Here is a 144,179-nt window from a genome sequence, read left to right on the forward strand (position 1 = left end):
TACTTCAAAGGAAACTATTGAAACCACCAAGGATAACAATATTCTTTTGCGGTGTAAACAAAGGCAATTGAATAAGTGTAACTTGTTAGCAATTAACTTAACCTGAACACTACTTAGACTACCTTCAAAGCAATATGTGGCTTATAAGTACATTCAGCCATGCAGAACAAGAAATGTCAAAGGAAAAGGCTAATAGTTTCATAGGAAACCTTAAGAGCAACAATACATAATAAGCATCATGAGGCTTGACAGCTCTAATCTGTTGTAGGTAACCTTGAAACTTGCAAGGACAGCCTGGTATATTAGAATGTTTTATTTGAGCAGTCATAAAATAAACTGTTCAGACTTTATTGGTGCATTTGCTTAAAAGAAATTTATCAAATCAAGTTTCAAAAACGTTACTTAAAATAGTATCTTTGTGAAGTTTTAGAGAAAAGTCGTTTTTCTCTTTAGCCTCAGTTTGAACCTTTTGTTTGTTTCCTTCTCTGCTGCCTGATGCAGATCTTAATAGACAATACATAAGCCCCACAAATGAAATGTTTACTTGTGCTTTAAGGCATGACCCTTTGATATAAAAAAATGTTTTTGATGAAAGCCGTAAATAAAATATGGCTGAAAGACCTCCAACCCTTTGCTCAATTGTACTTTGGACTTTTTTGAAAAAAATAATCATCCTGCTTCCCCTGATACCTCATTAAGCTGCAAAGTGTTTCTCCTCATAGGAAGAATTAACCAAGGTTTCAAATTGCTTAGGTTAATTCCATGAATAATTTCAGACATGGCAGAGCCTAATTTTGGGGTGTATTTCCACTTTATGAAATCTATTGCCCAAGTTGTGCTCTGCTCAAGCAGTAAACTGCTAATGCCTACCTACTGAAGGAGAAATTAAGCTCCTAACACCTTTTATGTACACTGATAACTGGGCCTGGTGGTAAAAACACAAGTTCCATATCTCTTCAGGATTTAACGCAGTTCTCTAGTAGGTACTTAATACTTTGGCACAATACCAACTTATGTTTTAGAAAACTTTCCTGTCTATTTCACAGAAATTATGAAATTAAACAATGGAAAGTTGGTAGAAACAAACTGCCAAAGAGTAGGAAAGAACTTATTGTTTGCCAAATAGTAGGAAAGAACTTATTGTTTACCTCATTACAGCAGTAGGCATCTAATTGCAGACAGCACTGGGGATTCATCTCTCTGTTTTCTTGGGTCAGACTTTCCTATACCTCTGAAAACAGGGCTAAGGCTTAACCTATTGATTAGGACAACATATAGTTTTGTCAAATAGCAGACATAGGAGAGTATATGTCCATTGCCATGTTTGGAACAGATGAGCTAACCAAATATTTTTTAAGCTATGGCTTTTCTTGAAGCTGTTCCACTGGAATATATGCAGAGTAGCAAAACAAGGAAATTAGTCCAGATATTCAACCAGTTGTTATCTAAACTTTCAGACTAGGACCACTCATACTTTCCCCAGCAAGACCACTCCAACTTTACCCAATCTGTATTTCTTTCTTTAGAGAAAAGTTGCACAACTTAATTGTTAAGACATCTAGCTCCTAGTACCTTAGAGAATAATGATAAATAGATCATCTGCACTATGGGTTAAATGTCCTTCCTCAGTTTTTCCAAATTAGGCAAAGAAAGAAAAGCTAGAGGTGAAATACATTGGTTCTTGTTATGTATCTGGATTTCTAAACACAGGCTTGACTTCTACACCCCTCTTTAGAAACACCACTCATCATAGTGTGATGAGCAACCCTAAAAGGAAGGAAACACTTAAGATTCAAAAATGCTCATTAGTCAAAAGGAGCTATGAAGGTCAGAGGGTCCACAAACACTCAGAGTGTTTAATTAGTAAATTATACACATGGCATGGAAATTGGTCTGTTAGTCTCTGATCTACTATGTGGGCACATGGTGGTGGGTTTGGGACAAAAGGACACAGTGAAAGGGAAAACAAAATGTAAAGATGTTAATTAAGAAGGGAGAGATGTTAAAGAATGGCAAAGAGAAAAAAAAAGAGGAAAAAGAAGGAAAAAAAGAGACAGTAATAAATAAATCCCTAGCCCTTGTTACAGCATCAAAACAGCTGAGGGGATGCTGATCGTGGTCTCAGAGCTGATCGAGCTGAGGGGATGCCCGTTCTGGTTTCAGCATTAATCCAGGTGATAAATTGCAATCCAGTTAACTTGGTCCAGCTGATAAGATGTTCAGGGGCCACTGCCTGGACCATAAGGGGTACCTTTTTAGGGACATGTTTCTCCACCCCAAAGACAGGTTTCCTGCTTCATATGCTAATTAGTTCTCATGTGAGTCTGTTCTTTTAGGGCTTTCTGTAAAGGGGTCAGAGGGCTTTGGGGGTCTTTGGTGGTCCACTGCATAGTCTATAGTCTACTTCCACTAATAATTCCTGAGCTTGGGCTGGGCTGTTTTCCTTTCTCATGGAAAATGCTGCCCTATCTCCACCTGGTGCCCCCTTCTCCAAAACTTCCTCTTTCTCACAGCAAGTTAGTACCAACAATCCTTGACTATTACCGACAATTCTTGTCTGCTGTTACTGACAGCCCTTGGTTGGCTTCTCAGCCATATGGTTATCAGTGTTTGACACATATTCAGTAACCCCTTATCTTCTGGGAACTGAGGAATCAAAAGGATCTTTCTATGGACTGCTGTTCATAGGGCTATTAGAGAGTGAGCCCCATATTTATCTCAAAGCAGCAATTTACATAAAATTAAATGTGATCATCTAAACTGAATCAGATTAATTGCTTTCTAAAAATGAAGAGAACTCTGCTGGTTATGAAAGGAGATTATCTCCCAGTGACTAGAATCTAGTAAGTACTGGATGCATATAGCCAGAGCACATTAATTCTAATCTGTTGTTTCGGGTTTTTTTTAATACCTGTTCTCAACATCTACTTACTAGACTATTAAGTCTTGTCTTTGTCCTTATGTGAGTTGGACATTGAAAACTTGCATTGGAGACTAATTTACAATAAAAATAGTGAATTTCTAAGTCCTGATGGGTTTTGGAAACAGGTCAGCTGATATGAGCTTTGTCCTAGAGCAGAAATATGGAAGATTATAGGGGGGAAAAAACCACTATAATCATAAGGGAAACAGAACTCATGAATTTAGATATTTAAGTATTTGCAGGTTTAGACAGCAACTGAAACTGAATTTTTAGGATTTCAGCAAGTCCCTTTGTTAGAATTAGCCCCAGACAGATATACTACTTATATCCCCTTCTGAATTAAGTCATTGCTTTGAAGCAAAATTTTGAAAGAAAAATGCGTGGTTTAAAAGCCCACAGTAATGAGACGGTTTAGCTAAGTATCACTCAAATGTGCAGATGAGATTTGACTGCCTCCTGATTCACATCAAGGAATAGCAATATCCAATTCCAAATGTCTGTAACAAGCAAATTAATTGAAGAGGCTTTTGTGTTAGAAAGAGATAAAGTAGATTTGACATGTTGGCATGACTCAGTTAGTAAGCTGTACACTTGATTGCTTCTGGGTTCACGTCATTACTGCTTCTCTCTGCTGTCCTCATGCAGACAAAAGTTGCATTTGAGTGCATTAGAAGATCTAAGAATATAAGGAAGAAGAAAGAGATTTGTATGGAAAGGGAGCTAGAGACATGAAGTGTATTTTGGCTATGAGGGAATAGGGAAGCTACATGGATATCATATAAACCTGATATTCTGCAAAGCAAAAAAGAAAAAGAAGGAAAAAAAGGTTGTGCAGTGTATATTTTTTTCATAGTGTTGACTCTGCAACTGTAATTTTACAGTAGCAATAGTAGAATACATTTTTTATATTTATTAGAACTACCCTGAATTGCAACTTGTGAAGTCCTTACATCTAAATACTTACTCTGTGCAACATATGCTTACTAGAATCAATTATTTTTAATTATGACAGAATCATTTAGGTTGGAAAAGATTTCTGAGATCATCAAGTTCAACCTATGGCCTAACAAGACAATGCCAACTATACCAAGGCACATGGTCAACTGAGTACCACATTCAGTCTTTCCTTGAACACCTCCACAGATGATGACTCCAATACCTCCTTGGGCAGCCCATTGCAATATCTAATCATCCTTTTTGTGTAGAAGTTCTTCCTAATGTCCAACCTAAACCTCACTCAGGGCAGCTTAAGACTATGTCCTCCTGTTTTATTTCTTTCATTCATTTTTATCCAAAAATGTCCTTCTTAGAGGTAACAGGCAACCTGAAAGGTTCTCCCTAGTGACTACAAAATTTTGGAATGATTTATCACTCAGGATTAACAACTAAATAGCTGACATTGGGTGGAAAGGAATGGGAGGGCAACAAATGAAACCAACCAACCAACCCAAACCAAACATTGCCCATGTTCTCATTAAAAATAAAAAAAAAAAGCATCATTAGTTAATGGAAAAAAAAAACCAAAACAAACAAGTCACAGTGCATGTGTTTTACAATCCACGAAAGGCATTCCGTACAATTAGGGATATGTCCTCATGTCCCTGTTACAGACAATTGTGCAAATAAAATCTTGAATGTGAAAGTGGCAGAAAGAAACTAGGAATTACAAACAGGCAGTTGGAATAACTCAGAAGAAATTGTAGAGTGGAAAGTCTAGAATAAACACACAAACACACAAATAACATCAATCAATGAATATTTCAAACCACTAAATAAAGTCTTTGAAGGCAAAAATTTACTTAAAAAGAACTTGACATTTAAAAAGAATTTTTCCTTTCAAACTATTATGTTTAACATCCTATTCTTTCTGCCAAATGTCAACAATTTAAACCTAAGAAATTTCCAGCATATATTCTTGTTATATTTATGCTCAGAAAACCTGGTAAGAGAGTTCAGCATGCAAAAGGACCTGGAGACTCAAATTAATGGAATTCACTATATGGAATATTTTTTCTTCAGCTAAGAGGTTGACATTGTGCTATTTGTGACTCATACAATGAAAATGTATAATGGATCAGAGGCTTTAGCCGAAAGTGTAAATTTTCTTAGATATGTATTAACAAGAAGAGTATTTCTTTTAAGTGAGAAATTACACATATGTGGCAAGCTTATTTTTCCACAAGGTAGTTATGGATGGTAAAAAACAACCTTTACAGTTTGCTAGTTCAATTTTGTTGTTTATGGTGTTGTTTCTGGCGCCCAAAGGACAAAGAAGTAAAATTATTCCTTTTTTCTCTTTATTAATAGAGATCTGTCATCATTTTATATGTACCACATAAAGATTTGTAATTGCTTTGGAGAGATACTCTGCCAAAGCTCCTCAGTGGGATTTTTGTAGAAAGTAAAATATAGCCATCAGAGAGTAGAAATTTCCCTTCTGATTGGAGTTCAGTCTCTGAGTGTTTCATCACGCATATTGACTTGAAATTGATATTACCAAAAAAAAAAAAAAAAGCACATTTAAAGACTGGAATATTAAGTAGGAATGAAAAGAATTCAGAGGGAAGATGAATATTATTATAAACTCCAAATTAGAATAATTTGACTGTATCATTTTAGGAAAAAAATACATCTCTGAATCCTTTGGATTAACAAAAAAAATTAAGGAGAAATTAAGGAGAAGCATCTTGCAAGGATGTGAAATGATTGATTTGTGTCAATGTCCAGCATGGGGAAGCTGAGAAGCTATGTGATTTGGAACTGGTCTCTTCAGGTAATGAAGATGAGTTGTTGTCAGATAATGAGAAGTCAGATGGAGCTCAAAGTGATATATTAAGGAACAAACATTCAAAGAAGCAGATGGTTCTCACCTGAGAGTTCTTCGGGGGAACTTAAAATGAAATGGCTTAGTTACTAAAAACGATGTGAAATCAGTCACAATTATGACAGTAGAGAAAGAAAGTGTAGGTTCAAACAATGTAGCTATTTTATTACCAAGGTATTTGGGATGATTCAGGGAATTACAAACCAATGAGTTCTGATTCAATATGTATAAAGCTGACTGAAGCAATAAAAAAATACATAGGTATAAAGCAGAATGAGAATATGGACAAACAAAACACAAACCACATTTCTGGTTGTCTTGGAATGTCTAAATAGAACTATGTAATCCTGTATTAGGTTAAAAAAACATAGGAAAAATATTGTATTTAAATTTTCAAGAAGTTCTTAGCAAGTGCTTTCATTAAAGACTATAAATGGCTATGGTAAGAGGTAGTATTGATGGTTAATTAAAAAAAAAAAAAAGACAGGGATTGCAGAAGGCATGGTTCTTTGCAACATGGAGAGAGGTTAATCAGCTTAGTATCCTGCCAGGTTAATGCAATCTCTTACAGTAATTGCTGGTAATCGAGTAGCAAGCTATGGTTAATACCACAGCCAAGTTGTATGAGATGTCGTTTCCTGTAGTTGTTAATTTGATGAGGGGTTGTTTGGGGTTTTTTGTCTGCTTGTTGGTTTAAAGGAATGTCTTGGAGATTAGGAAATGCATTACCTTTTAATATACTTCCTACTTTATACCAGGGAAAACTTTTCAAATTTAAAAAAGTCAATTGAAATGGAAACATTTATATATAAGAAAGCAAAGACAGCTGAAGATCAGATAGAAATGCCACAACATACGTAAATAAGGAAGCAATTTTTCTTGGGGTATTAACTGAAGTAGAGTTCATATGCACAAGTCTTTGCAGATTTACACCCTTAATACAGGAAATTAGATTGCTAATTATGGTGAAATTATGAATATAGCTGAATGAACACAAACCTGGGCCTTCCCAATGTACCTGCTTCTCAGTAAGACATAAAATAGTTTACCTCTGACTCCCATGTGTCAGATAAGGGAAGTGAATATAAGTAAAATTACTGTCCAAACAGTAATTTACTGTCCAAAGAGTAAAAAATTACAGTCTTAATTTCTTTTGCTTGTATATTTTTTCTCATTGTTTTACAGTGTTAACTAAATGCAGAAATTTCTTTTTAAGTGTAATGTGGGGTTTCTATCTGAAGGTGGACTATTCCTGTGTATAACTTCTACAAATTTGCTTTTAGAAGAATTCTACTATGTCAGGGTTAGGGTTCTTGCATTGCATTTAGTGGATGGCAGTGACTGCAGTGTACTCTGAGATCCTGGTTCCCTCTCTTCTGCAAGAAATATATGTTGGAGCACAGCATGCACATGCCAATCTCCAACACATTTACTTGTTTCCTTTTCCGTGCAAATCAGGGAACAGAAAGTGTCTGCTGACCTCAAGCCTTGTTCTAACAGGGAACCTAAAAATGGCTGAGACTTGTGTCTGTACCCTGTAAGCCCCAAGCTCTTGCAGCTTTGATAAGGAAAGGCATCATGTCAGGCACACAGGTAGGCAGGGTTGAAGGTGAACATCTTATCCAAAAATGATCATGACATTTACCCTGCACTTAGCAGGCAAAATTCTCAGCTTCAATTGAAATCAATCAGGTTCATGTTCATTGTTCTCAAGGTTATATTTTAAATTCTGGGAATTGCACAAGTAAGCAATTATTAATAGTGTTTTATAATGATTATAATTATGATAAGTGTCTTATCAACAGATAAGTAATTTTTAAAAGTATGAGGGAAATGTCCATAAAATACATTTAGAAAAAAAAAATAGTAAATTTTGGTTTTATTCCAAAATGTCTTATGAGACCACTGGATTATAGAATTTTTCCTTGATCTCAAAATAGAAAGAACTGACAAATATCTGCCTCGTTTTTCCATTTCCTTACATGATAGTGTTGAAGCCTCAGGAAGTAAACAAATCAAAGAGAGAGAGAAACAGAAATGTTAGAGCTGAGAGAGCTAAGATGATGAAGGCACTTTATATCTTAGAAAAATAACCTTTCAAAATATTTAACAAGAAAACAATACTTTCAAATATGCACAAATAAATTCCTACAAAATTATTTGGGAATCTTGATATAATGATAAATCAATATTTTATTGTGTTGTTTAAGTGAAGAAAGATGCAGATTTCAAATAACAAGAAAAAACTGTATTGAAATAATAGTATATAATAATAATAAAAATATAGTTATTGAAATTAGGTCAATTTTTAACAACATTACAGCTATCTCAGATTTATATTCTGTATACTGAGTTTACTGTAACAGAAAAATAGGATAGGCAAATCTTCATTAGAAGAAAAAAACCCAACAAAACCAAAAGAAGCCAGGCAAAACTACACTCAACCCCCAAAAAGCTTGTAGAGGGAGGAGTTCCAGTATGAATGTTGACCCTCTGCTACTGAATAGCTGCTGAATTTTCCTGCTGCAAAATTCTTTGGTGAAACTTTCTAACATCTTCATGGTGGTGTATCTAAATGGAAAAAGACCAAACTGGAGCCACTAAAGCCATACTAAAACATTAGTAAGCTGTTGCATAGCATAGTGGCTTTATCTGAACGATATTATCTTGTCACTGCAACTTGTAGAAATTCAAATGTTTTCCAGAAACCTTTCCCTCAATCATTGTTTCCAACATTTATAATTTTTTCCAGTTATACAGCATAAGAGAACTTATCTCTTTTTCATTTACTTCATGGCCTCAGAAACAAAAGAATGTTTGGTGTAATAGCCTTATGGATTAGAATTTATTTGACAGCATAATGTCAATTTATACAATTACCCTGGCTGTAATTCTTATTATTTTTGCAATTATTCTTTGAAATGTGAGTCAGAGAAGAGAGAAGCTGTAGCAGACATCTGCATGCTCTAAAAATCTGCAGAATTTAGAATTTAAAGGATAGACCTCCCTAAGACTGTGAAACAAACTAGAAGGCTAACCTGCCTGAAAATACCTTGTTAGTGGTTGCAAATTGGCATCTCAATTCTGAGTTTTTCTAAGTGAACTACTATATCTGTTCATAATATTTAAATACATTGTGCAAAGCTTTTGAGAAGAAGAATGAGATACCTTCCAACTTTTTTTCCAAAATACATCACTTTAAATGTTTACAGTTGATTTCTTTCCCTCACATATTATAGTTGGCTGTGACAGTGATCACAAGGGTCTCAGGATGAAGGAAGAGATGAGAAAGTTGACTCCATGTTCAGAAGGCTTGGTTTATTATTTTATGATATATATTGCATTAAAAACTATACTAAATAGAAGAAGGATTTAATCAGAAGGCTCAGCTAAGAATAGAAAAGGAATGAATAACAAAGGTTCAGACTGACCGAAACAGTCTGAGCTAGCTGGACTGTGATTGGCCATTAATTAGAAACAACCAAATGAGACCAATCACAGATCCACCTGTTGCATTCCACAGCAGCAGATAATCATTGTTTACATTTTGTTTCTGAGGCCTCTCAGCTTCTCAGGAGAAAATCTTAAGGGAAGGATTTTTCATAAAACATGTTGGTGACAGTTGACTATAGTCTCATAGTCATGATTGTGATATCAGTTGACAATTAGGCAATTTTGAATTGAGTAGCCTATGAATATAACTGAAGAAAAAGCTTTTGGGAGGGCTTTTTTGGAAGGGCTGAATACATAAACAGCATTCCTTTTTTAATTGAAGTTGGACCCGACTGACTGATTAAATTTTTCTAAACTTCATCATTTGCAATGTTTTATTATTGGTAAAGATATGTAAATAATACTAACTTCCCAGTCAAGGAAGTTCATTAAAGAGAATACCTTACTATATAGTACTTTCTGTGAAAACATACAAATTTTCTGATGGGTAACCAAAAGCAGAAACATTTCCAGCATGCAGGAATAACCAGCATGAATGATCATGTCTGGAAAAAAAGACCCAACAAAATATCACACCTATAAATGGAAAGAAAATCATACCTGCTTTTCAATTCCCACCTATGAATAGAAAAGAACAGGGAAAAAAAATGCTGAAACAAAAATGTCTGAAAATGGAGAGCTCCAAAAAACTTAGGAGTTCAAAGTTACAGAAATTAAAACCATAGCAAAATGGATTGCATGATTTTTGCTGCCAAGATTCTAATTGCTAGGCTTACTAGATAGAGTTTTACAAATGTATTGCATTACAGAAAATGAAAACATTTAACCATATTGGAGTGCCTCAGTGTAACTTTGTGGAATGGTTCCTGTATGATTGATACCCTTTCAGCAGAACCATTAAAGTGTGCTTCAGGGACTACACAGAATACAGCAGATTCTTTAATCCAGTGGTTTGGGGAGTTTGCAAGGCTTAAAGCCCATTATCACCAGCTTCTCCAGGTTATAAATTCCTGAGCAGCAATAAATGACACAATTTTCCAGAAGCTATACTGCTGAATTAGTAGTCAACAAACACAAGCTATCCTCTCACCTTTCATTATATTAATATCACTGTCTTTACAAGGGGGCAAAGAGAATGGATTTGCACTTAAAAAGGATGGTTTAATCATTTGAGTATTTGGTGTAAACATAAAGCCTATGAGCAAATAGAACTTGCTTTCTGATTCCATTAACAGAGTATGCTGATATGTAACCACATTTTCTTTCAGTAAACAGAAGGGCCATTTTGTGAATTTTAACTACCACTTGCAAATAGTGTGTTTTGATAAGTATAAATTACCCACAATGAACAACAACAAAAAAATGGTGATATGCATAATCAGCATTTACAAGTGGAAAATCTCAGGTGAGGAGTGAGTCAGATAGTATAACTGCAGTGATTATCAGCCTCTAAATAGTAAGAGTGGAATTTGAAATATTTTAGACGGCATTTTGCTGCCTAGAACCTGGAATGCTGAATTCATATTTCTAAGATACCTTGGATTTTCATCTTGGATATGCACATATAAGTGTTGAATTCCTAGTTAGGCGTACTTAAACTTTTCATCTAAACATTTACTTTTACATTGCCATGCTCTTTCCCCATTTTTGATATTAGGCAACCTCACTTACTGCAGCATTCAAACTCTAACAGCTAACATAGTTATTGGGACTCTCAAGGATCTACAAGCTGTTCATGTCTTTGTTACATGAGTCCTCTGTAGAAACAGAGGCAAAATTTCCTCATTTTCAGGGAATTACACAGCAATCACGACTACACCACATTGTACAGTCAGGATAGGAGTGATGTCCTGCAAATACAACCACTATTCACCTGCCAGACAGCACAGCCACAAGTTTTACTTGCTAAAACACATGTATAGTGTCTGTAAGAGAGGAATTCCTGTGCTGAGGAAAAAGCAGGAAGAGATAAAAGGCCACTGGGAACAGATATCATAGTATTGCAGGAAGAAGTATGCATATACATTTTTATTCTTCAACTGCTTCAGGGATTCCACTTGCCTACATTGATCAAAGAGAATTGAAAAAATAATAAAAAGCCCACAAAACATGGGGAAAGGCAGCAGAAAGCACTGTATGCCAGATTAATTAAGTTAGACAGCAGTGACAAACAACTTTGCAATGTGTATATCAACACAATAGAAGATCAAAGGCAGTTTTGGCACATTTCTGGGTTAGCACATGACTTTGTCAGATGACAAAATGAATTCTTTTGTTCCCTCTATCTTTCCAACACGATTTACCACATACTTCCAGGTGTCACCTATAAGGATTGGACTTTTCCCTTCTCATTTGACAGGTTAAAAAGGAAAAGGACTGTGAGTTCTTTCAAGGGTGAGTGAAGCCAGCAGCCATCTTTCTGCCTTCAATGCTGCCCCTAAATCTCACTGAACTGCAGTGCTACCTTTGCTGCAGTCCAAGGGTTGTGATACATAAAGATATCCAAATGATCCTGCCCTGTAGCACTGACAGCATCCTCAAAATTGTACAGGGTCATCTCTGGTCAAGGAATGTAGGATGGTAAAATATGGCATCTTATACCCCTACAGTTATTCTAATTTCAAATATAATAGTAGCATTTGTTTCTGTCAAAGCTAAGGGAATTGGGAAATGATTCCCCCCCGACACTGCAGAGACATCAATCCCACCCAGAGGTGTTGTTCTGGAGAGACACTAAAAGAGAATTTCACCAAGAGATTCTGACCTATCAGTGAAATAATCAGCCACCTGCAAAAAGACTGAATGTGAAGCAAGTGTTAAGGTTCATATGCCCCATGAGGTATGGGGCATATGGGAAATAACCACTCCCTGAAAAAGAAGGCCAGTCTCAGCTCCCAGATCTCTGGGAAAGCTGTTGCAAATCCTTCATAGATAAAAACATCAGTGTAGCGAAATGTCATCAACTACTTTCATTTTTCACTTACTTACAGAAGAAAACCAGGATGATATATGTCACTGTTACAGGAGCTAATACTGCTCTTGCATAAGCTTCTCCAGTAAAATTATTCTGCTATGAACCGTGAAATCTTTCATTGCTTTTCCATGATTTCTTCTAACCCCCTCATGGGACAACAAGCCAATAAATATGTTCTTAAAAACCATGTTCCAAGCGCTACAGAACCAACCTTCCTTCCTTCCTTCCTTCCTTCCTTCCTTCCTTCCTTCCTTCCTTCCTTCCTTCCTTCCTTCCTTCCTTCCTTCCTTCCTTCCTTCCTTCCTTCCTTCCTTCCTTCCTTCCTTCCTTCCTTCCTTCCTTCCTTCCTTCCTTCCTTCCTTCCTTCCTTCCTTCCTTCCTTCCTTCCTTCCTTCCTTCCTTCCTTCCTTCCTTCCTTCCTTTTATTTTTTCTAGGGTTATTGAATGTTCTAGGTTTGTTTTGATTTTTATTCTACAGTGTGCAAATACCTGGGGCTACCAGTTCTCGGGACCAAGCTTCCAAGATTATGGAATGTTCATCTGGGCTCACATTAAGATTTCATCTTCAGCTGTTCTTGCAGTTTCATGCCATAACAGTCCTCAGGACACAAGCCTGCAGCAGAAGTTGCTACATGAACTCCTGGGTGGATAGAAATGACATTTGAAATCCTTCCATCTAGAACATGTTTGAGCTGACTGAAAGTCCCCCAGCACAAATCTCACAGTTGCTTTGAAACAATGGTTATCGCAGCGAAGACTGCCGCTGCAGAAGCTAGGAGCAGCTCAAACAGCTGCTGCATTTGAGGAGGCTGGGGAGAGCCTGGCAACAAGCACCAGGTGCTTTACCAGGCCACTCTAGCTCACTGGAAAAATGATCAGGCCAGTAGGAGCCAGAACACCCAATATACTGTAACACTTGAATTTTTTTTCTTTTATTTTTTGTCTCTACATTTTAATATATTAATTGTAAAGAACTATTTTTTTTACTTTGTCTTTGTCCTCTTGACCTACCTTTCTTGGTTTCTTTTCTCAAGAACTGTCCTGTCTGCTGGGATATGACATAGGGAACTTACTTTGTTGACAATGTGGAAACTGCCCTGAGAAAGCAAGCTAATGTTTTGGTAGTTTCAAACATTTGTAAGGGAAGAGGCATCAGGAGTGTCTGCTGAGCCTCTGTGTCCCATTAGATGCCAGTAGCTTTCCTATCAGTCGACACTTCCTGGTTATGAAGCAGGTACTATAATTAGTGGAAGAAATCTCATTGCTTCTTGAGAATGTGAAAAGTTGTTTTATTCAGAGGGTCCACAATGTAAAGTGGGGTTGATGGTCCTTTTAGGAAGGTCAGAAAGATTAGTCATGTCCTTATGTAGAAAGAGGAAAAAGAAACTTATGTTCATTGTTCATGTTGGCAGAGTTACAAATAGCCTTCCCATATCATCTTTCAGACTAGCATCTGCTACTAGGTTGAAATGAAATTGGAGTGAGGTTGCTTAGATGTGTTGGGAGATGAGCCTGGAAAAATAAATCAGGCAAGTTCTATAGGTATGGGCTAATGGGAGGTGACTGATGAGTCTTTGTTGCTGTCTGCATGCTTGATTATTACCTTTACATGTCTGAGACAAGTTTCTTTTGAGGTCTGACCAGAAATGGTATCTACATCATGAATGTAAATGTCTTGAAGGTATTAAAAAAGTAGTGGGAGAAGTTGTAGTATTGTATCATTAATAACATTCAGACATCTTCATCAACTGCAGATGGATAATCTTTGTCAGGCAAAGATATTAATGATGCATAAAAGAATCACTTTTCCATGTTTTCCTGTAATGCAATCATATTGAAGAGGAATTTGAAAAAATTACTTTTAAAGCACTGCCACTCCAAAACTCTTCATTTCAGCCAGTTCTGTTCTGTTTTATAATGTCTGCATTCTCAGGTGCATACCTTCTAGTAAAAAAGCTGGTGACCAGTTGCCGAATCAAGGGCTGTTAAAAGAAATATACAATAGGAAATGCTGGAATAAGCCTTTTTCTTGGAAGGAAAAGGAGAGATGCTTTCTTTGTGTTTGTTCATTTCCCTGTTCAATGGTGATTTTTTCTTTTCCCATTATTTAAAAATATTTCTCAAAACCTTGTGATTGGCTAGAATATCTGTTTTACAGTAAAATTTTTTATTTTTTTGTTTTAATTTTTTTTAATTTTACTCCTTTCCTCATGTTTTCCATATGCATATCTGCCTGCCTTCGGCCACCTGCCTTCCTTTCTTTTAACCATTCTGTAATGTAGACATGTGGGCTAATAACTTTTCTAAGTGTTGCCAGCTGACATAAAGAAAACTGGTTCTATCACTGTAACTCTTTCCAAAAGTTTAGAAGCTATTGGAAAAAATAAAAGAAAAAAAGCAAAATATAAAACTAGCAGTAAAGTAAATAACAAAATTAATAAATTATGTGGAGGAACTAAAATGGATATTACACATGTTCTATCATTCCAAGGCAGAAATAAAAATGTGAGGCTAGTAAGAAAAATAACTAAACAAACCATGGTATGTTGTAATTGCAGTAATCTCTCATGTCTGTGAAAATATTAACAACCAAAATTGTAGCAGAAATTATGTAATATATTGGGCAGAAGGGGAGTTCTACACTCATTTCTTTATCTGTTTAACCACTGCAAAGGACAAAGAAAAAAAAATCGAAATTCATTATACTTTTAGGTTTTCAAAAGGAATAGAAAACATAGACTATATGATGCACCCTCAGCACCTCATGCAGCACTGCAACAGCTGTCCAAAGAAAAATAATAGAAGTGAACTTTGTTAGTAGAAGTTTTGAATTGTTATTTGATGTGACATTGAACCTAGTATCAAATTAAAATAGAGGAAGTTAGACAGGATACATCCTGGGGGCAATTTCTTTTTCTTACTTCCCAATCATCTGAAATTCTTTCTCAACAATACTCTCAAATAATTCATTCCATACCCACCTGTGTATGTGAGAAAAGAAAAAAAAAAATAAGAGAAGCTGGAAAAGAGCATAAAAGGGCATCATTAAGGCCTTTAGTGGAACGAGCGTGGCTGGCTGTTTCAAGGTGAGTGACAATACTTCAGCTGGTGGCCATAAATGTGGTATACCTAGAGAATCAACCATCTGCAAAAGCTGGAAATAGGATGAGTTCATCCCCTGAATGTTTTTCTGTCTTTGTAGTTTTTAGCAAGCCTCTGCAGAAGCTAAATTTATGGTTGTAGCTGACCCCAGTGCCCAAGCTCCTCACACCAGAGATTTTTTTATTTTTTTTCCTTAATCTTGAATATCTTTCTGGCTCTTGCTCTGTCAGTTAGCAGACTGCAGTGTGCAATTCCTATGGTCTGTCTCTGCCTTCCTATTAGTGCTTGAGACCCAAGCCACCAAAGCAAAGCACAAGTGAGTTCTGGCTAGAATGGTGAAATAGACAAGCAAAGAAAAGCTTTCTGTCACATCTTACCTTCACACTCCATGTTAACCAATTCAGCCCAGTACTATAGGAAACTAGAAATTTAAAAAAAAAAAAAAACAACAAAACAAGCTAAAATTGTGTGTCTTGCTTTCATTGAAGTGCTCCTGAATGTTTCTCATTATTTGGAAGAGATGCACATTCTTCTGCTATTTGGCAACTGAGCTTGCTTCAGTCAGTGAGAAATGTGTAACCAATAGAGATGTGGGATCCTCTGCTGGATGGATATTTTTACTTGTAATGAGTGTTTGGTGATCAGAAAGGGAATCTGATCAGAAATTTCAGATTTTCAGAGTTCACAAATATTTAAAGAAAAGAAAGCTTGTGATAGCTGAGATGCATGTGTTATCTTCAATGACTGGGCCAACACAATAATAAGGCCTGTTGGGTTTCTTTTTTTCTTTAATAAAAAGTGTATTTTGTGTAATAATAAAGCTACTGTTATTATCCTTAAGGGCTGATTTTTTATTTTTTTAGTGTGAATAACTTCTCAAAAACAGGCTCATAAAATAAGCACCTTACTGTAAGGAAAGACTAATAAATAACATTTGAAGCATATTTCTCAGCATGTTCTCAGTGGTGAAAGCTGGAGAAAACACCACAGGTACCCCTGCATAAGCTGCAAAAAGAAAGAAAAGTTTTAATTCTGACCTCACAGAGGCAGAACCAAAACTGAGACTTTGCACAGCAACATTCCACTGCAGTGTGTTATAGATTAGGTGTATAACTGCATAAGCTCAAGAAGTGGAGTCACAAATAGGACCCTTGGTTTTGGGGTTGCTTTCTTCTTGCAACTCCCAGAGTGGCTCACTAAATTTTTTGTAACTGCAGCATGTTAAAAAAAAAAAAAATTTAGAAATTATTACTCGCTGCCAGCTTGGCCTCATTTTTTTCTCAAACTGTAGAGTGTAGAGATGGCTAGTGATTTTTCTAAGTAGTCCAGGCTGACATGACTTTTCAGAGAAGTTCGCTGAAGTTTTCCTTGACAAAGTGTCAGCAGCCAAGGGTTTTGGTTTTTTTTATGGGCTGGTGATGGAAAAATAAAGTGTAAGCAAGTGTGTCATAAACCCCACAAAAATTACCAAAGCTAGAAAGTAAAGAATGGCCTGTTTATCATCCTCCTTATCTACCAATATGTATGTTAGATAATGTCATATCCAGAAACACACAATGAGCAGAAAATACTATATTCTTTTTGGACAATATTAGGATCAGATCCTAAAATTCAGGCCTTGCCTAGTTCTGATTGCATTGAAAACACACCTTTTCACTCTTTCACTGTTCATTGTAATGCATGCTGCCTTAAGAAATTAAGCATCCCCTAAAGAGTCTGGTCAAGGAGTCAATAGGAATAACACTAAATGGAACACAGTGTTGATGGTTCTGTCATCTTATGTTAAAGAAATTGAATGTAATTCAGTTATAATATTAAATTGTTAAATTCTATGCAGCATATTGGTTTCCTAGGAAGTGATTAATGACTTAGAGTCTGAAGCAATCTGTTAAACATGCACATTCTTGGACATGAACCCATGGTGCTGGGAGAAGGCTACCAATAAAAACTGAGAGAACATTCATTTTTTCTTTTCCTGCCTATATTCTGATGGTTGCTTCTGGAAGTAACTAACAAGAAAATAAATTTGGTATAAATTGAGCTAACTCTTTTTTTTTCCCCACAGAATTTTTCCATACCAATTCTGGAACGGCAAGTTGCTAAATATAACAAAAATAAATTAAGTAAACATAACAAATTGGATTAAGTAAATCAGGTACACCCACATTCATGCTGTGGCATGAGATTCATTGATATCCTTGGGCATATCAAAAGATATTTCCATATATTAGTACCTTCCCACGCTTGATGGCAGAAAATTATTCATTACAATGAGTCCCTATTCTAAATAGAATTTTCAGGATACTAATTAAATATAAACTGTTAACTTAGCTATAAATGTCATTAAAATGCATGCAGCTATGAAGTAGATGTATCATCAATATAGGTATGCATTAATTGTTTAACTTCATCAATGTGGCGTGTAATAAACACAATAAATTGTTCTCATTTTAAGATAAAAAAGACAAAGCCAAAAAGACCCCCAAGTAATGCAATGAAGATGAAACTAGACAACTTAAATTTAAATTTGAGAAATCCAAATATTTCATTTTTCATCTTATGGTAAACCATCATTTTAAAAAATATTTAAAACACAAGTTAAAAAATAAAATTATTGTCTCTATTTTATCAAATTTGACTTGACTTGAACAATAAGGACAATTATACAAAAGAATGTCATTGAACCAAAAGGTAACTATGTAATAGCTGAATGAGATGATCAGCCATAAAGGAAAGCCAGAGTAGGAGGCAAGGGTGAAACATTCATTAGCCTTCATGTCCCTGTGTATAGGAGGCTGATGCAGCAAAAGGGTTATCAGATATCTCAATTTCAAGACAGAAACAATTGCAAAGGGTGCAGCACAACTGTTGGGAATTGAAGATCAGGCAGCCATCAACCATAAATGACTGAGTCCTACAACTAATCTCTTTTAAGTAATGGGGGAAGATGACAAGGAATGCAAGGCAAGCGTTACAATTCCATGTTTAAGTCTTCTGCCCCAGCCAAGGTGCAAAGGAAACCAAATGCCAGTTCAACGATGATGCAGACTCCTACAAGAGGAGCCCTCTTGTAGGGCTACTTTTCTTGACTTTGTCTACACTTTATTTTTTTACTGGAATGTTTTTCCACATTCACCCCACCTGATAAGCCCTCAGAAACAGCAAGTCATGCACTTTTTTTTTAATATCTTCTCCTAACTCTTTTGCTCACTAATGCTTCATTAAACCTTAGAAAAAATATTTCTTTTCTGTTAACATTTAGCAATTTCTTTGGATTTTTCTGGTGATTCAGTAATTTCTCTGGTGATTCAATACTACAGAAAGGATTTAATTAGAGTTGCTCAGGACATAAATGTCTTACTTTTGGTCACATAGTTGGACTTCTTAGCATGTGTTTCTGCTGAACTCTTCAGTGGAATCTTCTGTCATTCAATGCACACAACAGTTGCTGGAAAGCTTGCAGAGAGTTTCCACCCATAATTAATGCCAGCTGTGTTAGACATAATTACAATAATTATAGTTTTACTAATTTGCATAGAACAATTATATATGCTTGATTTGTGAAAGAGACATTCTGAAGTGTGGTGGTTAAATTGTTTTTTCTGACAGTGATTTCCTAATAAAAAATATGTAGGCATTGATTAAACATGGATTTGTTTTCATCTAAAGTCTATGTGACAACCCTTATTCCCTGGTTAAGAAACTACGTAATTACCATTCTGGTGCAATAGATTGAGAGAATTTTGTTGTTTTCCTGTTTTGCTGCACTGGCTAGGTCTTCTACCTTAAAGATGCAGATTCAGTCTTCCTTTCATCCAGAGGGCTGTTCTCAGTTTCAGATTGAATCTTTCATTTGTTGAATTAAATATATTTTCAGTGTTCTACAGAGAGATATGTTTACAGAGATCATCAAGTCTCTATATATCTAGGGAGAGACTGCTCCTCAACATAGGCATCAGGCTGCTTGATACTGTCAAAATTTGGTCCCTCAGGGGTTGAAAGAACAGAATTCCTCCATTTTTATTACAGCCAAATATAAACACAAACACTTTTTTGTATCTAGTTGCAGTAACTCTCTTTAAAATTTCTTTTCTTTATATGTTCACTGTTTAAAAAAAAAATGTCTTGCGAGGTAAGTTTATGTATCAGCACAGGATTAAGAAAGCTGGGGGCTCCATCCTTATTACTGTAAAATTGCAAGTAATAACAATTGAATAAACACAGTTGAATGTGATATTTGTTTCCAAAATAATAAAAAAAGAAAAATATTTTTTATGTCTTTCATGAGACTTTTACCAGCTTCATGTAACATGCCCAGTATATCACTCCTGAATTTTTTTGGTGTTCAATGAAATTGTATTAAGATATTCCTTAACTAGAACAGCTGCTGCTTCATGGACAGTTTTGCCATTCCTAGTCTACCTAAACTAGAAGTAAATGTCTTAACTGAAAGTAAACCCCATTAAACGAATGTGACATGAACAAATGAAACAGAATACATGTTGCAAGCAGCAAGTACTGATCAAGTTTCTACTATAAAATTAATTAAAAGGTCAGAAATGCAAACACCACTGGGAGGCACTCAGAATTTAGTGCATGGGTAGAGAGGGAGGCTGCCCTCCAAAGAAATGCCTCAGGGATGATGTAGCAACAGCCATTTTCCGATCATTTGTCTGAATTTGTTCAAAGAGTGCACCACATGCCATCTGCATGTTCACACACATGCATGTTTTCACCTTCAGTACTCTACCTTGGTTCTGTCCAGTGGTGCACAGGAGTGAGCAGCATCACTTTCCCTGCCCTGCTCCATCCTGTCTGCTCAACCTCCTGTAAGCTCTCCACAAAATATACAGAGATCCAGAAAACTGAACAGGGAAAGACACAGTTTTTTGCTGATCTTTGAAGGTCATCTGATATGTGTCTGTGGAATATAGAACACTCCACACTAACAGGAAAAGGAAGATTTCTGGAAAACACTGTATTTCAGCTGCATTAGATGCAATGGAGCATGAAGTGGGATTGAGTTCAGATGTCTTTACTGTTCCTCGAGATTTTCTCAGCTGAGAGTTATTCCACACAAAAGACCTTTGGACATCCAATACTCTGAACAGCATAATTTATTCTGAAATGTGTAGAGAAGCCCTCTCAAGATTTTCTCTGTCTCATCTGAAGAGTTTGAAATGCCTATTCCAAGGCTGACCTTCAAAATTAATCAGTGTGAAGGGAACTGGGTGAGGAAATCAAGGAGCAAAATATCATTTTCCAGAGGAACATGTAAAAATAAAATATAAATGTCAATTCTCCTGGACATCAGCAGAATAGTTTTCATTTGAGATTCCAAGAACATCTGAGAGAGCAACTATTATCTATAGCTTAATAATTTGGAGCACCTAGAAACCAAATATGAAAACAGCTGTGCCTTACTGACTGAATTTCAGTTTTGTCAGACATGGAAAATTGTGTCAGTAGTCCCAATAGCCAGAAGTTGGAGAAAAATAACTTTGACTAAGAAAACTTACTGATTTACTCTCTACAGTTATATTTGTTGATAGTATAGAACTTCAGAACAGATAATTAAAGTTTGCAATTCAATTCCGTCACAGGAGATTCTAGTCTAAAATCCTTTCGGCAATAACCGTGCCTATATTCCTGCTGATTTGTTAAAAGTGAATAAATAAATCTTATGAGATAAATCCTAGCAAGTTTTATGTGCCTGTTCAGTAGCTACTATTCCCAGTGAAATAAAGGAAATTCTAGGCAGAAGTTGAAAGTTCAGTAATTGTTAGAACTTTTCAATACATTTGGGGTTCTATAAGTTGCCTCCTAGTGATGCTAGTTTTAATTTGATTGCGAATGGATATCATAAATTTAACAGATTTTTCTGCTCTTTTAACTCCAAAGTAATACTTTTTGCAGTATGTAATGAAGAATAAAAACAGCTTTTCTCTTTATTTTTTAATGTCACTCATCTGTCTGGATTGATAAAAAGTGAAAATCTACCAGACTTAGCAGGAACAGTGCCATAAAATCAATGTGAGCTGATGAAATCTTTACGGGTTCTCAAAGACTTTGAAAAATGGAAGTTTTGTTTCTCTTGGCTTACCTTACTCAGATTATATGCACTGCACACTGCCTGGTTCAGACTTTGTAGTTCATGCAGAACTGTACAAAAGTGAGCGGGCATCACTCTTGATGTGACCACAAAGATTAGCTCTTACTCAAATTTGATCACAAAAGAAAATGTTGTTTAAATGCCATATTAGGAAATGAGCACCATGCAGGCATATGGTTTAAAATTTTACTTTTTCAGAACTGGTCTATGCATTTTCAGAAATCTTCAGTTCTTTGTGTCTTTCGGAATAGGACAATCAGCTTTTAAGTTTCATTCAAGCTGGACAAAATAGAATGAAGGAAAAAAACCCCCACTTTTTTACATGAATGTTTACAGCACTTTTTTGAACAGATTCTTAGATCATTAATAAAAGACAGATGAAAAGGTACCTGAAATTGATCTGCAAATGTGACTAATCATGGACAAAATTTTATCATTAACCAGATTTTTCCAGGTAAAGTGTGAAAATCAGTTTTGTAAATAAAGCATCTTAAAGACAGAGGGCTTAGGGGCCTGCTGACAGGAAACCTTACTTTTATTTTTCATTATCACTCAATGAAAAAAAAAAATATAACAAAGATAATAACATATATACATATATATTATAGGTACTGTATACAAAAATCTCCATATAACCTAATTAAAACATTTCTATATTAAAAAGTATCCTGCTTGTGTATATGAGTTATATCTCTTTTTATATTCTAGTCTGATCTGAAACCTCTGTTTTGTCCCAAAATTGACCTCAGAAGTTAAATATTTTGTTGGAATATATGAGGTGAATGCTGCAGAACACCTGGAGTAGCTTCAACAATTAAACAAATCTAGATCTGGACAAATTGGCTTATTTATTAAAAATACTTCTTCTTCATATTATTATTATTATTATTATTATTATTATTATTATTATTATTATTATTATTGGAGTTTTTATCTTTTATTTTCTTGTTTTTGCCCTAAGAATTTTTGTATCAGGTCAACCCACATAAATCAAAAGAACTGAATATGAATAGAGAAGAAAAAAGTAACCTTTGCCCTAAGGAAATGACACTTTTTATTGGAAAAATGAAGAAAGAATGACAGAAAAGTCAGAGAACACAGAACAAGAGAGGATGGAGCAAGGGCATTAGAGGGGGTTTTACAAGTTTTAAAGCAAGTCTGTGACAGAAGTTTTATTTAGGTACAATAAGATCTATTTTTATCTTTTAACTCCTGAAACTTATTTCTATAGCATGTCCAATAAAATGGGTACAAATTTTCACACAAAAAAAATTCTTTTTGCTTGAGCTTTGATTGTAAATTTTTCACAGTGTTGGTATATCATAGTAAGCTGCATCAGAGATTCAAGTGAGAGCTAAATATTATTGTATGTATTTAGCACATTGCTTGGAAGACTGGAAGTCTGAACAGTGATAAGTTATTACAATGAGCAGTGAATGTATTACTATCATTTGTGACTGATACAAGTTTATTCCAGCTGAATTTAGGATTCGTACAAAGCAAGAAAGTATTTTTTCTTCTTTCCTTTCTTTTTTTCTCTCATCTTTCTTTCTTCTTTTTCCTTCCTTCCTTCCTTCCTTCCTTCCTTCCTTCCTTCCTTCCTTCCTTCCTTCCTTCCTTCCTTCCTTCCTTCCTTCCTTCCTTCCTTCCTTCCTTCCTTCCTTCCTTCCTTCCTTCCTTCCTTCCTTCCTTCCTTCCTTCCTTCAACCAAGGAAAACAGAACTTTCATAACCCCCAAAAAATAAACTGATATTTCAATATTCTGGAAACTGAGAAGAGCTTCTTTGAATTAATAAATATGCACAAAAATCCTTGCAATCCTGGCATGTTGAAAAGTGGCTTTAAAGCCTAAAACATATATTGGATTATAGTGATGGACTACTTTTAGTATCATCTGCAAATGAGACTTATACAGTTCTTGTGCAGTATTTAATAAATTAATGCTTGCAATATTACGTGTTATATTTGCCTTTCTAAAGCATAGAATATAGCATGGGATTCTTAAAAGACAAAGAATTGACAGATAACTCTTTTTTGTTGCTTCATTTGTGTGGGCTTTCCACAAACTTATTTTAACACACCCAAGTTCAGTGCTTTGGTTTCCAGTAGTCGTCAGCAGTAACCTAAATTAAGTATCATTCAAACTTCCCAAACTAAATAGTTCCTTAGTTCTAGAAGAAATCATAAACTGAGTTGTGGAAGAAATAATAAATGGCATCTCCTTGATTCTTACCTTATCTGATTTGTTTTATTGATATATGCCTTTTAAATCATGTCTTGAAGCACAGAACAGAATTTTGGCTTTGATAGTTTAGGTTTTCTTATTCATCAGAATTTGCTTTTATTTGTAGTATGTTGTCAGAAAAATCACTGAGTACACCAAAAACTCTTAGTTTTATTTCTTTGGATTTTTCCAATAGTCATGCTAAAAGAATTTAGTTTTGTTTTATTTTATTTTTATTATCATTATCATGATAATGTAATCATTATTATCATTATAATGTAATATGTAATTATTATTATTACTATAATGATAATGTGATAATTATCATTATTATTGTGGTTTTTTTGTCAAATAGTGCTTCTGGTACCCTGATTACAGTTGATGATTTTCAGTGATCTCCAGTCAACTTTTAGGCTTTGGAGGAAAATCATACATGGAGTATGATCTAGATTTGCTGAACTGTAGAACACAAGTATTTTTGGGAAAAAAATTAAACAGGTCAAAAGCAAAGCATCTGCTTTTGTAATATATATATTCATTAAATTTGCCTATATGAACTGTTGTATAATTTTGAAATGTCCCCATTGCCTACTAGTTAGATTTCTAAGAAAATATGCTTAAGATAAAGATTTTGATGTATGAATCCTTGTTTTTATTTACCATGTAATTTTAATTATTTTTTGCTAGTCATCCTTTTAGCTTTTTGGCCAAATGGGACTTATTTCTTTCTTTGTCCCCCAAAAATGAAGCTGTGAAGCCAAGCTCTGGTACAAGATCTACAGATCCCAGTAAGGCTTTCAATGCCAATCTCCTGTAGACTATGGAGATTTGTATGGTTCAAACCATATCATGTACATACCAACCTGACACAAGAATTCAGGTTATACAAGGAGCATCAAGCTGAGTTGTGCAACTGAAGCGAGCTTCACACTCAAGGTCATATCTTAAGAAATGCATTTTATTAAGAAATCAATTTTGTTTGGGTTCAGTATATACTTGTTTTGCTAACTGGAGCAAGACAGACCATAACCATTTTCTTTTCATTTCCTTCACTTAGGTCTGCTCCAGGAATAATCACACCTATTTATTCCCCTTTCTTTATAATTTACTTAAAATGAAATCTCTCTGGTTAAAAGTTCAACTCCTCAGCTTTGTTAAAGCAGTATTGACAATAGAGGAATTTAGGTGATAGTGTACCACAACAATAAGTCATTAACCTTATTACTGATGCATTATAAAATTAAAATTTATATAAGGCTCTGGGACTATATACTGCTTGAAGCAACAATTTTTTGAAAGATCTCCACATTTTTAATATTATAAGTAATGGAATTTCCATAAATCTGTCCTTTAAAGTTGCTATATGGCTACCCTCCCATATACCGATGGAGAAATAGGTAAGGATATATTAGCAGAACAACCCATCTTTATTGTACCACACGAAAAATTTCTAATTCATTTAAAAATAAATAAGAACAAAGGAAAGAAAATGAAACCTTTCCGAGTTCTTCTCACCATTATTTATAAAACAACACCTTGTAAAAATTAGTGACAATCTGTTAATTCCTGTGTAAAGATGAATTCCTGAAATTGCCAAGATCATGAGTGTATTGGTTTATCTGATATGTACGTGCCAGTCACTTACCTAATTTCAAAAGCTCTTATGGTTTATGAAGTCCCTTAGGAATCTAGTTTTAAAGTAGAGCAAGGAGAGCTGAAAAATATATTCACTGCCACAATAGGTGAGGAGGCCATACAAATACACTAGCTAGGCTCATGGAATCATAAGTATATTGCATAATTTAGGAGGGTTATGCTCTGATACTGAGCCTGTGGTTGCTGTGGAAACTCATATCCCACCAGCATACTGTGCATAGAAAGCTCCCATGGGAGCGGTTTAGCTGTTTGCCCTCCATAGCCTGTTTTAACCTTTGACTTGGTGTCTAAAGGATCCTCACTAGATTTACAGCTTTGTCCTCTGTGGTAAGTGACCTGCAGGATAATGTAAGGACTCTTAATAGTATCGATTCAGCAGTGTGAATATAATTCCAACCTCCTTGCTACTATAGCTTCAAACCACATGGAGCAACACTTGATAGACACTTGGGAAAGACAAAAAAAAAGAAAAAAGAATCCTCAGTACTCGGGCTTGCAGACTTGAAAGATAACTTTACCTGATGCAAAATTATAACTCTGTCTTCAGTTCTTCAGACCTAGGATCTAGATTTTAAAGGACTAAAATCTTCAGAAGATCTGTGTCAAGGAGCACCTGGCATCTTCAGATGGGCCATATTAATAAGAAACAAAATGAATACGGAATTGTAGTCATTGCTTCATTCCAGATACAATGTTGACATCGCTAATCTTATAAAGAATACCATAATAATGTTGTACATAAATAGTCCCCAGATCTGAAAATATTGTTCATAAATAAATTTAACATGGTCATATCATAAAATCCTGAGGATATTTAGATGCACCATTTTCTTTGTTGCATACTGTGACTGTATTTCATAATCTTTTGAATATTGCAGCAGTGCAAATCAGTCTCTCGTTTGAAACTGCTTATGTGACAGTCCATCAGTTGTCTTTTGCACTTACAAACAAACTCATACTGGTTAATACAGGGTACATAGATTTTCATGTTTAAGCAATCAGTTTGAAAGTGTGGGATTGAAAAAATATTTCTAATGTCATGCACAGTGATTAAAAAGTCTTTGGGATCAATCCCTCCTGGCTTTGTTGAAAGAGTGACAAAAGTGACACAGTCTAAATACAGTAAGATTTATTATGGTTTAAGTCTGTATTCTTTTTTATTTAATTAGCTTATCCTGCAGAGAAAAGATAAAATCTCTTTTTCTGTCATAAGACCCTGAATATTCTAAGAGTGAGGCAAATATGAAGAAAGAGAACTCTTTAAAAATAATTCTCTACAAAAATCTGACTTAGATTTCAAACCTAAAATAACCATATGAAGCTGTAGAATTTTTGCACCTTATCCTATTGCCATGTCCCGTTACTGGCTCGCTTCAACTGAAATTGAATTGAATAATAAACTTCTGATACAAAAATACGTTTTCAAACACATTTAGTAGCTCAGTTTGGTAGTTTCCCATTGCTCTTCCCTTAAAGAAAATTTTAAATGAGGTAAACAAGAGAAATTAAAAAAAACCCAACAAATCCTTTTCTGTATTCATGGAAGAGTAGAGAAACACATTAACCTAGCCTCAAATTCTTTATGTAATAGTTCTAATATTATGCCTAGTACATGACATATCTATTTCTCTTTGCTAATGCCATGAATCCCCTATTTCAGCCTCAGATTTCATTGGCCATGATCTATTGAGGCAATTTTACATCCACTCCAGAAAAGGAAAGTTTTTTTAAAAATAGGAGAATAAGCAGCTTTGGCTTAGCTACAGGAGGACAGAAAAAAAAAAAAGCATCAAGGTCATGGATTTCAGAAAATAGTAGTCCTTCCTAAGGTCTAACCTTAGCACACAAAATTATCTATCTTTTAATATACAGATGTAGTTTTAGTTTTAATATTCTGTTATCCTTGTTTGGCTTTTTTTTAATATGTCATATATTCCTTCTGCATTTTAAAAAATTGAAATTATTTTAAAACAGAAGCCTTACAGGCACAGTGTCATTAGCACTTAAAACCAAGTGCTACTAACACTAAGCAAGTAGGTAGGTAGGTAGATAGATAAGAGACAGGAAGACAGACAGATAGACAGAATAATAAAGCAGCTAATAGTGAAAGAATGAATACAGCAAATGCCAAAGTTTCAACTTTTCCCCTTTAAAAATCAGGAACCTAAGTCAGAGCTGTGACTAAACAGGGACACGTTAACAGAAATTAGGGTTCTGATTACTCAAAATTTTAGGCTGCAGAGCTACCATTACTCTCTTGGTTCAGCAGCCCTCTGACATCCTTGCAGTGGTGAGTCCAGAAGAGTTTCTCAGCCCCTCTAGTTGGATCCACATCTGGGTTAAATCCTGACCCATTCATGAGGGTATGATAAACTCATACCATCACCTGACTTTTTCTGGGCTTCAGCAGAGGGAAACCTCATTTGCAAGCACATCAGACTGCACTTTTGATGTTTCATTTTGAACACAGTAACTCTGGTGCCAATTCTGTACATGAAAATGTGTTCCAAAATAAAGGAAATGTAAAGTGCAAAAAAGAGATGAGTTCTAAATATGACTGTAAATTAATTTTGTGCTCAAACAATGCATTTAGATTTAGCTTAAGAATATAAAAATTATTTAGAACCCTACTTTCCAAAATCTGTCTTCCAGGGTGTATTTGGTGCCTGTCCAATGAAGCATCAGAAAGGAGTACTAAAAAGCTACAAGCAAACCAATGCTGCAGAATTGTGAATTATCTTTGCTTCTGAATGCTATTTCACTGCTAGTCAATATGAATATACCAACATGCTCAGAAATTCCTTATGCAGTTCAAACATATGACTAAATTATATGGGGGAAACAGGTCCTTGAGCTAACATTCAGTTCTGAACGAATGTTTTGAAAAAAGGATGTATGTTTAAAATGCAATAATTGAGAACTAGCACACTGGTTTTACTAAGCATTGTATATTTCTCGGTGTCTGTACTCAGGATTCCAGCTGTTAATTTAAATTGAAAAACAAAATTTGTCTACTCTCCCATATAAATTTTGTTTAAATTGAAACATTCCAGCAAAGAAAATAAGTAGATCTTTAAACTGACAAAATTTTCTTTGTAAGTATGCATCCTCAAAGGTTGAGACTCTGCTTTAAATTTTGTATAGCTATTTTATAACAAAACAGGACATCAAAAATCTCACACTAATTTTCAGTGTAAGAAACCCAGTTTCTATTGGGTTGAATCCTGTATTTGTTACAGTCAGTAATAAAGGTCTCTCTTGACATAAAGAGAATTTTTATTCACTGTTATCTTGCTGTTCAGTTATTTGTTTTTCATTTATAATGAACCAAACTGAATTTTCAGAAATCATAAACAGTATGGCTCTTTACTTGCAAAATTAATTCAAAATGAAAGTGCTTTAATTTTTCCTTCTTGTTTTCACATTTTCTCAAAAGCTTCTGATAACCCCATGAAACAGAGGACAGATGGCAATCTCCCACCATGATGCTAAAATTAATACTATTAAATATGATTTTCTGATTTAAATGTTGCAATACAGTAGTATTGGGTTTACTCTTTTTTGTATAAAATATTTGAATAAAAATTGAGGATGTATGTTAAAAAGAACAGAAATTAATGTAATTGGGCTACCATGTTGAATAGTTTATATTTTACCATATGAGTAATCTAAAAAATTATTACAAATTGAGAGCTAGCATAAAAGCACAGGAATATTGTCCCAATGGAGATCCCAATTCACCAATACATCAAGGTCTTATAGTGTTAAGATTAGAAGTTGTGGTTGGAAGGTACTTGTATTCTTTTCTTAGTTTGAACATCTTATCTAACCATTGAATTACTAACTTCAGTGAAGTCATGGTAAGATATGTATTCTTGTCAGTGCAGAAGTATGTTTCATTTTCCACCAAATTTAAATCTCTTTATCTTTAATCAGTAATATAAATCCCCATTGTATTCAACTGCCATATAGCTCAGGCATATAGCCTATCTCCTATGTAGTGTTTAAGACAGCTTAAATAATTGCTCTCAAAAAGCTCCCATCCTCTCTAAGTTCCCTGCTATATTTCATTGACTATTTAGAAAAAAAAAAAAGAAAAACCAACCAACCAAAATTTAAAAAAAAAAACAACCCAAAACTTGTTATGGATGAACATATAAGAACCCTGTTTCTGACAGAGTAGGTCTCATTAATACAAAAGAAAACCGTAAGTTATTTCACATATAGTACTTAATTTCTCTCTGTATTGTCATAAAATGCTGTTATCTGGAGGTGCACTCCACACTACAAAACACCAGCAGTGGTTATATACATGTTCCAGCCTAGCTTGAGAGGCTGATCAAATGTTTGCCATTGTTTCATACCTCTAACTACACCCTTTCAAAAACCATAATTTACCAACTGTTATGGAAACAGCCTTACTATATGATCAACTGGGTGTGTGCCACTTGCTTTAAAAGAGGAAAAAATTAAAAGTATTTTAGTTTTCCTTACTCATTACTTAATAACAGATTCATTTTGCTGAACTTCATTTTGCCAAAAACTGACTAGGAATTAAAGATTACATATTCATTCATACCTGAAAAGAAGCCAGAGGGTGATACTTGACAAATGTATTTTTCTGAGTTCTATCAGAATGTTCTTTAACTACTCTAGATGTATTTTTATTTTCTTGCCTTTATCATTGAACTAAACACTAAATTATAAGCAAATGTGGTGATATTCCTTCCACTGCAGGAACTTCATGAATATCACATATCTGCAGCACTCACTTTAGTACTTAGAATACAGGTTAGGAAATTCAAGCAATATCTCTCTGCTTTCTATGATGTAATAAACTTCTTCTTTGGCTTTGTAAATCAAGTGCCACCCCATTTATTTATTAATTAATAAACGCTCTTCTTCTGCAAACCTAGACCCTTATTGCATACATGTGTTTGTGCAATAAACTCTTACTTTGTTTTGTTGCTTCATCTTTTTCTATTTAAATTATAATTTTATTCTCTTTCTTTTTGTGCCCTTAATTATTACCTCTTGAATAGCTGACATGTTGTTTCTGACACAGCATATTGTAAATTTTCAGTCTGATTCACTAAATTTAGCATCCCCAGCTGAATATGCCAGATGGGTTTTGTTTGAGCTATTACCCAAATATTACATGCCACAGAAAATCAATACAGATTTATGAATTTGAAATAAAATGGTGATGCATAGTAGCAGCAGCTGATTTCCTTGAGGAATAATTCCATTGAATGGCCTGAAATTTAAAATACCTTCTATGTTACTTATTGTGAAACACTACTGATAGCCTAAAAACAATAGATCTCGATCCTGTGCAATATGATGTTTGAAATATCCATCATATCAAAATGGTGTTAAGGGCTAGTCTTCAGGTACTGCTGGGTTTGGCGAATGGGAAGTCTCGTGCAGAGAATTTTAGTGGCACTGTGTGTACACACTAACATTGCCTCCACAAGAAGACTAGTCATCTGACATATAGTAATAAACAGGTAGGATAAAATAGGCAATGACCTATTCTTTTTTATTTTTGGTATATGCATTACTTGGAAATCAAAATAACCTCAATATTTTTTTTTCCTTTATAAAATTCCTTCCAAACATTGCACACTGTAGCAGTCTTGTTTTTTGCTCATCAGACTTGTATTTCAGTGACTGCAAGCAATAGTAATGCTTTTGTTTCTTTATTTCACCTTCTTATTCTTAGAGACCTTAATTTTTGATCTCCCTCCATTGTGACTGTCATTAGTTCTGTTGTCCTGTAAATAACTTGGCTTGAATTCTGCCTGATCCTGGAGATTTGCTTCTTCGGAATGTGCCTAATTAACTTAATCTTTTTGCCACACAGACTCTGCAGTCATCTAGGATAAAGTATTCTCATTGCCAGTGCCAAACAGTTAGTGTCATCTATTGCAAATATACTCAGAAACATTGATTAAATATGCTGATTATTACTTTTTGAACTTCTTGAAATCATCCTTCTGTTTGATGTTGCTTGAAACTTTCTTTACTGAGGTTTTTTTGGGGACAGAAGTAATGGTAGCACAGATCATACTAATGTGTTTAGGACTTATATGCAATGTCATATAAAGGTTATCTTGTTATATTTCCTGTTTTTCAATTTCATCCTTAAAGTTTTTCTCTGAATTTGAAGCTTTTCCTCCCCTCTTTACTTTTTCCTGCATCATCTACCTTCATAAGCAAATAAACAGCATAATACATTTATATATATATATATATATATATATATATATATATATATATATATATACTATTTCTTTACAGCCAAGCTATAGGAAAAAACTACACAAAAATGAGACCTTCATTAATAGTCTGTAGTGGGTAAACAGAAATTTGGATTTTGCTTGTTCAGAGTATGCTGAGGTTGATTGAAAGTGGAGAAAAAACATATGGTAGTAAAAGTGAGAGAAGAGAAGGCCACAGACAGTACCACAAAAACAATTTTTGTCGCAATCTGGGAGCCAATGAATGTCTGATAGAATGTAATGGAATGTGATTTTTGTTGTTGCTGTTTAGGAACCCTGCAATGGTATGTTGAACAAGATGCAGCTGATAAATAGATTTTTGCTGACGCTCCATGGGAGCTGAATTACAATAGTGTGGGAGTAGTAGAACAAATGAACAAATTAAGATTACTTCACTGTCAAATACAAAGTGTTTTAGAAATAAATAAATAAATACTAAAAAAGAAGTAGGTTGTTATTGAATATTAATCTAAGAAATTTAAAAAGCAATATTTTCCCGCAGAGCTACAAAGATGAAAAGTCTAGAGAAAATATAGAGAATAATTCATTGTTAAATGAAATGTTTATGTAGAAATACAAAAAGACATTTAATAAGAGAACCTTCTGGAGAACAAATTGTCTATTAGATAAGAGCATTATTTGTCTCTTTTACAACTGTCACCAAAAACAACCAAAAAAAAAAGTGACAGGCCAAATTCCTAGGGGTACCAAAAATTAACACTCAAATAAAATAGCATTTCTTATATATTCTCAAATGTCTAGAATGGGCTACAATCAGGATTTTGTCAATATATCTCATTTTCCATAATAGAAAAGCAGGTGGCAGATAGGATAATAACACATCTGCAAAGCACATGTGTGAAAAGACCTAACAGGGGAGTGTCTATGGTTTGTTTTTAGGTTCAGTGCTAGCAAAAGAAGGCACCATTCATGCAAGCAGAATTCTTAAGCTTTTGCTGTCGAGCCAATATTTGCTGCTGGTCTCATCAGTCTGGGAAGTTCACCGACGGAGTCTTTGAGGCACATTATTACACATAGATGTTCAGAATAGAAATTGATAATAAATTATGAACCTAAGTAATACAAGTGCCTAAGTAATACAAGTCAACTACAATTACACTGTACCAAGTTTCAATCTTTGTGTTGGAGGGCATTGTATATAGACCATTACTATGAAGTACTGAAAAAATAAATATAGTTATTATTATAACAAAAGACTAAAAGCTTTCTGACACACTATAGATTATTACACAGAAAAATGACAAATTGCTGGGATTTATAGCTTTTAGGTATTTAATGAAAACATAGGAGAATATGTCATTCTGCTATCAGGAAATAATTGAATTGCTGTGATTGCCAGGAATCTGACAGTGGTGGTAATTTTGATTTAAAAGCTAGTGGAAGGTACTTTTCGCCCTGAGAAACTAAACTACAAATGACATGTAGGCAACAAGTAACTTTTGCTGGGAATAGTGTCTCAAAAGCTCATAAAATAAGAATCAAAATGACAGGAAACTTTATTATTTGAAGAGCTTGCAGATCTTTGGTGCAGGTAGCTTTATAAATAGAAATATAGAAAGAAATCTGTCTGACCAAATTAGAAAGAGATCTGAAAAAAATCAAAATAATTAAAAGTGCTAACTGCAGTTTTAAGTACTGTCCTTGATTTCACATTGAGGCCAAGACAATGATGAAAAAGGAAAAGAGTCTGATAGAAAAATATTTTCTTTACATAAAACCCATGAAGAATGCCACATAAACTAATATGTAATAGAACTTCCAGAATGATAATTTGTTCTAAAGGAAGGACTATAATTTCAATTTTGAAACATAAACTTTAATCTGTAACCACTGATAAACAAATGACATTTGGTTCTTTAAATTACACCAGGTGAACAGGAATGAAAATCATAAAGAAAGACAAAACTTGTAAATCTTGATGTCACATTTATAGATTTCCTTTAGAAAGGTGAATTTTGAAAACCTGATAATTAGTTTTTACAATCAAATTTTGATTCTATGGCAATGGAAATCTACTACCATATGGTTTTAAGAAAAGATGAATGGTACTTTCTCATGTTCCTCTTTTTAGCTGGAGCTTTTTACCAAAGGATGTGGATTGATTTCTGTTCCATACACCTCTTCTCCTAGGACATTAGGACACAGAGTACAAAATCAGTGACTGCCTTCTTTCACAGCAATCTGTGATCTGTGCATTACTCATTCCAGAAGAGCATCATTCCTATGTTCTCTTTTGAACTTCACCACAAACCTTTTCCTTAGAAGACCTCATCCCATTGTACCTACATAAATTGTGTATTCTAAACATTAACTCCACCTGGGGAAAAAAACAACTAGCCAAGCAACCCAAATCTTTTCTCCTTTATGCATGAATAATTTTTTTTTTTTGCAAACAAAATCATCTTCATGGCTGCATTGCAATCAACCTTAAAACACAGATGATAGTGGTCTTTTCTGAATTATCAGAGTTCACTCCCTGACAAATCTGACCCCAATTACCCTCTAAAAGCCAAAGGTATTTTGGTATTATTTAGTTTTAAATAAAAAAATGTCACTTTGCAGAATCACAGATTGATTGAAATTGAAAGAAACCCCTGGAGCTCAGCTGTTCAAAGTTTCCTCCTTAAATAGGGCCACCTAGACACAGTTGGGCCACCCTGTCTACAGGCTTGTTCTGTGACCAGCCCATAGAAAGGAATCAGGCTGAAGCAGTTTTGTGTAGATTCTTATCCACTTCTTTTCCACAGCAAGCATGAAGAGAAATGTTGATATGAATAGTCTCTAAACAGGACATATTTTTACATATGACTAATAAATTTAAAGAACTCAAAGATCCTCTTCTAATTCTTGAGGGTTTTCAGTGTTACCCAAAAGAAAAAGTGTGTCAGAAGGAAGGAGATATTTTAGAGCTTAATGGACACAAATGAAAGGAAAGAAATTATCTAAAATTTTACCTGCATTCTTTACCTGTTTTCTTACCAGGTGCCTTAAGACATTAAAACTTCTGTTATAGTTACTAAAACCTTCCTCAAAATAAATATGATAGGGATCTTATTTTGTATTATGTTTTAAATCAATGTAATTTCAAAAAGTTGCTATGATAAACCTTAGAGATATAATTTCTTTATAAAATAATAGTTGAAATTCAAATCTTATGTAGGTTGTATACTGACTAAAGGGCAACAAGCCAAATTTTTAACATTTTTAATCTTGGCTCTTAAAGTTACTTTCTCTGCAGTTTATGGAAAGTCACTTAGAGTCTCTGCCTTGATAGATTGATATTTCTCTATTACCATACAAGTTTCTTCTGCATATTAATTACCCAACACATTTTGAGACTATAGAATATGCGATGTTTCTGTTACCTGGTAAATCCACCTTTTCATTTTATAGTATGATACTCAGATTTGTAAATTACATTTGCAGACATGAAGCAGGAATATAAAATTTCCACTAAACAGTGAAATTAAGAGTTTAGCTGATCTGTTAATCTCTCCATATTAAAATCTCTCTGATATTAAAAATCTGCAACTCACTGGAGAAATATCCTTTATCAAACACAAATCTTTTTATTCTGCTCTAGAACAAACTGATGTTCATGACTTCCATATGCTTCAGCTCTGTACAACTCATCACTGAACCTTCTCCAGACTCTGAGTTCTAAATATGTGTCAGTCTTAATTAAGCATATGTCTTGTCTTCTGATCAGTGAGACAATCTTGCCATTGGTTTTGTAGTGCTCCATGCAAGTTCATACCTACCTCAAATAAGAAAAGCATCTATACCCTCCTTACATTCCTCCCTGATTCAAAAAACTGCAAATTTCTCTTCCTAAAGATAGCACTGGCATTTGGGGCTGTGTTTAGGAAATTTGATATAATTTATTGCTAGAAAAGAAATAGTGGATGAGCAATTTAAGGGGAAAATTTTTTTTGACCCATTCTTCATCAGTTATTATTACTTTTTGATGAATCTCTACAAGAGCTTATCCCTAACTTTCCAAGTTAATGGGAATATTACCTTTGATGGCTATAGTAGAAATGGATGATAAGTCTGAGGGAGCAAAGTGTTCTTCTTTAAAATATTTTGGTGAGCCTGGTAGTCTGTTAAATCAGTTTGGTTTTGAACAACAATATTTGTTATGATCCACAATTACGACATTTTCTTGTAAAATTATGTGGAAAGCTAAAGATACAACAAGAACAAGAAGGTTGTGTTCAAGGTTAAGGTCCACACTGGCAGCAATGTTTTTCTGAGTTTTTTAAGTCAAACCCTGTGCACAAAACAAGCACAAAAAAATTTACAAAAAAATTTATACAAAAATTACATTGATGCCCAAGACAGACCACCACTTTAGCAATACAGAGATTTCAGGGCATTACTTTAGGGCAGGTGGCAGATAGACATGAGTCAGGACAGAAGCGTGCTGAGAACACACCGAAAAATACTTCCCAACAAAAAGCTCAGGAAGTGTGAGCTTGTTTCTGTCTTCATTCTGATTTCTAGGTATCTCAGAATTACAGAATTTAGAATTTCTCAGAATCACAAAAAATGTTAGATGAAAAATGACATGAGGATGCCCTCTTAATTGAAAGAGACCTATTGCAATTGACTGACTAGGTGAGCTACAACCTTGTTTAGATAAGTCTTGAAAAAATCTAGGGGCTGATTGTCCAATCTGTCAGGACAATAATTTCTATTTCATTACCCCCTTGTGGTGTGCTTTTTCTTAATGTCCACTTTGTAACTCCCAAGCAATAATTGGTGGTTGCTGTCTCTTTCCTGATACTATTGGGAAAAGTTTTGATCCATCATTACTGTAACAACTTTCAAGGTCAGTGTAAGCAACTGTTAGATCATCAAGTAGCCTCTCACCTCTCTGTCAGACCAAACATGACCAGCCCTCCTATCATGTCTCCATCAGATGTGTATTGTAGATTCTTAAATATCTTGCTATTCATTTACATGATTCCTTTCAGCTTCTGTTTCTCTTCAGCTGGTGTCCTATTGCTATTCCCATTGCAGCATCACTGTCAGTGACTGAAGGATGACAGCCACAGCCCTGCTGTGCAAACCACAGCCCTACCAAAGCAATGCAGCTTGTCATTTGTGTTATAGGCCATGAGCACAACGTTGGCTCATATTTAGTCTGGCACCCACAAAAACCTCCCCTGAACACCCACACCAGTAGCAGTACTCAGACTATTGATTCATGTTCTGAAGCATGGTGCAAAACCTCTTGCACATTCTCTTTTGAAACTGTAAGAGTTTTCTTTCATCCTGGTCCTTATGTTTATAGAGGTCAATCAATTTTTCTTGAGGAAAAACTGTATTGTCCCTTTTAAATTATACTCAGTAAAAGGACCACAGAATAAGCAGAGGAAGATAAGGAAGTTTTTCAGTTTAACTACAGAGCTGAAGCATCTTTAGGGATTTAACTAAGGACTAATTTTCAAAAGATAAATATAATTTGTATTCTGCTGTTAAAATTTCCCCAGATTTTTAGCTTTCTCTACTAACTACTTAGAGCCTTTGAACAGTGCTCAGCACAAGACCTTTGGAAAGTCCTATTAACACCTTCTGGAATTTTGAACTCCATTTTTCCCTTTTAAGAGTGACTGCAAAATGCTTACTCTCAAAGTCCAGTTGGGAGTTGTGAATCTGAGTAACTCAAATAGTTGCAGAGGGTGTATGAGATAAAGTGGTTGTAAAATCAATGAAAATAAAGGACAGTACATTTGTAAAGAATATAACTGGAGCAACTGACAATACAAGAAAGTACAGGAGAGTATTCTATTACAAAATAAAAAATGAAACCCATGGATCTAGGCTTTGTAATTCAGACTATTAAGTGTTCAAAGGAAACAGAGTGTTTAAATGGAAATGAGGTGACTCAGAGTCTTTGACTTGATTTAACTTGCTCTACTACAGCTAGAGAGAAAAATAAGACCACATTTCAGTGAAAGGGAATATGCCAATTTGAAACCAAGAACATTTAATAAAACTTCCTGAAAGAAAATCTAACAGACTGCAGGAAAAAAACCCAAAAAACAATAAAAACTGTCTCAGAGGTAATAAATGGCAGAAACCCCAGCACATGGAACATTTTTACTGATCTTAAACTGATCAAAACATTTTGAAGGAACAATAAGGATCAATCCCAAATGGACACAGAGGCAGACAAAATAACCTGATAGGTCTTTTCTTAACTTCTGTGAATTTATGGCAAATTAAATGAGCATTGGGATATGGTGTCAGCACTAAGGAAATGGCATGCAAGGGAAACAAGAGACTAACCTTGAAAAGAGACAAAAGAGAAAATAATATTCTAGCTAGTTTGTAAAGATAAAGTTTTGACAATTAATGTGGGCCATGTTCATTTTAGGAGTAAATATCAGTGAATATTCATATATGGCATGAGCAGAGATGGGATAAATATTTTCAAAAACATTATGCACTTTGATTAGAGAAATGGGGCAGTGTTAAGGAATTTGGATGAGATGGAGATATTTAGACTAGATAAAATACTACTTTATGGGAAGTAGCACTTAAAAAGGGTTTTGCAAACAGCATTTGGTTTTTTTTCACATGAAAATGAAGTCTATGATGTACTGATGTTTAAATTCATATATCATATCTTTAAAGTATCCTGACCTAACTTCCATGAGATCATAACCACTAGGTAAAAAGAATACTCTGTACTATTTATGAAAGATAGATTTAAACCCAAACCTCCCGAAAATACTTAAGGAACAGTAGGAAGCAAAGGGAGTAAAAAGGGAAGATTAAGCTTTACAAGATCATTTTCTGTGCACCAGGAATCAGGGTAAAGGAGGACTGCAATTTCCAAATGTGTAACTTTACAATGTTCTGAATGCAAGAATCTTTCTTTCAGAGCAATAGTTTTTTTTAGTCCTGAACTTTTTTTCCATTAGCATATACTTAATGTGTCATAATTAAACAAAAAAATATATTAGCCAGCTGTGAGGTTTAGAATATGAGTAAGGTTCTCCACAAGTATAAGAGTATTTTTTTTCAGCTACTTTTTTTACTTTGTTTTGGACATGTGTTTTGTGTGGATTTGTTTAGTTGGTTGGCTGATTTCTTTTGGCTTTAATTTTCCTGGCTATATTTTGCTTACAATAAGGAGTATTGCAAAAAAATCATTGAAAAGGCTTTCACTGTTTCACATGCACTGGCCAGCAGATTATTTTAGCTTCAAAATTCATAATCTGTTTCAGCAGTTCCAAAAAATTCAGGACATTAAAAAGAAATCTTAACAAATATTGACACTGTGGTTGTCTGCTGCCTTGGGAAACAAGAGATACCGATTCTACAGAAACATATCTAAATTTCTTAAATAATCCAAATAAAGATGACTACCCAATAAAGTGACTACAAAGTATTACTGTCAATACTTATGTCCAGCTTGTAACCAACAAAGACTATATTTAAAATTTAACTTTATGTTTTGATGCTATGTCATGGTTCGCTGCACCTTTGATAGGCTGAACCACAGTCAGGTTATTAATTGTCATATGTCATAAATGTGAAGGCATCAGGAAATCAAGTTCTGTACCTGATTTTTCCAAAATACATAATCTGTTCAAGAAAGTACTTTAAATCATCCATAAATATTTTATATCCCTGAGAAAAAGCAGGGGGTTTTGAGTCTGTCTGGACAAGCACTGGAGAAAACCTGAGACACTCGGAAAGATTTACACAGAAATGTAAATCATGAATAACAGGGCATTCAGAATTACACTGCTGAAGCTTACTTGCATATAGCTCTGAACCTGGATTTCTATTTCCTCCTTGGAAGTCCTGTTCTGTTCTGCTGCTTATTTTCAAGACAATCTATCAGGTTTTTTAGGACAAAGTAATGTTCTGTTAATATTAAAGGGATACAGCATAAAGTGGAACAGCAGAAATTTCCTATTTGGACATATGACTTAAATCAGCATTACAGTGGAATCAATACTTCGTGGCAGTACAGAGTGGCACAGTTGCAGAGCTGCACAATCAGTAAAATGTACCCATACAGTTAACTGAAAAGTGCTGTGTATGTTGATACTATTTTATTGCAAAAATGACTGATTAGAAACCTAAATCAACACTGAAGAAACTTTTAGAATTTCTGTTTATTTTCGGACCTTACATTAAGAGTAACAATCTAGCAAAGCATGATACAGCAGCAATTTCTGTGTTATGCAGTTTTTGGCATACTTTCCTTGGTAATGCCATCATACATTCTCCAATTACAGTATCTGCTTCTCAAATTAGAGCTCTGCTTCTTCCCCACATGGCTGAGCAATATAGAACTTAGGTTTAATTCACGTCCAAAGAAGAGCATATGTGCTTTTGTTGTAACTGAAGTGACCAAAAAAAAAAATCTAAACTGCTCTAATTTCTTCACCCTCTCCCTTTTGTCAATACATTTCATAGGTGAATTTACAAAATATTGCACTGCATATTTAGTGTGCTCTTCAAATTCTATCAAGTTATTCAGCTAAAACCTTTCCAGATTCTTTTAAGAGAGATTGTGTCTCAAGGTGAATGTGGATCTCTAATGTTTTCTCTCAATGACATCTTCTAGAATTTTTGCAGCGGGGATTACCAAACCCGAATTCTTTGGTTTTCATCCTTCAATTAAGACATGTGCTCCAAGATTTCACCTAAGAGTCAACAAAGGTGTTGATTTAAATGCTTAAATCCTCTCAAAATATACCTGAAACATGATTCTCCTCATTACCTTTATTTATTTTAGTACTGTAACCATGTACAAATAAAGACGAGGTAAAAAGAGAGATATCACTAGTGACTCTGCATAAATCTGCAAATGATATCATTACTTGGCAACTAGCAGAGACTGAACAATCTGGTGAGTTTCTTCATTATAGTTTTACAGTGGAGTCTATCAATAAGGTTTTTTGAGAGCCTTTCCAACAAAAATACCCCATATGTACCAGTGACATTTCCTGCACAAAAGCTCTGCCTCTCTTCTCAGAAAAAATTCTTGCTAAGGAGAAAGGAAATAAGCTAAAGACAATGAGAGATGCAAGTATCTCCACAGTGCTGTGAAAATTCAAGTCACCTTTATGAAATCCATTTGTATATTTAGGAATGTACCTAATGCAGGGAGTTTGAATAGTACTAGTCCATATCTTCAGCCTATAAATATCTATAAAAATGAATAGATCATGAGAAAAGTTATCTTCAAATGATAAATTAATTCAGGTAAAGTTTCTTCTCTGTAGATTGGTCATTTTCTCCTATTTACCTAAAAAGTGAAGTGTTGCAAGTTCTGTAGTATTTGCCAGCAGTTGTAAGAATTAGGGGGCTTTCAAAGGAGTTTTCAAAGACTTTCAGTGAGAGATAACCCTTCAAAATTTACTCTTCAAATCACTCTGCAAAATTAGCTCTTCAAAGTCAACTATTATTCTTTCTTAATTTTCTAAATGATATTCAGGTAGTGAACTGTCTAAAAAAATTCTATTTATTTTTGGGTTTAGTCTTATGTGTCATTAGCAGTATTGTTTAAAGAACTACTTCTCAGTACCTGTGTGGGTGGAATATTAATTACTGAAATATACACTGCAAAAATGGTTTTGAGGCAAGAAATTGCCTCTGTCTTCTAGAGACTAGTGGGAGTTGCTTTAGGATAAAATATTGAAATATAAGAAATCCTGAAACATAAGATACCAGGAATTCTCAAAGTAAATCCAAACCAGAAACTTCTTACTCCTGTCATATAGGGTAAAAAATAATTTCTCTTTATCACCTTCTACAAAAAAAAAAATAATAATACTTAAATTAGGGGATAATATCTAAAAAAAAAAAGAAAAGAAAGGCAATTTGTTAACTTTGACGTTTTTGAAGAGATGCTTTGAGGGTGTGAGATGTTTTACAGCACATCTTGTCTCCTGATAGGCAGTCATTAATGATGCTGTAGATGCTGCAGCCCTGATTTGTTAGCAGTTTAGAACTGCCCAGTATAGTGTAAAATAGTGAGCCAAGTTGTAAAACAGTGAGAAGATGGATCCAGTCAGGATTTTTAAGATTACTATTAAATGTCCAATATTCCAGGTTTTAAACTTCCTGCAAGCTAACATCTCCCTCAGCATAAACTTGTAAAAGCAGAGTAATCAAGGTTTGACCTTGTCAGACTACTAGTGGGTGAGAGGAAACTGTTAACTGCTGTACTCACAAAGCAGATATTCAGTGTCATACAAGACCTATATGCCTTTAAATTTGAGCCTCATGCCTTTACCTAATTTATCCATTAATCAGTTTGCTGTGTCACCCTGTCCTTCATTAGCTCGTGTCATCAATAGATTAAATACAGTTACTTGACTATGAATAAATTGGGTGTTAACCTCCTCCCACAGTGAAATACTCTGGAAAAGTTGTCACAGAAAGTAATCCCTAATGTGACCTTAAGCTCTTCCTCCTTGTTAATTTTAATTAACTAACATGCCAATCAGATTTTTAGTGCAATTTTTTTTCCTAGCCATTATCACTGTTTTTGTAGATCTTTATTTTAATCTATGTATTGGTACCTCTGCCCAGCTGCCTCTGAGTGTGCGGATGTGCATTTTCATTTTGGGTTACTCAGGCAATTCGCAAAATTGCGGAAGATCAACAATGCCATCTGCAGGTATAACATAACTCCTGATCTGGAGACACACTCTCTTTCAATTTTTTGCTTTCCCACATTAGATTAGGCTATTTTTTCCTAGACTAAAGTTAAAGATGGCCAAAACTGGGTAGGTCTGTTTTGCCAGGCAGCAATTAGATAAAAGGACTTTGGCTTTGATCTGTATATTATTAACATAATAAAAAAAGATTGAATGGAGGGATTTTTAAGACATATTCAAGCTTCTCAAAGATATTCAACATGCAAAATGGAACTTTAAAACCTGTTAAAAAAAACATCTTTCCAGCTTCCTAATATTCTTGGGATTCCAACAAGTTTGTGAATAGAGCCATGACTGCTTTTCTCTGTCACATTTTCTTATATTAAAGTGGAGCTAGTAGCAAACTCTAGAAGGATGTGTACATTATGGTTACTCCCTGTTTCTTTTATTTTCTTTTTTCCTGACCTCTCTTTCATACAGAATTTCAGGCATAGGAGTGTGGCATAAATGTCACCAAGAACAATAAGTGATGTGAGAGACTGAGTGGATCACTGGTAATGTACAATTCAGAGTATTCAATCTGTTTCAATGTAAACTGCTAGTAGAAGTTAATCTTTCCCTCCCTAGTGAAGACAAAGGAGATTCACAATTCAGAGAAATTGCAAAGTGTGAGGAAATAAGTACACTAGTCTTGTAAGTGATGAGTTTTCTATAAATTTCCTATGAGATTAACTAACTCCTACCATCACTAAAGTGAAAGAAAATCACCAATTTCATTTTTTAAAAGCTACTTTTTTTTGTTTTCCATCTGGGTCAGCATGTTATTAGAAGAAAGAAAAACTTATAGTCAGAGGCTAGAAACTCCTGAATATTGTTCTTATTCTTTAACTGCACCAGTGGCTCTGGGAAAAGCAAAGGTTTTTGTGCTCACTACTTACATCTGTAAATTAGAATCTAATGCTTACCTCTCACAAGAGAATTGTGAGCTTTTGATAAGATAATGCTAGAAAGCCCTTTGAGTCTGTAAGTAGCAAAAAAATTATCCTAAAACTGTACTTTGGTTTTTTCAGTAAATAACTTCTTAGAGAATGTAAAATTAGTAGTCCTTTAGAAAATTTCTAAGATCAAGTATTTTCATTAGTGAAAGTAATTTAGTCTTCTCAGTAAGCCAACTCAACTGAATGGCTTTGTTCAAAAAGGAGACATTTAACTTCATGCAATCTACTCAGGAATCTGTTCAAAGTCTAGCAAAGGCGATGTGATCCTTTCAAAAGACTTTTTTCCCCCACAGTTTATTAATATTAAGCTGAAATTTCATTCTGAGTGATTTATTTCAAGTTACCCCAAAAATTAACTTTGCATATCTTCCTAAAATTAAAAATTTTGGAATTATTAAGAACATGTATTTTGTATGAGAAAGATTTTAAAAAGAAGAAAGGACTCTGAAAATGTTTCACAACTCTACTTAAATGTGTTTTGTGTTACAAGAAAATATTTCAGGGTTGTCAAATAAATATAGATAAACATACTGAAAATCATAAGCTGCTTTTTCTGGCTTCACCAAACTTCATTAGATTTTAAAATAATTGTGATATATTTCTTGGCTAGTAATGAATTTATGTAAATGTACTCTTATTCTTAATTTGGCCACTCCATTTTTAGAGGCTATCACCCGTAGTTGATGGCCAGATGCACTTGCAAGCAGCTTTGCCCCCCAGCATGACAGCGCACAATTTTTCACAATGATCTCTTTCCTGTGCCTGTATGTCTCCCTCTATCCCCCAGTCTTTTGTATTTAGTGAATTTACCTTGAATTACATTCTGAAATAGATTTTACAAGTGTCTAATGAACTGGCTGCATGATAACAACTCTGTTGACCTTGTAAGCATAAATGTGAAATTCAGTGCTGCACCTCTAACAGGCATGAATGAACCAGCAGATGCAGCAGAAGTGTGAAGGGGTTGATTAGCTCAAAGGTACCTTTGAGACCACCAAAAACAAACTGCTGTAAAGGACAATTAGCGTTGCAATGCCTTTCCTGAATTTTCCTATGGATCAGAAGGCTGTACTGAATCTCAATAATGCTTTGTATCCCAAGACATTCTATGCCTGTGAGGAAGTGCTTTTTATATGTCTCCTACTTCACACCTACTGAGAAAATCCTTCATCACTAAGCTAAGTTTTGAAGTGTTTTTCCATGCTTTCCAAATCACTGTATCACAAAATGTACCACCTGTGCACAGAAAAGGAAAATAATAGCTTTCCTTTCCCTGGTTCTGATTAAAAGTAAATTAGACAGAAAACTGTTTAAATGTCTGGGTTTTTTCTGTGTCCCTTTGGGTCTATTTAACACAGAAGTAAACAGAGAGAACTTTCTTTATATTTCTGTACTTTGGTAATACCTGTAGTTAGGATAGTCTAAAATTGTATTTGTGCCCTTCATGTAAATGCTGTTGCTCGGAAAAGCTAAAAGGTGCTCGCGTTGCCAGATGATTTGTTTGAGGTGCTATGATTGAGATAAAATATAAGTGAGACAGGTGCAATTTTAGGAGCTTATCAAAATTTCTTTGAGCTGATTTAAATTTTGCCAGTGTTAATATCTGGCATTCTGCCTCAGGGTTTAAAGCCTCAGGTTAAAGCAACTGTTTGAAGAGAACTTAAACCACTTTTTCCTTTTACTTCTTATGTATTAATCCGCTCAACCCTCCCCTGCAACCAATAGAATTTCTTGTACATATCTTGGAATATTGCCTTCCTTAGATGCACCAGTATTGCTGAATGCCTCAACCAGCCCTGTGAGAGATCAGAGCACAGCAGGGTACTTCCCATGTTCCTAAGGAGGAAGTATACATAAAAACTGAAGTCCAGTATTTGAGGATATTAGTTTGAACTGTCCCATTATAGATAACATACTCTGAATTTTACCTTTGAAGGAGTTATATTCCAGTTGGATAATAACTCAGCTTTCCTCCATTTTAGTAAAAGATTGGCTCTCTTAATTACCTACCACTGGATAATATCTTTTGTATTAACAAGGAATCCTCACGGTAACTGTTGTCATAGGAAAGAACATTATTCTACAGTTAGATTTAAAAAAAAATAAAACATTCACAATCTGATTTTAAAATTCTCTCGAAATCTTAACCCTAGTTCCTATATATTTCTCCTAGATGTATAATTATCCATTTGGAAGGAAAATGAGAAAGACTTGGCTCAATACCTGTCTTGACCTACTTAACTGACAATTACAAAGATAAGCTTCATGCTGCACATAGTTTTCTTCATTTAAGAGATATAGGGGTTATTATTGGTGTCATTATTATTAACTGCAGCCACTAGATATTATCATTATTTTACTATCTTGTCATCTTTATGGATTTATACCTATAAAGCTTTATTGACTCCTCCCTCCCTCCCTCCCTCCCTCCCTCCCTCCCTCCCTCCCTCCCTCCCTCCCTCCCTCCCTCCCTCCCTCCCTCCCTCCCTCCCTCCCTCCCTCCCTCCCTTCCTTAACTGCAACACTCTAAAGAAAAGAGTGAACCTACCTACAATTCTGGATTAATAAACCAGGACTTTAGCACTTAAAATAACATTGCAGAAAGACAAATTATCTTTTACATGCTAATCCATCACACTGTCAATCTTCCTCAATCAATCTGAAAAAACCATGATTTTTAGCTGAATTTTTTCAAAGCAGTTTTCAGATTGTTAAAAGAAAGGGCACAGTTTCTCACTGAGATTATGCTTCTTCATTCCTTGCATGCTCAATTCACCCTTGTCTGTAATGGCCATAGATCTACTAAACCAAGTTGGATCAGGGTTTTACTTGTCACAGAAAGCATTTTACCTGCATGCAAGAAGAAAACAGAAAGGCAGAAAACTTCTAACTCTCTTGCGTTAGAAATGCTGCTTTTATGCAGATCTTGGAAAAAAATGACAACACACATTGTCTCATTTGATATCATAATAATTTTCCAACTATCTGAATATGTGGAAAACCAGATTGTCTCAGCCTTGTGTTTTTGCTTTTCCTCATATGCCAAAGAGAAGGCCTGGTTTCCTGCTAACTTCCTTGAATATGTTTTAAGACAGCAGAGCATTCCAAGTCACAGGGAATCAGCCATGAGGCAGAATTATTGTTATCTGAAAGAAATCAGGGAAGTTTATAAGCATTTCTTTCACCTTTTATTTTGTTTTGTTTGTCTGGTGTCATGAAGTAGCGGGGGAAAGGGAGGAACACTTTTCAGCAAAGCATTTACACTTGTTTTTCAGCTAGTGAAAAACAGTAATTTTATTTTACTGTAAAACTGCTTTGCACTTTGCAGAAACAAAATGTGTGAATCACAGCAGATGAAGGAGATGCTGATTAAAGCATAAATTTTGCTTGCTGTAACATTTTTTTTCTTTGCAGACTGGTTCTTATCTTTGTCATCATTAAACTCTGACTCATACTGAAAAAACTCAGAAGAAAAGTGTATTCTTGTGGGTGCCTTAACATCTGGAGTAAAGGACATAATAAAACATTAATTCCAAAAGGCAAAGAAAAGACATTGTCTTTTGTCCACAAGGAAACAAATTCCACAGATCTCCTTCATGAAATCCAAGCTGCCATGTGGTTACAAAAAGCTGTAGAAGCCTGATACTTCAGGGAGATCCATTGTGCGTGGACAATTCCTCTGTGGAAAGACAGTAATTCTGGGATGTCTGAGATGCACTGATTTCACTGTGAATGCACAGAATGATCACCATGTCAGTGTGGTTTGACTATTATTAATCAGAGTTTGTAAATAGGATAAAGAATTGGTCTGTTCACACATAATACCTAACTGTCTAGGATTTCTGGTCTTTCACAGGGTAAAAGAGAGGAAGGAAAGGGAAACAAACTTCCTCAAATAAGTTCCATGTATCTGTTTACCTAAAATTCTGTTAGGAATTCACTGATCATAAGCTGATTTTGACATCTGAGGTAGTACCCCAGGTTACTTTTACAGCTATAAGGGAAAATAGGCACCTCTAAAGCACAAAATGTATGGTTTTAAAGCAGACATCTAAAATACACTGGTTGAGTTAAACTGAAATTTAAAAAAAGCAACAAACCAAGCCAACGAACAACCCCTCCCTGCTCCCCAATAAAACAACAACAAGAAATCCCAAAACAGGATTAAAAATTACTCCTGACTGAGGAAAAGAAAAGTGCATATCCATCTTAGATAAACACATCCACACTTAAATGTCTACAGACAGAAAAGAGGTGTCCCACTGAAACTGCGTACTGATTGTTCTTACTCTTCAAAGCCATAGTACCTTACAGGTTCTGGACAGTCATACACCGTCTGTTGCCTAAAATGATAAATGTTCATGTTTATACTCCCCATAATTAGCAAACATGCTAGGTAGCTTTCCATAGTTATAACCTGTTACAGATTCAGTCATCCATCTAAGGTAACAAGGAGCACAGGTAAAACATATAAAGAACATATTTACTTTTTTTTTTTTTTTTGAGAAATAGTAATAAATAGGGGAGCAAGAATTTTAATAAATTTTAATGCTTCAGTATTTTGTATTCTGTAATAATATTTCAAATCTCTTAATTGCTTTCATCAGGAGTGTATTTTGCACACTATTAAAACATTTTGTTTTGGTTTGCCTCAATATAAATCACATTTCTTATTCTTATAAAATATCCTGTATTTTCCCTCTCTAGTATGTTAGACAAAAAGCTACTTCTGATTTTTCTGAAGCAGTCCATTTGCCTGTTGCTAAAGCGAACAAGATAATCAATAAAATCTATCCAGAAGTCTCACAGGAGAATTTTGGAACTGAGCATCAAGCTTGTCACTGTAAAACTGGAGGTCAAGTTTTACCCTGAACTACAGGCAAGCACATTTTCATCAGAAAGCTTACACTCATGCACTCAGCAGCAGTGACTGTAAGAACATTTGACTTTCTAAAGGTCACAGTTTAAATCCAGCAATGAATTTCAGATTTTGTGACACTTGATACTGCAGTGCCAGGAAGTTAAGCACCAAGCTTCATCACCCTGACTTTCTAATTCCTTCTGCTGAAAGTAGATATAGAGGTTCAAGGTGGGTGTGATGCAGCTAATTTCGTGGTTTAGGTAAGTGGTCCCTACTTCTAACACAGCTGCTCATCTTCTGACTCAGGAAGCAAAGAGGAATGAAAGAGGAAGAGCATGAGCAACATTCATGGTGAATATAATACAGTCAGATGTACTGAACAGATACCTTGTTTAGTGGCTTTCCTGAAGGGGAAGAGGAGGATGAGGAGGAGGAGGCATTGTTCTCTCTTGTGACCAGAGACAGTACCCAAGGGAATGGTCTGAAATTGGTGGGGGGATGGTGTTAGGCTGGACATCAGGAAAAGGTTTATAACCCAGAGGGTGACTGGACACTGGGACAGGCTCCCCAGAGAAGTGGTCCCAACACCAGCCTGACAGAGACAAGAAGCATTTGAACAATGCTCTCAGGCTCATGGTCCTGAATCTTGGGGATGGTCCTGTGCAGGGCAAGGAGTTGGACTTGATGATCCTTGTGGGTTCCTTCCAACTCAGGATATTCCATAGGTCTATGACTTTTCTATTGTATTATTTCTTTTTTTTTTTTTTTTTTTTGGTGGGGGGGGTGGAAGGATTTGCAACAATATCGTATTTTTGGAAGGTGGAACAAAGGAAAGGAATCTGGAAAAGTTTAATATAATTTGACAATTTTAATCATTTCAATCAGTCTCCTGAATTCAGGGAGATAAATTCCATTTCACATAACTGATTCTGTTTGGGAGATGAAAACTTTTTTGTGTGACCTGTAAATGTTATCACAAACAGTAACAGCATTTGACAAATGGTTTAATCACTACAGAGTAGATCAACACATTTTTCTTGGCTGTAATAAAGTGTCTCTTCTTAGAAAGCATATGGATTTATATTTTTCCAAATTTATATAAAGTCTCATATACGTGCTAACCTTGTTTTACTCTAAAAATACTGAAATGTTTCACAAGACAAATGTCTGTACTTTCCTAACAGGTCACACGTTATTTTCAAGGGTTTAGTAATTTTGAGTTTCTTGTGTCTTTTGGGACAGCTGTCATGTTTAAACACAGGCTTAGCTTCCCTTCCATCAAAAAAATACACAAGAGGATCAACATCAAAAGATAGTCTATTACAAAAAGGCTTATATGAAACCTAATAACAGATTTTCTCAGGTAACAATTGGTACAGCAACTGTATACACATCTCAAAGAGCACCCGTGCCAAATTATGAACATTCCCACTGCATCATAATGTGTGTTACATGGAAAAGGAAAACATTTATTCTGGAAAAGCCAATTTCAATAATTAAAACATGAACGCTGCTAGGGCTTCTCACATTTGTTGTTTCAGTCCTTGGGTGGCTCATCAACAGCTAGTGAAACTGCCAATGCACCATTATTGCAACTGAGCACTGATGCAGCTTTCTGTGTGAGGTTGCTCCAGACCTTTGATCCTCTTCATGGCCCACCTCTGGACCTGCTCTGGATGTGTCTGCATCCTTCTTTGGTTGGAGGCCCCAGATCTGGATACGGTTTTCCAGGTGGGATCTCATTTAAGGGCAGAGCAGAAGAGAATAATCACCTCCCTTGATTGCTGGTCCGGTTGCTTTTGATGCAGCCCAGGATACAGTTTGCTTTCTGGGCTTCAATGAACTTTCAGAAATTAAGTTAAAATAAATTAACTTAAATTAAATTATTTCATAGAAGGACTCAGTTATTTGGCTCAGAAGGGACCTTAAAGATCATCTAGTTTCAATCCTGCAATGGACAGGGATACCTTCCTTCAGACCAGGTGACTCAAAGCCCATCCAAGCTGGTCATTGTTATTTTCAAAAATCTGAAAACAACATGCTATTAAGTGCTTTTAGTTGTTTGGGGTTTTTTCCTTTTTTTTTTTTTTTTTTTTAATTTCAGAACTATTGAATTAAAATATATCTATTCTTTTTCTCATCAAACTTTCTAACAAAACTGACAACAACATTCTTGCCTTATTTTGCTAATGAAATTTTAATTATCAGATATAACTTTGTGGACTGAAATTCTTGAGCTCCATCCATTAGTACTTCCACTTTTCTTTCTTTTTATTACTTGATTCAGACTAGTATATCTGATATACCAGCATATCCAAAGTTACCTGCTCTGAAGCAGCCTTACTTCACTATTAAACTTTCTGTTATGTAGTCACATTGAGGGATAGCACAGACTATAGCTGCATTTCTCCAAGAATACAATGTGACATCTCTTTGTAAATCACACTTTTCACTTCAAGCAATTTCCTCATATTTCTGCAGTTAATGGATACTGGAAGCTTCCCCATGTATTTGTGTTTATTCATGAAATAAGTAGGATTTCTCTTAAAACCCAATATGACCTGTGCAAATTCCATTTGAGTCACTGTCATAATTTTTTTTTTCCTTGAATGGTATCATTTGCACTGAAAAATAATAATATTAACAAATAATATTGAATATATGTTATTCACCCAAATTATTTTATAAAAAACTTCAATGCAATTAAAAAAAAATTAATAAATGGCTATAAGCAGTATTGATATTGTTAGCACATATATGAGGATTGATTCTTTCTTACCAAAACCAAAACATTTAAACTTCTAGAAAAGCACACTCATATGTAAAAATACATATGTACGGAGAGTACAGGAATATATAAAAAGAGCATGAATAAAGTATTTTATCTTTTTTTGGCAAAGCACAATAATGCAAAAAGGAATGTATAAAAATAATAGAAATTGATTTTACATAGCTGCTTCCAGAACAAATTTAAGTGCATTTTTCATAGTCTTCCAGTTTGTTAAGAAACTAAAAGTCATATAAATTTAATAAAAATTATAGTAGGGAGTATTCAAGTAGCATTTAAGAAGAATTAAAAATATCTTTGAATAGAAGAAGAAATCACAGAATTATGTATGTTTCACTTAATCATCCATAGAAGTTGCAATATTTTTAGGGAATGTCAAGAACTATTAAATGACCTTCACTTTACTTGAGCTTTTAAACTCACACCATGGCAAGACATTTGCCTTGGTACAATTACATTATGAACTATATCTGGATTATATTCACTTTCTTTACTTTTCATTATTCTCTTGCACAGAACCTCTAGCTTTCATTATGTGGATTCCAGATAAATCCAAGGTCAAATTTACATTACAAGAGCTTTACTGAAAGGTTATGTAGCTATGTAATATTTTGCCACCTATCTTTTGAATTTGTTTGAAATCGAAGAGGAGTCATGGAGTATCGCAAAGAGATGAGATGTATTTCAGTCATTTGTTTTCAAATTTGAATGTAAATAGAATTTCAAAAGAAAAATATCCACATGGAAGGCAGGATATCTAAAGAAAAATTTGCTACTTAATCTCTTTATCTTGAAAAGATTTTAAGCATCATAATATGTGATTTGCAAAATCTTTTTAAAATTTAGCAATCCAAGGATTTGGGTTCATAAAATTATTTCATTATGAAAGGCTATTTTTAGGTCTCTGTCCATCCAAATTTTCCATTTGGTATCAAATGGCCTGACACTGATTAGGAAATCCATTTGTCTAATTTTTACTTTGGGAACTATTAAAGGATGCAGATATTTGTAGTCACTTTCATGTTCAAAAACTAGAATCCTCCCACAAACACCCCTCAGAAATTCATATATAGTGTTTTTGAGTGCCTACGCATCCCCTAAAAGAAATGGAATAGTTAATAAAATAAATTACAACAAATCAATTATTAGGTAAATGCTGGTTTATTGATATTCCTTCCCAATCAGATTGGTTATTAGTCTTCTTCTAATGAGATCTTAGTTCAGAACTATTAGTTCAGTATTTAGAAACAATCATATGAGAAATAAACAGGGAAGAAACAGCAGTTTTTGACAACATCCTCCTATGTTAATGTAGCGGAATCCTTACTAGACTTAAAAAAACTGATTGAGACTGACATAGAACATCAGAAGAAAGGTCCAAAGTGTTTGACTTTCAGAATTAATTTTCAATCCTTTGACTTTAAATCAGGTTAAACACATTGATCTTACAGTTTTTATTTAAAATTTTCATATTAATTTATATGTATTTTTACTTCAGCTTAATATCTGTCATCTGTTGATCACTGAATGTGAAAAGAACAGTGGTATGCCATCTCTTTTTACTACAAAGTGAAAAACTAATGTATCTGACAATGGTGCTAAATACTAGCTTGCAAACTTACTAGCAGGGATTTTTGTCAATGCTTGACTGAGCAATGATTTTACAATTTATTATTAACAAATTTTATGCATACTAGTAATGAGCTTTCATTATCAAAGTAATTTTTTTGGTGATAACAATAGGCCGAAAGACAAGGTTGCATGTCAACCAGAGTGCTGTGTGACCTTTTGTAAATCAAGTAACTTTTTCACACCACATATCATTAGTAAAAGAGAGGTAATAATAACTCTCTTCCTTTAGCAACTGCTGCAGATTGCATTGGATTCTTGTTTGGTGTCTTCACTGCTGCAAAATTCATTCTCCTTCCTTTTCCTTTTCCTTTTCCTTTTCCTTTTCCTTTTCCTTTTCCTTTTCCTTTTCCTTTTCCTTTTCCTTTTCCTTTTCCTTTTCCTTTTCCTTTTCCTTTTCCTTTTCCTTTTCCTTTTCCTTTTCCTTTTCCTTTTCCTTTTCCTTTTCCTTTTCCTTTTCCTTTTCCTCCCTATCCCTGTATAAATTTTCATAAGGACACCTAATGAGATTTGTTACTACATGAGTACTAGGCATGTTTTCTTCAGTGTATTAATATAAAACTTAAATGAGGTGCAAGAGACATTTTAAAACTGACAAAAATATATGAATTCCAAGAATATCACAAAGCATTGACTGACTGACCTTGCTCACATAAATTTTCCCTCATGTAGTCCTTGGATGAGCCTTAGTGAGGTTTTCTTGAGTGAGAAGGAAAAAAAAAAAGATTACAAAAGAAAATGCCCTGACACAGGGAATCTTTTTCCAGTGAAAGACTGCAAAGATTTTTTTGATAAGAGATGGATAAGACAATGATGTTTTATACACTTAGCTTGTGAGAGAGAAGGGAAAATGGCTCAAAGTAATGGAATAGTATGGGGAAAGACAGCAGTACTGATGGATTACAATAGACTGAAGTAAAAAATGCAAGGAATAAAGAGGAAACTGTGAAAAGAGCAGGCAATAATGCATAATTAAAACTTACTGTACAGGGCCCAGTACAATTTAAAGAAAACATTCTAATTGTAGAATTATTGCAGGAAAGGCAGTAAAAACGGTATGCACTAGGAGCATTCAGAAAGCAGGAGTGAAGCAACTCTAAAAAGAGATTGGAATATGTGGGAAGGGAAGGGAAGGGAAGGGAAGGGAAGGGAAGGGAAGGGAAGGGAAGGGAAGGGAAGGGAAGGGAAGGGAAGGGAAGGGAAGGGAAGGGAAGGGAAGGGAAGGGAAGGGAAGGGAAGGGAAGGGAAGGGAAGGGAAGGGAAGGGAAGGGAAGGGAAGGGAAGGGAAGGGAAGGGAAGGGAAGGGAAGGGAAGGGAAGGGAAGGGAAGGGAAGGGAAGGGAAGGGAAGGGAAGGGAAGGGAAGGGAAGGGAAGGGAAGGATCAATGAAAAGGATCAATGAACTAAAGGTTTCTGAAACCACGCACTGGAGAAACATAATTTTATGCAGTTAACTGAAACTCATTTTGTAGAAAGAGATGACAATAGAAAATTTTACAAGCATGTTTCAGTAATAACAGAAAAGAATGTACCACTGGACACAAAAAAAGGGTAATTCTTTTATTGGTAAATTGTACCACGGTAATTTTTTTTTTCAGAGGGTATAGTGACAAATTGCTGCTGTAGAAATATTTTTTCAATCAATATGGCATGTTGAAATAAGTTCACAGAATTAGAAAAGGGCATCCGTACCTCATTGTGATGTTTATGGTATTTGTGCAGTGCTTGCTGCTTTTTTAATGGAGGATAATGAAAGCTGCACAGATATCTCAAATGGAATGCATTTCTCAGTCCATTTCCAGGAGAATCTAGCTGCTTATACTATGGAATATTTTTGATTGCCATGCATTGTTATTATTAGATTACATTCACTTCATTGTATTTTATTTACAGGCTTTCTACTCATATCAGAAATTGAAGCACAGAAGAGTTTATCCCAGGACTTAATTCAAATGTATTCTGACTCCCTTCTGTTTTCCACAGAGTTTAGATGATAGAGCTAAAATCGATTGGCATATAAGCAAATGAATCCCTTAAAGTTCCCATAACAGTATGAAATGTTCTTACAGTCAGGCAATCAGCCCCACTGCCCCAAGAACATTGAAGTTGTTGGAGTTCCTTCTAGGACTTTAAATAGATAAAGGAGCATAATTATCCAGGTACTTCCAGCAGAATGAGGACCAAAGAAGATTTGTGTCAGTCTCACAGAATGAAACCCAGATCAAGAAACAAAAAAGGCCTAAGATACAGTCAAAATCAGAATCCATTTGTTTTCTGTGAAAAATAATGGACTTAAGAAGAAATAGGGGGAATAACATTTTTACTGTTTCTTCTTGTTTCAACACCTGTGGTCAGAGCCTATATATTAGGAATGTGTCTCTAATAGGTTTCCTGTGTAGCAGATTTATTTGCATATTTGACATTTCTCATAAAGTAATAAAAAGTCATCTAAACAAGCTCCACTGAAATAAAAAGATAAAAAAAAAATCCTGTCTTTATTATATTAATTAAACAATATTTAAAAAAATAGCAAATAAACTCCTCAGGTGAATACTTTTTGCCTTCACTGTAGGTTTTGATAAATATTGCATTAAAATATTACAATAGACCTAAAATGAGTATCCTAATCATGGAACCTTAATGGTCTCAGTTCATGCTATGTTAGACCTCCCTACTGTGATGATCAACTCTTATGCTGAAATACTAATCAGCTCCATTAAAATAATGTTAAATAAGTTCCCATTCCAATTATGTTGTTGCAGATGCAGAGGGAGCATGTGGGATCTAAAAGTCTCAAAAAAAAAAACAAACTTCATGAATATAATTTGTGTGAATCTCATGACTTCACTTTATTGATTTATAATGTAGCATTAAATCAACCCTTTTAACCTGATTAGTCCCTTTCCTCTCAGAGGAGTCCATCCCTTGCTAGAAAATATACTAAAATCTCCTCAATATCTAGGTGTATGTCTATCATTTAACAAAAAATCAAGAAAACAAAATAATATCCATTATAGCTTTCATATTTGTTATCACTTGCAAATTCATTAGCTTGCCACTTAAAATCCACTAAAATGTGGAATGGATTTAAACACTGTAAATAAAATGTCCTTCATTGCAAAAGTTTTTATGTTCAAATTGTAATATTTCCCAGAGGCAAGAAGTCTGTAATGAAAGTAATTGTTGCTGACCCGTTTCTTGAACCAAGCTTTAGTGACCATCTAGCAAGCAAACCCAGTTGATCAGCACTTCACTTTATCTATTTCCTTTCTACAGAAACCTATCCAAACATGCAAAATTGTCTTTCCCTCCCTGCCTCTGAACTTTCTAAATTCCTCTTCTTAGAAATTCATTTCTGTTTGCACAGATTATTTTGTCTCAAGGCAGGAGACACCTATTTCCAAGAGGGTGCAGCAAAATGTGACAGCTATGAAAAAGCTTGTTATGTGATTGCAATTAAGCCCCAGATGGCCTTTCCAAGAAAACTGTGGTTGCCAGTGCCTTCTCAGGTGCAAAAATCCCTCTCTGACTGAAAATCTACCTGCATGAAAATTACTCCATGACTGGTTATCAGTGACCCAATTATAGCTCTTTGGGCTAATACAGACTTTGCAAATGGAAGGCTGAAGTAATTTTTGTGGTTTTCAGATATCCCTTCCCCTACCCAGTCCCAGCTCCAGATTTAAAATATCTTGTGATTTCAAAGAAACTGAACTACTGTTTCAAAGCACTGCATTGTTTCCTTTACTGTAATGAGATTGCCAGAACAGATTTCAAGACCTTAAAAGATACAGATCCTAAAGCAATATACTATGTTAGCTACTGTATACAGAAGGGAGTGCAGCTAAGTTTGAAATATAACAGACCCTAAACAATTCAAAAGCTCTCCTGGTTTCAAATGAGAACAGAATTTGTGGCTGCTGTTTACTCAAGATTTTGCTTTCTTATAGTAAGCCTCAGGGAAAGAAAAAAAAAACCTCTCATCCTTGCCAAACCTTTTACATCTAGGAGCGCATATGGCGATGTGAAGAGATTTCTACAAAACAAGAAAAATATTCTTGGAGTTCTCTGGTTTTAACTCGTATCTGGAGGTCTTCCTTGAGTGACAAGAGCAATGCATTAATGAGGGGGAAATGAAAATGAAAAAACGGAGGAAGTGAAATGCTTGTTTTCCTCCACTAATAGAATTGGCTATTAATAAGAGACAATTAGTAAATGAATGCTTACTACCTCCTTTCACAATCAGCAGCAAACATAAAAAAGAGAGAAACATTGAAGCTAATAATAGAATTGGATGCATAAATAACTGCATCATTCTGGATTAAATCACAGAAGCAAGCAAGAAAGACAGAACTTGTTCCAAGGCAGGTTTGTGCAATGAGATTATTAAGTGCAGAAGTTTCCCTTAGTGATTTCCTTTAGCGGACTTTGTATCAAGTGTAACTGTACAAAGTGCAGACCTATATGCCTGACTTAGTCATCTTAAACTTCAAGTTAATAGATAAAAAGTATGCACTTCCTAAATAAAATAATATTCATGTCAAAATGAGCATGTAAAGTAGATAAAACATATCCATAAGTGACTCTGTCTCTACTGAGCAACAACTACAAAAGGACCATTATAGTTACTTGTTAGATAGAAATGTTTACAGTGTGAAAGTTTAAAAGTAGGTGATAAGAATTCCTTCTCTAGGGTCTGCGTAAGTGATAGCCAGGTTTCAAAAGAAATGAGAAATATACCAATTTCCCATTATAGATATCATATAAATCTTTGTAGCTATCAAGTGCATATTAAAAGTATGTGCAGGCTTCCCCAGAAACCATGACACCACAATAAAGATGGCACAAAAGCAGTTATTGAGATGATAAGAAATGACAGATTTGAAGTTGTTTCTGTAACTTTATTGTGCAACTCTTTTGTGTACATAGACATTCAACACTTGTTTCTAACTCATTTTTTTTCAGAGACTTCGTGCTTCACATAGAGTACAGAATGGATCTTGCAATCTGTACCAGGGTTATTTACTGCAGAGGAAAATACAGAAATAATCTCAATGTAAATGTTATCCACCTTTTTACCAAATTTTGCATTGAAAGGCAGGGAAAATCAAGTGACTTCCAAAAATTCTTCTAATATGGTTTTAAGTGAAAATAAAACTGGTTTTCTCTGTAAGAAAAAAAACTGAGAAATCAGTTGCAAAATTTTGTTCCCAATATTTTTAAATTTCACAAAATTATAATGTCTGAAAAACTGGTCCTGAAATTGGAGCAAGAGACTCCATTTAACTAAGCTGGTCTCCTCTTCTAGCAAGGCAAATTGAATGGCACTCAAAAAATGGTGAACAGGTAGCAAGAGGCAAAAGTATAGATCAAGCAGTCGCAGAAGCTAGTCACTCTGCCCAAAGCTGCAATTCTCACTACAGCTGCAATATCTCTCCAAATAATTATCTTAATAAAATCCCACCTCCTAGGACCACCAGAAGTTTCCTCTTATTCATTATCCAATAAAATGGGTCTTATGAAGCATTACTTTAATATCAAGTTTAAGGGTTTCTTACAGAGAGTTGTCCAGTGAAAAACAATCAAATGTACTCTCTCCAGGAATCTTGAGACTCACTTGAAGGATCAGTGTAATTAGCTTCTACTGCTGAAAAAAGGATTCTGGATGATCTGTCAGGTTCTGCCTCATACATCTTAATAATACTCATTTGACCAGAAAAGTATTTCAGCTCTGATGATGGTATATTTTTCCTCCAGTCTTCAAGGAAGATCTAAGTTCCAAACAGATGGTGCCATAAAATCCCAGCCATCATCATGGCTGCAGACACAAATGATGACTGTGCACCTCCAAATAGGAGACATATTCTGCAAATCAATACACCGATGTAGTTATAATATATGTCAAAGCAGAAAATTGCCAAAGAGAGGCAGAAGAGCCAAACAGGACAGAATTACATCAGAATCAGATCCATGAAGAACCACAAAACATAAAATATAAATTATCCTCTTTGCTGAAACTGTTCTGCTTACATGTGCGTATCTTTCAAAGAAAAGAAATAACAATCTGGTACTCTGAGGACTCTCAGTGCTTCAGCAATTACAAAATCCCTGAGAAGAACAGGAAAAAAAAACAACTGTCCATAAACTTAAGTCAAGGAATTAAACAATGCCAATCATTTTCCCTGAAATCACTAGAAGTATCTCTTGTATAAAAAGCAAATAATTTTTTTTTTTCTAATAACTTGACAGAGCTCAGGAAGAAAACCAGCTCTGAAAGTAAACAGTGCATCTGGAGGGTCATCGCCTTTGGCATGATTTCTCTGTTTTGTTTCCACACAGTTGTAAATTAATATTAATTCTTCATGACTTATTACAGTTGTCTTTTTCTCTGAAACAATTGGCTTGTTTTTTCTTCAAACTGCATTTATCTCTGCATTGCTTTGTACACTTTTACAAATGTGCTTTCACGACAGCCTTAGGCTAGGATGACACATAAGGATCAAACTGGAGACCTCCTGTGTTAAAACCTTCAAGTGAAAATCCATGACTTTGCAGTTGAGGACTTTAAGAACCCATTCTCTGTGGATCAGTGGAGAGAGGATCCTATAATACCTATTTTCTACTGTTGTTTTTATAACTCAAAAGTATTTTCTATAAAGCTTCTAGGACATACATTTTCTTGAACAGTTTATGAATAACAATAGAAATTTATAAGATCCTGTCAGTCTAATAAAATCTCCCATTAGGATGCTACTCTCTTTCCCTGACAACAATGTCGAGGTCTCAAACTAAATCTAAATTGTTCATTTAAAAATGTTTTAGAACACAGTTAAACTTTTGCTATTACAGGAAGGATAGTGTACATTCCAGATAAAAGCTACTTTTCTAGAATGTGAGATCTAGTTTGTCTGCATTAATTGCTTTTAAACTCATTGAATACACATATTAAAGGTTAAAGAGAAGCCTTCCACCACTGCAACTCATTTGGCTTGTATCATGATATGAAACTCTGTATGCTCTTCTGGCCTCCCTCACCTCCCCAAGTTCCCTTACAAAGTAGGTGTGATGCTTTAGAAATCGAGGGTCAGGCAAATGACAGTGCAGATGCAGGTCTATCTGAGGCATTGACCAGAACAAGTCCATCAACCAGATGGAACACAACTACAGGTGTTAAGAAATAAAGGATAATTGTAGTAGGAAACTCCAATTTTAGGGGAACTGAGGGCTCTGTATGCTGACTGGACCTGTCCCACGCTGATATCTTCTGCTTCCCTGGGGCCCAGGTAAGAGACTCCCTGGACAAATTCAGCCCCCTGATTATTATTCACTGCTGGTTGTCTAGGTTGATGAGACAAGTCCTTGGGGAATCAAAAAGGATTTCAGGGCACTGGGGAAACCAGGACAAGGGTCAGGAGCACAGGTGATGTTTTCCTCAATTCCTTTGGTAGCAGGGAAGAACGTCAAAAGGTCACAAGAGAACTCATGTAATCAATATGTATCTTAAAGACACAATGACTGAAGATGTCATTAGTCACAATTCCATTTTGGTGGAATTTTGGATTTTTGGATCATGCGGTGGATTATGTAGCTTCAGTCTGCTGGAGACAGGCGGGGTTCACCTGTTCAAAAGGAAGATTCTAGCCCATAAGTGAACACAGAGTACAACAGGACTACCAAGGAATCAGAAACAGCCAGCAGGGGTTTAGGAAAAGTAGGTTCTGCCTGAGCAGCCTAACCTCCTTTTTTGACCAGGTGTCATGCCAAGTGGATGAGGAGAACACTGTGGATCTAACCTACCTAGACTTCAGCAAATCCTTTGATACTTTCACTACATTGTCCTGGAGAAGCTGGAAGCCCCTTCTTTGATGTGTGCACTCTTTGCTGGGTTAAAAACTGGCTGGATGGCTGTGCCCAGAAAGAGATGGAGAATGGTGCCACATCCTGTTGGTGGACAGTTGTGAGTGTTGCTCCCCAGGGCTCAGTTTCAGACCCAGTACTGTTTAACATCTTTATTGATGATCTGGACAAGGGGTTTGAGTGCAATCTCTGTAAGTTTGCAAATGACACTAAGTTGGGTGTGACTGTTTGATCTGCTGGAGGGTAGGAAGGATCTGCAGAGGGATCTGGGCAGGCTGGATCACTGGACCAAGACCAACAGTACAAGGTTCAATGAGGCCAGGGTCCTGCATATTGACCACAACAATCCCATGCAGCCCTACAAGATGGAGCAGAATGGCTAGAAGGTGGCCCAGCAGAAAAAGACCTGGGGGTGCTGGTTGGCAGTTGGCTGAAGAGGAGCCAGCTGTGCCCAGGTGGCCAAGAAGGTCAATGACATCCTGGCCTGTAACAGAAATAGCGTGGCCAGCAGGACCCAGGCAGAGATTGTCCCTCTGTACTCCACTCTGGTGAGGCCACACCTCAAGTCCTGTGCTTGGTAATGGACCCCTCACTGCGATAAGGACATCGAGCTGCTGGAACACGTTCAAAGGGACACAAAGCTGGCAAAGGGTCTGATGAGTCCTGTGAGGAGCAGCTGAGGGAGCTTAGGTAGTGTAGCTAGGAGAAAAGGAGACTCAGAGACCTTATCACTATGTACAATTACCTGAAAGGAGGCTGCAGCCAGGTGGGAGCCAGCCTTTTCTATTGGGCAACAACTGACAGGTGGAGAGATCATAGCCACAAGCTGCACCAGGGCAAGCTAAAATGAATTTTTTCACGGAAAGGATTGTTAAGCATTAAAAGGGACTGTCCAGGGAAGTGATGGAGTCATCATTCTTAATAATACTAATTTTTTAATTAGTATTTATAGAATGAGTATTTATTTTTGTTAACAAGTAATTAATACTACTCTTAAACACCTTTAAGGTGGTGCTTAAGAAACGACTGGATGTGACACTTATGGGTCTGGTTTGGTTGTCAAGGTAGTGATTGGTCAAAGGCTGGACTTGAGGATCTTAGAGATCTTTTACAACCAAAGTGATTCTGTGCTTTTATAATATGAAATCGCAGAGGTTTTTAACTTTGCTTTGGGACAATAATGGATGTCTGATGGCACAAAGCTTGTTTTGTTGGAAGAATGTTTAAGGCCTGGCACAAGCCTGTAGAATTGTCAGGGTTGGAAAATACTTACTAAGCATTCACATACAACCATCAAATCCATACCAATCTTACCTGCAGACGCAGGTTCTTCTGAGCTAGGTCTGGATATTTCCTCAAAGTGGTGATACACAGTAGCTAGTGCCATGATGTCAAGAGTAGTTAATGCAAATGATCACTAGTTCAATGCTGAACTTGCCTGCTGCCTAAGTTTACTCCTTTGTTTTACTGGATTTTTGTTTTTTCTTTTCCTTACTCTTTCTCATTTAAACATGGAACCACAGTACAGCATGGCTGGCATAGCAATATATAGATATATTTGTCTGGTCTCAGGAGCTGTATGGTGGCAACCACACCCCGTTGGCTTTAGACTGTATGGCCTGCCTTTCAGCCTGGCAAATTAGCCTGGGCATACAGCAAAAACTCAGCTGTGTCAGTACTTTTGAGTCCTGGCTTGGCAATATCTTTACAGTTCTTGCAAGTGTTATGTAGTCATGCTTTCAAATTTTCTTCTTTGGCAAAGAACCAGATGTGTGTATTCTAGAGTGTACTTGCCTAGATTGGTTTTCATGCCTATATTTTCTTCACTTTGGTTTCTCATTTAACAAAAAATTATTTTCATAGAAGTTATTCCCATCTCTAATGGGGGAAAAAGAACAATGCCTCATCCAGTCTTATTTCTATATTACATGGAAGCATGACCCCATCTGCAATCATCTCATAACATAGCTTGCATACATTATATTATTCTTCTTTTGAGATACATAAAAAGCAGGAGATGAATTTTCAAAATGACTTGTTATAACTGTCAATTGTTTATGTAACTAATTGATCATTTATGTCTCTTGTGTCCTGCTGTACCATTCCAGCAATATTTTCAAGAAAAAACCCTCCACTGTGCTGATATGCCATACTCCAACACACATGGATATTTATTATACAATAAAAATTCCTTTGAAACAGAGACTTTCCAGTGCTGTTTCTGTGGCTGGAGGAAATCAAAGGGGGAAACTATACAAGACGAAGAATCAAAGCCAACTGCTTTATGTGAGGTATAAAGGAAAAAAGTAACTTGCAACACATCACAATTCGTCACAAACAACACTGTAAAGCATATAAATGTTGAAGGTTATTGTATGCTATCATGGCAGATAGGAGATCAAAGAGGTAGAAGGAAGGATATGTATACAGACAATGTGGAAACACTCAAACAGAAGGCAGTATAATTAAACCAATCTCTGTTAGCCATTGGTGCTTTGTAGCTGTCACGTTTTGACAATGTTTACACATATGCTTGCATAATCACATACATATACAGAATCCTTTCATCAGGTCTAACAAGAAGCAGCATATACAGACTAAGCACCACTTGCAGTTGCTCTGGGAATAATTATGGTGATCTACCAGACCATTAAAGAGAGAAGAATAGACAGCACCTGTGGAGAAAAGGGGTGACAGCAGAAGGAGGTGACCAGCAGTTAACCTCTGTGGAACAAAGAGAGGGCAGTGCCCTTAACAATGCCCATTACCCTTACCACAGTGTAATGGAAAGGTCAGATGAGTCTTTTTAGGCATGCTGAATAAAAAATCCCCTTGTCTTCCTGCTGCATCATAAGTGGTGTCATAAGAAATTTTACTGTTGCTTACAATCCTTGCTGCTCTCATATCATTAGGTTATGTCTGTAAAGAAAGTTACCAATATGTTTGACAGCAGTACCCTCGACACCTTCAGGAAAGGTAACAGAAAAAATGCAATGGTGTTTGAAGCCAAACAAGTCAGAAAGACAAAAAAAGATCTCTGGCCCTGACAGCTCTTGCTCCTACCTCTCCTGTCAGAGAAAAGGTTGTATAGGCAGGTGTATGTTCCTGAAGATATTCCCTCTCTTTCACTATTATCCACTTTTTTCTCCTTGACTAGCTCTCTCGCCCAGCAGCCCCCTCCAGGCCTCTAACAGAACTAGAAATTAAGCTGCCTTTCCACAACCTTCTGCACTCTTGACTATCCAGATCCACATCTTATCCTTCTGCTGGAGAAGAGCCAGAGAAAGAGAAAAGCAAAGCCACCCAGTGTGACTTCTTGTTCTAAGTAACTGATGCCTTTTGCAGACAAATTTAAAGTTAAGGAGAGAGAGGGAAAGACAGCTGGGAAGGGCAGAGTATATGGGAAGGATTTTAAAGAAGACTCCTTCCTAATAAAACCCAAATTATTTTTAAAACCCCTCTATTTTCTGCTTTTATTGTGACATAGTAATATAAGTGCCTATTTCTTAATTCATTATTTTACTTTTTTATGAGGTAGATATTTTAAAAGAAAATTTTCCTTCAAAATTGCAATTGTTTGTTAGACTATATAGTAAGTAAATAATTTACCTATATGTCAAAAAATAAATAATACCTGGGAAAACAATAAAAGCTTCTAAGATTTGGAAGCTTAATTAGTTTCTGTCCCATTAGTTACTGTCCCACATGTTCACTGCATTGAGAAAGGATGAAGCTATACCATCTGTGGCTTATGTAGCTAAACACAACTTTACAGCTAGACATTGCTTAGGGAGTTGAACAGAGTGCTACCAGCAAATCCACCCTTCCTGATTATTTTTCCTAAAAATAAAAAATCCATTACTTGTTTGGGATTTTTTACTAATTTACAAGTAAATTTATTCTGCTTCATTTAATGAAGGATATCTCTAAGAATGAGAAGGTTAAAAAATTTAGGCTATTGACTTTTTTTCAGTCCACTGTAATTAAACATTGAATTGTTTTGCCAGTGGAGGAATAGGTAAAATGTCAAAAAATAACTGTAATGGCTAGGACTGTTTCCAATATAGCATGTATGGCAGACAGCAGTCCCTTAAAAAAAAATTAAAATTAGTCTGGTGTTCACAATACAAGATGCATATTATTTCTCATTTTAAAAAAATCTAACATATGCATTTATTCATATTTATAGACCAAGTGCATGAAGCAAATAGACCCTGGTACATATGTAACTGAAGTTAAAATTTAAAGTTTTTCTTAAACGCAGAGCCAAGAATTTTTTATTTGGTTCTTAATATTGGGCTTCTAGGCTTCCATTAAGACTCTTAATTGGGGCACCTAATCAACATTTAAAGACCCAAACATTGGCTACAACCGCAATGAATGAGAAATTCTGGCTTGTCAGTGTTCTTAAAAATGTGTGTACATCTATTTTGTTGTTTACTTTCTAAGTGAGGCTTAAGTTAGGTATATATTTGACAGAAAGGCTTAATCTACCTTGCCAGAATCATTAATAGTTCTGTATAAATGTGTACTTTAATATGCATGTGAGAGAAAACACACCACCATAAAAATGAAGAAAAGTAAATCTGATTATAGGAATAGTAATTACTTAGAAGTAACATTATGTGAATGCAACACAGAATTCCAAATGATAAAACGAAAGAATGAGTGGAAATTCCATGTATTACACAGTTTATTTTGAGTAAATACCAACAAAATCTGTGCAGAATACCATATCATCACCTCTTCTGCATGGGATATATTTCCCATTTTAAAAATTCAGCACAAATAGAGTCATAGGATCACAGAATGGTTTTAGTTGGAAGAGACTTTAAAGATCATCTGGATCCCATCATGGGCAGAGATACTACCAATTAGTTTAGGATGCCCAGAGCCCCATCCAGCCTGGCCTTGTACACTTCCAGGGAAGGAGCATCCTCAACTCCTCTGAGTAACCTGTTCCAGTGTCTCACCCCCCTCACAGTAAAGAATTTCCTCCTAACATCTAATATACATCTCTTTTAGCTGGTTCTATTGCTGTCTGTCCACATGAAAAGTCACTCTTCAGCTTTTCCACAAGCTCCCTTCAAGTACCAGAAGGTTGCAGGTATGCTCCCTGGGCCCAGCAACCCCAGCTCTCTCAGCCTGTCTCCAGAGGGGTTGCTTCAGCCCTCAGATCAGCTTCCTGGAACTTCTCTGGACTTGCTCCAACAGATCCACATCTTTCCTTTGCTGATGACTCCAGAGCAGGATGCAGCACTTGAAGGTGGGGTCTCACAAGAGCAGAGGAGAGGGGCAGGATCACCTTCCTTGACCTGCTGGCCATGACTTCAAATACATCCTATAGTTTTTATGAGAAAAATTTAGGAGAACTAATTTGTGATAATTGCCCAGTGAACTAAATGCATTAGTTACCAGCTGTATGTTTTCCAGGGGGAACTAACACAGTTTAGATAAGCAGTACTGAGCTTTTCAGTACCTTAAGCATTTTATCACAGAAACTTTCAAGGCTAGAAATAGGTGTATATTTCATAAATATGAAAAAAATGTGCTGCATTAGACTGCAGTAACTTTTATGGTCATTTTATTACCATACTTTCATATTTCATTTTGGGAAATGTAGGAAAAAGAAGTGTTTAAACTGGGAAATATTGGTTTAGGGACAAGGACTGAAACTGCCTGGGCAGAATTTAGCATAGCTGTCACACCTGAATCAAAAGATTTCATTTATACTCAATAGAGAGTATCTCTCCAGGTACACACCAGCTCACTGGTTTTAAATACATTCTTCAGGATATGAATCTTAGCAGGTATACCAAAAACAGAAAAATGGTTGAAATGGTAGCAAACCTACAGGGAGAAAGAGTGACTTGATTGCAGCTACATACACAACTTAGGAAAAAAATTATGAACTTTAAATTTTCCTGCTGATTCCCCTTGTAACTTCCACAGGCCTCACTGCTGTAACAGAAATCCAAGAAATCTCTGCCTTTGTCCCTGCAGTTTAAAACACAAAACATTAAAATAGGTATATAGGGAATTCTGGTCTATATGCACACTGAGATATATGCCAAGATTTGAGAATCTTCAGCAGTAGCAAAATATTTTATACACTTAAGTTGTACATTTCTAACTGGAAAAAAAAAAAAAGAGCTTCTGCCAAACCAAAATGATTCCTTCTTTTCATTTAATGAGAGAAGATTATGATATACATACCAAAAGCTAAAGCTTACTTACTTAATGTAAAATTCTTGTCAAGAATTTGAACATATTTTTTACAATTCTTGTTGTTTCCTGATTTGTTCTATTAAAAGAAACCCAAGCACAAGATTCAAGTTTCTTGGTGTTTCTTCTGCGCAGTTACCTTAGTTTGGAGGAAGGGCAGGTATTTTTGGAGAATCATACTTCTTCCTGTCACTACAGCTAATGAGGCACAAGAAACCATTGACTGTTGCTTGATCATGCATACAGAACAAGCGACTGTTAGGAAGCACATTCTTCTTCTGAGATGAAGCCATCTGCAGCCAATCCCAGCAGGTTTTCCTATAGGGCTGAAAGTGCACAATAAGAATACAGATTGTTTCTACCTTCCACATCCTTTTAACAGAGCTTAAGCCAATACAATTGGGAAAATCAAGATAAACACAGACAGATGTCTAATTTTCCTAGGTAGTCTTTCCCTGTATTGTGCCTACATTCTTTTAAACATCTTAGATATTCTTTAAAAAACCCAACAACCCAGAAATTGAACTGGAAGACTTTATCAAATCCTGTACATCAGGAAAAAGCAATCATGAGAGGCAAGATCCACATCTGCCAACATTTCACTTTAATTATTTGTGTGATAGGTATTTCTAGAAAGACAGACTCAGTCACTACCGGATGTAGCATGTCTGCGTTAATAATCTGTGATAATTGGCTCTTCCTTTTGCCAATTACCACACATCCAAACTGAGTGTCTTTCCTTCTCTCTCTGTCTTTAAATTCACTAGAAGATTAGAGAATTATAAACTGAAAGATTGGGAAGGATAAGGAATGTCATTAAAATGTGATTGCAATCAAGATTAGATGTCAGTGTTTATCTTCTGTGAGAAAGCAGAAACAACCAGCCTGAGAACTTTCTTGTCTTTAAACAGCACTGTTGGTTGTTCCTCTAGAATTTCTCTCATTTTAATATGCTAAAATCACCCCGACATTTGTAATAACAAATTAAAACCAAAGCATGCCACTTGGTCAAATGTAAGAATTATGTGATTGAATAACAGAGAGGTATTTTCTCAATAATTGAGATGAGAGGAAAACCAGAGCAATTTATTTATGCATTCTGTGACTGTTTAGCATTCAGTTTATTAAGGATAGTATTTTGGCTATTATTTTCTGATATTGGTAATTAGCATGTAATACTGATTTATAAATCTGGCTTTAATTATACCATTTCAGCTAAAGAAATTGAATTTGCAAAGGCTAACTAGCACAAAGCCTCAATTATCAGCTGATTACAATCATTCGGCAGTGTGACAAGTGAGTTGTCATAAGCCCAGTTGTTGTGAGGAAAATAACTGCAGCAAAAAATAGAAAACATAAATTATTTCAGTCAGTACAGGAAAAAAATGGATCTTTATTTTGCAAGTTCAATAAACTAAATGCAAATGCTTTAAGATAAACAAAATTTATGAGGTAAGTTTCTTTTTTAATAAAAGATGCAATTTTCAACATTGCTAGCTATTTCTTTTCTCTAATTTAGATGGGAAAACCCCAGTTTTATTTGGTAAATTAATAGTAAAACATTTAATTTTCATCACAACACAGGCATACTTACTATCAATTTAACTGTTGTGTAAATATTGCCACCTGAGAAGACGTATCTTATTTTAGAAAGGTGTTGTGATTACAGAGGTGTGTTGAAACAGAGATACTTTTGACTCCCAGCTCTAGTCATTTTTTGGACTAGAGTTCAACCATCTAACTTTAATGAAAGACGTTAATGAAATACCCCAGTTAGCAACACAGTCTCTTCAGGATTCTTCTCATGCTCAGTGAAAGGTGATCTCAGACATTTGCAAGGTAAGTCAGGATTTTATTGGGTCAGATGGCCCACTAGAGGTAGAAATTTTTGTCTTCATCAGTTAGGGAGATTTTGTTTTAATATGGGTCAAGTAACTGTCTAACTCAAGCCCTTCTGTGTTCATATGGCCAAGCCATTCAGGTCTTCTTCTGCAGACAAAATCTAGGAGAGATGCTCTATACTCTGTCAGAGAAGCTAAACAACCCTGTACAATTTCTCAAGGGGATTAGTCAAGAGTTGGGGTGCTAGTACTAAATGTGCAGAGAGTGAAACTGTTTGGGGCACCCCCTGGAAAGCAAGGCCCCAGCTTTTAACTAAAAAAATGCAGAGAGCAAGACCAAGGACTGACAGGGAAGCTCCACTTCATCCCTTACACCTGACTATCATGTTGAATTAATAATAATAAACTATTAACCATTGCAAAACCTGGGAACAACATCTCAGACCTGGGCAGTTGTTTAAGAAAGAAGTAATATGAAATGGATGGGGATACAGACCCTGCATACCAGAATTTTAAGAGCTTCTTTCAGGCTGAAATCCAGAGTTGTAAACTTTTTGTTTGATTAAGGTCTTCAGGCCTTCTTTCAGCATTCTTTTTACAGCTGTAGAAGAGATGTCCTATTTATGTTCACTCAGGTGTTCAGAGGGAACCTGTCTTCCTCTTCCTGATGAAATGTTAGCCATCACAACTATATTCTGTAATACCTGAATATATGCATTGGCCAAAAGTTAGATAACACATATTTTGGTAGGAATCAGAAATATTATTCTATTTTTTGCTGGGATTTTTTTGTGTGACCCTTTTTTATATTAAATTGAATGTATTTTCAACAGGAAGGTTGTACTAGTTTGGAAGCAAACCCGTGGGGCACCCCAAGTCAGAAATACAATTTAATAGGAAATTTAAATTAAATTCCATGATACAGAAACACTCAGTGAGAATACAGCCTGATACCCTGTTAGTCAGGGTGTTGGTAGCAGTCTGATTAAATGGTGGATGCAGTGCTCTTTGAAGTGACAGATGTGGTTCTGTTGAAACAGTAATCCTGTAATAGTTTGTGGTCTTCCTTTGAAGGTCCAGTGGTAGTTATGGAGCTCTTTTCCTCTGGGAAATCAGTGGATAAGGCAGACTGTGGTCCAAATCTCAGATTACATCCAGGTAGGAATTTTGGTTCCTTCCCCTGGGTGGAGCATATCACAATGGGATGATGTATTTTATCAGTCATGCAGTGAGACTCCATGGCCCATTAACAGAAGATATCCCCTGCAGCTGTCAGGGGTAAGTCATGGAGATAAGGAACACTGTCCCACCTGGTTTTAACAGCTTATGGAGATGGGGACAGAATATATACTTTTGGGTACATATTGCATTGTAACCTAAGACAAAGGTTTTTATATTAATTATTTCAAAACTCATTTTATTCTTCTGTCTAGGGTATTTTTGGAGTTGTAGTTTTTAAATTTGGACCTCCCACAGTTGATGCAAGTACTGTGAACCTCTTCATGCATAAGTTAATGTGGTCTGACCATATTTGCAATGTTAGCTGAGTTACATTTATTACTTGGCTTTAGCACTGAGCAGCTCAGCTTGATCAGGATTTATAGATACACGCCCAGGAGCAGAAATAAGAAATAATATACTTACTAATATGCAGGTATTTTAACTAGCCAACTCATAATCTTATTTATACTAGTAGTTATTACGATGTCCAGGGACCCTAGCAGGGATTATGGATGAAAAACATTTCTTAAATATATATGGTTTAAGGTTGAACAAAGAGTTTTTTGCAGGTAAGCTTGTCTCTGGGCTTCAGTCAGGTCTTTACTACAATTCTTACTAGTCACAGTGCTAACCTGGAGATAATAAGCTCCATACAGTGAAATTACATCTACCTGGTACAACTTACATACCTGGTATTTTCAATAGAAAATTACATGAAACATCAGTATATTTGTCCTTAAAATCTTTTGATAAAGTACTAGCTAGTATTATTTATTTTATTTATAAAAAATGAAGTCAGTTATGATGCTTCTCATTTGAGAAGTGAGAATATGCAGAAGTGTTTCCCAAAATCCAGGTCTTGATTTTTCCAGGTCAGATGCAGATCAAGGCCATCCAGCGCTGGGTCCTTTTACCCTGGAAGTGTTTTTCACCTCCAGAAAATGGGCTCTGCAAGCAACATAACATCCTACATGGAGCTGGGGTATGGCTGGGCTCTGAAGCACTCCTAATCTAATAACGGCCACTGAGACTAACATTGGAGAAATAAGGAATTAAAACAATTTCTCTTAAATCCTGGCTAGTTCCACTGAATGATTTCTCTCTATCACTTTTTAGAAGATGTAATTGATGCAAGAAATTAAATTTTTTTCTGGTAAAGAATGTAAGTTCTCGAATGAATTATGAGCAAGATATTTGTCAGAAACTTTAATAATACTTTAACTGAAATAATGAAAAAGAAAATCATACTAAACATTTTGGTAAAATGAAATATTTTTTTTTTCCTTATAATGGAACTCCTTTGAGATAAGTTGTGGTTCATGATGAATCACTGTCTATTCAATTTAAAAGATTTTCTAGATCAAGCAGTACAGGCAAGTTTCTAATTTTTAAACGACCTTACATGATGTACTTGTATTTTTCAGTGTTTCATATGAAGAGTTTTCCAGTCTTAAACTGCATCTATGTATTTGTTAAAATTGCGGACATATACAATATACCAAATATGATGATAGATTTTACTTTACAAAAGTCTCTGTCTAAACAAGAATAAATGGTAGCCCTGGAAGCTGAGAAAACTCACACATTAAGAGTTCTGGAGACACACAAATTGGGTAAGTTATGAAAAACTATTTTCTATTAAGGTCCAGCAAAATTCAATAGGAGCACAGTAAACAAATCACTGAATGATAACCACTTTGTCTCTTACTGACAAGTGGTATCCTCTGTGTTTCACAGTCCTGATGACATTAGACACGATAGTTTGTAAAAGAAATCCAACAAATCAACAAGAAAAAACAAAACTGGTTGGCATAATACTTTTTCAAGTGTAGCTCTCGTCTGCTGTGTCTTTTGATTGTTTTTTTGGTTAGTCTCACCTAGCACCAAAGCATATCCTCTCTACTCCATATTTAATTTGCTAAAAATAACATTAAACTTCTTTTGTCTTTTTGTCTAGCACAAAATTTTCTTATTTTATTTAGTCAGAAATTACTTCCAGGTTCTGGATGTGGCAAAACAGCTTTCTTACGGTCCCCTAAAATAAAATTTGGATGAACTGCTGAAACATTTGGTATAATATTGTTAGCAAAACTTATTTAGTGTGAATCAGATTAGCTATTTCACTGCCATATAAGCAAAAGAAACAAACAAAGATAAATTATCAATTGCTGACATTTTTCACAAAGCACTGTACCTCTCTTTTAATCTTAATTTTCTCAATTTGTCCATCCCAGACCTTAATTATTGAATTTGACTCAAAACTTTGTCCTTCAGACTTAGTAATCCCTTATCAGAGCTGGTTCTGTGTTTACTGTGTTACTGCCTCTAATGAACACATCTTCTTCCTTAATGAAGGAAATGACCTGAACTCCAAGTTGTTCATGTTAAAGGTAAGCAGGTTTAGTTACCCTTCTTTTTATTCTAGTTACTCAGATGTTTTTGGTAGCTTAGCCCAACACCATCTAATTTATAAGACAGTCATTTCATAAGCTGACACAGATTGTATTTGATTTAGTGCTTATCTTTCATTTTGAATAGCAGTGAGCAAATGCATGTCGTTGATGGAAAAAAAAGCCTTCAGGTCAAATTCATTTTTGCTGCATATAGTAGGTACACCCAGAATTCAAATTGTATCCTGTTACTTCAGACAACTAGATGGAGATTTCAGTATTTGTGGGATTGATGGGAAGAAATACACCATTGCTACTATGAATGATTGAGATAGTTTAACTTCTCAGCTGTAACATTTCTAATTGCTTGTACTTTCTCATGGAATTTTCAGTAGAAAAGAAAGTTTTAAGATCTCAGAAAGAAATCTGAGACGTGAACTCTCACTTGACACAAGATGCATGTTTTAGATTAGGCACAAGAGAAAATTTAGATCTTCCTCAGATTCAGATAACTTAAGATTTCACTTTTTTTTCTTTATATTTGTGGTGAAAAAGCAAAATGTACTGGCTAAAATCCAAGTTTTGAGGGTTTTTTTTTAATCTTGTGAAAATATATTTTTTAAAATAAATCAATATTGCTTTTATTCTGCTTTGATTTCATTAGTAATGTGGAAGCACTGCTGGGGGATCAGCTGTAGAGAAAGGGGAATTTCTGTAATGATCAGTGAAGAGAGAGTAATAATATATTTTGAGATATGGAAAGATTTTACCAAAACTCAAAATTGAGTAACAAGTTGCAGTGATTAAGGTTTCAGGTTTTCCCCTCCTATTACTTCCTTCTTTTATCTTAATTACCTTTTGGTTGGGTTTTATTTTTTTCTCTAATCCAGGAATATTGCTTTTTATGCTGCATGCTGCGCAAAATTTCTTTCAGTCAAATTGTGCCTTAAAATTCAGCATTTAGTTCCTCTTCTGTACATAAAAGTACTAAATTCATAATATTCCAGCCTCAGTTCCCTATTTCCTATGCTGTACCTTTTCCGCTGGTTCAAGTTCAAAACATAATCAAGCCAAATGGTGACACAGAGTAAGGTGGGGAGGTACACAGAATTTCAAATATCATCATATATTGGGATTTCTTACCACATCCTAGGGCACATGAGGAAAATATGGAAAGGGAAGGAGTTTATGGGTCTAGATTTGAAAAATGAATAGAAAACAATTCAGTCAGGAAAATCTTGATGTGGTAGAATATAAGAAAGCTTTCAAAACCAGGTAGCCTCATCTGCAAGATATTTTAAGTACCAGCATTGTAACCAGTGACTACATAAAAGACTACATGCAACAAATAAGGACAAAATAAGGACAAATAAAGACATTGGGATAATTTGACTAAAATTAACTTCTGAATGAGGGAGGAAATCTATAGAGGACTCTGTAATGAAACTTGATCCACAGACAGTGATTTTATAATTTAGGGATACTTTCAGCTTAGGATAAGGAACGGCAACAGGAAGTAGAGTCTGAATGATCAATACAATATGTTTATTTAATAACTCCTTTACAAATTATTTATATCAGCCAATATATATTCCCACAGCAACTTCATGAAGAAGTGAAATTAAGATTTACCTTCTTCAAATAGAAAGCTAAGAAATATCAGGTATGTTTGTGTTTTGCAGAGGCAAATTACTTTTATTCATCTGTTACCACCCTGTTTATATCTTGGCAGCAAAAGGTAATGGTTCAAATGTGGTGGATCAGCAAAGATCAGAATGTGCACATGTGGGTTAAATGCAGAACAGCCTCAAGGGCCTTGAAGGAAAACTGTATGAGGAGCATCTGAAGTCACTAGGTTTATTCAGCTTGGAGAGGAGGAAACTGAGGTGAGACCTCATCACAGTGACAACTTCCTCACAAGGGGAAGATGAGAAATAGACATTGATCTTCTCTGTGTGACCAGTGAAAGGACTCGAGGGAATGGCCTGAAGCTGTGTTAAGGGAGGCTCATGGTGGATGTCAGGAAAAGCTTCTTCAAGTAGATGGTGGTCGGACACTGAAACAGGCTCCCCACAGAAGTGGTCACAGCACCAGCCTGACAGAGCTCAAGAAGCATTTGGACAATGCTTTTGGGCATATGGTGTGATTCTTGGGGTGTCCTGTGAAAGGCCAGGGGTTGGATTCAGTCAGTTTTCTGGGTTCTTTCCATTCTGTATATTCTATGATTTGTGATTCTATTCTATCTTTCATGGCATAACTACTTATCAAAACATATGTGAAAGTGTTGTGTGGTTGTCTGCTCTGTAAGATGGGAAAATACTTTCATGAATTTCTGCTTTCCTGATATTGTTGTCAGAAGGCTTTTGAAATGTTTGGGGTTTTTTTGGTTTGATGGCTAGTTATTGCAGTCGGAGATTTATTTGTGTCTGTATATGTGTGCGTGTGGCTTTTATTCTGATACACAAATTAGTCATTCTTTCACAGATTAAAACCAAGTGCTACACACTAATTTAAATAAAATTTTCTTGATGTTTAGGGCTTTTATATTTCTAACTGGAAGATTTCTTACCAGCATAATTTTAGAAATACATATTAAGGAAAATTCCCTGTTACTCATAAGCATGATATCCAATTCTGAAATTGTCTGCACTCATCCGGACTAGTGAAGCATGACAGTAATCCATCACTTGCAGAGGTACTTATTTCCTACCAGATACCAGCTATATTTAAGAGATAATTATTTGTGTTATTGTCATTGTGACAGTGAAATTCATTTCTGTAAATATACAAAATGCAGAACCATAGAAAGGTTTAAATCAGATTTAAAGAAACTTTGTACTTTATACAATTACCATCTCATGATGTGGAAAATAAAATGAAAAACCCCACAAACTCTATGTCCTTTTCACCTTACTAATATTTTATATTTCTTCCCGTGTGCTTATGTATTTGCAGATGTAAAGCTTAAAATTTCAAGGCTGGTACAAGACTGCCATCTACAGACTATACAAGAAAAAAAATGTTTTAACAGACTAGAAATGGACTCCTTTGAAATACAGTTTTAAAGCAAATTCTGACTTTTTTTTTTCCCGAGTGTTTTGCTACTGTCTCCTGCAGTCTCTAAGAAAGATTTATGTACTTGATAATTACACTGGAATCGTTCTGTTTAGGGTTTTACTACACAGAGATCCAAGTCAGCAAGCCTTAAAGTCACCTTTCTTACAGGTACATTTTATGCCCCTGGCATACAAAAATGCTTCCTTAGAAAATGTCTTGAAATTCCATTTTTTGCAATAGAAAAACTTCAGATATAAATTACTGATTACCACAATATACTAAAAATTTTTAAAAATCCTTTAGAATTATAGAGGTAATAAAATAATGTGGGTTTTTTTAGACTTAAATGTTTAATCAAAAGCTTCAGATTTTCAATAAGTATTTGGATTGTAGAAGAAACATTTATATTCAGTGTCTGTATTTGACAATGGTTTTTATACAATGAATGTTCTTTGTGTTTGTCCATCGTAAATCCAAACAGTTTGATGGGTTTTTTTGGTTAAAAACCACCACCCCCAAACTGTTTCAGCCTGTATATATTTTATTATATATGCTTTAAATCTTATTCATTCATTTCAAAAAACACAAAAAAAAAAAAAAAAAAAGAAAAAAACCCCAAACCACCCAACTGTCAGAGACAGAAATGTTAAAATTTATGGCTTAAGCCTCTTCATGAAGGATTTTGACTCTTACAGAAAAACTATGAAACTGAACCTAAAGACCACCACACCCTGAATTGGGCCTTGACCACTTGACCAAAGTCCAAAACTCGTTTTTTGGTTTGTCAAATTTTGGGATATATTTCGGACCTTGCTGGGTGCAAACAGTTTTATTGACAGAGACTTGGTTTCTTTGCTCTTCTGTGTTTTAAACCTGTTCGTAACACCAACAAAAACCAGGGAATGCATAACCTGAATAAACTCGACCATTTCATTACACCATAGATTATATTTGCTTGCAAAACTCCTGCTGGAAGTAATGAGAGCTTTACAGAAAAAATGGTGGCAAGTCTGTGCACAGTAATCAGCTACAAACTTCTAATAGGAAACATTTTTCTGTCCCAATACTAACTACATTTCACCTGAGTAATAATAGTTAATCAGCAATAGATTGTTTTGTGTTCTTTTTTTTTAACTATTAGAAATGAAAGAAAAATGTTGTGAGATAAATATTAATTTTTGTTGCTGCTGCAATGCATATGCTCTAGAATATACATAGTGAATTGGCAGAGCTGAGTCTGTTCACCCTGAAGAAAAAAGGGCAGAGATAGAATCTGATTGCTCTCTTTCATTACCTGTGGTGAATTTTTAAAGAAAATGCAGCTGGACTCTTGATTGTGTTTACAATGAAAGAAGGGATATTTGGCACAAGATACAGGAGGGATGTTTAAAGCAAAGAAAAATGGGGGGGAAAAATCGATGAGTGTTGTGAAGCCCTGGAATAGATACATAAAAGATGTTGCAGGGGTACTAAAATGTGACTGGACCTTTTCAAATCTGATCTATCCTCAAAGCTGACCCTGATTTGAATGCCACGGCAGATTTCCAAAACTACTAGAAATTTAGTAGCATAAATTTTTCAAAAACCTTAGGATTTTTGTGAAGATTTTCCAAAATCCTAATTACTACTTCAATGGGGATCAATTTTGGTGAGCCTTGGTCCATATCTCTGCACTTCATGGTATCCCATGTCTTTGGATGGCTTTCACATTGACCAAGATTTTTTTTTCCCAGTATCCATGTCATGTCTCTCATATCTTCCCCTCAAAGTTCTGTCTTCCTCCTTGATGTTTTCCCCTGCTTTTGCAGCATCTATGAAGATAGTTTTGCTAGTTTTGGTCCTTTGCATGCGCCTCATTTCCTCCCATACCATTTTCTGGTATTCACTAATTTTTGCAAGCTTTTTTTTTCCAATTGCATTTCCTTTGATCATATCTCCATTCCAGAGTGTTTATAAGTCTTTCTTTTCTATTTCTCAAGATTTCGTTTCCTTTCCTGAAAGGAAATTTTGTTTTCGTATCAAATTTTCCCACTAAATTTATGTTGATATCTCTGAGGCTTGGATCCAGCAGTTACAGAGCAGATGCTAATGTAGTTTGAACCTTACACCTGTGATTATCAAGAATAAGGGAAAAGCGCTAACTCAGTGATAAACAGAAATCTTTTTGCCTTGTGGACTTATTTAGGACTGTTCTAAAACTAGCTGTAAACACATATTTGCTGTTAATGATTCTGAACAGTGTTCTTTAGGGATCAGGTGTGAAGATATGAGCTTAAAAACCCCTCAGAACTAAAAAAAATGCTAACACCATTATTTTATATTCTTCTTAACTCATACTTTCAATCTTTTAATGATAATTTCTTAGACACACAAGAAACCAAGGAAACAAAAGTAGGACTTAAAGTTATCTAATTTCTAAAAATACGACCTAAGTTATCTAAGTTTTGACATCAATTTCTAGTGAAATTTAGTAGCAAACACTGTGGATAAACTGACAAGTTTAATCAATTATACCAAGAAAAAAATACAAGAAATGTATTTTCAGCTAAGACATGCTGGCATATGAATGTGCACATCTTCAAAAAGGAATTACAATAAGAAAGCAGCTATAACAGGACTAAAGCTTCCCAAATAAAGTGGGGTTTATTATATGCAAAGTACAATGTGATTTAAAGACAACAGAGAATGAGAAGACAAAAAGAAAAGGTCAATATATTTTTCACCCTCAGAAAAGACAAAAGCCATTGTATTCAAGGTAATAAAAATATTTGAATACTTTTGTGTTTTAATTGCCACTCTATAGAAAAGGAGATTACCCTGTTAATCTCTTTTACTGCAAAATAAATTTATTAAAAAAAGAAAAAATCAGTACTTTAGCAAGCCTTGACCAAAATGTGTTGTGAACAGGGAGGTGGGAAGCAGAGGGGGAATGTAACTGTGAGCTCATTAATACTTCACAGGCCAGAAAGAGAACCTTGCAGGATGTCCAGTCCCTAGGTTTCTAGCCACTATTTTTACCAAAGGTGCTGAAAAACATGAAGCCTGCTCAAGTTACACCTCTGTAATCAATTTAATAACAAAATCAGAAAATTACTTGATTGAAACTGCTATTTGTTTAGAATAGTTACTACACATAATGCAATTTTTGTAAAAGAAACCAATCAGTTATGGTTCTTTATTTTTATTTCAAATGCATGATCTTTGGTTACAGAAATATTTTCACAAAAAAAAAAAAAAAAAGAAAAAGTGAAAATGCTCTTTATAGCTTACTAGCAAATTTGTAGTTCAGGCTGTGTGTAAACTAATGCTAACCAACATGAATTATATAGGCAGTATATGCTGGATTTACATTGTTCAGATACAATCTGCTAAAATTATGTGGATGCTGAATAATCTGAGAGAACCTGTAGAGCTTTCAAACTACAACATTCTTAAGGCATTTGCTTAAATTATATTAAGCAATGGTTAGTATATGTTTCAGGTGCTTCAATTTGTTCAAATATATAAATTTAGAATTAAGGACTTGGGGAACCTCTTAAAAATGCTTGCTGCAGACAGGGCCTCATGCCATTTAGGTTTCAGCTCCCTCATATTGCCACTGCTAAAGCCAATTCAGAAATCACAGAATCTCATGTAATAGTTGTTGTTGTAAGGAATCTCTGGGAATCATTTAATCCAACTGCCCTGCCCACAGGAGAGTCAGCTAGGAGATCACTCAGGGAAATTACAATGTTCAGTCAGGTTTCAGATATCCTCAAGATCTGGCACACCTGCTTGACCACTTTCAGAGTTAAAAAAAAAAAAAAAAAAAGTTAAAGAAAATAAAAGAAAATAAGGGTTTTGTTTGAATTAAGTGGATTTTCCTGTATTACAAATTTGGCCCACTGTCATTGTCCTCTTAGTGGGCACAACTGTGGAGCATCAAGTGCATCTTCTTTTCTACTTCCCATCAGGTATTTATACAGATTATATTCTCCATGAGACTTTGTTGAGATCTCATTATTAAAATTCTCAGAGAGATTCCTATGCTTGAATTAAGGTGCAAACAGTACCATATGTCAAAGTCAATAATATGGATTTTTACTTAACAGTGGATAATCACCACGCCTTGGATCCCTCAACAAGGGATTTGCAATTTTGATTTCTGTTGGTCAAAGCAATGGTTCCTGTCTTGATCCATCAGGAGTGAGGGAAGCCTATGAAACAGAAAAATTCAACAAGTTAAACACGCTCAGGTTCAAGTGAAAAATCTCAAGTAGCTAGCATGGGACCAGGCGTTAAACACTGAATGATACAATGCTGTGGATCGTTTCGGGAGGCTTCAACACTTCAGAGACATTGCAGCTGCCTATTAAGTCAGCACAGGTGAGTCAGTTATGCCCCATCCTGGCCCATCAGCAGGGATGGATACTTTGAGGTTACCAGGTGTCAAAGTACTGGTACTTCCCCAAAGGAGAGTTATCACCACTGAGTCACTTGGTAGGGATAGAGATGGTACCCACCTCCTTGAATGATTTGCCTCTTTCCTTGTCTTGTTCAACCCCAGAAAGAGCCCGAAGTATCAGGTGTGCTTGTCCTCTCTTTGAGCCATTAGCATTCCAGTCTCTCTTCCAGTATCAACTGTGGATACCTTGTTCTCCCCAGACCTGGGATAACTGGGTAACAACAGTACCACCTTGTTCTTATCTCAATTTCCTATCACAATCCCAATTCCAGTTAGGCATATTTCAGAAGGGGTGGACTTGGCTGTTGCAGAGGAGCAGCTGCTTCTTTGCAGTTTGCTACAGTGGACAAAGGGCCCCCCAATCTAATGTTTATGCCATTGACCACATTAGTCTCTCTGAGAAGGCTATTGGTCTTCTCTGCTGTAACAGTGCATAGTCTAAAAAATTCATGTTTATTTTGAGCTGACAAATATGTGGAAATGTTAACAAATTAAATTTCATTCCTCCCCCTATAAAATATATTTTTTTTTATTGGCTGTTTCTATGCTGACAGATGTGCTACAGACTGTGGTTTAGGCTGAATTCATATTCTAAAAACCTTTGCTCAAAAGAACATTTGTAAGTATATGGTTTATTTTGAACCTAGAAGTCCAGCACAATGAATAACATTATTACAGTTCAACTACCCTGAAAAACAGCACAGAAGCGAACAAGGTCCATTCAGTTAAACCTGTTTGCTTTGAGCATAGTTCACCCTGCTGGAAGAACTATGGAAAGTACTTTACGGTATTTTAGTTTCATTTAATTCCTTAATGTAATTGGACTTTCTGTATTTAGGTACATTTTACCCTCTGAGAAAATATCGTGCAATATACTTAGTAGAAATCTAATTTACAAGAGAAATATTCAATTTAGATAATTGTTCCATATTTAAGCAAGTTTTGCATCAGTTTAAATTAATTACACAGCACAACAAGATCTAAATTTGTAAATGAAGGAACTCTACTCTGCCTAAATATTCTCGACTTATATATAAATATGTTTCCTTCTACAAAACAAGAGTAAGCAAGTTGTGTGTCATGTTCTCCTAGCGTTGACCTCTTTCTGCTACTTTAATAAACTGTAGTGGAACTAATCTGAAGTAGATGTACTACGGTAAAATAGAATAAAACAACATCTGCTATAGAAATATCCATCACTAGCCCCATATTCTCAAAGCCTTCTGCAAGCTGGTAATAAGGAGATATAAATGACTTCGCTCTGCCAATTTCTAGTTGTGCAGCCAGTGTGAAATACAGAGATTATAAAATGTTCCTCTGTCACATATTTTGGTGGTGATTGGACTTTCTAGGGAAATATGGGATTTTATTCTTGGTACTTTAAGATAATAACAGTAACTGTAAAACTAATATTGTTCTTCTCTATAATTGCTGCTATTCATCATATGGTGTGAGAAGCTCAGGAACAAATATGCACCACTTTGTTTCATTGTAGGCTTCTGGATAAAACTATCATATTATCATTGAATCTTTCTTACTTAAAGAATTATTCAAGGAAAACATATTATAATGATTACTTATAATTGAAGACAGACTTATGAAAATAAGGTCTTGTTAATAGTTTCATGCCTTACAGCAGTCTTTGTATTTGCTCCTTGAACACAACTGAAACTACCAGTACTGTCAGTGACACATAGACTGTAGTTAATATACAGAGGTAATGTAGTCATTGATGCCTTGCCTGGATAACTTGCATTCCACAATCTCTTGAAAAGTCAAAGGCAAGTCACACTCAAATTTCAACATTTAAAAACTTTTGACAAGTGATGCTTTATAGTGGTTTGGAAGCTATGGCTTCATTATATTCGATTTTCCCCACATTTACTACTTTGATGAAATTTGTCAGACTGTCAACTTATGTGAATTTGTAATTGTTTCCACATCATTAGACAAATTATTTCTTTCTTTCTGAATAGAATGATGATTTTTTTCCTGTTTCACTCCTCAGTGAAATAAAATCTTACTCATCTAGTCAAAGTGTAGTATTTTTTTTCTTATCTTCATTAATGTTTTAAAGAAGCTAACTAAGGGTTAATGAGTGATATTTTGTGGGAAGGATAAAATGTATATTTGAAGAAAATTAAAAGGAAACATCAGAGAAGATTTATTTCAATTTAATTGTATCTCATGTGAAATTAATTAGATGACACTCCACAACTTAGTTTTAAATTAAAAAAAGCAAACAAACCAGTCACAACCATTTAAGTTGTTCATATATGTATACACTATAAGGCCCTTTACAAAATATGGAGGCAAAATTGTCAAGCTAAAATAAAGAATTCAAGTAATTAAGAGGGAGGTAATGATTTATAACATCATAGACAGAACACATCTAATCTTTTATATATATATATATCTTCAGCTGAAATATTCATTATTGGTTTCCAGTGTTTTACATGGAAACAAATAAAGCTTTGAAGGACAGGATTTATTCTAAGATTGCCATCTGAAACAATAAAGTTATAGAATGATTTGTATTCAAAAGGATCTCTAAAGGTCATAGTGTGACCAGGGAGAGTAGAACAGAAGGAGGCAACAGGATAGTTACCTGTAGATACATAACTATTTTTTCCTTCTGAATTTTTCAGTCACTAAAATGTAGCTCTAAAACTTCTACTGGATTTCATAACACTTACATTTCTAATACATATAATGGTAAAAATTAAGTAAATGGTCATAATAGGAAGGGTATTCATTCCACAGGTTGAAGCTGAATGGTACAACCCCCAGAAGATAAGACTGAAATATAAACCTTATACACTGATTTAGGTCAACCGTGAGGACTGAAAAGCACAAGAAATAGGAAATTGTTTTGCAGCAGGAGTCTCACTTCAAAGGGAAGTCTGTTTGGGCTTATTTGGGAAATATATTCGATCTCTATGCCTTTATGCAGTGGTGTGATTATGGTGATAACTGGAAGCTGGGATAAAACTGTATTATTTCACTTATGTATAATTTAATTCAATAAAATTTAACTGAGAAGGTAGGTAGATAGGCTGTTTCCTCTTTCTACTCTTCAAAACTTTACAAACTCACAAAGTACACATGAAATTCCAGGAGAATTTCCCTCCTTTTTTTTGTCTAACAGCACAAGAAAAATTATCAACAAAAGGGCTGCCAAATTTTTCCATCCCAAACTCCTCAATTACATTCAGCAGGTTCTACAAAAGAAAAGAATCACCCAGAAATAAAGGAAATGTTACTATTTTCTTGTTTTGATCAAGAAAAAGTAGTTAGTATACAAATTGTTTGTTGTCATCATATTTTCCTATGAAAATTATTTCCTCTCAGATTTTTTAATATGATGAGAAAAAAACCACAAACAAATAGACCACTGCTATCTCAGTCTTTCTATGTTTTTTTGATAATGAAGAAGACACATGAATATGATTTTACAAGAGGCATTTGTGCTGGTCTTTGTGTGCCAGTAAACAAAGCTGCATAAAAGAAGTAATTTCCATTTCGTCTTTTCAAGACTACATTTCTGTCTTTCTTTCTTTCTATGTGTGTGGGGAGGAAGGAAGGAAGCTACTGCTCCTCAGGACAGAGAAGCAAAGGAATTGAATGAATGAGTTTCTGGGGAGAAAAAAAAGAAAATATTTTAAAAAGGAATGTCCAGCTTGCTTTTAAAGAGCATCACTGAAAATCTGAATCAGAAAATAGGCCAGATGCTGGATATCAGATAGAAAAGACAAAAAAACTAATTAGAAAAAATACCTTTTGCAATGATATTTGACTTTTTTTTAATAAAACTTCATGTTTTAATGTGTTTACACTTGGTTAAGTAATTAACTAATTACTTCATTAATTAATTAAATAAATGTTAAATAGATGGCCAGTACAATAACTAAAATTTGACTTAGCTTAGGATGTTGTGCTAGAAGTGATAGTCTTTTTGCTCTTGCAAATAAGAATCTCAGTAAGTTCAGGAGCATGCTAGAGGAACACTCCTCCAGGGTAAAACACATCTTTTATCATGTCTAAAATACAGCTGCATTACTACAAATAGGGTAAGTGGATTCAGTTAATTTGTTAACTACTTCTAAGGAGAATAGAATGAATCGTAGCCTGATATTTATATCCTGTGATTGATGAAACTAATATCATTCTGTAGTCAGTTTTAGACATGTCAGTGAGAAGTGTAATTCTTTTACAGATGCTCAGCTACGTCATTTCTTTTTTTTTTTTATTTTACTTTATTTCTAATCTTCAAGATGTATTGCTTACCATGATTATATTTCCAGTGACATTATTCTTACACACTTTCTTAATGCTCTCTAACACCTTCCCTATGTGACTAAAAAAAAATATGTATTCCTCCTAAAATGCTGTCCTCTGATAAATTCCCAATTCTTATCAGTCTTATACCTTTGGTGAAGTTAAGAAAAACAAAATAAGTTATAAATTAGAATTTCAAGATAGAAGAGCTGTTTTGCTGTTTTACTGAGCTAAAAACTTCAGTCTAGAAGTGTGTGAAATAACAAATTAGTGTATGTGCATTTTATATGACTTCTGGATTAAAGTGGATCAAGATACCTAAATATAGAAAATTGTGAAAACAAGTTTACAATGTTCAACACTGTATTGAAGGCTTCTGTTCTCACCCTCATCACTGAAATAAGGTAGGAGAAGAATAATGTAGAAAAGTAAAGTAATATCTGACTTTGATTTACCAAAGAAAAATCAAACTGCACTTCAGTGTCTGCTGCTTCTCTGTAGCCCATTTCAGTATAATCCTAGTGCCATTCTTTGATATGTCTAATACTAGTAAAAAATGTTCTGCCACATTTGATGTTTTAAAATCAGTCCTTTTTCTTTGTGCTGGGTCCATGGTCTCTCATGATTCTAAGCCATTTGAAACCAATCAAACCTGAAAATTTCTGGATGAAATGTATAACTTAGTTACTTTCAATAGCAAAGGATTGGATTGTTATATTTATGAGTTTGTTTACGGGCCTCCTTTTTTATTCCTTTCAAATATCCTGGATTAAACATAGAAATTGTAATCGTTGTCACTATCATTGTGTTGACCCTTCTCCCCATATACTCTTTTTAAATCTGGAAGAAAACAAAGACAAGACTCAATATTAATTAAATCATTATGAAACTGAAAAGTTTGTGGCTGGTATTACAGAGTACCTCTAAGGATGTTAAAGACAGCAACATATTTAGCAGCATGTTCTATTTAACCAGGACCTTGCCTGGTTTAACCGAGGTGGACTCAACTAAGCTGAATCTGGTGTAACTCCCAGTTGCAAAGTTGTGATCTCAGCAGTGTCCCAACAGAGCAGAGCTATGAAGGGTTGTACAGGGTCTAAGCACATGAAGCAGAGCCAGGGGCTGGTCACAGGGTCCATCCACACCCCTCAACAACGCAAGGGGAGTCAACATGGGCAAGCCAGCTGACTCCATGGAGGTCTGGTTGGGAGAAAGAGGAGACAGAAGGCAGGTACACAGACAGTGCAGCTTAGTACAAGGTATGAACGGTTTGATAGATTAATTTTGGGCAATATGTCTCCAGCCAAGCTGGATTCAGGGCCATTTTTTCACTTTCCCACTTTACATATGATAGAACCTAAATATCACATCTGTAATGGATAGTATGCTGTGCTGATTGAACAAAAAGATTATGTTCTGATGTCAGATGAAGATGAACTATGTATTTTTGGCTGATCTAGCAGCACAGAGGTTTAGTTGGTTTATGAAAGGGTGGAAATAAAGCCCTGCATAGGTGGAGACCTCTGTACTTAAATTATCCTGAAATTAATGTAAATTTGGATTATTAAAAGATACTCAAAATTTTATTAATAATCTCAAAAGCATACTGCTCAAACAATTTTTCAACAGGAAGTCTTTTTGTCTCACTTTGGGCACAGTTCTTTACCTATGTAAGACTCTGCCATTTCAAAACATCACACAAGTTTCCTTCATTTGCTGTCATCATTAGAGGAGGTAAAATTTTGGAAAGTGTCCATGGATCTCTATATTGCTAACTGACAGACTTTCTTTCAAAAGCAGACTGGAAAGACTTTTGAAAATCTGACAAAAGAGAAGAGAGTTTTCCACTGGTTCATTTGCAAGTTTATACTTTCAAAACTAGTCAAATAAGAAAAGTGTCATTTCTGTATAATTTTTTATACAGGATTTTTTTTAAGTATTTTATTAATCACAATATCATATGCAAAATCAGTTATGTTAATACGTAGGTAGAGGTGAAAACCACAACAACTGATTTAAGCAAGAGAATGTGAGTGGGATAATGTCTGAAAATAATCATAAAATATCCTGAACGAGTCTGCTTTATTGTTAGCAATTCAGACAGCAATTATTCTATTTATAGTGAAAGTGATGCTTAGTGACACCCAAGGAGAGAAGAAATGTATTCTTCAGTACTCACAAATGACTTCGAAATCTTAACTATGTTTCTCTCACCCATCTTTCCTGCAGAATTTCAATAATTATATATCTGTATATATACAGACATAATTGATGGAATAATAAAAAAACCTTTTTATTTACTAATTTTTCTTTTGGTGAAACTCAAAACAAAGACAAGGAAAGCTACAAAATAAAAGGACCATTATTTGAGGCTTCACAAAATGAATGCTGGCTTGTTTCTTAGTGAGCTGTTTTCTGGACTAAAAAAAATCTTTTCTCTCAATACACAGTTTTAAAGGGTGTTCTATGTCTTTTCACAGGAATAAATTTGGATTTAAGTCAATATCTCTCTGGAATCTACAAATCTCAAGGAATAGTGCGGTTCCACAGAGTCCTACTAATACCTAGAATTACTAATATTTCACCTTAAAGCAATTCAGCAGTAATATGAATAGGGTAGCTCCCTTTGTGTCCCTGCCATTTCACGAGCACAGATGAGCTGTTGTCAAAAGCAGAGAACGAGTGTAAACCCTTAGGAAAAGGAAAGGGCTCACTTACACCCTTGAAAGAATGCCTGGAGAAGCAAGGGCCCATGGCTGGGATGACCATTTAGCCTATCCACACTGATGTGGCTACATCACACAGCACATGCCAGGTACTTTAATTCCATTCTTTGAAGCATCCAGACATTTTCATTAAGAGTTCTTGATATTCCAAAGATAATCAGGGGAGCATGAGGATTTTGTTCTTTGGCATTTAAGCAGGCTGGAAAGTGTAATAGAGGCTGTTTATGTTGTATCAAATATCTTAACTGTTCTCTAGGGACTGCTAGACTACACAAAATATAGTATTCTTTCAAAAGTTTTTCTTAGTTAGAATGTATTCAATGTGTCATTTCTGATCAACTTAGGAACCAGAAAAGAACAGTGAGTTTGGTTTCTTAAAACACTTGTTTGCAAATAGGGTATTATATTATGCATGGGTTTATGAAATTATGATCTGGCTATAAAAGATTTACAAATAAGTCATAAAAAGTAACTGCAGATCTCTGTCAAGAAGCAAAGCATTTCATAGATGTGATCATTATCTAAACATTTCAGTAATGAATATTAAAGACCTAGTTCTGCTCTTACTGCAATAAATATCACCAACAGCTATATTCAGTAGGTGATAATATGTGTCCAGGTGTCTTTGTTTTTAATCTTTTCACAGTAAAAGTGACAACCTTTTAAGTAAAAGGGTTTGCAAGAATTCATATTCTGTATGCATATTGTATAATTGTTTCTATGACATCAGAAACTGCAGACACCCTGATGTTTATTCATTGCTGAAAACAAATAACCTAACTCTAAGGTGTTAAGGGACCTTGTAATTGATGTATCCATCTGAACTAGTTTTTGGGGTTTTTTTAATCTGGGAAAAAAAAGCAAGGAAAAAAATGTCTGTCCTTCATATTGTCAAATATATCTTCCAAAAGGAAGCTTTGTATGAAACCGGTCCTGTTTAGAGGACTTGCACTTAAAATAAGAAATCTAGACAACTCTGCACAGAAGACATGCAGTATAGAAACATATCTTAAAGAAGCAAGACTTTCAATGGGCTCAAGGACTCTGTCTTTCCCTACTTTCAAAATATAAAATAGCAGAAAATGAAAACACGTGGACAGAAAAGACCAAAAACACACTTATGTTACAGAAGCAAAGAGCAGGAAAGAAGGAAAGTGTTTTCTTCACAGAAGTTATGATAATGGATAAGGAAAATACTAGTGGGGTAGATTTTTTTTTTTTAAGCCTGCAATTCTTATTGTTGATCTATTCTATCTATGCCCTTGTGAGAATAGTATTGTAGCAGAGGGTGTACTTGAGAGCAAATATTGCTATAAGGAATAAAAAAAGGCTAAAAGAAAAAGAGAAAAACCGCTCAAAGAGCAAAAACCCAAAAGAGCTGTTTCGACACAAATAAAATTCAGGACTGCAATTTACAGCCTTCATCTGTATAGCCCATGAGTAGATAAATGCAGAGAATTAATGAAGAGACTGAATTTAAACACTATTTTGAATTTCTGAAGTCAGACGTGTAATCATTATCGTGGATAAAGTACACTGGAAAAGTGTTGACTCTTTTTGTGGGGAAAGGTATTAGAACTAGTTTCATGAGTTCTGGTCTTTCCATATGAATGAGCAGTAATGTAACTGAAAAAATTTCTTTTCTTTGCTGAAATATTTGAAAGTAGCACATCTGGGAAAAGCTTCCCTAATGAGAAGCTTAAAACAAGCAAATCACCAAAAAAACCCCCATTTTCAGTGAAAATGATTACATTTTCACTGATTTCTAAAACTCAGTAAAACATTCAACAATTAAGGCAAATTTTGGCCCACTTTGAGGTCATAGATATTGTAAATATCTAGTTGGCTACAATTTGTCAAGGCAAAAATAAAAGTAATAGCAAAACAGTAGACATAAGCTAACATATTTAAATTTCATTTAAATCCAATAAAAGTAATTTAAATGAGCACTCAGGAAAATTTTCACTGCAAATTTTTACTTTGAAAATACCAATTTACATGCATGCATTTGTCATTTACAGTCAAATCATCTAACAAAACATCTTAATGCATTTTTCTTGCAGAAAATGATTTTTTGGGTTTTTTTTTGTTTTGTTTTTTTAAAGTGCTAATTTGAAAGCTTTTGCTCAAGGAGCTGCCTTTTAAAGTTTCGGTGGAAAATAGGTGTCTTATTTTTACTTCCCCGTCTTGGAGATGAAATATCCAGGACTTTGCTTTCTGTGGTGCAGTTAATAGAAAGGTTCTGCTAGAATATAGTTTCTAGTCTGCTCTCTGTGTTAAAAAGACCAGCATTTTATTTATGATTAAGATTCTCCTTTTGTTGGACCATTTACACCTATGGGCCCTATACTGACAATCCCAGTTAGGACTGAAACTCTGTCTTCTCAAACTGCAAAAGAGTAAATCAGGTCTGCACTGGGACCTGAGAATACATCCAACAACTGATAAACGTACCTAATCATATCACAGCTGGTGTCATGGATAATGCCAAAGCCCAAATAAACTGCTTGAGTTTATATTACCATCTTTCTGATTGTACTATCTTTTTTTTAACAGAGGTGTTTTGTTTTAGAGGCATGGACAATGTATATATTTTCTAAGTAAGCTTCAGAATAACTCTATAATATAACCTGAAGGCTAGTAGCACTTGGGTCATGAAACAGTTGTTAATTTAGGACAAGTTTTTTTGCTTAGAGTAAAGCCTAGCATTCTATTTTAATGGAAGACACACTTTCCAGTTTCACAAATGAAGCTATTTAAACTTTGAGCCAAATATGTAAAATGGGTAAAACCAATAGCCTCTTGAATTGACAGAAAATTAGCACGGCTTATTAAACTTCATGCATGACTAATTATCCCAGTGGTACATCAAAAGGAAGATGAACAAGTAATCCAATTTTTCTTTAAATGGTATCAAGTTGAAAAAGTAATCTTACATTAGTAAGAATTTCAATGTAAATATGGTTGTTACTATTAATAGCATTGTTACTATGGGCTTGTTTTAAAATTGTTTTACTGATCTAATTTATTTGTTCTGTATATTCATAAGCGCTGCTTCAGCTTCAGTCTACTTTTGTATTAATATATTTCTAGTATTTTATATCTTTTGAACCTGCAGTCTTGAATGTATTTTCTAGGACATCAATACAGCGGCCTTCGTGGTATACTACATTTCTGAGTAATGTGCAAAATTCAATAAAGGAAAGATGAGTTCTTTTATTTCCTTCTGTTGACTTCAGTGTGCTGCAAACTGTCTTTTTCCACAAGCTCTGCACAACAAAAACTGTAGACTATAGCAATGACTGCTGTCAACTGAGGATCTGCATACACCCATCCACATGCTTGTAAATATTTGCACCAGCTTTGAAAATGCCATATGCCTCTAACAGCTGTTAACACATGCACTCACTTTCCTGTTGTTGTATATCCAAAGAGCACACAAAGCAGTGAAAACTCCATGACTGTATCTGAAGGGAAGAAGCTGGCAGATGATGCTGTAAATATTTGAGCAATCAGTAAAAACAAATGGCTTAAATTCATGCATTGTGCAAATCCCCTACAACGGCTGTTATGCAAGGAAAATCTGTTGAAAAGGATCAGTTCATGGTTTAAGAGTTGGTGCTGAAGTTTTAATCATCACTATCTCACAGGCTAATTATAGCCTGGTAATTGATAAAAATGCTCTGAATTAGCTGCAAGGTTGCAGTCTTAATTTCTTACTTCAGACCACTCAGTCTTTATTGATGCTGCTGTATTGCCAAAGTCTTAAGAGATCCCCCAGCGAAAAATTATTTCCCTCTAGGCTCCAGCCAGAAGAGAACAACAGCGTCTCAGTCGCTTTTCTTGTCTGCTTGGATCTTTGCCATAACTTCCCTGACTGAATCAATGTGCTTTAAAATAGCAGAATTGATTCTCTGATTTCAATGCCATTGTTTTATCTTTCCAACACACAAGGGTACTTGATGTTTTATTCTTTGCTTCTATTTTTCCTCTCTTCTTTTACCTCTTCAGATTTTTATTTTAAACCTACAAAACAGCTCTGCTTAATTGATGAATGTACACTGTGGGTGGCTCTCTCTATGTACTTTGACCACATAAGCATATAAAACATCTTGTAGAGGAAGCTTCTGTCACTAGGCATTATGAATGCTAACTGGTTTCTTCATCCATGCATATATGGAATTGCAGTAGTTTAGTGAGAGCTGTTGCCACCCACTTGCTGCTACAGATGTATGCTGGATCAGTGCTCTCTGTTAACCGTTATATGGGTAATCCCTTCCCTGAATAGATGTGAAACCTCCAAGGGGTATTTCTCAGTGCATATCCCATAGGATTAAATGTTGCTATTTTTTCTGTTTGATAGTTTACTGTTACTAAGTGATGCATGTTGAGTATTTCAATGCCAGCATGCTGATGCTAGTCATGACTCATTCTAGATTTTTTTATGGTAAATCCACACCAACTTTAACTTGGGATACTGCCATTGATGGCCAGAGTAAGAAAATCCAAACGTATGCCAGGCCATCTGGAAGGGCAGAAGGAGTTATATTTCACTGATGCTGAAGTGTCAGTGGCAGATGCAAATGTTAAGCCAGATAGAAGGAAGAGAAAATATTAGGTTTTTCAAACAGCTGAAACAGCTTATGAGCCATAATGACACCCTTTCTTGCTTTGACATTAAATATAGCAGAGGAATTAAGAACTTAGAAGTTATGTACTTAATGTATTTAAATATTTTATTTTTTCCATTTATCCTTGTTTTCTAAAAATGAAACAAATATATATTTATCTTCTGAAGCTTGTTTGTCTTAGGAGAAGATCCTCATGAATGCAGTGACTTTTTCTAATTCTTTTTAGAAAACAAATATAAGGTAGGGGGCCTATCATTGTCACTTGGCAGGACAGAACCCTGATCAGCTAAAATGAATTAAATGGAATGAAGTACATCTGGCTTGTTTAAAGTTCTGGCTGTTCATTAGCTTTTTTTTTTTCCCTCACCTACATAAGGAGATTGATGGAAAACATTCCAAATTGTAAATACTCTCTATGCTGGTCCAAATCCCAACTCTATGCTATGCAGCCAGAAGTTATTAAGGTAAAGAGATCTCTCAGTGTTTGGTTTCAGTTTGCATCTGTGGGTTTGCACAATCCTCTGCAGCAATGATGCGTTTTGTCTCAGTTTTTCACTATTAAGTATAGAATACATGGAGCTATTTCAAGCATCTTGGAGATGTAGAATTTTTATCCTTTCTCCAGATATTATCCCTGCACAGCATTTTGCAAACATCAAAAAGGTGAACTCTGCATGCTTCCACATACTCTGCATGGCAAATCTTAAATGTGTGGGGGCTTGGTTTTAATGCAATTACATTCATCTTGATGCAATGTTGTCACTTTGTACAGCAGAGGTCATTTAAGCTCTGTGCTCTCTGGGTTATAATAGGCATATATTTCCATTGCCTTCAAAACACAATCTTCTTTTTACCAATCTCAACAGAAATATGTTGAACTTCAAACCTGCTCAAATCCTAAAATTTACCTGGAGTCCTTAACAATAATGTGACCTGAAGATCAAGGAATGCATGAGAACTAGAAGAGAAGGAAAAGGAACATTATTATATTTTTACCCTGGCAAACAAGAAAACCCCATAACAGTTAAGACCATTTGTTTTCTTTCTTAATCTCAGTGGTTTTTGGGGTTTTTTTTCTTTAATTAATGGAAAGACAGTATATGCTTTGATATAACTCACCATAAAACCATCCTGGCTATTTTGTTTGTAAGAAAAGGCTTAGTCCCTCTGTCAAAAAGTGATTATTAAGAGACAGTACATGAGCAGTTTCCTGATATTTTAGAATCTTTGAAATCCCCCAGTTTTGTTCCAGAGTTCTGTTAGAGATGCTACCTCATGAGTCTGGAGGTTTTTTTCACAAAACCAAAATTGCAATTGACTCTTGTCCATCCTTTGTAGGACTGAAGTTATGCCATTGACTGAAGACTTCAAGGAAATTAACTCCAAAAAAAAAAAATCATACCTTTTGAGAATTCGACCTGTATCTCTGGAGACCTTTATGTTTTCTTTTTCCAAGTATACTTTTTTTAAAAAAGGTCATTTGGGCCACTCTCAAATTTATCAGAGTTAAGATACAAAACTGTAGGGATTCTGGATCTAAATCACATACCTAAATTAATCATTGTGAATCTTCTCCAAAGAAAATGGCAGCTTAACACCTGAACTTATGTAAAGTAAAAAGGAGTAACTTAGTAAAGTAAAAAACAGCAGCTCAGTCTGTGGACATGGATATTGATGCACCATGAACTTGCAATATGGTGCTTTATATTCATGACAACAGGAAGATGTAATCAAAGACATTTTTATATTTCTACTTAAACTTGCCTCCTGATTTCAAATGTGTACGATCACACATTAGGTCACATTTGCAAGAATGAAAGGAACAAGATAATGCAGATGCATTATCTGCATCTGCATTATCTAGAGACATCTGAGTAATAATGAAACGTGGTTCAGAATAGAAGATGTAAGATAATACATCTTGGAGAAAATACTCTCAAATACAATTCAAAGGGAGGGAAAGCCTTGGGAAGCTGTAATGCTAAAAAAAAGATCTAAAGATGATGGATAGTACGCAGTAAATTAGATATTGAGCTAGCAGTGTAATAAGAAGGCACAAAAAGACCACCTAAGCTTTTGCTGCACCTACAGGAAATGTATATCATAATCTGTATGAGCACTTTTGAAACCACTACAAGAACAGTGGGCACATTCCTGAGGTTTTGCTACTGAAATGACACAGAAGTATAAATAAAGGTGGGAAAAATCACACACACATACAACAACTGAAAAGATGGTGAGATTTGTTTTTACATACAAAGCGAACAACCCCTAAACAGAATACTCCTTTGGGAGTATTTTCTTGACATAAATACCAAGTGATGAAATGTTTTGGGATTGTCATGAAAAGTTGCTCAAAATGAAATAAGGAGACAAAAAGAAATAAAATTGTTTTGAAGAAACAAGTAGTAAAGAAGTGGTCAGTATCTGTTGAAAGCTACTATTGGGAAAAAAAAGGGCTTATGAATTCCTGTCCAGATATCATATATGCAGAATGCAGTCTGCTGGAATTTATCATCCCTTCCCTAAACATCTCAAAGAGAAATGTTTGTATGTGAGCTAACTAGCCAAAACTCCCTTTGGAGAAAGATGAAGACATACCCAGAGGATGTTTCTTCTCATGCCTAATTATATATCCATGATAGGCCAGATTAATCATGTTCAAGAAGAGACTATGATGGAGGTGTCCACAGTAAGCAGCTTCACTAAACACCTCAGTAATTATGTTTAAAGATAAGTGAGAGGAATACCATCCAAGGTAGCTTTGCATGAATATTTAATGTAAATTTATTAATTTAAACATTGCTAAAAATTAAATATTATTAAAATATTGTACTCACATCTTTGCTAAATTTTAGAGATTATTAGATGCTGTTCTTTACTCCTAACCCTTCTATATAATTGTTTGCCATCTATATCTATTTAACATGTGGAAACCCTTTGTAGGGATCATATTAAAAGTACTATGTCCTAGCCTCATTGGTATTATAAATTTACACAAAAAACATATCCTATTTAATTTAGAATAGTGCAGAAAAAGCTAGATAATGGGACAAAAGTTTCTCCTGCTGAAGTTCAGTTGGAATCTTAGCTCCAAAAGAAACAGCAGAATATGTGCTGCACGACAAGCACTTTGCAGTACATGGTAGCAGTTGCTGTGAATTGTGCAGTGAGATCTTAGAAGATGAAAGCTTGTGGCTTGCTGTGAATATACTTGTGGTCCTGAGACACTATTCCTTATTGTACAGCTTGGTATTTTTTGTTAGTACCTTGAAATCTGAATGTACACTAGCAAAAGAGATGTGTTTCTCTTTTGCTCTAGATAGCTGTCACCTGTAACACATTTTCATAGTGATTTATCACATAATCTTACATCGCCTGCCATTCCTGACCCACTACAAAAATTATGTCTCCAAATATGCATAGAATATCTTAAACAATGAGGAAGCAATGGTATCACTGGATTGGTTTTTTAAATTATAATTTTAAAACATTAAAATTCTGAGACTACTGGAGGTAACTCTGTTTCTCCAACACTCTCTCAGTGTGAGCAATGACATTCCTTGTGCTGGCTCAGCCTGTTTGGAGAACTAACTTACATCATCTTGATAAACAGTGCAGTTTCATTCCTCTGCTTCTTTCATATATAAAAGAGGGGGTGGGAGTATATAAAAGAAGAAATGCTATGTGAAGTATTTTTTTAAATTATATCTCTTTTTACTTTTGCTACATTGCCATTGGTTTGAAATATTCATTCTCGATTTATGCTCCAAGGATGAGGCCACCTGGCATATTTTGGAACATCTGCCAATTTATAAGTATTCATCTCATCATGGCTCATGGATTTATATATGTCCAGTTTGCTTAAGTGTTCCCTGACCTGATCCTCCTCCACCAAGTATACATCTTAGTAGCATAGAATCATGGAAGGGTTTGTGTTGGAAGGGGTCTTTAAAGGCCATCTCATCCAAATCACCTGCAACAAGCACGAAAATCTTAGATCAAGTTTCTCAGAGTTCTGCCCAGACTGACCTGAATGTTTCCAGGGATGGGGCCTGGAATGCCTTACTGATATCTCATTTGACTCCACCTTCTTTTAGTTCAAAACCTTAACCCCTTGTCCTATTGCTCCAGATTTCCCCCCGTCTCTCTCTTGTGAGGGATCTTGTTAACAAGGACTAACACAGATGCTAAAAAATGGCAAATCTAAAACTTGCTGTTTCTAAATGAAGTCATTGCTGCAATATTTTAATTTCAGCCTATTTCTATTTATGAAAGGGATTCTTCAGAATCATGCTCATATCCAAGCTAGACATCCTTCCTGGTAGATGTTTATAGTTATTGGAGAGAAATGGCTTTCTTCGTTAAGAGCTCTCCTAAACTCCATAGATGAAATGAAGTTAAGATATCAAGATAAAGAAAATTATATTAGAATAGGATAAGCTATGCTTCCTGGTGATAAGGAGAGCCTGTGTGGAAGAGATATGAAACTTGAATGTATAAACTCTAGATTGTCCCATGCTGCACCTGAGTCTGCCTGTATATTCACCCAGGATGTTTAGTCCCTGTCCTATCCAGTCATCTGCATAGATGAGGTAATGGATCAGTTTGAAATAGTGGAGGGTCTGAGACATGGTTATGGACTGAGTTCCCAACCATTTTCAGAAGTAAGAGTTTGACTGATTGTTACAGGAAGTTTCCATTTGGGAACTTCAGAGTGTTTAGTATATTTCCCTGGGCAGTTCTCAATATACATAGACTAATCTATGTGCTTGCAAAACTGACCTCCATAGAAAGATGAGCTCTTTTCAGAAATAAGAATAGTCTTCAGGAAAAGTAGAAAGTGTCTCCAAAGATGTAGAAATTATTCTATCAGACAGTCTTGTAGGTAGGGAAGATAGTAAGAAGATATTTTTAATATAATTTTAAATAATATATAGCAATAGGTCCTGCAAGTGCTAAATTGCACTGACCAACCAGGTATCATAATTCAGCAAAATAGTGGCTTTGAGAGTCTCAATGAACCAGCTGACAATGCCTGTTTAAAGACCCTTTTCTGAAATCCAGACACTGACCAATCATCTAGTTTGAAAGATTTGATTCACTGCACAAACACTGACAAAACTATGACAGGATTTCAAGATTTAAGCATTGGTTAGATGAATCCCACTGCCACAGTAGCTAGAGACAACATAGATAGATACAGTCAGGGTAGATAGATCCAGTCAGAGACTTTCAAGATCAGTACTTGAGTTCAGAATTTATGGTAGCAACAAAAACATCCATTCCACTGCCCAAAACACATGAAACTGAATTGCCAGAAATTCTCTGAAGGTTGTCTTCTTAAATTCATAGCAATCAGTCTTGGCTATGATTGTTTGACATGCACTGATCTGGCAAGCATTACTATTACTACAGAAATGACTGTGATATTACTTTTGCTTGAGGGATGCTAAGTAGCATCCTTATTGGAATGAACTCTGAGTATCTGAGATCAGCTGCCATATGATCTTCTTTGAGCCCAATGCATTCATTAGAAGATCACTGATAGAATACAAGGACTGAAAGCAATTATTTTAGAGCACTATATCATAAGGACTATATCAAAAGGACCTCAATGACTCCAAATCTGATTGCCAAATCTTTCCTGCAGCTAAATCAAGTGGTGAAAGTTTTAGAGGAATCTGAGTAAACATGCAAATTTCAGAGCACTCAGAATGGTTGACCTTTAAACAGAAAGGTGTTCTCAATCATAACAAAAGTAGAGCTAATGCCCTATATAATTCTGAATTATCATTAACAGTTAGAAAGGCACTTGCAATTCATCAAGAATAGAGCAGCTCAAGAAAGAAAACGTGCTTCTAAAATTTTATGTCTTCTACATCTTGGTAGCCTGTGGAGACATACCTTCTACATTAAGATTTTACCCACAATGTATCTCTTATTTTAAAGAAACTGCACAGAGAAATACTTCAGATAATGAATTCTGTTTGTTATTTTTATATACTACGAGCTGCACATGCCTTCAAGGGTTATGAGGCATTGCAAATGGCATAGGGATTTTCTTGAAATTTTCATCAATAGCTTGCTTCTCCCAGCAACAGATGGTTTCATATAGAGATTATACCAGAGAAAGTCAGCAGGATGAAACAGCAAAAGAAAAGTTTATCCACCAGAAATAGTACAAAAATCTCATTCTTAAAACCATACATTAGAATAAAACCTAGTAACATGCATAGTGTTCTGATTATTTTGTTAAGTAAATAAAAAGGCCTCAGATATTATATCAGCATCATACTGATACAACAGTCTATACCTAAATTTAGAAACACCACTAATATTTAACAGCACAAGAGAGGATGTAAACCCTTATTTTGCAGCTAAGTTTTTGTGCTTGCAACTAGATAAGCTGTTATAGACAAGCGTTCTACTGGTTCACTTCCATTCTATCTCCTCAAATTTCTGAGGAAAGCAAGGTATGTATGGGAGGAAACAAGGGGTAGGATATATTTGGTTTTGCCTCAGCATATTCCAGTACAGTTATAATATGGACAAAGAGCACAAACAGTTGCAGGTACTGAGAAAAGCTGAGCTTACTGCAGCAATGATTCAAGCATGACAAAAATTTAGCTCTGATTTAATATGACCTTAGTTAAGTGTCTTGCATTGTTATTCAATTAAAAAGACAGTGTCACAGAACAGAATCAAATAAAATATAGCTTGCTAAGCTGGGAACTAATTAAAGGCACTCTCAGCACAGGGCTGCCTGGAGCTAAGCAACAGAGAAAAGTTGGAGAAAGGTCTGGCAGAATTTTAAAGCTGCTTTCAGAATACTCCTAGAGCAGTGTAAAATGGTGCATGTTGATCAAAATTTTCTCATAAGGATGGTAACTTCCAGGAAAATGAATATAAAAAGAGGAAGTCTCCTTTGAAAACATGAGAGCTAGCTGCTATAGCTCAGAGCCATACTACGTGTTATGTTTGAGGGTGTTACATCCCTTTATTTCTACATTTGTTCTACTCTGTACTCTGGTGTAAAGAATTGTCTTTTCTTTTTTTTTTCATCAGTTTATTGCAATGGTTGCCATTCAGTAAGAACTGGAAAATCCTCGACCTTGGGTTCTCCTTTCCATGGTTTTTACATGCAGTTTATCAGATTATTTCTCAGCAGACAAAAAACACCTCCTACCATGTGAAAAGGGCTGCCCCTTACTCCCCCGAATGTTAGGTATCAGTATATTTTAAAGTCACATTTAATTCGTGTGTTTTCCTTTTTTACCTCTTAGCCTGATTCTATAACCTCTCTTTGCCTATGAACATCAGGCTCTGGGATCTTTGTAGGTCAGCTTGCTCTCAGTAAATTTTTCTTGTAAAGAGGTTGATAGCAGCTGAATGGTTTTAACTGCTGGACCTGATTACTTGCACTGATGGTCTTACATGAAAGTCATCTTTCAGAAGAGTTGATACTTGAAGCCTTGTGGGATTTAGGTCCCCCTCTTGCATTGATCCCTGCTGAAGTTATAGGCTTAACTAACTCTGGGAATCTGAGCCTAAGCCCTCCAAACTAATGGTGCCTAATCTTAATGTGTACACCTCTTCTGGGCATTTTATGTTGCCTAGTTTAAGCACTGACTATTGTGAGGTTTCTTCATGCAGCTTAAAGTTCCTGTTTTACCACATAGGAGCCTACAGATTTTATTTGGAAAAAATATCTGCCAAAATAAATAAAGGTTCATCTCCGCAACATACTGTAAGTGGTTTCCTTAGATATTGCGTAAGAGCACTAGATTCTAGTCCTGTGTGGGGGAGAGAAAGAATTCCTAATCATAGACTCTCTCTTCAAGTAAGAACTGAAGAAAAGAACTGCTGGTGAGAAGGAATTCAATGGAAATGCCTAAGAATAAAATCAACAAGTACAGAATTGGTGATTTTAAAAGTGCAGGTATCTGTTTAGAAATCTGTAATCAAATCATTACTTTTGAAACGCTTTTGTATCTATTTTAAAAGGTAAAAATCATGAAACTCATAACAAAAGAAAAAAGTTACCAAAGGAAAAAAAAAACAGGGAACATATATTTTTTTTAATTCCTAAAAGAATATTTTTGACTGCCAAGAAGTTTAAACTGAAAGTGTATTTTAAAATTGCTAATGATACATTATGCATCCCTAGCTTAGTGTTCTTTAAATTATGAAAGTATTTAGCTGGATCCTCAAGGTTCCACTGTACAATTTTTATAGTTCAATATCCCTAAATTAGATTATGTGCAAATTAATAAAATAAGAAAGATTATTTCTAGCTTGCATGGTGTTGTATAACTGAACTTGCTACATACTTTCTTCCTAGTTTTATTCCTCCTAGTCAAACTGGTTTATTTTTTTCTTTCAGCTAGTGTTATTGTCTTTTACCCATTTCCTTTTAGAGACTTCTGTGACTACATTTTCACTGTATCTGCAAAATTCCCAGAAAAAATTAACTGTGGATCTTAGGCATATCTCTCAATTACACACACCTGTACTGGATCAATTAGCTTGCCTAATTTTTAGCAACAATAAATGGCCCACAAGTGTTCTCCGTTAATTAAAATGCTATCAGCCTTTTGCGAGTCCACTTCTAATGTGTTCTGCCTACAGCAGATTTGAGGGTAGCTACTTTTGGATGGACCTTATGGTGTTAATTTGCATTCTGAACTCACTGTCCCTCTCTGAAAACCAATGCTGGATTTTTTTTTTTTTTCTTGTGAAGAACAGTTTTTGTTTTATTACTGTAAAAACTGCTTGCTGCAAAACTAAATCAGATCTCACACTGTCCCAATTTGTATTTTAAATGAAAGGGCTTTGTTGCAGCTGCTCTTTAATTTTGGTTGTAAACTCAAATTGGACCTCTCTTTAATGTCTTTTTTGACGTCAGTCTACCCAGAAAATTATTTCCTTGCATGGATGTAATGCATAGGCTACTGTAGAATAGTAATTCTTCTAGGTGTTAGAAAAGCATGTTTAAATCATACTTATGTGCTCATGACCTTTCTAAGGCAATGATTTAAGAGAGTTTTGCAGATTAACTGCTTTATTCTGCACTCCCTGAAAACTCTCTGCTTAAAAAGCACCCTGACCACTCTCAATGATTCTGTTTAATGATGCAATTTAACTTTTTTGCAAGGATCATTTTTAAAAAGCCATACTGCTTAGTATGGCTTTATAAATTATTTATAGAGAATTGCTGGGACAATATCTTTCTTGGTGAGTTGCTGGTGCCAGTAACACTGAATTATCCACAGAAATTAAGTCAACAAACCTTATTCTTTTCTTTTTCTCTTCCAGCACCAAACCTAAGTATACATTCATGCCAGAAGCCATTTTAAATTTTATGCAGAAATATTTTTCATTGCTTCACTGAGTATTTCAAACAGGCAGAAAAATCTTTCATTTCTAGCCATTAAAAATTAGCAATTTTAAATCAGTCAGTTGAGCAATGTGTACAGGTATTTGGTAGACATTTTTATAATACATAGTCAGCCTAGAGCTAAGAAAAACTGAGTAGAATTATGAAAATAATCATATAATAATTACATTAATAAAGATAGCCTACCGCTAAAGAAGAATTAACCAAAACAATAAATTGGTAACAAAGACCTCCTTATTCTATTTTAAATTGCCTTTCAGTTGTCCCACTTTTATGATCTTTCCCAGAGACTTCAGTCCAATATGTTATTGACATTAAGGAGAAATTCAGTGGGAGCCTCTTGCATACAGTTTTCCTGAAATCCTTCCCTATCTGCTGCCATGACAACACATCCATTCTTTCTGGAGAGGATGTTTCCTCTATTCCCAGAAAAATAATTTCACAGGTTTATTGTTGCAAATATTTGAGTGGGAAGACAAAAAGAAAACCCAGGAAACAACCTGGAAAAAAAATGTATTCTAAGTGAAACTTCTGAACAAAGGAAAGAACCCATAGGACTTGAAGCTAGAAGTCACTTTCTATAATAGTTGTAAGTTTCTGCACATTTAAATATCTGTATGGGATGGTCTAACTATATGTAAGAAAAACACCACCAAAAGTTGGTGCTCCTAATTTTTTGATTTTGAAAAAAAGGTAACTTTCATGCAAGGTTTTTTATGGACCATAATTGTGTGTTAGAAGCAGAGTCTGAGAATGCTACTTGAGTCAAGTGTTTTAAGCCACTAAGCCTATACAAAGTCTGTCTGGACGTAGCTGCCAGGCACCTCAATTCTGTTAAATTCTGCAGGGAACAGAAATTACATGAAATAGCATTTCTTTGCCTTGTCAAATCATAGCTAGCACAGACCAATTGAATTATATTTTTATTCACATGTAATTACATGACAAAGATGACTGGGGTTAAAAAAAGGCTACACAAAATGTCTTCATTATTCTAGCACAAAACCAATCAAGACTTTACATCAGGGAGCACAGAATACTTTTCAAGAATAGGAGTGAAGGTCCTATTTTTTTTTTCTTTTATGCTGAACAATTTTAGTATAACTAGACTTTTACCTGAAAATAGAAATAACCTGACATAAACTGAATAAGATTTGGAAATCTCTACTGATAAGTAACACAAAAGTAGTGTTCTATGGAGTAGTTTTTAAAGATGGTCTAATATTCCTTTCAAGCATATGAATTGCAAACTTGCTTTCAGTTTTGTGCCACACTCTGACAAAGATTTGTACTCTTTCCTCACTGCCCCTTTTACTTAAATTTTCTAGATGAATTGGAGGTAAAGAATAAATGTATCATGCCTTTTTCCTTTTAGTTAAGTCTCTAAAATCAGCAGTTTTCATATAAGTGATTACGTCTTATGGGAAGAAAAATAGTAATAAATTATGATAAAGTTTCAGGAATACATGGAAGGTAAAAGAATATCCTTGAAATAATAAACAAAATTATTATCATTTTCCTAATGAAAAACAAGGAAAAAATAAGCAGTAGACAATTTTCAGACTCAAAAGAGGAGACTGCTGAACTATAAAAATTTGTTTTATCATTTATCTTTATTGTGAAAAAAATCTGTCTTTCTGCCTCAAAATCTGTTCCATATGCATCCTAATAAGAACTATTTTTGTATTAAATAATTTTAGTGGAATCCCTTCCTTAATATATTTCCTAAAAGTAAATTTGTAAAATATATTTACAGAATAAACACTATCTGCAGATAGCCAGGAGAACCTATTTCACACAGTCAACATTTAGAAGGGAAACAATGTCAAAATAATCAGTTTTGGTAATGCTCAGCAGACTGGCATTGTATGTGGTTCTGTAATTACACAAAAAACTTGAGTATTCTGAAATCTTAAATGGACTTGGAATGAACATATAATTTGCACACAAAATTTACCTGAGAATAGTAAGACATGTCTAAATAAAGACAAGGAGACATGACTTCTCTGGATCCTATTTTAATGGTATTCTGCAATCTCTTTTATCACTTAGAAACTACACAGTACTAAGAGAAAACATGTTTAATTAAACTATTTAGAGCAACTTACATTATATCCTATTCTAGTTTTAATCTATTTTAGCTGAACTCAAAGAAAAGTTAGAGTATAACAGCAGATCAAAAGGTAAGGAACTATTTTATAAATACTGGATTAGAGTTTCATATATAATATAGCCATCATGTTTGTCTCCAAAGGATCTTTTTGCATTTGTCTATGCTGTATTTTTTGCTTGTTTAGAGTACAACATATGCACCAATGACTGCATAATAGAAAAGAAAATTAAGAAATCCTACTAGATTTTATAGTCAGCCAAACTACTATAGTATTTTTTAAATAAACCTGCAAATGTTTCACCCAATTGTGTTTTCAGCACTTGAAATTATATGGTTCTGTTCCCTTTGTTAGAGTGTAATTGTTCTATATTTCCTTAGCATTTATTGTGACAAAATGTGAAAGCATTAAATAGAATGATTCTGTTTGCTTATGCATTTGTACCCTTTTCCTCCACAACCTAAATAAGGTCATTATGTTCAGCTTACCTCTATTTTATTACACTGACTGCTTCTTTGACAGGAGGAGATATTGGTAAGCTTCTATAGACTGTAAAAAAATGACCTTTTAATTTAAAAATATAGCGTTTTCACCACTAAAAGTGTCATTTACCATCTTGGTTTCTTGCTTTCTGCTTTAAAACAAGGCCCTCCAACAATTACACACACCAGATCTGTCATCTTAGACAGCACAAGTTCTATCATCACTACAGTGCAAGGATTTCATATCACCAGAGCTTCATACCCCCCTCGCTGTTTCTCACAATGCAGCTCCTCTATGCCCTGCCTGCCCCTGGTCCTTGCAGCAGCCATCTAACTCTTCTTCTCCAGATCCCACCAATCCACTCTTTTATACCACTTGTTCTAATGGGCTACAGGTGTGGCCTGTTAAGATCAGTCCTGCTTCTAATCTTTAGTAATTGGTCCAGCTGCAGCTCATTGGGGGATAAGATCACCTTCTACACCACCTCCTTTTACCCATTCTGTATCCCCCTGCACAGATTTGTGGTGTATCAGCCATTTCAAAGTCATCTATGGTGCAGCTCACATCAGAAGGCATCTCTGCATGTGTACTGTCTCCAGAGCACAATGCACTATAGCATGTGGTGGTTTAACACCAACTGGGAATTAAACTCCAAATAAGCCTCTCAATTTCCCCTAGGTCCCTGTGCAAGGGTAAACAAAGAGTGTGGACTATGGGCTGAGATAGCAATTTACTGAAAGCAAACAGCAATGGAATGAGAAATGCACAGAACAGCGGCAATATTAATAAAATGTATGCAAAACCAGAAGGTGTTTTGCCCACAATAAAGCTCTTCACCACCTTGACTTAGCTCCACGTGGCTCCTGGGATAAAGACAAGGTGGTAGCTGCACCATGTGACTTCCCAGACAAAGACAAGCTAGCATTTGCTCCCCACAGTCAACTTTCCCTATCTCCAAGCCCAAGACAACAGAAAACATCTTTGTATCATGCAGAAATGAGTCATTTTACATACATGATCAGGTTGTCCTTAACATTGCCCAGACCATTTGCTAATTTAAAAAAAATCAAAAACAGACAAACAAAAAATCCAAACATAGCATGACAACGGAGATTTGGAATGTAATACTTTAGCAAAAAGGTAGTAAAATTAATATTTAATGTCTCTTAATTTTTATCTATCTAATTTTTGTCTATCTTTTAATTTTTAAAAGATTTTTTTTTTGAAAAAACACATCTTCTAAACATCCTACCAGTTGCCATGTTATACACTTTAATTCTTACTATAAGTGAAAACAACCTTTTCTGTCATAAGAAAGTTTTTACTGAAATATTTTAGGCTTCTCCATATATGTATTTGCATCTTTAAGGAATTTGGCAAAGCAGCTCAACAAACTCTGTAATGGTCATAAGTGCTGGAATTCCTCGAGATTTGATTTTCAGCAAAGACATCTACAAGATGTCAAGGAAGATAAAAATGTGGGCTATCTGTCAACATTCAGATGGCCAAAAGGAAGCCAAAGCTTTCACTAGAGCAGCCTTAGCATGCTTAATGGTTTGGGCTGGCATAAGGTAAAATGTTTATAAGCTATATCTGTATCCATATCTATCTTATATCTATATACTGCTTATAATATTTTCTCTCTCAGCACAAGGTCTATCTCAACTGACAGACATCTCTTTAGACTATGAAAGAATCACAGGATCACAAAATGGAGGAAATATGTAATGGAAAATAAGAGTTTTACATAGTTGCAATCTGGTAGGTTTGATCAGTTTCTGTGAACTAGTACAACATTGTCTTTCCTCAGATAATTAATGTTTTATCTGGGGGGGTGCTTAGTAGTAAATGTTGCATTTGAGATACCTTACTGGTTCAGCAGACTATTGAGAGAGTAAAAAAAAAGTCTTCCTGCTTTTTCTGACCTTCTGGTATCACAGGCTAGGAGGCTAAGAGATACAGAAACTCTTCCCTTTCATCATATCAGGAGGATGTGTAATATGACCAAGTCCTATTCAAGATTTTTTATTTATCTTCTGAGGATATGTCGGCATCAGTCATTGACATATGAAGAGTTTCTTTTGAGCAAACATAAATAGATGAAAAACTAATTCTAACATGTTAGCACTCAGAACTGCCTTAGGAAAAAACATATTGAGCCAAATAAGTTATAATGTTCACATATTTGTAGACACAAGAAGTTAAGATTGGTCTTGATCATGAGAAAATTAAAAAATGGGAGAACATCCTGAAATAACAGAAAGCTACTATTTATACATTCATAGCTGAAGACTGAATGCTATTCTATGCAGCAGTTCTCACTTAATTTTTTTTCCTGTCGTTTAAGACACCTTAAATAAAAAATTTGATGAAACTTCTTCTCATGTAAAATCATAAAATGTTTGCTCCTTCTGTTGACCTGCCTTATAATCTAGAATTTGGATTTGTATTGATGGAAAAAGTGAAAAGAATGAACAACATCGTTTTGAGCAAGATTTAATGTACTCTTCATTTTTCTTGGACAGACAGATATTGTAACAACATAATCTATTATGATTTGTTGTAGCAAAACTAGAGGCTTATTGTGATGTTAAAGCAAAAACAGCCATTATCTCTCAGGAAAGGAAATAGAAACCCTTTAATGATTGAGCTGACAATCTTCACAGTCATTAGGGACGCTGATAGGAGCATTTTCACCACGGTATGTGGAGACCAGCTATCATATATTAGTATTACCTAATGTCAAATTCCCATTCACCATACTAAAAATACAGCTTTGTAGAGAGGAAATTCGCTTCACACAAATATAGGATTCTATTCTTATACAATGTTCCACTGAGATAAACCTCTGTTTATAGTCTCTGATTCCCTTCTTTTCACCACTGGGAAGTATAAACAATCTATAAGATTCAGCAGACCACAGCCACACAGACTTACAAATCCTCAGGGATGTACCTGGGAGAGCACTAGAATTTCTGCTCTGGCAGCAGAGCCCTGCCAGGATATGAAACAGACCCAAAGGAAGTGCTGTGCAAGGAGAGAGGATGGTGTGGGACAGTGCTAGGTTAGGCTCACAAACTCATCCTCATACCCACAGTAAACAATGGCAGGAGTGGGAGCCCAAATGATGCCCTCACTTGGCTCCACACAGGTTTTTTATTATGGGAAGGCACCAAAGGCCCATGTCCACAAGCTCAGAGGAGCTCAGCAATGCACAATTGCAGTCAGGATCACACATGAAGGATTCATAAAGGATGAACAAACACCTTGTGCAGACCCCTCCCAGAACTGTCCCAGGAGAGCTACCAGCCCTGTTGTCCAGGTCTGAAATCCATCCAGATAAGTCATCAGGAGCAATGCTCTGGCTCACCTGTCAGACTAAGTATGGCATGTCCAAGGGTGTGGGGCACCTTATGGAATGCAGGGGAAGTGCAGTTCATGGTTTCAGAGAACTTACTATGGGATATTTAGGGCCTAAACCAAAAGCAGGAAAAGGGAGGGGCTTAGATGATTTGGGGAAAAACAAGTGAGGGAAAACGAAGAGCTATGGGAGTAAAAAGGTCAATTGAATGCAAATACTTTTCTGGTCAGTATAGTTGTCTAGCTGGTGAGATCTGGGAAGCTAGAAACTGGCTAGGGATATTCCCTGGGCATCTGGACTCAGTAGACAAAGGGATCCAACTTGTATATATATATATATATATATATATATATATATATATATGTGCGCACATTTTTTCCCCTCACTATTTTATCTTCATCCTGCTCAGACAGAGAGGGGAGCAGGATGAAGGTCATTCATGCAGTCAGTGATGGTGTGACTGATGAGTGTGTCTGTAAATATGTGCTGTACATATGCCCTGTGTACATGTACCTGCTGGAAATGCAACGTCAGTCTAACAACTGATTGGAAATAGGAGCATGGAGTCACAGCAGCCTCACTTCTCTCTCAGAATGTCAGATTTGGCATGATATATGTAAATTTTCATCTAAGATAATGTACTTTAAAAAGATATTTCAATTATAACCTGAAAATATTTTAACTATGTGTTTTTATTGAACATAAAACATGTTTACTAAAATATTTAGTATTTTTAAGTCTATAACAACCTTCTAGAATCATAAAAAAGCCCACAATCTAAATATCACAAATAGATTTTTTCTATTTCTCTAAAGGGTTAGAATTGTATCAACCCTTGTAGATTTCAAGGGTTCATTAGATTTATTCCAAAGAAAAGTCCACAAACAGGTTGAGGGTTTTTTTCCCTGTTCTGCTCACATATCTCTCCTTGCTCTTCAAGTAGTCTTGGAGATTTTTCTTGGGAACAGAGGCATAAACAAGATGAGCAGTAAGTCAGAAAAGGTTTCACAGTTTAATGACCAACCTCATTTCCTCTTCATAAACCTTTACAAGGTTTTAATGTGCTCCTAACTTTATATCTGCATCTTAGTTTAAGAGGCTTTTTAGAAGCCTACAAATATTTTTCACAGTCTAGGTTTTTAATGTCTATGTATCTAAACAGCTATGATCACCTTAAATGTTCACAGTAAGTCTGAAAATATATATGTATAATTAATTCTGTTTTTCGCATAGGAGAAAGGACAGAAATGGACATCCAGAATCTTTGCTATACCAGCAAATAAAATATATGCCTTATAGGAAATGTTGAATATTGCTGAAGAACAATACAGTTTTACTTGCATGTTTCTCTTTGAGAAAGAGAAATTCCTAAATATATAACATAGCACTATCTTATCTTAAACTACATTATTAAAAGAGAAAAAGAAGGGGAGGTAAGAAAATAAATACAGGAAAAAAAATGGTAATAATGAGTAAAATACTGAATTTGTCTCTTTAATTAAGTATTTGTTGTTGAAACCTTAATTTCCTAATTTTGCTTTTGTTTATTTGTTTGGGGTTTTTTTGTGTTTAGAAACCCTTTTTATCATGTAATAGATGGGATAAGCAAACTGATAATGGGATAAGCAAACTGTAACAGGAAGCCTTCTGTCTCCTACACCAATGGCTGAAAATCTAATGCCAGCATGTTTTTTTTTTTAGTTTTGGTCCTAGATGCACATCTCAATTTCCAAACACATTGTTTGTGAGAAGAATAAATGAAGCTGAACTGCCAGATTTCTGACATGGAACACTTCCTATTTTGTAAATTTAATATATGTTAGGACATCAACCATCCCTAAAAGACAGCAATAGGAGGAAAATATCTTAATCTGTGCTATAGACAGCAGACTGTCTATGTCATCAACAGATTCCAGTATGGGTATGGACTGACCAAGGGCAAGGTTGTGTTGCTGGTTGGAGTGCAAGTGAATAGATTATTTCTAATTTCACACCATTGTTTGATCACTAGCCTAATCATCCATTTAATCAGAGCACAGTTTCAGACATTCTCATTCATACTTCTTTATCAAATTAGGTTACATTTGACTAATGTGTTTAAAAACCTTTGAAGACAGGAGATAGACAGATGTAACTGAAAGTCTTTCTTAAAAAGAAACAAACTAAAATTACCTCTTCAACACAATAGCTAACATAATTAATTGAATTCTTTGGAGAGTCAAAGTTAAATTCAGAAATGACATAAATTCAAGAAACTTCAATTTGTCTGCAATTAGTTTGGGTTCACAGAAGTACAGGACATCACACCCAACCTCCCATACTGCTCATGTGAAGTTTTGGTTGCTGGAATAGGACTTAAAACAATCAGCATACTGATCACTTAACAGTCCAAACTCTTTTCTATGAAGTGACTGGGAACAGGGAGGCAGTTTGAGTCACTGTCTGTGTGTAATCTCCCTATTTTTTTTTTCCTGAGGACAAGAATTTTTGGGGTTTTTTTTCAATTTAAGCAAAAAAAAAACACTAGAGAGGTTTCTTAGAAAAACGGGTTTCAACCCTACTTCTTTCAAGAACCAGGGAGAGGATGGCATATTTCTTGATTGTTTCATTTTGCCATTAAGATTTGGTCTAATGGGTGCAGACACACACATGTGCATATGTATGTGCATGCATAAGTAATTGCATGTCTGTGTATAAATATTAACATAAGTTAATTCTCTAATCTCCTCTGAGCTATATAATCATTTGTGCTTCTCTTCTTTGTCTTTTCTTGTTTTGTGTTTAGTTTTTGCTACCACTATTTTTAATGCTTCCTTTTTTCCCAGAAAAACAAAAAGCAAATCAGAGGATAGAATATATAATTCAATAATTTGCAGCATCTCTACTTTAGGTGAAAGGGTCCTATCCTAATGTTTATTTCAAAGACACAGCAGTTCAGAACTTGTAAATATGTCTCACTATACAGTTATTCCTAACTTAAAACAGGCCTGTGATTTCCACAGCACTTTACAGCAGACAGGATGATCTAGTTAATTTCTTACAGGGTTCATCTGAAAATAATGATGGATTTCAGCTAGCCCAATGACATAATTGTTTTGTACAAAACATTTTACTTATGAGGAAAATCTGTGCCAATATGACCAGGTCTCAACTGGAGGAAAGCCAGGAAAGGTTAGCATTGTGAATTTACTTCTTCATTTTTAAAACTTAGATGTTGGGCCATAATGAAAATGTGTTCATTTTGTTTTTCTCTCACTAAATGGAAATTCAGCAAAGCCTTGAAACTATGACTGAAATCATCCTAAACCAAGCAATTTGGCAATGTTTTACAGATCATGAAATTTCTGTTCAAAAACGTCCCACAAAAAAAAAGTACGACTTAGGACATATAGTCTGAGCCATCAGAGGTACATAAAAATTGCAAGACTATCAGCAGAAGCAGTAAGACTGGATGCAGTAGTACATAACGTTGAGCAATCTCTTGATCATTTCAGCTTACAAGACTTTTCTTGGGAGTGAAAAGTAATCTAAAATGAGAATTTGTCAATCTTAGATTGTTTACTAAACTCCAAGGTAAAATAGTAATTGTGAATTCATGAAATATCTAATTACACAATGAAATAATAAAATACTAGTTTAATGTGTAAAACAAAAAAAAATAACAGTATCTAAACTCAATTGAGATCAAAAAATAAGAATTTCTCTCTTTGGGAAAAGAGAAAAGAAAAGGTGAAATGGAGAAAGTGTTGTGCCTCCTTGGCAATGCTTCATGAAATAGTAACACCAGGTAAGCTGTAAAACTGATGGCTCTCACAGAAGTCCAAGTATTGTACTGCAATCCATTTGGATGGAGGAAGGAAAAAAATTTACATGAATATGAATTCTTGTCCTTATTGGGGCTTAGAAAGCATTCACCATTCTTATTAAAATGGTATAACATTTTTAGAAGTTGGCTGACTTTCCATTCGGTCCAACTGTATGCCAGTCAATTCTTTGCCAAACTTATCTAGAAAGGACACCTTGTCAGACAGCAGTAACAAGGAAACCAGTGATGAGTTCTGGTGATACTTCTCAGTTCTATCAATGAGATGAATTACTTATCAGATTACTCTGTCCCATGTACATTATAGTAATTTTCCAACTAACCACTGAGGGTTGTGAATGCGTGCATAAAGATTAACAGAGGAGGCCACAAGTTTTTATTTATTCACAGAACAATAAATGGCTATATGAGCATTCTAACAAAAATCCTGAGCATATGTGGGCTCACTCCAGCAGAAAAGTCTAGACATAAATTTACTAATTTTATTTTTATATTAAATTTTAAAATACCTAACAAAGCTGACTGCTGGCTATTTTTGAAATTATTGCTTATTATAATTTTTTTTGTGCCACCCTATCCATGCATAGTTATATTATTTTTAAAATTACTCCCTTAATCCACAGGAAGAAACTTTTTCAATGTGTATTGCCAGTATGCTGAATCTGTATAATATTACTCTGCAATCTTCATTCACCCCCTGAAGGAAATCTCAAATTGTAAATTATATTTACAGAGAAAAAAAAACCTTCTTTTCTCATTTAAAAACTTAAAATTTAAAAATTAAATAAAAAATTTAATTTTTTATGTCCATATTCAGAATATTGTCTCAGGAAGAAAATCTCCACTTAGTATTTCTTTATGTGTGCTCACCAAAGACAGGGGAAATGTATCTGTATTGGTATCTTTTATTGGTGGTCTGCAACTTTTCTATCAGTTACTGCCTAAAAGAAAAGCATGTCTCTGAAGTGTTTCTGCTAGACGGAAAAGAATGTTTATATTCAGTCCCAGTATTTTTAGCAATCAATTCATATGTCTGATGTGTGTGAGTTATATTTTCCTTAAAATTTTGCAATCATACCTGAGTAATAACTGTTTCTATTTAGAACTGTTTTCTCCAAGCGTCTCACAAATCTGTGGAAGAAAATGCATTGAGCTTTTTATTCTCATTTTTATTTTTGACATGAAACAATAATGACTACAAAAATATATTGATTATTAAAACATTCAAATTAAAATGTAGCAATAGCCTGGAACTCCTAATTTACCTTTTCTACCTGAAGAAATCCCATTTTTCTCCTCTGACCTATTTCTCTTCATGTTTATTTTAGGTTTGGGGTTTGGTTTTTTATTTGTTGTTTTGTTGTTGTTTTTGTGGTTTGTTTGTTTGTTTGTTTTGATTAGGGATTTTTTTGTCATAACAGGAAAATATTAGAGTAACTTTCCTTGGGTTTTGTAGCTTCTGCCTCAAATTTTCTCTCCCAGATTTTGTTAATACAAGATCAGATGAGACCATTTATCTCTCATTACATCTGTTGCCCTCTGATATAAAGCAGTTCACTGAGCAGGATAATTTTTCACACACACATAAATCCTTGCATTTATTGAGTTATAGAATGATATTCAAGTGGCTATCAGGCCACTTGAAATTAAGGAAGAAACTTAGCTGGTAATCTTCATCTTTCTGCCAGGTTCATCACAAATGCATTTTCACTTTAAATGCTTCTTATTGATCCACTTCTATAAGAGTCTTGGGCCTACACAGAATCTGCAGATCTTTATATTTGTACCAGGTGTGGAAATATGTTCTATGGATTAAATGGTAACCTCACATCTATGATCAGATCACCTATTTTTGCTGTTATGTTAATGTGGTGAGACATGTCCTGCACATTTTCTGTGTCACACAGATTTGTGAAGAGATATAAACAATTTATTTTTAAAGGACTGCTGTTTGTGAGTATATCTCCCTCCCACCCTTTCTCCTCTTTTCCGTGTGGTTTAGTAATTCTCAGTTGTAAATACCAAAGATTTCTTAAATAACCCAAAATGTGCTTGGGAATATTTAAGTGCTGTGTTAACTTTTATCATGAGACTTGCATCTCTGCCCCATGAGAAATGTAGCTCTTGTCTACATGGTATTCATTTATTTCTTTTTGCTCCCTTGAGACACTGTAATCCAGGAGAGGATTTAACCTCTTAGTATTCATGGTTGAATTCTCTGTATTGCACTATTAGATTGTGCAATTCTCCATTTAAATAAAGCACTACATTTCAGCTGTCCTGATGTGTCGTCTTGCTTTTTACAGCTTACTTCTTGCCAGTCCATTCCTTCTGAAATTTGGTATTATTAGGCTGCCATGTTTCTTCATTAAAGATAAAAAAAATAAAAATGTATCAGTTTATTTTCCTGTTAAAATTTTGTGGCATTGTAACCCTATTGTGACTTATTTTTCATTCTATTTGCATAAAACAGCTCTTTAGATATTTGTTTGTGTTACAAAAGTCCTTTCAGTTGTTGTGGTTTTTTTTAAATTAACATTTAAATTGTCCATATTTCTGTATAAAGATACATTATTTTTACTATGTGTGTTCATTTCAAATCTGTTCTTCTTCATATCATTTGTTCCCAAAGGTTTTTCCCATATTAAAGGCGATTAAAGAAAAAAAAAGGTAGAAATATTGACATTAAAAATTCAACTGCATAAAAATCTATTTACTAAAAATTTTTTTCATAAAAATCACACAACAAAAAACAGTTTAATCAGTCTGGTTGTCAGAAGTTTAAATCAAATGTTGATCGTGCATTCTCTCAGAATCCTTTCATACACAATTAAAGAAATGGCTGTCTTGAAATGTAAGCTGTTCTTACTAACTGGAAGGAGAAAAATTTTTTATTGCTTCTTTTTTCCTCCTTTCTTGTGTTGTCTCAGTAATAACAGATGCTGTGAAGGGACTTTGGGGAGGAAAACAAGAAGCAGTCTGCCTATAGTTAAGATTAGAAATCAAAGCCTCGCATTTTGAAATACTTTTCTAAGAATAAAACTCCACTGCAGTTTAGTTCAGCCAATGGTTAAATTTTTCTTTACACTTGATATTAACTTGAAGGTTGAGGAATGGTTCAAAGATTCATGGCTGCATCCTCTCAAAGCAACCAGGCAATATCACTAACTGTATTGAAAAGCAATTTCAGATGGGTTTTTTCATGAAGAATCTGGACCTGAAGTATTTAACATCAACAAGATACATAAAGAGGGAATATAAACATCAAGAATTTTAAAATAAAATTATCTGTATCTTTCATTTCATAACTACTTTAAAGGTAGATAGATGCCACAAGAACACACCCCATACATACAAAAAATAATTTAGGTATGTGCAAATTCTTGTAAGTATTTTTCAAGAAGTATAGAATACAGTGAAATAGATTCAGTCTACTTAGAAGGTTGCAGACAATGATGGCTCAAAAGGATGAAAAGATGGGCACTCATCTGATCAAAACTACTGTTGCACAGTTAGATCAAGGAAGATATTCAAACTCAGACTTTGTCAGAAATACCTTGTCTAGATCCAACAGATGGTATAACTTGTGCACCACAGAACTAGGAGCAATGGAGACATCCGAGTGTGGCTTTACACACAAACCCTTCATAACTGACACCAATCTCATTAGATCCTGTTGCTTTTGGCTTGTTTCCAGACAAGGTTGCAATAACAGGGGCAATAGGTGAAAAGCTATCAGTGATAAATCCAGAAACAAGATCATAATAATGAGAAAAACGTACTGAAAATTAGCAAGAAACAAGTATGAGAAATGAAAAAGACATAGAAGCCAGCTCTTGAATTTGGAAGATAAATTCTCCCTCCACAGAGAAAATGTGGAGCAAAAAGCCAATCAAAAGAAGAAAATATGTTGAAATAAATGGCTAGCAAGTTACCACATTGAGGAGTATTTAAAGATAACATGCTGTATGTTAGTTTAGAAATCAGAAGGACTTGATAGACACCTGTCTTTAAGTTTCTTTTTGCCTAGAAAATGCCTAGGTTTTGAGCCTCAGATTTTCAGCAAATACATTTCCTCTAGCTCCAAGAATGCATCATATTAATTCAGTAGAAAAAAATCTGTTGATTTACCTTCAAGTTTCCAGAAACTGAAAATAACTTTAAGGATTAATCTAAAAAGCAAATCAAGGCAAATACCTTTAACATTGAAAAAGGGAATATTAGAGTAAGAAAGCAGATTAAGGAGTATTTTTTTTTTCCTTCCTTTTTTCCCTTTAGAAATACCATAGGGTATTATATTAGTTCTAAAGAGTTTAGCTTTTGACATAACACTCAAATATTCATATTGGACCTGATGTTCTTTCTATTGAATTTAATGGCAAAATTCCCATAGATTTCAAAGTAGGCAGAACCAGGCCTGCTATACATTACTGATATGTAAAATAATGATAGAAACATTAGTGAATCATTTTTCAATGCATTTTGCATGTTTTCAAATAAGTATATTAATTATCTTGATTATTTCCATGGAGAATAATTATACACATCTCTGAAGTGCTTATCAGTGTAAATATTAAAAAGAGGGAATATATAAACAGATTACACTAACAAAATATCTTTGGGCAATTTGAATAATTATCATACATACTGCTGCTGGAGAACTGCCTACTTCTAGAGTTCTACACCTGCTACTTTAAACTCACTTTTGGCTCTGAACTTCCTAAAAATATCCTCTATCACATACAAGGAAGATCAAGACTTTAGTCTGCATTGCAGATTTTGAAGTATTTTCCAGGGAAAATCATTAACTTTAAAAATGTATCATACAAACAATAGATACTAGACTGTCTGTTTAAATTAGCAGAAAGGAATAATAAATTTCCAAACTTAATAACCTTTTGCAGCTTAAATAGAAAATGTTTGATCTTAATTTTAATTTCATCCTGACTTTTTTATGCCAGAGAATATAAATGTGTAGCTACCTATTAAAGAGATTCATATTAGTTTTGCCACTCATAAGAATTGAATTTCAGTTTGAGAGTGAAGGCGTAAGTCAGTTCATTTAAAAGTACGCAGGACTTCATATTTGCCAGCATATATGGATCCTGTGGATGTCTCATTTTAGGTGATACTCAGCATCTATTTTAGACATTTTTTTGATCCAGCCTCTAGACACCTGATGAGGCATTTACATGAAAATATCCCTATTTAAGTCTTACATTCTGTGATGGTTTCTAAACGGTAGTATGAGCTGTCATTCAGCTAATACTTCACAAAAAAATTTAACTAATTTGCTTAAACCTAGGTGTCTATTATCATTTATGATGCCTTATGGTGTTCTGAATTCCTGAATAAGACTCACAGATATGATACAAGTTGCACAGAAGACGTGTTTTTTTGATTTGGTGGATAGGAGCATCACTGGTTAACCCAAAAGGTACACACAGTCTGTCTGTCTGTCTGTCTGTCTGTCTATCTGCTCAAGCAGCTAAAAGGAGCTATGCCATTGCCTGACCTGAACTGAGCCTTCAGGGTAAACTGAATTTTCCCTTGAGTGTAATGACCTGAATTTATCTACATATATGTACATCCAGGTGAGCTAATCTGGAGCTCAATATCACCTGAGAACAATTCCAAGGAAGATGCAAGATTGACACACAAATGTACCAGTGTCAGGTTAGATATTTCCCACTGAGATCTAGTCCACTTCTTGCAACATCAGTTTCTGTAGCTCAAATGATTTACAGTAGTTGGTTAAATTAATAGTTTATGGAAGTTCCTGAATTAAGAGTACTGAATCCTTAAATGTGCAATAGGCCTTACATGCTAAGAAATATTAATTAAGACTTTTAATTTATTCCTTTACAGACTTAGAATTCAATTTTACGTATGACAACACTGATGGAGAGATATCATTCTTACACAGCTTGGATTTTTAATTTTCACAAGGAGGAAGAAATTAGATACATAAGTATTTTATGGTTCACAAGAGAACTTTTCAAATCAGAGCAATATTTGAATAGATTATTTGATTTAGTAAACATTATTTAGAATCTAGATAACTAAAGTGAAGATGTTGCTTGAAAAGATCTTAAGAAAAAGATCTAAAATCATCCACTCTTTTGTTGGTTACAAACTAGGGTAATGCCCAATGACTGCCATGGTCTTCTCTGCAGCCATAAAAAGGCTTCTTTTTGGAAAGCTGGAAAGTTGGTTACAGGATTTGTACCTAATTTTGAAACATGTTTGATTAAAAAAAATATCTATCTATCTATCTATCTATCTATCTATCTATCTATCTATCTATCTATCTATCTATCTATCTATCCATCTATCCATCCATCCATCCATCCATCCATCCATCCATCCATCCATCCATCCATCCATCCATCCATCCATCCATCCATCCTTCCATCTCTATCAAATCAATTAAGGAATAAAAAGACCAGGATAAAGGCAAGGACATGAAAGTGTTGTTGTAGTGCAGGACTTTGCTTTGAGGAAAGGTTATCAAAGTCTTTGTTGGTTTTGTTACCTGAGATGTTTTTCTATCAATCATAAATGCTGCACAGACATTCCTTGATGATACTTCTATATTTCTCAGACTAGGAGCTTTTCTTTGGGGATAGTCAAAATCCCAAAGAAGCCATGTGAAAAGAAAAGCAAGGAAGCCAGAGGGACAGTTATTTCTGTCATACTCCTTATCTCCTTAGGCCTCAATATTTATTTTACACTGAAACATAACACTGGTATAGAAATACCAACTGAGATAATGAAGCATACTGCTACAGAAAGAGACATGTTTGATTAAAGATACATTGTTCGATTTTTGTTCGACATGCACAGAAATAAATTCTAAGGACATGTTAAAATTGCACTTTTTGGGGGACTGCAGGGCTTGAGGCTGCATGAGCAAATTTTGCGGTTTGAAAATATTTTTAATTATTCTCTCATATTTCCCTAATTTTTGTATGCATGAAAAAAATGTCCAACAATATTAGTGAATTACATTTTCCTACCAGCATTAAATGTTAAAACTAACTGCTGCTTAGCCCATTCTCCATATTTCAATAATTTAGCCTCTTTTCTTTCCCACATCAGCAGTGTCAACGAATGTCAAAGAAATGAAGATTAACGTGTTTTGGGACTGAAATGCCACATTTATGGTGTCTTTCAGAAAATACTATTATTTTCCATTGGGTTGGCTTGATCTCAGTTCACCATCCTAGAAATTGGAGGTTCATACTCCTTTATTCATTCTTCCAAATTAGTTTGCATTAGCTATTCTCTTTAAGGCCAAAACTGTAACAGACTGATGGGAGACTATGTCACGTTCATTTTATGATAGATGAAATAAATTAGATTGTGTCATCCTCTGAAAAAGAAGTGGAAAGAGACGGTGGTTAAAAAGATGGCAATGTCTAATACATGGCAAAATGGCAAATACTTCTGTTCAGTTTCACCTTTTGGTAAGTTTTGAAGCGCTGGGTATTTTGCTGTCTTCTGAAGCTGGAAACTTGGTTTATCCATTATCCTGTACAAGGGAAAGCTCCTCCCATTCCTGGCCATAAAATAACAGAAGATAGAAGCAGCACTCAGTCATAAGCCACATGCAGCACAAGACCCATGGACCAAAAGCATCATGTATCTATTAAGCAAATTAAAATTTAAATTCTCTCCCTTCAGTTCATTTAAGCTGCACTTGCAGTTCTTTTTGGGTGACCACATGAAGATATCTAATCCTTTGGTGTATCAACTGATGTAGACCATGACATGATTAAGAGCTGTTTGTAGGCTGTCTTTTCGTTGCTTCTCTCAGCTACACCAACTACCACCTACCAGTCTCTTTAGACTGCTGCAACTTGAGCTGTATTTACCTTTACAGGACTTCAGAGGGTGGTTTAGGCTAATCTTGGTGAAAGCTCTAGAGAGACCTAGAGATACAAATACAAGTAAGTGTGCAATGAAGAGGAAACAGTGTTTAGTATCATTAAAAATCCTTTTTTAAAAAATTTGGTCCAGGTCCTTCATCCTTTAGCCATTCTGCATCTGTATCTAAGGTGTGTATCAATTTTTGCATGCTTCAGCACAAAATGATTAGTATTATTATTCCCAAAACCAGAAACTATTGCTCCTACCAAAGACCCTCTTCACTTTTCTTCATAATAGAAGTATTTACTTCTAAATAATTCATATCTCATATGAGGATCCAGGTTAAATATAATGCTTACAAGCTCACACTCAAAGGCATACTAAGGATATGTTAAGCAAAGAAAGATAAGAAAGAGCAGCACAGTTCCCCCATAGCCTGAAGGAATTAATTTCTCATTTTCCCTTTCCAGCCTCTATGGAAATCCTTAACATTAATTCTGTCAGGATGTAGCTTAAACACAGAAACCAGCACATGAAGCTGCCAGAACACTGAATTAAACAAAAGTGCATGGTTCTATAGGCATAAATCCTGGAGAACACAGTTAAAAAACAAAACAAGGACAACAAGCAGTTCCAGTTCATCTCACACTGTTAAATAGGTCAGTGATTTCTGTCTACAGAGTCATGGCCAACTTATCTCTTCCAGCTCAAAGAAAGATGTGTTAATTGCAAAGTGAACAGTACATGATGTTTTACCATTCGCTAAGAATTCTCTGGCCTGAATTTCACCTCTGCCTTAGATTACTGCAGCTTGAGCTGAAATGTCTGAAATTAACTGAGCCACAGAAAATTACAATAGAACTTCAACAGCTAGCCATATAATAAATGTATTTCAGCATCAGCACAAGTGGAGTATATACATTTAATTTTAAAAAATGTATATGGGTTATGGCTTAGAAATCACATTAATATTTATGCAACCTCTTCACGAGGACAAGCTGTGGCATTAGGGTTGCGTACAGTTGCCATTAAATCAGTGGGTGACCACATATCTGTGGTGTAGAAGCAGTAATTGCCTCACACTTGCACCATCTCCCTTGGCCATCCTTCTACTGATTAAATGGAGCCTGGAGTGACTACACTCATCTCGCATTTCTGAAGTAGAATAAGGAGAACTGCAGCCGTCTCTTGATGAACACAAGTGTCCTTTTGCAGGCAGGCTGAGTGACAAAGTGTGCAAACCTGGGCTGCCTGCACTTGCCTGGCTGTCAGTGAATGAATGCAGACAATCACTGCATGTTGTAAATTGTCTCTAGGTTAAAAATAAGCAATCCATGAACCAAATACAAAATTATAAGTTAATGATAGGCCTACCTTGATTGAATTACTGCCCATGCTCCATATATAAGAATTCCTCCTATTTAATGAGTGCAATAATGAGTTGTATGCTTAGAAATTAACTTCTCAGATAGTTGAAGATGATAATTTTGTCAGTCTCCACCTTCTGAGAAGAGCCTAGAGTCACTGACAATTGTTGATGGATCTCACTTTGACTCTGATAGGTTCTGGTAAATGCAAGTCCTTGTTACAAAAAGTAGCACAAAAGATATGAAAAAAAAAAAAAGTAAAGTGATAGAGTTTTTCTGTTATCACTTGTATCAGTGTATGAGAGTAGAGGTGATCAGGGTATGTTCTGAGATGCTATGTCATAAGCATTTTTATAGAATATAAATTGGACAGGGAGTGATGTGCTGAGAGATGTGGCACATGAAAATGTTTGTTTAGTTATCAAACTTCCTATTCCTACCAAAACTGTTGACCTATACTTTCATACTGGAGGTGGTTCACCTAGTGAAGTAAAGATGTGACTTTCGTCACTAGTCATAGTGATTTCCTCATAACAGACAGCAGTTATTAAAAGATGAATCATAATCATGTGACCACATGTTGAAAGCAATAGCAGATGTTAAACTGTTACAGTGACCCATTTAGAAAGATCACTTGGAAGAAGTGAGTCAAGGGAGGATTTTAATATGGAGAAATCAGACAGCAGTGGAACTGATTGGTCTCTAATGATGAAAATCAGATTTGAATTAGTGTGTTGCCACTGAGAATGTTATTTCTCTGATTTCCAAACAAGTACATAATCACAAAAATTTAGGATAAATTTCCATCTCTGTATGTATTTGGATTTGAATAAATGACAAAATTCTTCTCAGCCATTTTGGGAAATGAGAAAAAACGATAAAAATAGATGAAAATATAAATATAGAATACATTGATATTTGTAAAAATAAGCCCTATTGTTTTATGCATACCTTAGCTCAAATTCTGTTAAAAATTAAAAAGTAGGAAATGGTATGCTGTGTATTCTCAAGTCTTACCCATACATGGATAGGTGTGTAAATTGACAAACACAGGTAACCAAAGGCAACCACCAAACCCTAGCTAAAATGCAAAGAGAAGATTTATTTCATTACCTCACTGACAATGCTGGGCACCAGACACACACAGGGACACACAGACTCGGTTAGGCTTAGCTCATCCTAGCGAGCAGGGAGGCTCAAGTATGGCTCTAAGAGTGTGTTATCTCTACACAGGAATTCTACTTCCCAAAGCAGGCAGAGGATTGCCAACAGTAGGCATAATAAATGGAGTTTTCCCACACAGATAGAGTCTAATCTCTAATTAATTTAGAATTAGAGAGCTTATAAATATATAATATTTAAAAATTCTGTTTACAAATATATAATATATTGTGTAACATCTCATAACAGCAGAAAAATAGCAGTTAATGTTGTATCCCTCTGTTCCATTTCACTAATGAAAAACTCCACACTTGTTACATTGCATCAGGAAGTCAGCTAATTGATCCTGATTAATTTATCTTACACCTATTTGATGCAGGTGTAAAATCAATACATGAAACTGCTTATTATTTTCTAATATTGAAAAGGGAAATCAAGTCTAAATAGCACATTGCTACTATATGCTGGGTAAGAATGTGAAGATAGGTGGACATTTGACTTGACAAAGTAGAATGAATCTTGTTTTATCTTGAAAGTCTGTCTTTGGGGATATGACATTATCAGTTGTCCTCCTTTTAATTTTCTTGTGTCCCCAAAAATTAGCCATGCTAATTTATGATGCATAATGAAAGATTAAGTTAAAAACTGTGGTCCTGACCTATTATACCCTTCTTATTTGCATGAATTTAATATATATTTGCCTGCTCTGTAAAGACTCATGAACATGTTTAACTTTCTTTGCCTCAATAATCTTTAATGCAACATAAAGGTAAACGTATAAATAAATTGCATTTAAAAATGGGTCCAAAGAAAATACTAAGGAGACATCTCCTACATACAGTAAGTGGTTCTGTATTTCCTTGGATATTAAATAGAAACTATTGGGCATACTGGGATTTACAAACCAGCAAACTTACTAAACTTACTGGAAAAGTCTCAACTTACCTCAATGAGTTTAGAATTTTAGACATTGATAACTCGTTATCCCTGTCATTCAACAACATATTGCACATTTTAAACATTTATCTCAGCAGGAGGAAAAATATCTCTTCAGATTTCAAATCTTTCAAACTCATTTGAGAAAATCCCTAAATTAAGGATTAGTAGATCACTGATGTCTCTTAAATGATGAAAAGCTATGATTTCCACACACTAGTACTCTTAGCATAAAAATAAGCAATATTTTGTAAAAGACAATATTTCACTGCTCTTTTTGATGTTGAGAAACCAATGCAAATTCTGGCTTTCTCAAATGGCAAGCCGTCTGTAGGTTTTCCAGAGAGACTGAACCTTGGCAGAACTGGGTGTCAGACTTCAAAAACCTTAAATTCTTCATCCAAGTCAAAGTAGTTGGTATTGTGCCAGTGGTTTAGTATCTCAGGTGTAGTCTCATGTAACATTTCTTAGATTCTGATTTATCTCAGTATTTGGTCTCCAGCATTTACTTCAGTTCGAACAACTACTGCATTAAATTTCGGCAGGAATCCCATAGCAAGACTGATACAATTTTTTACTGCGCTCTCTGAGTACTTTATTATGCACCACTTGGGTTAGGGATTGCACTGAAATTTTAAAATCTTTGTGCAATCCCTCATCTGTGAATCTAATTTCTGAGCCTGAAAATCGAAATTGTCAAGAATTTCTTTAGCTGGCATCCAAAGCCTTATTTCACTTCTGCTTTAAATCTGCTGTAGCACATGGCTTACTTGATTTTCTTTCTGTGTTTGGGGCTACGCAGAGTTCCTGCTGAGGTTCTGATATGAGTGTAAAGCAAAGTCGGCTCCTAAAAGAAATTAACAGCCCTCTTATTGCTAATTAAAAGCTCTTTGCTTTCTCTCCACATGGCCATTGCAGCTGCTTCACATCCTCTCAATGTTTCAAAAACACATAAATTCAAAGACAATATTGTGAACAGCACCTGGCACTTGCTGCACCTGCCGTGATGAGACTATATTTCATTCTGTCAGTAAATTAAAATTCTCCAGAGCTGAAAAGGATGTTTTTTTCTCATTCAACCTCTTCCATTTTCCCCAGTGGTAAAGAGACAGTAGTTTTGCTTCCATTTTCGATACTAAATATATCATATTGTTGTTTGCTTCAGTGGTGCAGACACCTGCCTCCTGCTGTAAATGTTGTGTTCCACTTTGGAAAGATTTCCCCAGGGCTCCACATTCAAGTATTGGCTTGTAACTATGGCTTAATATCATGTCAAAATCTCTTAAGGAAGATGCAGCTTGTCAAGTCATCTCAGGACTGAACCTCCATCTAGTGAAATTCTGAAAATGTCCTTTGAGTGTTTGAAGCCTAAGAAGACAAATAAAAGGCTAGCAAGTCATTTGTAAAGATAATAGCTAACAGCATGCATTTTCCCATTCCCTCCCCCACTTTCCATTAATGTTGATAAAGGGAGAAGAGCAGACTACAGGTCAGTGATCTTTGTTATTTATGTTCAGGTCAAAGAAAGTTCCAAACTTTTGTGCTTTGAGCATGGCAGCAAAATGGAAGCAAAGAGAAAGCAAACCTCAACCAAACTGTGGTAGATTTAAGCTCTCATGTTTTAATCTCAGAGCTTGTTTTCAGAAAAGAAATGGCAAGCAGGAAGTTATTCACTATAAAGAATTTCACAAACAACAGAATTTGACTGGATCTGTGTGGCATGATGCTGCTGTGGTTGCTACAGTATAAAAGTTTTTTTTTTTTTTAGGAAATCCACAATGATTGCATTAGAAGTGGGACTATAAACAGAAATGATTATTTGGTATTTTAGTATGCAAGAGAAGAGGATTTCCCAGTAACTTTTACTAGGGCTTACATGAAAAAGGTATTTATGTATTACGCATATTATCAAAAGAGAATGTGTACTTTTTTTTTTGTTTTCCCAGATTGAGGAAATAGTTCTCTAGGTAAATGTTAACATCTTCCAAAATTTCTATATAGTTCAAAAATTTGTACTAATAGTCCCCAACAAAGGGAGAAAACCAACACCCAGCAACAAATCTGTGAGACTCTGTCCGAAATATCCTTCAAATGCCTCACGACCGTCATGGAGAGGCCACTGAAGATCTCCCCCTGTCCACAGGCCTTTGGCTTCGTAAGCCAGGAGGGCATGATGACCTGAGAGCACCGCTAAGCTTCTATTGCCACAGGTGTGTGTATTTTGCTGCATGCTACACTGCGCTCCAGGAGAAGAACGTTCTGACATTTTTGCAACAATAGCTCTGAGATTTCTCCTCTCCCGATTCCTGGCCTGGCTGGACTTTTACTGTGGTCCCTCAAAGAAGACCCCTTCTGTCCATTGGCACCTACTGTGACAGACAAACTGAGATACATGAAATCCCTATGTGAAAAGGCCCCTCCCACACTTTCCAAAGACTGGGAATGAAGCCCCCGGCCCGGCGGAGGTGCTTGGGGCAGGCGAGCTGACCAAAGCAAGACGTTACAGGTGCGAGCAACCAACCACGAAAACAATGACTCTCACCCACTGAGATATGGACTGTGCGTACTCTTCTTTCAAATACAATAGATTCAGTTTCAAAATCATTCCCTTCCCCCCATGGAAAAAGGGTATGATTGGAATCCTGATGAGCTGCATCTCTGAGATCTCCCCAGACGTGAACTGGTGGACTCCATCGGCTGGACACCGAAGGACCTTCGCCATTCCACGTTTGGTAGCTATATACCCTTTCCTTTTTCCTCCCTTTTTTCCTTATCTTTCCCTTTTCACAATCCTTACCCAACACATTTTTGCTGTGTTTATTTCAATAAAGTGCATTTGTTTTGATTATTGCTGCAAATCCCCTTGTACCTTGTCGGTTCTTTTTGCACTCTGAGATTGTGAACCATCACGAAACCTGTCCACAAGGACGGATCGTGACAAAATCCCAACACCCCTTTGGATTAAAATCTAACAGGGACAAGGGTCTTTATTTCAGTGTTCTTTTTCACCCTAATTGTATCTCTTTAATAAAATAAGTATAAAACCACCAAGAGCAGCAATACATTACTGTTTCTTTCCCTTCCCAAACTCCTCACTTTCAGTCCTCAGCTACACTCCTCATAGCAGACCCAAACCTGTAAGTCTGCAGGTTTGAAGGAGTGTGGGCATGCTTGGCATGAGTGCAAAATCTCACAGTTCAACACGTCACAGCAAACGCTTCATGGAAGAGGCCAAGGAGAGCTCACAACTCCCACTCAGGGAAGAGCACGACACAGAGAAAAAGAAATACTAACTTTTGACTGAAGAGTTGCTGCAAATAGAAGGGAAATAACATTTGGGCTGTTGAAACCCTAAAAAAAATTTTTAGTGTAATGCCTGTTATTCACACCTAGCATCTAACACTAACTGACATTGACTAACAGGTCTAAGTGAATTTTACTGAAGGCTGGTCAAATCTATGTGAATTCATAGCACCATCATTCAGAAGGCACACATGAGAACTGAAGATTTGATTGGTTTCTTTAGATGGTTGTTTTGTGGGCTTCTCTACCCTAAGAAATATAATTTATGAAATGTCTAAGAAAGAAAGTAAAAGGTGCATATGTTACATCTACCTAGCAAATTCTTCACAATTTTTAGCTGTAGTCAAGTAGGAAAATAATTCAATCTTAATTGTGAAAATGTTGAGCTTGTTTTGAAATATAAAACAATTGAGAAAACATGATTAAAAAAGCCAGTCAGAGGAGCTTCTAAAGCAACACCAAATATAATACTCTGTTAGGCTCTCATATCTATATCTCATAATGCCATTATGCTGAATTAAAAGATGTTATTTCAAAAGTCTATTTAAATCATTAGATAATTATGTCTTTTCAATGCTCAGCTATTTCTAATGTTTACTCTTAAAAAAACAACCAAAAAATGGCTACTTCAAGTGCATGCATTCCTGATAATCTCTAGCTAAATAATTTTAGGCACTATTAGTGCATCTGGGTCACCATGACAGATTTTAATATTTAGAAGTAATCACATTTCTTTCTTTTTAGCTATTTTTCACAAATTTCTTTTGAAAAGCCTAAGCCTTTACAAGGATATTTCAAGGATTTATACTATTGTATAAATGTTATCATTTGAATCTCTTGTTAAAGGTATATAGTTTTAAAAACAATATATATTGAATGTTTTTATTTTTCTCACCATGTATCTCAGAACAATATTTGTCATATCCTTGATACTCATTAACTTTTCTCCACCAGTATGTTTTTCAACTTCTGTTGATAATGGCAATCATGCCATTTTCCATGCATCATGTAACTTTTATTTTTTTCACTTACCATTTGTAGCAATGTGTTTGTTTTTTTTCCACTGCACTTAAAATCCTTACCAACATCATGAAAATTTACTTTGAAATAATTGGGGATCTAGAAAAGATTTTCTAAGATGCATTTTCTTTCTTGGTATGTCTAGTCAAGACACTTTTCTCATGAAAAACACAGATCTTGCAAACACAAATACTTTATTTATCTATATTGGAGGGTTTTTTATTGTTTCATAAAATGCAAGAATGCTTTTAATTTGGAAAAACTAATCTTACTTTTCTTCCTAATTCCACCTGTTCAATTTTTGTAATTACTTACCCATGAAAAATTTACTTGATTATTTGTTTTGTTTTTATATTTAATAACAAATCAAAGTGTTCAAAATTTAGAAAAACACATTCATTTAACCATAAAATGTCTTAGTTTAAAAAACATTCTATTTAGTCTAGTTTATGAGAGTTTTTTGTTCTCTATCGAACTTTGGGAAAGCTGATAGGTTTTCTTTGCAAGCCTATAGGTTTTCTTTGCAAGCCTATTCATAGTAGGTATAAATGCCATAACAGCTGCAAGTTACAAGGGAAAAATTTGAATACAGAAAAATTGCTTGTAAGAAAAATAAAAACACCATTGATGAAACATAAATTTTCAAGCTCAAAAGACCTGCTATTTTCAGTATGTAGTAAGTGTTATTTATAAATAAGAAATACTGTCTGAATCACCTCCCAGTCACAGAATCAGCCATAGAAAGAATAACACTTGGGACTCCTAGCTCCCATTGTAATACTCCATGTTTCCCTTGGCGTTTCCCTTTTTTTTTATTATTTGCTGCACTATTAAAATTCATATATAAGTAACAGGAGAGATTCTGAGTTGAAAGGTGTTGTCTATAAATTATTAATATTAAATAATAGAATGACTGAAATTGGAATAACCAAAGAACTAAGTGAGCAAACATCACCTAATCATTGTGAATTAAGCAACTTCTGTTTGCTTTGATATTTAAAGTTAATTTAGATAATATCACTCATGTAGTACACCTAATTTTTTTTTTGCAAGGCAATTAACTTCATAAAAAGTTTGAATTTAATGAATAAATTTTGATAAAATTTCATGTAATATATATTAAATGGATTAAAGAACAGGCATCAGACAAATCTCAGAAGGTCATTTTATCATTATTAAAATATTTAAAATATATATTGGTGTCATGTCATAATCAACTCCTGCCTTACTCTATGTCATTGGTTATTTGTAAGAAAATAACAAATCATCAATGACAAAGTGAGGAGTAAGTAAGAAGTGACTTGTAGGGAAATACCTGGATTGTACAATAGACTGGGAAGACATACCAATAGCATTTTACAATGATGACAAAGAATCAAGATACACTTTCTGTGTGAGACCTCTAGGAAGAATCAGTGATTCTAGTACTTTTGCTAGTACTAAAGGACATTTTATTCCTGTAGACATAGAAGACAAAGTGTATTTGGACCATCCCCTTTGCCAACATGGTTTAGACACTGCCTTTACTGAAAAGCAAGTACTTAGTTCATTGAACACCAAGTACACTGACTCACGGGGGAGAAGAATATAAATAACCTTTTCTCTGAATATAACACTAAGCAGTATTGATAAACTTCAGACCTTCTCAAGAGTGAATATTTGTCAGTTGGGAGTCCAAATACGACATCATCTTGGATGGGGTGTATGAAATTACTTTTATGCTGTTTGTGAATGGGACTGCATAAGTGATTAGAGGTTTGGAGAACCTGCTCCGTGGGAAAAATCTGAAAGAGTTGGGTCTCTTCTTCCTGCAGGAGCAAAGCCTCAGGAGAGGACCTAATCAAAGTATTCCAGTATTTAAGGGCAATTACAAAGAGAAAGACCATTCTCTCTCTTCATAAGAAGCCACATAGAGAAGACAAGGGACAACAGCTTCAAGTTGCACTGGGTGAGATTTCATTGTGATATAAGGAAGGAAGTATTTCCAGTGAGAACAATCAGTCCCCAGGAACCACATCCTCAGGGGCATTGTAGTTTTCTCATTGCTGGAGAGTTTCAGCATGCAGTTGCATGGGGGGCTAGGATATCTCATCTAGACTCCATTTCACATAAAGTTTGAGCCAGGTGAGCTCTTGAGGTCCTTTTCAACCTGGGCTGCTCTACAATTCTATGATTTCATGAAAAGTGGCTGCTATACTCCCCTATAAGGTTGACAACCAAGAATACATGTTGAAAGGAGTATCCAAAGGACACAAAATCATCCCTTCTTCTGAAATGAAGGTCTACGGTCTAATTATATGAAATTTCTCAAGAACTCTTTCAATCAACTCTTTAATGCCTCCAAGAATGGACACTCCACAAACTCTTTGGGTAGCATTTTGCAGTGTCCAACCACCTTCTATTTTGTCTTTATATGACTCAGACCTTCCCACCTCCCAGCTTGTTTCCATCACCTTCATTGTGCATATCGAGGAATTCTGGTCCATTTTTTATCCTCTAATCAGAAGCAGGCAAAAAGACTTATTCTTTCAACGATGAACAAACCAAATTTTCTCACCCTCTCCTCACACCTGCATCCCCCTTCCAAAGTCCTTGTTCAATGGAAACCCAAAATGGGTCACAGCAGTCCCGATGTGACCTCACAATTGCCAAATAGAGTGGAAGAATCATTACCTCGGACCTGATGGCTGCATTCTTGCTAATGCAGCCCAATATGTCATCAGCCTTCTTTGATGCAAGGCAACTCTGCTGATATATGTCCAACACACAGCCCACAACAATCCCAGGACATTTTATGCAAAGCTGCATTTCCCCCAAAGAGTCTCCCACATGGTCAGTTAAATCCAATCCTCAGTTTATGGAGTAGTGAATAGAATTTTGGTCCTTTGCCATAGTTTTAAGAATGCTTAATGCAAAAAAAATTTAGGGAGTTTAGCAGGCATTTCTGTTGACTTTGTCCACACTAAAGTTAGTTTTGGAGATTTTTTTTCAGAAATATATTTCTGACCGGATGTGCTTAAACAGATTTGCAATGGATTAGCAAAAAATTGTCCCCTGACTCAATACCTTAAGTTCTTGCAATCAAAGAGTAATGTTAAGTGTATCTTTCAAAAAATCACTAACTTTTTGTATACTACTCGATTTAAAAGTGAAGATTTGGATTAAATATTGTTTTGCTGATGGTTCAAATATGGCTTTAGTTCAAAACATTTTAACTTATTTCTTCTAATCAGGATTGTATTACTCCTTTTATAAAGTCCTTCCTTTGCCAGGGAAAAAAAAAGAAAAAAACTAGTTGACTATCGGCTGTCAAAAGTTTATCTTTTACTATTTTTGCTATTCTACTAGTAATGAAAATTAAGTGCAAGTGTTTTATCTTTAATCAGACAATCAGTTAGCATTTAACACTACAGCTCAAGTAACAAATCTCTGCCTGAAGAATTTACAATGGGACACAAAAGGGGTGGACAATTGTGCTGGAATTAAAATGTTAGCACTCTTTTTCAAAATGTGGCTTGTCCTAAGTATGAAGTCCAAACTATTTTAATGTTGTAGGAAGGATCACTGACATTTGAAAAGGAAATATGTGAAAAATACTAGCAAAGCAGCCTAAGAGAAAGAGCCATATCTGATTGTCAGAACTATTTTTAATGTTGTACAAAAAAAAAAAAAAGCTGAATTCTAAGAAACGTCCTGACCTACATTCCTATCTTATTCACAAGCAGGTTGCCTTTTGCATCTTTTAGAACTATATTGCCACCCACCATAATGATTACTTCCAAAATACAAAGTACTGTGTTAATAGGGATTTTTAAATGCATGGCATACTGAGAGAACTTTGTAAAGAATGAGTGACCTGAAGAGATATGAACTACATCAAGCTATGCAACTGTTTGCATTCTGAGGCATGCAGGTAAAATAAGTGTCAATGCTTTTATACCAATAGACTCTAAAAAATCATTTTGCAAGCTGTTACTGCAAAAATCTTGCACCACCTTCACAAAAAACATAAAGACATTTCTCAAACAGAAAAAAACATAATACCAGCTCACATTTATTAAGAGCCTCTGAAGCAGAGTTTACAGTTGTGTTTCCTGTCCTTTTGGGAGATTATCATAGTTAAAGAAGCAAAGATGTTCCTTCCTGTTCTGCAGCTATTCAGGCATACTTTTAAATACTGATCCCTGTTGTTCCTGTCTTCAAAGAAAGACAGGTCAGGTTCCTATGGTACAGAGACGAGTAAGATGCTAAAATAAAACAGTAAGGAAAAAGTGGAATTGTACCTGAATACCTGTTGTGAAACCAAACTGAGTACATGCTGCCAGGGTTCCTCTTGATGTCAATGTTAAGGTGCGTTCAAAAGTCAAATGCAATATGAGATTCTTCAGATGGAGAGCTAGCAATTTCTTCTTGACTTATGATTCTGTTACTATCTGAATTGTAGTGTCAAAGATGCTCCCCAGGTTGTTTTGAGGAGGGCTACTTGAGGCAACCGATTATGAAGACTGACATATTCTCTCATGCTAAGAGAATGTTAACATTGTGTCACCTTTCATGCAGTATAAAGTTATTGTGTTAAATTTCCTGTTTTTTCTGCCAAGTCCATCTCATACAGCTTGACTATTCCACCTATGTCAGGAGTACAGTCTGCAAATTTATCTAATAAGAAATATCTTTTCACCTTTTAAACCATCTGATCTTACAGACAATTCAGATTTATGGCAGTCATAGGGAAAATTAGGAGGTAAATTGTTAGAGAAAATACAAAGTGAGAAATAGAGAGGAATGGTAAATCCTGCTTGATAAACTGTCTTTCGTTTTGTCACAAAATTATCAACTAAAGGGAGTAGAGTAAATCATTTACCTTGACTTTAGTAAGGCTTTGACACAGTAACCAAGTAAAACTGAAGAAATAGGGATTGAATGGGTGGGCTACAAGGCAAATGAAAAACTCACAGAACTACACAGGTTGGAGATCATGGTTTTGAAATCTTAACTGGTAGTGAGCCATGAATTTCATGCTTGTGTAAGTACTGGAACTAACACTGTTTAATTTTTTCATCAGCAACTTGGAATATGAGACAAAATACATTATCATTACATCTGTGAGCGAAGCCAAACTAGGGGGAGCGGCTAGTGTGTTGGATATCAGGGCTGCCATTCAGAGGTACCTCAAAAGGGTGGAGGATTGGGTTAACAGAAACATCATGAATTCCAGCAAAGACAAATGTGAAATCTTGCTGCTCAAGACAGAGCCTCCCCTGATGTCAGGGCAGGTTGGTAACAGACTTTTGCAGAGAGGAGCTGAGGGCCAAATGGCAATTTAAAATTTAGTGCAAACAGGCTGACATAACAGATAAGTCCCCTCTCCTCAGCCCTGGTGAAGTTGTATTTGTAATGCTGCCTCCCAGTTTCAGCTTCCTCATGCAATGTAGAGATTGACAAACCTGAGAAAGCCTAAAAGTAAACCATTAATGCAGTGAAGGCTCCACACCAAATTATGCACAAGGAAATGGTAAAGAAATTTGGTTTGTTTAACTTTGAGAAGGGAAAGCTTGGAAAAAATATTATTGCAGCCTTTCCCTACAAAACAAAGTGATTACAGAGAGAATAAAAGACTACTTAATTTAGGGTTTCATAGTGGAAGCAACTGGCTACCACAAAAGTAATTCTTATTGTGTAGTGGGGAAAAAAATCACAGTGAGAGGAACACTTACATATTCAGATACAATAATCATTTTTAAAAATTTAAAAAGCTCATTTGGAAAAGTTCATAGGTACCTTGATCTAACTTAGAGTCTATTTTTGGTTTGAGAAGAATGTTGAAATAAATCAGGTCATGCCTTTTAATCTTCATTTTCCATAGTTCTGTCATTTAAGCACTGCAGGACTGAATTATAAGAATAACATGCAGTATCCAAAACAGATCTACAAAACCAGGCAATTTATGCCAGAATGGAAACAGCATGGTTTTGGTTGTCATTTTTGTGTTGAGTTGGATTTTTCAAAGCTGTATACTATATGAGTGTTTTCTTATTGCTACAGAAGTGGTGAAATGCAGAAGGGTAAGACAATTGTGCTGCCTTTAAATTCCCAGCCCAAATTGGCTCTACCATCAACAGAAACACTGTATTTTCTCCAAGACTTGCTTTCCATTTTGTTTTTTCTCCTTTTATTGGTACTACTCAGACTGTAGTCTGCTAGTTTCAGACTACTTCGCTTCCTCCATTAATTTAGATATGGTTCATGTTATCCCCTGATTGACTTTTTATTATAATCAGTTGCGTGCCTTAGCTTTCTCCATGCACTTGTTGAGCAGTTTTCCTGAAGGGCATTTCAAGTTTTTAAGTCTCTCAAAAGGTTTGTGGAGGCAGATTTGATTTTTGACCTCTAGCTCAACTTCTCAAAACACCCTATCTTGCACTAGTACTAGCTCTGCTTTACTAGAGCAAAAGTATTTGCATAATTCCATGAAATAATAACAACTTTTTCCTTACAGGCCTTCAGATTTTTCATGCCATGACATGGCCTTTCCATCACAGTCAACCCCCAATTGTCTTATGAGCCACTGTACAACGTTCTGTCAATAATGTGCTGGTTCTCAGCCTTGAATTCCTCACTGCCTCATCCTTCCTATTCATCTCCAGTGTAAAGAAATGCATGTTGTTAAAGCTGAAGTTTTTGAATGCTAAGTTTTAAAAAATGTGACATACAAAGAAAGAGGTAAATTTAGAAGCAAGAAAAATGATTGTGAGTACTATGCACAATCACACATGTGAAAGAGATTTTTGAGCTGGTTCTTTCCCTATCTTTATTCTGCTTCAAAAGTTACCTGGTGCATAATTTTATCTATGAAGGTTATCATGCCCATTATCTTAAGCAACCACTTATTGAATCCATTGAGAGAGAAAACAAAATTCAACATTCCTCAAAGAAAAAAAAAAAGGAAAAAAAAAAAGAGAAAAAAAAATAGAAAAAAACAAATCAACCTATTTGTATTTTGATGTGATATTTTCAGACAACTGCATTTTTCAATTAGAAAATGCAACTCAACCCTAGAATGCATCACATCAAATTACCATCAGGCCAATAGACATTTCTGCATGACTGTATGGTAAACCCAGTAAAGATTACAAGAGTAGTTAGAATACCAATTACTCATGAAAGCTAGGAGCCACAGAGAAAGAAGCAATAAATTGATAAATTATTAAAGGCATTAAGGCTAAAGAGTTAAAGCTAATGACAATTTCTATTCCAGCAGAGAGTATAATCTAATAGGGGCTAAGTCCTATAAACTTTCCTATGCACAAGAAATCATTGCTCATGTAGAGAGAAAATGATCCCTCTTTAGGTACTTGCATCTATATTTGATGCTGCTGCACTTACTTGAAGACTTTAAGGAGAAAATGAGCAGTAGAAAAGTTTCTTTTTAGGTACCTTAGCTAGAGGAGAATTTTACCCCAAAACATATAAAAGTTATTTGAATGAGACAATGCATGAGAGGAAGGACTTTTCATGAGCTTTTAGCCCTGGGCAATGAAGACCTACATTATGATTTCTTATACCTTTATTTCTTACTGCAAAAAAAAAGAATATTGAAAGTCTGGAAATACAAAAAAAATTCCTTGCATTTTTTGTTCTCAAGAAACTGTACTAAACCATCACAGGGTACATAACCTTCTCTAAGTAAAAGATTGTTACAAATCACCCAAGAAATATTATGACATTTTTTGGGCTTCTTTGCTTGTTTGTTTTCTTACATGCTTTCATTTTTTTTTTTTCAGTTGGAGAGAATGAGGCTGTAAGCAGGAATAAAAGGAGAAATAATATTTTCTTTTCCTAGTAGCTTAAGAGCTGCCACAAAGCACTTGCCCACAGACTACCCCCCAGCAAATGGAGATGATCCGAAAACACTAAAGGAGACAATATGTTTCTTGTTATAGAAATTTCTTCAGGGAAAAGAAAAATATAAATTATTCAGAAAGTTCTGAAGGTTTGGAACAGGTTGTTTATGAAACACGCATGACCATGAGACAACAAATGTGAATGCAGCAATTCTCAAACACTATTTGTGCTGCAATAAGTGAAAGGTCTACGTTGAATGATGGTTGACTGAACAGATAAGTGGTTGAGGCCATTTGTCAAGGTAAAAAGTGTGTAAAGCCACATTTTCTTCATAGTTAAGGAGAAATCACTTTATTTGAAAGAGGAAATATTTTGCTATACATTATTTAAATTATTTTATTTGTGATTTTAAAGAATTGTCAAATATACTCCATCTGCTATAAGAATCAAGTGAAAATTTCTCTGAGACTGCATAAAAAATAAAATAGCTTGCTAAATTTAATAGTTATGCATAAAAATTTTAAAATTGTGCTTTATCTAAGTAAAAAATATGATCTTTTATGTAAGTCTCCTGAATATTGTATTTATTGTCAGAGATGCTGAATCTATGATGCATTCATAGGTATTCAATCTTCCTTCACATTTCCTCTAAAATTATTACCTATTTAATCACAATATATATTAAAATCTTCTGGGTACATAAGAAGCAGAGGCTCTTGAATTGTCTGCACAAAGGTCGCCTTGATTCTGAAAATAGTTTTGACTCATAATTATTTTAAGAATGGTCTAATTTTTATTCATTTAATGTGATAGTTTGAGTTCTCATTTTTCTGTGGAAGAAAATTGTGTAAAGAGAGGGGTCCTTTTCTTGGGTGCAGACTATGAGCTTAATGAATTCTATATGCCATATACTATATGCTATTTCTACACACTAAAGTAAAATGAATGGGCAGCATGCAACTGTTTAGTGGAAAACTAGTGGTACAGGTGTAATAAATGTTTGTTGAACAAGAGCAATCGATAGTATAAAGCAGCTGTTTATTAAAAAAGTTAATGTTCGCAACAAACACTACTAAGTTTAGAGAACAAAAAAACCAATAACTTGTCACTTCCAGAGAGGATTGTAATATGATAAATTGTCAAGAAAAAAAGCAGCTCGATCATGACTGTTGTCTGCCAAGGACATAGTTTATCAATGTCACTACTATAATCACAAAGTGACTAAAGAAATTATATTCACACTTGTTCTAAAAAGCTTGGATGTGATGGCAAATAATGGAAGCTTCTCTTGTGGGTTGTCTAACAAATTATCCAGAAAGTATTCTAAAAGATGATTTTAAATCAAAAGTGCCATATTGGAATCACGCTTCCATTCCCCGTCTTTACCTTTTTGTCTTTCATAACATTGTTCTAAGAAAGCTTTTGGGTTGTGTTTAAAAGATAGATCTAAGTATGTATGTGTTTTACCCCTTTGTTTTTTCTCCAGTTTTTCTTTATTGTGATATATGTCTCTAAGGAAACCCTCAGTAACTAAGATAAAATAGACCAAATTAATATTTAGAAATAAGTAAAAAAAAAAATCAAAAAAAAGGTCATATTTTTCAATTTGGACTACATATATAGTGTACTCTGTCTGGTGCTTAGATAAAAATGTGAAATTTTCTTTCAAAATTTTTATCATAGATTTAGATTCTGAGCGTTGTCCTCTGTGATTCTGAGTAAGAGTTAAGAAATATCAAATCATATTCACAGTCTTTTGAATGAAATAGTTTAAACATTTTCTTTCAGTTATTGTTACATAGCTGCAGACTGAGTCACAAGTATGATATACTTACTTTAGCATTTCAGTCCTATCTTTATCTTACAACAGTGCCTGATGGCATATTGCATTAGCAGTTAAATTGGTAAAATGAAAATTGTGATTCAAGATTCTCTAAAAATATAAAATATTTAAAATTTTATATTTATAATATATATTTATACCATAATAATATAATAAATTCCAATATAGTTTGCATGCTAAAATATAGATTAAATAGTTTGTCAGACTAACTTCTCTCTCTACACATGCAAAATTGTTATTGTGTGAAGGGATGGTGAGAATATTCTATAGTTGAAGAGAAAGCACAATCCCAAAAATATTCTGTAGCACTCAATGGAAGCAATAAGACAGCAAGTACATCTCTGGGACCATAAACCATTTTATAAACTTTTCTTACTCTAGATTCTGTCATATTTATTCATCAATATTTGAGTTTGTGGGTATATTAAGACATTTCAATTGGCAGTAAACACCTGTGCTCAGGCCAAATCTTGTTTTGAGGTGCTTAGCTGACATGCTTTTTCACTTTCATTATCTGTCTTGGCCAACTACTCCAGGGACTAGAGTAGGTACTCAAACACCTAGCCCCCACAGAAACACACAGATTTAGGCCTAAAGATAGATGGAGAACTGGCAAGATAATTAACAGTGCCTAAATTTGTGTTGAACATCCAATTTAAGAAAATCTAAAATTTTACCCAGGAGATTAGGAGTGTAATTCAGTCGCCCATACATTGGTGCCTTGTGGGTTTTGAGATGACAGAATATTTCAACTCATCCCTATCTTCATCCCAGAAATTATGTCCTTTGTCATATCTCCTAGGTAGTGGATATTTTTGCTATCCCAAAGCATCTTTGGATGTCTGATTCCAGACATCTAGGTATTGACTCAAACACTCCAAGCACTATTATGATAATGAGGGGTGTCATGTATTGCTCAAACAGAACACATGCTTTATGATCTAAACAAGATCACGTTTGTGTTTGGGGTATTTTTTAGGTTTTAAAATAAAATAGTTCTCCAGTCATCAGCTCATATGGAAAAACATGAGACAACACAGATGAGAAAAGAGAATAAGCGAGAGAAGGAAAAATACTGCTTACTCAAATGATCTCAAATGAGCATTCCCTTTCCATTTTGTTTCCTTCATTAATACCATCATGAAATTCTAATTGTTTTGTATCCACAGTGATTTTGTCAACTTAGTGTTTTGCGTAAATTTTATGGAAATTACTTGCCTATCAAAAATGACTGTTACACTGCCTAGAGGGCAAAACTAACACTAAATAAAACATGCCTTTATTTTTTTTTTCTCAATAATATATCTGCCAGAAGGGCTGTAATGCTTGGCATTCTGATGCTTGGGTCAGCATAAGAGCTGCAAGTACCATGGCACTTTTTACTTTAGAAATGTCTCTACTGAAACAGCTATTACTATGGAAAATATGGCAGCAGCAAACAATTTGATGTAGTTGTCTGTGGGAGGGCATCTAGGAGTCGAGGCTCCTTAGTGTCCCACTAATCTTTTTTTTTTCCTATTTGGAATGATTTGTTTCTCCAACTGGTCCTTCATCACATCACTGTTTGAATGTCTCGGCTTGTAATGTCACTGTTGCTCACGTAAGACAATGAAACCTCTTACTTGTTTGAATCTGTTCTTAAAAGGTTAATAAAAAAATCACTGTTCTCAGGTTAGATATTTCTCTTTGTCTTTGTCATGAGCTTCACTTACCAAAATTGTTGGGATATTTATTAATAGTATGGCAGCTTTAACGTAATCATGAAACAGGTTTGTATTTTAGCATGCATCATGTAAACTATAGTAACGTTCTGAGTATGAATACCATAATTCAATACAATATGTAATCTGGTTATTTGGTTTGTAATAGCTGCAGACTGCTCTAAGCAATAACTGAAAAATGTCTAGAAAAAAACATCAAGAAAAATATTCACAAGTCAAATCAGGGTGGAAAGAGTATGGCACTGAATTTCAGCAAGTGTTCAAAGATCACAGCTTTCAGTCTGGCAGACTTATTAAGGTGGTTGCAACACACTTTAATTACATGATTGATATGATCTTCAAAAGAAGTATCAGAATTTGGAATGACTCCAGGGTCATAACCATTATACAAGAGATAAAGAGAACAAAATAAACCTCTGCAGATTACACCTGAGGCCTTTTTCATTAGTAAGCTAATCAATACCAGCTTGCAGAATCAGCACAGGAACAAAAACACAAAAAAAAAACTTCACTTGCCCTAGAGAGTGAAGGATCCTGTAAAAGTCAGGACTTGGGAAATAAAATGATAACATTGTAACTGGGAAAAAAAAAAAAACAAACCAAACTCTCACATCAAAGTATTCTTTTCTAAAATCTGATTTCATTTTGTTCTGTCCATTACTACTCGTATTGCTTTCCAATTCTACCTTGCCCAAGCACTAAAGAGGAAATTTCCCCTCTGGAAGGTTTTTATCTTTTATGAAGAACATCAAAACTCCTTTTGGTATTTTTCCTCTGAGGGTAAGAAGTATATAAACCAAAGATCATTTTGTTTTCCACTCTGACTGTATTACTGCACTTGAGGGGAAATTTGTCTTTATAAAAGGGTTTATGACATTTCAGTGCAATGCAGTATGGTAACACTTGATAACTTTCATTTGGTTTTATTGCTCTTCCTTTTGCATCAGATTTATATGTTCTTCATGGACTCATGAAAAGACAGGAAAGCATCTTTTTTATCCCTGAATTTTCTTTTCCAAAATAGAACTGAAAAATGTGAAATTTCAAAAATCTTATGATTTTTTTCTACCTGTATTTCTTCCCAGTCCAAGATTCCTCTTTTTAATTCCATTCCTTCCTGAGTCCTGTAATTGCAGTAAGAGCTTTCTAAACTGAAAGCTAAGGTGTATGCTAAGAGTAAAGAAACTATTGTAGGCATGAAAGATATTATTCAAAGATAATAGTGAACTACAATTTTGTTTTAGAAGATTAAACAAGTTTTACAACATTCTGTTCACAAAGCTTGTGTGGATGAAAATCATTTGTCAGGAAGACCTTTAAAATAAAATAAATTTTTAAAAAGTTTGGGTTATTTTGGATAAACTACTAAACTACTGTTGTTTTATTTCTATTGCTCTATTTTTATTGGAATATCTGTCATTATTGTGTCAGTAAAGAGCAAGCACCTTTTAGTACTTAAAATTTCCTTAATTATGTCTTGGAAAACAGTATTTTTATTGCTGGAATATAATGCACATATTTGCACTCAAGAGGCCTACTGTAGTACTTATAAAGGTCAAAAAAATGCAGATTAAGATTCTTAGACTGATTCCCTAAAATCTTAGGGACTTTTTGGATACAAATCACTACAGTTTTAGATTAAAATAATATTGGGACATATCTGAATGAGTGACTTGAGTGACTGTGTCAAACATTACTCTTACTTAATTGCAGTGAATATATGTCTTACTTTTCTCCACTGAACTTAGAAACATTTTTTGTTGTTCCATCCTAGTTTCACATGCTTTTTAAAAATATATTTTTATGATAAAAGATGGGTCTTTCTCCATCTTTCAGCTTTATCATCCTACACCACTGCCGTAATTTTTTCCCTGGCAGAAGTGATAAAAACATTCAAAAGATATTTCTCAGTGGCTTTCATTATGACAACCACAACCATCTGTATGAGTAGAAAATCCCAGAGTGCATAATATCAAGTAATGTCTCAAGGTGCAATTCAGCAATCTGGAAACACCATAGATTGAGTTACACTCATAACTGAGCTTGAAGACCTGCAGGCAGTTTTGACTGCTATCTCTAGACAGTAATTGAGATACAACAGTGATGGTGCTCATGCTAGAATGGAAAGCAAAGTTTTGGGTTTTCTCTTTAGCTTATGATTATTGCTTCATTTAAATAATTTATTTTGCATACAGTACACTCTTTCCTTGCAAAACAAAAGGAAAACCAAACAAGCAGGGAAGAATACTATACAGGTCTAGAAATTATGTTAGCAAACAGAAGCAGTATTCCGAGACTGAGATGTCCACACTCAATTCTGAAATTAGGAATTAGTGATGTAAATGTTACAAGAGTTTCTGGGGAAAGTTCCTTTGAGGTCTTATACATATTTTTTTCTGTAAAGTACTTCTGATTGTTTGTTTTCTGCAGGCGTCATCTTGGAAGTCTAACATTTACACCATACAGGAACAACAGATTGTCGTTCCCACAGCTAAGAAATTCCCACAGCTAAGAAATTCCCACAGCTTAAAGAAAACAAAGCTGGGTTCAATGACATCATTTGTTCAATTTTTTATTCTTTAGCTATAGCACTGCTAATATTGATATTTTATTTTTTAAAATATCTTTTTTTAATAGAATTTCCTGTTTCTTAGCTTTAGAGCATGGGGACAATATTTAAGGGAAATTCTGTAGGCTCAGGCTTCCATAGTCATTCCGATTGCCTTGAAAAAATAGGTTTTAAAACCATGAAGAAAATACTGGCTAAAAATTCTGTCCTGTCGAGAGATTTTTCAGGGAAGAGTTTCATTAGTATGAAGAAACATGCTTAGCAGAGGAAGATAGCCAAAAAAAGTTAGGTGATGCCTCGAGTGACTCCAAAGATAGTTGAGAAATATTTTTTTCCTCTCAGTGCAGTTTTTTATAATTGAGGGAATTTTTCAATGAATAAGACATTCAGAAATGAAAATTCTAATGATTTAAGAGAAAGCAATTTTAGAAGAATATTCAGTGCTATTGTTAACAGAAGTATTTTTAGGTCCAAGTTCTGCTTGCTTATGTCTCCTGTTGATTTAATACGAATGCAGTGTTGGCCCTTGAGATGATTTCAATGCAGTTACAAAAAAAGGCAGGATTTCCTTTTAATGGACTCTTCCCATTAGAATTTCTTTTCTGTAGTTCTTATCTTAAAAACAGCAAGAAAAGCAAAAACAAAAAAAAAACCAACCAACCAAAAAAAAAAAATCAAAATCACCCGCATGGTGACTACCATCTGTTACTCAGAATACTCTCAGTCGTCAACTGCTTATGGAGTTAATGGCGAACTATTAGGACAGTCTTTGAGAGGTGTAATTAAAAGGATGTACATACGATGTTTTAGCATTGGAGATGCCATCCCACAAAATGCTGCTTTGCCATAATTTGGAGGAAAATGAAAGTACACAGAAATAAATATATTAATCACTCTAATTTACAGAAACTCTTTATTTAGCTTTTTTTAATAAACAGCACTTTCAGCAACATGACAAGAGACCCCTTACCTTTACATTCTGCTTCTTTCTCTAATATCAACAGTTCAAAATATAGACAGTTTTAACTATGTGAGCTAGCATGAAGGACGCTTTTGATGCCACGAGAGGCTACCTAGAACAGAGGCTAGGCAGTGTTAAAGGAATAAAGTAAATATTTATTAAGAGGCTTTCAAAGGATACCCCTTGGGCAGTACAAGAGCCTGGCCAAGGCTACACCCAAGATGAACAATGGACCACACATTTTCACATGTTTATAAGTTTTGGTCCATTTACATATTGGGGTTAATTGTCTATTTACAGTTTCAGGCTATGAAGTCCCAGCCTCCCAGATTGCTCTCCTCAGCTTGATGTTGTTTACACTTTTTGGGTCTGAAGCTGCAAGGGTGTCCTTGGTTCTCACTGGAAAAGGGTTGTTTTGTCTGACTGAACTGTGAAGAGAATAGCCAACATTTTATATGAAATTCAAAGTTACATACAATACAGTACAGAATCTGGAAAATATGAAAGCTAAAACTTAAGGCATTACTTTAAATTCAGAAAATGTCCTTCATCTTATCTTTGAAAATAGTCATGAAGATTGTCATGATTAAAGATTCAGCTTGAAAGTATTATTCTTCTCCTGCAAATACACCCGTGACACTTTATGGACAATAAATACAGGTTATTTTAAAATAATTGATGGCAAATGTTAACTTTATTAGAAGTTTTTTGTCATTGTTTGTTTCGTTTTGTATTGTTTCATTTTTTAAAATTTATTTGAAAAATTCATAATAAAATGCTTATTGAATGGTGTATATACACTAAACGTTAATAATCTAATTAATATAAAAAGGGTATAAAAGAAACAGCTAAAATATAATCAACTGAAATAAAATTGCAATTTAAAAATATTCAAGTAACTTCTCATGAAATAAACAGTCTGTTATTTAGATTAGAGAGGAAGAAAGGACAGAATTTTGCATTCACAACATTGACAAAAATACACTCAAAATATTTTCCCTGAAAAGGATTAGCTATGATTTTTTTTCAGAAAAAGTTAACATCCAGAATCAAACATGTTCCTAGTTTTGATAATGATATATTAGGTATATTATCAAGTATATTTATCTTGATAATGCCTTTATTAGTTCTAACAATGTCGTTTGTATAAACCACTGCCTGGTCCAATCTTATTGCTACTGACATAAACAGAAGGTAACCCACGGACCACAAGGAAGTTAGGATTTGGGTGGTTTTGTTAGTTAGAGACATGTTGGTATCAATGAACACATGCTAAATAATGAAAGTTAAAACAAAAAAAAGTGTTGTGCTGCATATTATCTTTGGAAAGTTTAAACCATATGCTAAGCTCTGGAAAATGTTCTTTGAGCAGTAAAATCTAGCTATTTTGCATATTCCAGGGGGAGCAGTGCTGGCAGACTCCAAATTGCCTCTAGCCCTGTCATGTGTTAAACAAGCTTATGGGCTGGCTTATGCTTTTAGGTGCTATAGGCATGATTCTGATCCTATTTGTACTGGCTTTTTTCTTGATACAGTTCCACTATCTGCAATGGAATTGCTATTAATTTTGTACAGGCATATTCAGCCCTTATATTTAATCTAACTTTTTCTTTTACCTGAACGTGTATGTGTTTTGCCATGTATTTGAAATTCAAATTCACAATTTATTTGAAAGTTTTACATACCTTAGCTAACCCTGTAATGTTTTCTCCCATTCATATCAGTTAATACAGATCCCAACATGCATTACTTTTCTTGTTCATATCCACTTTTCATTTATTTTGGAAAAGTATTAGGAAAAAAATGCAAACTTCCTGTTTTAAGAGAAGTTGTGGGTTTTTTCATAGCAGATGATTGCACATTGCTTCATTTTCTGAGATGGTGGGTTATGTCTATGCATCACTCTCAGTACATGCAATTCTTCTTATTCTTCTTGTAATTTGTAATACCATTGCCATATAGCTAGATCCATGCTTCCTTTATGCTGAGATACAGGGTGCATATTTAAAGATAGCATCCTGATGAAGAACTCACTTAGTGATTTCAGTACTATGAATTTGAATTTTTCTTCATTATCACACTAACAGTTTGATTAAGAACAAGTACATACACTTATGCTCATATCCACAATAAAGCCACACTCTTATAAGGTTCAGAGCTAGCTAGAATTGTTAAGCAAAGCCATTTAAATCCAAGCTGACCATACATCAGGCTTAGCCAGTAGGCATTTCCAGGCAGCTCAAATTAATAGCATTTACATACACTGGCAAGGTCTTTGAGCTAATTGCCAACCAATCTGATGTGTCATCATGGTTTTAGTTTGATATTCATATCAGTAGTGTGCAGTTAAGTAGATACTTCCCACTAAAGGTACTTGGTAATAGAGGATATTTTTTGTCTGACTTTAACTGTAACTTTTCTATTTTTGTGATTTTCAATTTACAGGATGATTGTTGCTCTCTATATAATGGATTATGCATAGTAACTAGGATGTGTAGGCCACCTGCTTGCATTAAAAAATCCTTTTCATTCACTTCAGGGTTACCTATAAGGAAAAATATTATCTTTTGCCTTTCAAATCTCCAACTACAACAGCAACTTTTTTATAAAAGTCACAAAATATGAATGTATGTATTATTTTTTACCACTTTCTGGGGTTTTTTTTAGCCATTATTATTGTGCCAGTGAACTATAACTTCAGTACCTTTCCTTTTAGCAATTACATGGTAAACTATTTCCATGTATGAGGTTATGGTCTGCTTTGACTGATTGTGCCAAAGGTATTATATCCATGTCAACACTTCCTGTGAAAAATGGAGAAGGGCCCATCAGATCAACATTATTCTGTTTTGTTTCAGTGTAAAATCACTTAGTACTCAAAGGGATGTTTTCAAGTCCTCCTGACCTTCTTGATGCCCACACGGCCCATAAACCTCCATACACATTTTTAAGACAGCAACAACATAAACATTATTCATCTTACTACACTAATTTCATGTACTGGGAAAATTTTGATATTAACTATGTCATTCTTGCACAGGTGAGAATCTGAAGTGTCAGAGACATTTAATAAAGTGGGGTTTTTTTGTTATGATGCAGTATGTCCTCTGCTTGTTTCTCCATAAAACCATGTTTACCACTTAATGTTTGCATCCCTCACTGATACTAATTTCTCCGCTAATCAGCTTCCTATTTCTCAATACTCTAATACTGAAGTTTTGTAGAAATTAACACCCTTTGATACATAA

The sequence above is a fragment of the Fringilla coelebs genome (genome assembly GCF_963513975.1).
Source record: "Fringilla coelebs genome assembly, chromosome: 2".
NCBI classification, from domain to species: Eukaryota; Metazoa; Chordata; class Aves; order Passeriformes; family Fringillidae; genus Fringilla; species Fringilla coelebs.